The sequence below is a fragment of the Cupressus sempervirens genome, chromosome 4, assembly GCF_028749045.1.
Source record: "Cupressus sempervirens isolate cs-2001-9-10 chromosome 4, ASM2874904v1, whole genome shotgun sequence".
Classification (NCBI taxonomy): Eukaryota; Viridiplantae; Streptophyta; class Pinopsida; order Cupressales; family Cupressaceae; genus Cupressus; species Cupressus sempervirens.
The window spans coordinates 682,496,642-682,640,820 of NC_143121.1; the positions used below are offsets into that span (position 1 = coordinate 682,496,642).

Sequence of the window (144,179 nt, forward strand, 5' to 3'; positions counted from 1 at the left end):
TAGAGTGTAGTTGTAGAGCCCTCCTCTAATATCCTATTAAATTCAGTGTATAGCCTCTCAAATTTGATATGTTACCTTATAGATTACAAACACTTTTACCATGCTCACCTCTACTTCAACTACATATATGAAAGTGATTATCATGTATAAATAAATTTCATACTCCATATTATATTACTTCAATTTAAATAAGGTGTTTAGTCTCATAGAAGAAATTTAGTTTGATCACTTTTTCTTTAGTTTCTAGATATTTTTCAAATTCTATCAGTTGCTAGCTTGGATAAGATAACTCACTCAAAACCAAACTGTATGCCTTTTCTACATGTCATTTGTTTTCTCGTGAATTCTCTTGATATTAGCCATTTAAAATAACTATTTGGGGAAATATCCTACAAGAATATCTTCATTGGTTTCACGACTCTTTCTTAGAGAATCAACTAAAAAGAAGAAGGGTCATGTGTGAATATAAGAGACTTGAACATTTTTAGATTAGATTCTCATGAAATTTCTCCTACATATCAACCAACTTCTTATTTCATTACCTTTCATTATTTCTTACACCACTACATAGATATGAACACAACAAAACAAATTACATGCACAAAGAATTAATTTTATCTGATACCAAATATTATAGCTAAATGAAATAAAATCAATCTATTATTCACTAGCATTCAAGAGATTCTATACAATGTTATCAAATGTTCATTTTTGGTCAGTTTCTATAATTAGTTAATAGTTACACCAAATAATATAATATAAATTTATGCAAATATCACTATCTCTCCCTCCCAAAAGTCTTTTGATTTGGGTGAGATAGAAAAAACTAAATTTTCATATCATCCCAACATCTCATACTCATAGTGGTTCTAGAGAAAAGATCCTTGGGTGTCCTGATGCGATGTTTGAAAAAATGTAGAGCACTGACACCTTGAATCTTAGCCAAGGGAACACTGCCAATGAAAAATAGGGGTGACCACCAAGGGTTGTATTGGTTCAGAGAAATTCCATCTCTAAATATATTGCTCACCCAACGAAGCCATGGTTTGATTTATTCCCAAGCTTTCCATATTCTCTCGACCACAAAAGAGCCTTGAATATACATAGGTTCAAAGGTGATGAGAAGGGTTTAAAATCCTATCCTCTGCCACGCTGATTGATGAGCAAGAAAACTAGAGGAGATGCAATTCTAGAGGATAATTTTCTAGGCTTCATCCCGAATGAGAGCTCTAACGACCCACTTAACACAAAGGAAATACATTGATTTTGAATGGAAATAAGATCCAAACCATGAAACTCTTTAGGAAAATAATAGTATTCCCAGGCAACTTAGTGAAAACCATGATGCTCCATGTCCAAGGTCCAAAGAAAATATTTGAGAAGATTTTCCACCTTAGCATAAAAGGCTCTAGATGGGGCCCTATAGGAAAAGTAGTAGACTTGAGTCGCTACTAAAATTTTAGAGCTGATTTGGAATATTAGTGAGCTAGTAGTCCAACTTTTTGGCAATTTTTTCCAATAGAAAATTCTAGAGATCCATTGTTGAGGCTTGAAAATAAAAAGGAATGCCCAAAAATAAAATATTTCTCCATTACTAATCCATCTCTACTGAAATTGAGCTAGCCAAGGCAGAGCAAGGAGGAATGACTGCCTATAACAGAGCATCTTGTGCCACTAGATAGTAGACCTAGAGGCTCTGTAGAAGGTTTCCAAGCATTCAAGGTCATTGTCAGCATTAGATTCCTCCTCAATGAGATTTAGAAAGAATCATCATCAAAATGACGATTGATCAGCTGTGAAGAAGACTCTAGGAGTGAAATATAGCAGACTTGATCAACAAAAATGGAATTAGTTAGCATATCTCTAAAACCTAAACAATAGTTAACACATATAGAGTGGAGGCCAACATACAACCATAAGAGACTTAAACATTGAATATAAGAGGCTTAAACATTTTCAAATCAGATTCTTATGAAATTTCTCCTACATATCAACCAACTTCTTATTTCATTACCTTTCATTATTTCTCACACCACTACATAGATATGAACACAAAAAAACAAATTACATGAACAAAGAATTAATTTTATCTGATACCAAATATTATAGATAAATGAAATACAATCAATTTATTATTCACTAGCATTCAGGAGATTCTATACAATGTTATCAAATGTTCATTTTTGGTCAATTTCTATAATTAGTTAATAGTTGCACCAACTAATATAATATAAATTTATGCAAAAATCACTATCTCTCCCTCTTAGAAGTCTTTTGATTTGGGTGACATAGAAAAAACTAAATTTGCATATCATTCCAAGATCTCATACTCATAGTGGTTCTAGAGAAATGATCCTTGGGTGTCCTGATGTAACATTTGAAAAAATGCAGAGCACTGACACTTTGAATCTTAGCCAAGGGAACACTACCAATGAAAAATAGGGGTGACCACCAAAGGTTGCACTAGTTCAGGGAAATCCCATCTCTAAATCTATCGCTCACCCAATGAAGCCATGGTTTGATTTCTTCCCAAGCTTTCCATATTCTCTCGACCACAAAAGAGCCTTGAATATGCATAGGTTTAGAGGTGATGAGAAGGGTCTAAAATCCTATCCCTTTCCATGCCAATTGATGAGCAAGAAAACTAGAGGAGATGCATTTCTAGAGGATAATTTTCCAAGCTTCATCCCTAATGATAGCTCTAAGGACCCACTTAACACACAAGGAAATGCATTGATTTTGAATGGAAATAAGATCCAAACCACCAAACTCTTTAGGAAAACAATAGTATTCCTAGGAAACTCGATGAAAAGCATAATGCTCCATGTCTGAGGTCTAGAGAAAATCTCTAAGAAGATTTTCTAACTTAGCATAGGAGGCTCTAGAGGGGGTGCAATAGGACAAGTAGTAAACATGAGTCGCTACTAAAACTTTAGAGCTGATTTGGAATATTAGTGAGCTAGCAGTCCAACTTTTTGGCAATTTTTTCCAATAGAACATTCTAGAGATCCATTGTTGAGGCCTAAAAAGCAAAAGGAATGCCCAAAAATGAAATATTTCTCCATTACTAATCCATCTCTATTGAAACTGAGCTAGCGACCAAGGCAGGGCAAGGAGGAATGACTACTTATAATAGAGCATCTTGTGCCACTAGATGGTAGACCCAGAGGCTCTACAGAAGGTTTCCAAGCATTTGAGGTCATTGTTAACATTAGATTCCTCTTCAATGAGATTTACAAAAGAATCATATCAAAATGACCATTGATCAGCTGTGAAGAAGACTCCAGGAGTGAAATATAGTGGACTTGATCAACAAAAATTGAATTAGTCAATAGATATCTAAAACCTGAACAACAATTAACACATATAGAGTAGAGGCCAACAAACAACCATGACAAATGGATCTAAAGAGTCCAAAGACCTCTTATTGTCTTCGATTCATAGAGATGCGCATAGAGGCATCCACAAAACTAATTTCCATCAACTGAAGAAAATAGGACCGAATCCCAAAGCTTGAAGCATGGCAAGAATGAAATACCATCTTATGCAGTCATAAGCTTTGGAAAAATTTATTTTAAGAAAAAAAGCTTGATGCATAGATCTATGGGCCCATTATATGGCCCCCAACCGCCAAAAAAAATATTGTTTTCCAGAATGATACAAGATCTGATGAAGCTAGTCTATTTAGGTTGAACAATCAAGGACAAAAGGTGGTGAATTTTAAGAGCTAAAGAATTAATTTTGATTTTGTAGGAAATATTTAGTAGATTGATTGGCCACCAATTGAAAATGTCTTTCAGGTTGCTAGATTTAGGTATGAACTTGATGTTTCCCTTATTTATGATGTGTCCTAACGATTTGGTGAGAAGCTTCCAAGTACACCTTATGAAGATAAGGTCTAATAGCCTCCCAAAGGACTTTGTAAAATTCATAGGGAAGCCCACACACCCTATGGCCTTGTCATCTGCTATGGAAAAGATAGCTTCCTTGAGGTCACTAAGAGTAAGAAATTTCTCACAAAAGGCATATTTCTCAGTTGCAAGCCAATTTGGAGTAAAAATAATATACTCCTTCAAGATTTTCTCATGTTCTAGAGTGAAATCCTGGGCGGTGAAAACCTTTTTGTAATGATAAACAAAGGCTTGAAGGATGCTAGGAAGGTTTGAAAGAACCTACATTACCTATCTTTAATTCTTTTGGTACCCACAGGGGTATGATAGGCGCAAAGAGCTTGGAAAAACTCTCTCAAAGCCTTATCACCAATCTGAAGCCAATGGAGATGAGATTTGATTTCAGCTCATCTAGTAGCATAGTTATCAATAATTTTCTTTTCTTAGTGAAGATCGGAAAGCCTCTATTATACATTTGAGTCAAAAGGATTCAAGGATAGAGTGTTTGATGTAGGACACACATCTTTGACAATGGCTTCATATGAACAACTATGGTAAATAGCAAGTTTCCTACCATAGATCTAAAGAAATCTAGTTGTATAGGTGATGGTATCATTCCACCATTGTATCCATCCAACTTGCATGTGTTGTTGAGGCTCTAAATTTGAAACACATAGTACAAGAGCCATAGTGGGCTCATGACATAATAGTGACACATGGAGAAAAAATTGCATCTTAGAAGGACAAAACTGAGCTATTTTCCAAGTGATAGTAAAGATAATGGGGAAGTGGCTTGACAATGGCATGTTAGGTAGGGGAATGATAGGTAAAACCCTTTCTATAGAAAAGGAGAAAAAATATTGTTTAAAGATCATTGCATGATCAAGCCTTTGAAAAATTCTTATTAGACCTAGCTCTAAAATTAGATCAAGTGGACAAAAGCCCACTCTGCTGGCAGCGATGCATATTGGGATTAAAAAAGGCCCAATTTATTGCACATGAATTACAAAGCCTTTTGTTTAGCAAATATCCAATGAAAAGGAAGAAGGCTTTCTTTGTCTCTAGCTAGCTCAACCATATTAAAATTCCCACAAAGACATAAGTGGTAGGTGGCAAAGGATCTGCCATGCAAGACCAAAGTTGGGATTGCTCAACAATGTCATTAGGAGCATAAACTTTAAAAATCCCAAAAGAACAATTTTTTAGGGACAACAAAATCCACAAAATCCTACGCATGGGGTCAGAATCATGATCAATAAAAAAAGAAATTAAATGAGGTGAGAGTAGAGGAACAACACCACCTCTACCAACTTCATGTTGTGAAGAAAAACCAACACTATTAGGCCAAATAAGATTAGATTTGACATTTAACATGAAATCAGTGTTAGGATTAACCTTAGACAGAAATAAAAGTTACATGCAAATATAACCAATACTAGAAAAAATAGATTGCACAGAAGAGAACACAAGACACCCGAATTTAACATGGTTCACCAAATCCTTGGGCTATGTCCACCAAAAACAAGTCCAATATTATTATTATCTATTGATTACAATCCATAATTTCTTACAACTCAATACTACCACAAGAAGCTACAATATCACCATTACATTATGAAATCCCTAACCCTTATTATACAAGCTTTTTATTTCTTACAAAATTAGGGCTAGAATAAGTTGTCCAATAGGAAAATAGAAACCAAAGACTTTTACAATATAAGGTCATTTTTGCCTTCAAGGGCACTACCATTGAAAATCCCCACGGGGGCATTGCCCCTAGACCCCACCCTATACTGCGACATGGAGTGCACCTAGGGTGTAGCCCTAGGATCCCATAGGGGTGCTACCCCCAAACCCCCATAGAAAAAAAATATGGGGAGAAAAATATACCGCATAAACCTTTAAGTCTTATTAGGCTTGACATCACAAGAAATAGAAATCTTGACTTCCTGGAGACAAAGGATGTACTAGATACCAATCCTATGTATAGTATCTCACACATAGTATTTGCGAGAGAGGTCATTCAGACCTCAAACATTCCATGAGAGGAACAATTATTATTTTATACTAATTATTTTGAGAGGAAAAAATAATACAATTTAATAAGTTGAACATATAATTCAATAGTTTTTTTCTTCTATATATTATTATAATAAATTTATATCTTTAAATTTCTAGATACTATAATAATAAATCTTATTTTTAAAGGCAAGAACCTACATCAAAACAATAAATTGTGAGCCTATCATCTAAGAGGTCTTAAGTTCAAATCTACTCTCAAAATAAATTCACTTCTAAGTAATTATTTAAACAATTTTAAAATATGAAGATTTTATTTTATTTAATTAACCATCCTCTTCTTCAATACAATAATATGTAATTACTTGCATTCATTTTCTCACACTGTTGTGGTTAATTATCAAATTTGTAAATTATCCTACAATCACCATACAATCTTGCTTAAGATCTTAGGCATAAATACCACATTCTACTATTTGCGAAGAAAATCAAAAGTGGCAAAAAATATACTAAAAATTAATATCTTATTTCAGGCCAATTTCTTATGGTTGAAAACCCTAATCTACAGGACTAATCTTAAGTCACCAACGACTAGAAGTAGTTATAATTATTTACTCCCCTTTTAAGTGATTGTGGACCATTAAAAGCACCAAAAATTATGTTTGAGTTATATGTAGAAAGCATTTAGGTTTTGGAGAGTCGACTCTACTGAATATGATAATCAAAGGATTTTTTTAATGCTTCATACAACTTAGTTTTTCTAAAAATAGAAAATTAGATAAACCCTTTATTTTGGATGAAATTTCCTTAATTCGATAAACTCATCGTTGGTTAATGATTTAGATGCTTTGATGTTAACATGATTGTAAATCCTAAAATTTCCCTTTGTATATCCAATCTTGCCTAAGATCACAAAAAAAATCTTCAATTCAACCTCATTGACAATGAGCTTTAGTTAGGGTTTGGACAAAGGAAGAATTTTAGGAGTTATTAAGAAAGGCTTCAATACTTTCCCCCCAATAAGACATCTTTTGGATAATTTCTCAATACTAAACTTGATCAATTCACATTAGCTCCATTTCTTTAGCAAAAGGGACACTTCTTCTTATCCTACATTGTTAGGGGGAAGAATAGATAAGGAGGAGACCAAAAACTATGGTTAAATGATTGATACACATATAGGAATTTAATCAACCAAATAAAAGGCCACTTATATTAATGCATAGCTAATGAAAATATAGTAAGCATCATCTTTGTAGAGTAGAGAGTGAAAGTACAACATACCTTCTATTGGTGATCAAGAAAATAGAAGTAGTAGTGAAGGAACAAACTAAAATAAAATGGTGGGAAAAAATCAATCTAGATGATTCCGATTGTGATTTGCAAAGAGAAAAACAAAAAATGAATAAATTAAATCCTTAGTGTGCAATGTCTATGTCAAAGATATATGGAATGTGAACTAACAATTTATCTTTTTGTCAATTGCTCCCTCTCATCCTCTATATATTTCCTTAGCTCTCTATCAATGTACCTCACCATCTATATCTTTTTCTAGATAGCCCCATCTCTTTGCCTCCCTATGTATATTCCTAGATCTCGTTTCATTTTTGCATCTCTCTCTATCTCTCTCCATCCTCCATATCTAGACAAATATGCCTCTCTCTATCCATCAATCTCCATCACCCCCTTCTTATTCCTTTAAATATTTACATCTCCATATTTCATTCCCCATCTCTCCCTTTATCTCAATCACATTATCTCTCCATCCCTGGGTATGTGCAAGATCATGTTATGCCAAAAAGTGGAGATTTGAGAAATATGTAGTTGTGAAATGCCTCAAAGCATTTTAAAATATATTCTAATTTTTTTTTGACCCATCCTAATACTAAAGGAAAAAAAAATACCTTTATAAGTCATACTATATCTTTTGATACTAGCCCTATATGGTCAACTTTAAAATGTGTCGAACATGTGGTTTTGGTCTATTCTTGTGTGTTTTTAACTTCAAACATGTAGCTGATGAATTTTTTCACCAAAATTTGATGAAATGAAAAGAGTTTCTTAAGAATGTTCTGATCTAACCATAAATTTAAGGTTTGTCAAATTATGAGCTCAATATTATTTATTTTCTAATGGAATTACATATAAACTGTTGATTGACACATTGCTTAAAAACAACTATAACTTTCAAATGGTACAACATCTTTTATAAATCCAAAAGATGCATCACATTCTATGCTTCTTCTACTCTAAGGAAAAACAATAAAATTAAATTTTGCAAAGTTTTGAATTAGTTAAGGTGGTAAAAAACAAGAGTTTTTAATTCCAAAAATACTAAAGTAGAAAATTAATTATTAAGAATAAAAATACCCAAAAATATGTGTCACATCCATGCATGAGTCTACTTCTTCTATTTAGAATATTATTTAAAAATATTATCATTTGATTTTGATTAAGGTGGTCAGACATAAGTCTACTTCTTATTTTTGTCCCAAAAATTTTGTACTATTGCATTAAAATTCAAAATTTTGACCAATCAATTTTTTTTTTTAAATTTTCAAATAAGGCCTAGTAGTTTAGAAACTAAATTCAATTTCCTAGAGATTCTTTTCTCTCAACTTTGTGATATAAAGTTTATAACAAGTAGAAAATTGCACGTCAAGTTGACATAAACTAGATTTGCTAATTTTTTATTTTCACTTAAGAGCATAGTTTGGTTGACCATGATCCTGCATATACCCCTCTCTCTATCTCTATATATATCCCCATCTCTATCTTTATATATTTATCACTTTTTACCTTTATCTTTATCTTTATTTATCTCCCTTTCTCATTTTATCTTTTTTATATATTTATATCCTCCATCTCTGTCTATCTCTATCTATCTCTGTCTCACCTCTCCATATCCCTCTTCTTCACAATCTCTATCTCCATACCTCTCTCTTTCTCATTACTTTCTCTCTTGCTCCTCCCTTTGCAACTCTCCCTCTTTCTATCCCTATCCTTCCCTCTGTCTCTCTCCATACCCATCTTCTTTGCAATCTCTCTCTCTCTCTCTCTCTCTCTCTCTCTCTCTCTCTCTCTCTCTCTTTGTGTGTGTGTATATATATATATATATATATATATATATATATATATATATATATATATATATATATATATATAGCCCCCTTTGTATATAACTTCTTATCTTTGTATTTATCTTTATATCTCTCCCTATCTCATTCTCTATTATCTATATATCTAAATCTTCCACCTTCCTCTCTCAATCTCTCTCATTCACCTCTCTTTATTCTCTTCTTCTCAACAACCCCCAAACCACACCCCCCTCCCCCCTCTCTCTTTGACCACACCCCTCCATTTCTCTCTTCATCTCTATCCCATTTTATCTCTCTCCCTCACCCCCCTCTTCACCCACAACAATATTTACATTTAATATGACATGCCATGACTAATATGTAATATGTATTAGTACACCCATTATTTTTAAATATCTAACATTTAGTAATTTTATATATTCACCATAAAACACTTTATATGTATGCATTTTTTAATATATTAAATATTACATAACTTATATTTACAGTTTCTAAATATTGAATTTAATACATTATATGGAAATAGTCAACATTTAAATTATTACAAACAATTGATTTTAGAGAGAATTAAATGTCTTTACATGAACCCAACCTACACAATCTCACTATTTTTGGAGACATTTTTATAGTTGTTATTACAATAGTCAACAATGGCAGTTAAAAGAAAAGGTGATGACTGATCAAGTTTATTATGAACAATATATGAGGTGTATCAATAGTGACTAGTGGCCTTGTACTTATAAGTCACTCTTCCATTAACATAGTCTTTGCCTTCTATTTCAATATGGAACTATTCTCCCATGGTTCAATTCTCTCTCTCTCTCTCTCTCTCTCTCTCTCTCTCTCTCTCTCCTTCAGTCAATGCCCTCCTAAATCTCTCTATTTTTTATGTCGTCACAAACCCTTAATTACCTTAATTATCTATCTATAGTAATTAGAGTTGTTCACTTTCTTGTGCCACTCATAAACATCACACACTAAAGAAGAAATTAAGCTTTAAAAAAAGGTCAACTTTGACTATTTAACACTTTTAACATAGTAATGAAATCTTACTATATGATGTTTAAGCCATCCAACTTTCTTGTGACTATATACATCTATCTATTTGGATAAGCCTCCTCTTCTATCATCCCATAAAGAGTTTCTACTACTATTTTGCATTCTGGATTAACAAATTCATCTTGTGGATAAATGGGTCACCAAACTCCTATCCATCAAATAACATTTGGGAACATTCCACATGTCATCTCCACTAGTAATAGAGCGACTTTGGCATCATATACAACAATGGAGGGAAGAGGCTCACAAAATAGCATAGGCCATGAAGATTAAATGCACATGAAATATTTACTTGTGGATTCAATAAATACAATAGAGTTATTAATTTACATGCACTTGAATGAAGCATTCAAGTTCATTCCAATGCTTGCACATATTGAAAGCATCCTTGCTCAATCAGTGAAATGTTTTACTGTAGTGACAAGCTTTTGTTATTACCGCCTATGGATATAATGCAATGGGGTTACTTAAGGTGGCACTAACCCACACATGCATGAGGTAAATGAAAATTAAAACTTTGGCTTTAGTAAACTATTGCATGTGCCTAGAATTTCTAATGGTCTAATATTTCGTAAGACCATTGGTGTATTGGAGAGTAAAAAATATAGATGATTAAGAATAGTGTTTTATTTTTGAGAAAAACTATAGTCATCTTGACTGTTGACTCTAAAATATTTTATAAATCTATTGTTGTAATGGATAATCAAAATATAGATAACTAAGAATAGTGTTTTGTTTTGAAGAAAAACTATAGTAATCTTGACTATTGAGTTTAAAATATTTCATAAGTCTATTGTCGCATTGGATAATCAAACTATAGAGGACTAAGAATGGTATTTTGTTTTGGAGAAAAATTATAGTCATCTTGACTATTGACTTTAAAAGCATGTGGAAAGGATTCGTTGAGATTCTTAATAGTGTAATATCTAGAAACATAAGAATAGTCCGATATCTAAGTGAAAGAAGAACAGATGTCCCTGCAGCACAACGAAGCCGGCTTGCGAAAACATGATCATACGTTTTCAAGAACTCTTTTGCCATGGCAGAAGAAGAGATAACAACAGCGGGAACAGAGCCGAATTTCAACATCATGATGGGCCCATATTTCTTCCCAAGCTCGTCAAGATCACGATGAGGAAGCTTTCTCAGCTGGTTCAGATTTCCAATAATGGGCCATGCAAACGGTCCAGGTGGCGATATCATTCCTAATTCACTTTTCCTTTTCAGGGTAATTTTTGGCAGAACCCACAAAGAAAAGTATGAGGGAACAGACTGTAGCAGTTGTTGGTGCATATAGGCCATTTCTTATTATATCTTATGCTTGGAAAGATTGACTCTGGCGCAAGGAAGCCATGCTGAGCAGAGATGCAGAAACCGATTAGTTCTGTTCGAATTTATACTGGTGCTGGGCATCGCTTTTGCCTTGCAAACTTAGTTGAACAAATTATTGTCAATACCACGTTCTGTGAACAGTTCAAGTCGCAGGGACGCTATTGGGAATCTTTGGCAAGAAGGATTTTTCTCCTTCTGATTTGATTGACATTTTCCTATAGCTAGAATTTCTATTTAAATTACTAAGTGGATGCCAAGAACACACGGCAAAAGTTATTATTAGTCCCTGCTGCCCATAGGCGGGGACTTATGTTTTCATTGCACTTGTGTATTAATTGCTGCCTTGGGAATTGGGCAAAGCGTTAAATCTATGCCACAAAAAACACCCTCCCTACTTTATTTCTATTTTCCATTTCTGCTTTGCTTGTTCATTTAATTTTTTCCAAATTTTTCCGCCGTATTTCTTCAATTTTCTATTCACTGGAGTCTTTTAAATTTTGTTTCTATCAAGTTTACTAAAATGACAAACCCACCTTCTACCTGTCATATGCACAACCTGCAAGACGTCCCTCTTGCATGTTTTGCTGCAATTACTTGTCCGACCTGGTTCATTTTCTCAAAATGAGCATCGTTGATTTAGGCTTCCAGCTGCACACCCTTTACTTTTTCCATTTAATGGTATGTGAATTGTTTTTTATTTGCTTTTTGTTCAGATCGCAACTGCCAAAGTGTCATAGTTACCAGAAATGTGATGTTTACATCACGTTTCGCATTTCAACTACTGCAACAGGTTTCTTAAAGCGAAACAGTCGTTTCTATGCGGTTCACTCACAGCTGGTGGTTTACAGATTTGGCCGGGAATTTCTGCACTTTCATCTCAAATTGCTTGAATTTTTTTAAGGATTTTTAACTGTAACTAAACTATGTTAAGTTTTTTTTCTCTAAATCTCTACATTTCTGATTTTTTAGGTGAACATCAATGCACCATGTATGTTTATCTCCATAATTTTGTGCATAGTTATCTCCATAAGGTTATGGTACTTCCGGAGCTCTTTTATGTAACATAAGTAATAATGATGTTTAATCACGACTGTAACATTTCTCATTTCTCATTTCTGGTAACATAGCAAAGCGTAGGGTAGTTCTTGCAATTTGGATTTGTCTGAGACCTTTACTTTGATGTTTAGGGTTCTACAGTGTACTGCTTTTACCATGCTTCTTTTAATTTTATATCTTCTTCATAAATTCTGGTACAAGATTTTCTACATTTCAAGCTTGTTATCATTCATTATTTGGATTTGTGTAGGCGTTTGGCAGCAAGTGCAGGTATCCAAAACAGAAATCCAGCAAGTATATATCTTTCTTACCCAACTTAATTTTTTTCTCCTAGAGGACCCCATTAAGATTTGCGGTTAGTTTTCTGAATTATTTTCATTTATTTGCTTCTAGAGTTCCATTCTATGCTACTGTGAAAGAGTCATTTTGTTCTTTCTCTATCGAATGGCAGAGCAATCTTTGTTACCTTGTATTGTTTGTCTGTGGTCTCACATGTTTTACAGTAGACATCTTCATATTTTTGCAGTGTAACCTGGAGACTCACACCCCCCTTCCAAACCTTGAAGTACCCGTGCCCGAGACGACCCCACACTGGGTACTTGAGTACTCAAGCACCCCCACCTCCGCCATTCCAAAATCATGCCACCGCTGGGATGTGTACTTGAATTTCTGTTTGAATTTTGATTTTTGAATGTTACTATTGGGTATGTAATATGTTACTATGTTGAATGTCAATGGTTCTAATTCATGGTGCAATTTTGCTATGTTCAATTATTTTAATTTGGTATGTTCTAGTGAACTAGTGAAACATCATTTCATAACTAGCATTCCAAGTTCTATATTATACTATAGAACACCCCTCTCTTGCCTATCCTCCGCTTGGTGCCGTCCCCTGGCCGTCCCCCTACCATCCCGAAAATGAGGTCCATTTTTCCCGTGTCTTAGAAACTTGCTCCAACGTCCTGCCATCCTGAAGTATCCCGTACTGGTGCAACACTGTATTTCTGTTGTTTTTAGGAGCTCACTCATTCTCTTAAACATTCTTTAACACCAACCTACTTCCTTGACCATTCTGTGGAGCTAACCTTTGCATTCTTGCGAAAACCCTTAATTTCATAACAATAAATTTTAGAGTTTTATAATGTTGGGGCTTTTTTAATTCTTTTAAATTTTAATCTGTGCATGCTATGACTTTGCCTTTGGAAAAAACCACTTCTTCATCTATCTATTTTTGCAAGAAGCGCCATTCTCCATCACGGGCTTTCGATACATTGGGACATTTGTACCTGACTTCTACAGCTGGATCAGATTTCAATTACATTTAAATTGCCAATTATTTTTCCGTTCACTATACCCGAGGAGCACCCTTGCAGAGCATTTCCCAAATCAAAATCACATTGGATAGAGATAATTGAATGAATACAAAGTAAGGAGGACAAAAAATTAAATAGTAGAATGGAAATTAAGAAATCAAAAAAAACGCTGCCAATCAGTCCATACAGTATAGCTGATGGACAGTTTATTTTCTCTTATCTCTAAATTTCGATGGTATCATTTTTTAAACTACATAATTTCTAATATTCTAGGGTCCTTTACTAGTTTCATTGTATATCAATCTTAATTATTAAGATACCCTTAATTACCTGTTACTTTCACATACTTCCATTAAATTTGCTGCTTACATCACAAAGCATGAGTAAATGAAAAGTTATAACTCACTTGTTCTCAATACGTGGACAGGAAGCAGAGGTTTAATTAGAGTTTTAGAACCATGCATGATCAAACAATGTGCGGTATTCTAATAAGGTATTATCTATTTTTAATGGAGATTCCCTGTCAACAATTTCACTGTTATTCAATTGTTACATAGACTAAATAGGTTATTGATGCAGCCTACCAAACACTACGAAGTAAGAAGCCAAATGATCACTAGCAAATCTACATCTCAAATGGATCATGGAAATCTGATTATATTGTACATGTCATTCTTGTTAAAATTCTATTGAACCTATAATTTAGTCTCACTTTCCACAAATTCTGCTGAGCTTGTAGTGCAAAATATAGTTAATTTTCTCCAAATTCTTATCAGGCAATAACAATATGTCAAAGGTCATGCATCATGTACCTCGTAGAGAACGATTTATAGCTTCTAATCTAGTACAGCTTTATTTGGTTTTCAAAAACAGAGCATGCTTTAGGGTGATCTCAAGTTATGGAATTATTGCTTATGCTTCAATTAAACTTTTATGTGCACTTCCTAAATAAATGCCTGATGAAAAGAATCTTCATGTAAATTCTTCCTTATTCACCATAGCATATTCCTAAAACTGCTAGTCTTAGCCAACAAATCATTTTGAAATTAATTTTTCTGAAAACTATCATACAGCAGTAATAGTGAAAATAATTTAAAGTTGTATGTATTTGATTTGAATTGCTACAAATATCTACCATATTCTAACAGATTGCATAGCTCCTGCATTATACATATTGCACATTCAATAATAAGTTTCATAATAGATATATCATAGTAATTATTGGTGGTACTCAGGCATTGCCTGATTCATGCATCTAATAGCACATGCATTATGTACCTCTCAGAGTACGATTTACAGCTCCTAATTTGGTATGGTTTTATTTGTTTCTCAAAAACAGAGCATGCTTTAGGCAATATTAATTTTGACTGCCATGCATGACTGCTGCGTTTTTTTGTATCTATTATCTTTGGCAGTATTAAGCCTCCCTAACTCATGTGTTATCTAATAAAGATAACTAAGGATCTCACATGTTTTGGTTTTTTGTAGGTTCATAGTGCCCTGCTGCTGGATTAGTGTCATGAAAAAGAATTGATAGTAGAGGATGGGATGCATGTTTGTTAAAATAGAGATATGGTTTCCTGTGCATTGATGACCATAGGCATATAGAGATATTCAGCCATTGTGCGAGCCAATGGACACAAAATGTGTCACCCCAAAGCCTTATTTCGCTATCTATATTTGTTCTTGTTGCTGAGATTTTCATCCTACATAAGTAGGTGGCTGGGTCATGCACATGATGCAAATCATATAGTATTGATGGGTGCAGTTCATGTTGTAAGCATCTTAGAGCAATAGCAAAACCATTGTCTAGAGAGTCCAAAGAGTGCAAGAAATAGTTCACAAGTCCACTGCAAAGCTCAATAGGTGTATTGGCAATCAAGTAGTGCATGTATTGTGTCAAATAAGCATTCACCGATTGTGTAGTTGAATTAATGAATGCTAAAACAATGCTCATTCTCTAGAGCTTGATCAATTGATAGCCATTTATATCAAACGATTTATATCTTTGTATCTTATTCTGTTTGACTTAATCGCTTTGGTGTCATATTGTTTGTTTTACCTAAGAAGAATTTATAATGATCAGGTTTCGGTAATTAGACGACTATTGCAGATAGAACGTTTCCAATTACAGAGGAAATGGTTTTAGGCTTTTGTTTTCAAAATTTTATGTGTGTTTGCAATTGAAGTTAAGTATGAACAGTACATATGTAATTTAATAAATAACCAACGAATAAAGATACAGTCTTATGCTATGCACTGACTTTGGAAAAAAACAAGGGAAGAAAGACACAAACCTGCTTATGTTTCCTTTACGATGATGGATTTCCACAGATTTCCTTTGCCTAGGATCACAAACTTCCATAGACTTCCCTTTCCTGCAATAAAAGAACTTCTTTTGTTACGTATTGAAAGACATTCAGAGATAAGGCAAAAAATGAGGTAGTTTGTCATGCTAAAAAAGTATAGCGAGATATAACAGTGAGGAGATCAACATGCCACGTAATAGTGTTGAAGGAGGTCAAATATAGAGTCATCAATGAAAGGGAAGAGCAACATGCTCAATAGAGATAGAAGTCAAGTTTAAAGTATAAATAATAGTAACAAGTTGTTGTACAAAGAATAACAAGTGAAAGTGTGCGTGCAGAGAGTGAATGCCAGATCCAACACATAACATATATTCACGTTCAAAGAAGTACAAGTAAGAAATGAACAACAGATTTCTTATTAAGTAAAGAATGAAATTGAATGGGAAAAATCAGTTCAAAATGAAATAGTAGGAGTACAATGAAGAGAAGAAAGAATCATTTATTAAAGAAGTGACACCTCGCAGAGTCGGACAAAATTAAATTAACTATAGCAGAGAATGTTAGTTTGCAGAAAATAAAGAGGCACGCAATAGATGCAGAGTGATTTTTGGATCAAAGGGGACTTGTAGAAGCAGACAATCTGAGATTTCCATGAATGCATTGGTCTGTCATTATTAGATCCATAAGCGTAAGGTATAATACAAGTGAGATCGATGCTATAGCAAATTACAAGATAAGGAAGCACTGAACTTACTTTGCAGCTCTAAACTTAATTATTGTTGCTGTTGTAATTTTACATTTCTTTGCTGCTGTTGTAATTTTATATTTCAGCAGAGATATTAAAAGGAGGCAGAGGAAAATAGATCTTGAGGACAATTGAAGGTTCTTGAGCAAAGATATTATTAGGAAGCAGACGAAAATTGGATACCCTGGTCCATACATAGTTTTAGTTTGAAAGTGACAAGTGTGACATCTGGGAGAGATCATTAGCAGAGAATGTTAGTTTGCAGAAAGTACAGAGGCATGCAAGTGATGCAGAGTGATTTTTGGGTCAAAGGGGACTTGTAGAAGCAGAGTACCTGAGAGTTTTATCTACATTTTTGTCGTCTCAGTAACAGTAGAGATCATATAGTCAGACCATCAGGTAGCCATATACTCTGTCTCTACGTAATAACAGAGACCATATAGCCGAAACCTAAATTTACCGATGTTGAATCTGATGCTGATGCGGGTGCGGGGTGCTGATGCATGGATACACGGATTTTCTTTTGGATTTTGGATTTGTTTGAGTGTGTCCATATATTATAATAATAATAATAATAATAATATGTACTAAAATTTATGTATGCAAAGAAATACAAGAAATATACAAAAATAAACCATTCCATAGCATGATGCTTCACCATTGATAGTTCAACTTCAAATTCACTAATTGAATTCAGTCATTCAAAATCATAAGGATTCTAAAAAAAATCTACATTCTCATCATTATCAATTAAATACATGCTAAAAATGACATCTAAAAGGCATTTTGGTTGCGGGTGCTTTCTAGATGGGCTCGGATGCTTCCTAGATTCTCGTAGGAAGCACCTCCTAGACCTGCGGATTCTTGCTCGATGCACTGCAGTGCATCCACCAAGAACCCACAGTCCCAAGATGCACTTTCAGGGAGAATCTGTGCAACATCCTAATGCACCCAAGCATCTGGATGAATCAGAACCAACATCCGACCATTTCAGCAAAGAATCAGTAAATAAGGTCGAAACATGTCATAGATAAGGCAAAATTATAGGTAAAATTCATAGGTAAAATTATGTGCAATCTATTTTTTCTAGTATTGGTTATATTTGCATGTAACTTTTATTTTTGTTTGAGGTTAATCCTAACACTGATTTCATGTTAAATGTCGGATCTCATTTTACTTGGCCTGATAGTGTTGGTTTTTCTTCACAACATGAAGTTGGTAGAGGTGGTGTTGTTCCTCTGCTCTCACCTCATTTAATTTCTTTTTTTATTGATCATGATTCTGACCCCATGCATAGGATTTTGTGGATTTTGTTGTCCCTCCAAAATTGTTCTTTTGGGATTTTTAAAGTTTATGCTCCTAATGACATTGTTGAGCAATCCCAACTTTGGTGTTGCATGGCAGATCCTTTGCCACCTACCACTTATGTCGTTTGTGGGAATTTTAATATGGTTGAGCTAGCTAGAGACAAAGAAAGCCTTCTTCCTTTTCATTGGATATTTGCTAAACAAAAGGCTTTGTACTTCATGTGCAATAAATTGGGCCTTTTTAAATCCCAATATACATCACTGCCAGCAAAGTGGGCTTTTGTGCACTTGATCTAATTTTAGAGCTAGGTCTAATAAGAATTTTTCAAAGGCTTGATCATGCAATGATCTTTAAACAATATTTTTTCTCCTTTTCTATAGAAAGGGTTTTACCTATCATTCGCCTACCTAACATGCCATTGCCAAGCCACTTCCCCATTCTCTTTACTATCACTTGGAAAATAGCTCAGTTTTGTCCTTCTAAGATGCAATTTTTTCTCAATGTGTGACTATTATGTCATGAGCCCACTATGGCTCTTGTACTATGTGTTTCAAATTTAGAGCCTCAACAACACATGCAAGTTGGATGGATACAATGGTGGAATGATGCCATCACCTATACAACTAGATTTCTTCAGATCTATGGTAGGAAACTTGCTATTTACCATAGGTGTTCATATGAAGCCATTGTCAAAGATGTGTGTCCTACATCAAACACTCTATCCTTGAATCCTTTTGACTCAACTCTATAATAGAGCTTTCCGATCTTCACTAACAAAAGAAAATTATTGATAACTATGTTGCTAGATGAGCTCAAATCAAATCTCATCTCCATTGGCTTCAGATTGGAGATGAGGCTTTGAGAGAGTTATTCCAAGCTCTTTGCGCCTATCATAACCCTGTGGGTACCAAAAGAATTAAAGATAGGTAATGTAGGTTCTTTCAAACCTTCCTAGCATCCTTCAAGCCTTTGTTTATCATTACAAAAAGGTTTTCACCGCCCAGGATTTCACTCTGGAACATGAGAAAATCTTGAAGGAGTATATTATTTTTACTCCAAATTGGCTTGCAACTGAGAAATATGCCTTTTGTGAGAAATTTCTTACTCTTAGTGACCTCAAGGAAGCTATCTTTTCCATAGCAGATGACAAGGCCCTAGGGTGTGTGGGCTTCCCTATGAATTTTCCCTATGATGGAGTTTTGAGTGTGTGGACAGAGCACTGAATATGAGGTAATTTATAATTGGATCTTGGATAAAGTTGGAGCAAAGCTATGTCTGTGGCTAGAAAATAAGGAGATTTCTTGGTGGGCTTCAAAACACAAGTTGAGATTTCCTTGGTGGTTTCTTCCAGATTGCTGTTATGTTACATATTTAGGCTAGTTGGGATAGTTTTTGGGTTTGATCTTGAGGGATCTTGCAAAACTAATTTTTTAATTACTGTTTGTATTTCACCCTAACCTAGAAGGCCTTACAACTAGGCATATTGCATGTAATCATTTATATTTTATGAATAAAGAGTTGTAATTTGGTACCAGATCTTGCATTGTTGCTTCTTGTCATTGTGTTTCTACTATGTGGTTATATTGTTGGGGGTTAGGACATCTCCTTTGGGAATTCTCCTACTTTGCACTGTGTCAAATGGTATCAGAGCAAAGGTTGTTCCTGAGCTTGTAGATAGATCACCAAAGTTGTGGTAGTTTGCACTAGAAGTTGGGTTGGAAGAGTAGATCTGAGTTGATATTGATCTACTGGTGGATTTTCTTTCTAGATTCCTAGATCTCTTAGTTGTGAGGTGGCAGATCATGGTTTCTGACTTGCAATTGTAGAGGGCTTGTAGATGGATCGATGGATGTGAAGATGTCCAAGATTGATCTTGTTGAGGCATGATAGTAGAGAGTTTATGGATTGCAGATCCATGGTCCTGGACTTATGATATGATTCTTAATTGTTTGTGCAAGGTGGTAGGTTGCGATCTGACTTGCAAACAATTTGGTTTTATCATAAAGAGCATGGGAAGGATTTTTTTGAGAGGTTTTACAAAGATCTTGGGAGATGGATCCGAGAGGATTGGACCCTGAGATGATTGCAAATCTCCATGATGTGCTGGAAAAGAGGTTTTCTAAGATGTCTACTCAAGTTGAAGCTAGTTTGGCTAATCGAGCTAAGGAGATGGTTGCTTAGTTTAAAACTAGTTTGGTTGATTGAGATAAGGACATGATAAGGAAGGCATTTCATAGATGTTTTTAGTGTTGGAGTCTATCAATCTAGAAGAGTGTTGTTTGGCTAGTTAAGAGACTTGTTTGTGAGAGAAGATGCATGACAAGGTCAAGGTGGAAGAGGTTGGTTTTTTGGATCAATTTGTGAAGTTTGATATTGAACTTTTAGAGTAGCTAGAGGTTGTTGCTAAAGATATTCCTAACCTTGTTGATGCTAGGATAGACATTGGTTTTCATGATCAGCCAGTTAGATTTGACGTGGAAATTGTAGAGCACTTGGTCATGGATGATCTGGTTTTTGTTGGTAAAGAGTTGTGTGTTGCAGAGCAGCCTGTTGTGAATAATGAGGTTGTTGGTTTTGAGAGTTTGGCATATGTTACTAAGGAGTTACATATTGCTGCTAATATGGAGTTTGTTGATATTGGTGTGGATTCACTAGTTGTTGATATGGATGAGGATTGGTTGATGAAGCATTGTGTTCAGTTTGTTCTTGGGTGTGAGCATGTTGATTGGGTTGTTGATATCTATTTTATTTTTATTTTTCATTGGGTGAAGCATAGATGGTTGATTTTCAGATTTTTTCTATTAACTTTGATGAAGTGAAAGCCTTTGGTAAAGATGAAGTTGGTTGCAGATCTTTCTTTGGGCATCAAAATATGGGACAAACTTTTCTATCTACCTAAGGAGTCTGATGTAGGAGCATCAAGCTTGGATTTAGTGGAGTTATGATTTTCCTAGCTAGGGATTTTTTGGAGACACATTGGGTTAACCTTTCCTCATGATTGTATAGAGATTGGATGGATTGAGTTGAAGTTTGAACAGTTTCTACCTTGCTGCTAGAACTATGTCTTTTTGGTTTCTGGATGCCTATTATGAGATGTGTAAATAATTTTGCACAATTAATAAGAGGATACTATTTTTAAGGATTGAAGAGGGCCTAGATTAATATCTATGGTCCAAGAAGCAAGGTCTAACTCCTTATAAGTTGGGACATATGACAATTCTCCTGGAGTATTGATTTCTGGCAGTTTTGTATGATAGTTTTTTGTGCTTGACTTTCAGGATGGATGCACATTTATCCTTTATGATTCAGTCTTTTCACATTTCAAGGGGAGTTCTAATTCAATAAGAGCTAGGAGGTATCTCAATTTTGCTCAGGTATCGATTTCTAGACAGTTAATTTCTATTGGAAGTTGACTTGTGGCTCTTCAAGTATTTAATGCTAGTTTTTGGCATTCTAGGATGACTTGTGAGTTAGATTGGTATAAGTAAGGGTTTTGGTGAAGTCTTTATTCATTCATTTCATGGGATGATTCATTTCATTCAGAGGAGGAGTTGAGGGTGGAGAGTAGTTGAAGAGCGAGTTTTCCTAAGTCTATGGATAGAGCGTTGAATGTGAGGCAATTTATAGTAGGATTATGATGGATTTGTGAGTGTATGGATAGAGCACCAAATATGAGGTAGTTTACACTTGAATCTTGGATCAAGTTGGAGCAAAGCTAGGGCTACAATTGGAAAACAAGGAGATTTCTTGGTGGGCTTGCAAGCACAAGTTGAGATTTCCTTGGCGATCTCTTACAAATTGCTATTATGTTACAAATCTAGGCTAGCTGGGATCATGCTTGAGTTGGATCTTGAGGGATCTTGCAAAACTAATTTTGTAATTGCTGTTTGTATTTGGCCCTAACCTAGAAGGCCTTACAATCAGACATATTGCATATAATCAGATATATTTTATGAATAAATTATTGTAATTTGGTATTAGATCTTACATTGTTGCTTCTTGTTGTTGTGTTTCCACTATATGGTTATATTACTAGGGGCTAGTAAATCTCTTTTGGGGATTTTGCTACCTTGCCTTGCGCCAATCACCCTAACAAGTGCAGAACATTTTTGGGTCCTATTATGTAATGCATTGTACCCAACGCCCTCTACTGTTGGGGACAATGACAACTTAGAAGGCAATGACCTAAACTTCAAAAGTGGAAGAAATTGAGTCCTTTGTAGTTGTTATTTCAACCACAAAATCAAGGCATTCCAAAAGATGATGCTAAAGAATCACAAAATATTTGGTGAAGTTTTAGATTACTTCTTCATAACTGAATTCCAAAATTGAGGAAATGAACGTGTCCATTTCTTGTTCTGGATAAAGGATGCACTCATATATAGACATTGCTCAAACAATGTCATTGAAAACTTCATTAACAAATGCATTTCAAGTGACACAACACTGCTAGATGCGAATCTGTCAAAAATGTAAACACATCATCATACTAGATTCTAGAACATGCAAAAAATACAAAATGTCATCTTGTTGATTCAACTTCCTATTGTCCCCAATGAGAAGGATAACAATATTAGATCCCCTAGTAGTCACTAGTAGCACCCTTGAAGAAAAAGTGAAAAACATCTTCAAACGGTTAGAAAAAAAAATTATACAAAGGAAACTACATTTGAGAACATTTTAGATGATTTCCAAATAAATGAAACATAATACATCTTGATATTACAATCAACAATGATACATAAAATTGTCCTCCTGCATCAACACCTAGCTGACATTTGGATAAATCCTTTTGCCAAAGAGATACCCCAACTATGGTGTGCAAACAGAGATACACAACTTATCTTAAATGCATATGTTGCAACATCTTAATATAGTTCATACATGACCAAGAAAGACTGAACACTGTCACTTGCATTTTGACAGTTAGGAGAGAAATGCACATATGCTTACAATGACAAGGTGCAATTCATACAAAAATTAGGCAACACATTGCTAAACTATCAATAGATGTCTAGTCAATAAGCCATCCACCTTGTCCTTTCATTGACACTACATAAGAGCTCATGGAAAACTATCTTTGTCAATATTGCACCACTAGAGAATAGAGTACTAATGTTAAAAAATTTGAAGCTACTTGCAAAAGAACCTGACAACTTTGAAAACATTATGTATGCCTCTGCCATAGACAAGTATATTCATCAACCAACACACTTAGACAACTTATCATTAGCTGAGTACACAACATTTTACTCTATCCATACGACACATACAAAAAAGAGAAAAAGGCCACTTATCATACACTATGTAAGGTAAAACCTACATATTGATTGTGAAAACCATTGTCGGGAAAAGCTTATGCTATATATGCCTTTCAGAAACACTAAACAAGCACTATTACTTGGGCATCAAACACAGAGTGTAGAATTCCATGGAAACCAAAACCAAATTGCAAATACTGAACAAATATTTACAACACAACTAGGAACCAAATGGGGAGACATCGAACAAGTTGCAATACAACCTAGCAATGACAATTGCCCAACAATAGACTTAGAGAATGAGATGCACAAACAAAACCACCATTATGTAATAGATAAATATAATATCATGGCTGACCTTGAACATTATAAAACCCCAAAGTCTACACATGACACATGCCACTCTTCACACTCAAAAATTGCACACCTATTCCTCCTTTTTAATGATGAATACTTCAAGTTGTGAAGATAGTTGAATAGACAAAAATAAACTATATTGAAAGATGTATTAATGTCAAAGAAACTTGCACCTCATAAAACACTATACTTATTCTTGATAGGTGGCACTGGCATAGGAAAAACCTTCACATCTAAAGTTCTCTTTGAAGCTCTTATACATATCTATGATAAGAAATTAGACACCAACCCACTCAAATGCAAGGGCATTATTGTAGCCTCTACAGGATAAGAACATTCAATGTAGTTGGCCTAATTGTACACTCCATCTTCCACCTACCATGCAATTCTACAAAGATGCTACCCCTAGATTCAAATACACTAGACAACTTAAGCAAAAAACTTGAACAATAATAAAATTTTCTCATTGATGAAGCTTCACTCATTGGCTCCCAAATGTTGTACAATGTTGACAAAATACTCCATCAAATCAAGCACAGATCAACAAAGCCCTTTTGAAATATCGATATAATATTTTTTAGTGACCTAAACCAAACATAACCTATTTGTAGTGCTTGGATATTTGAACAAAAAACAATAAATAATGAAAAGATATTGTATACATTCTAGCTTGACAATGTGCTCAACTTTTAACTAAATAATGTTATCAAGCACAACCAGATGCGCAATTCATCTCCATAATAAATTGTGCAAGAACTTCCCAAAAAATAGATCAAGATCTCACCTACATGAATAGAACATGTCACGGGCTACCTCTAAATGATCCAAGATTTCCTTATTTATTTCAAAGAAACTTAGCTATTGACAAACACAATAGGAAAATGCTAAACAATTTGTCCACACAACTTTACATATTTCAAGCAATTGATAGAAAAAACATGCCAACTGATGTTGACCATTTCGAAGTAGAAAAATCATCACTACCTAGCATAATATATGTGAAACTAGGAATTCTGATGAAACTAATATCAGGAAATTTAGATGTGCATGGATACAACTCAATAACCCCACAATTGGAAAATTACAACACTAGAAGATGCAATCCTTGTACACAAATTCTAGTTCACCATATTGGACACCAGTACTAAAAATAATTAAGAAAATAAGGACATAATTCCCTTTCTAGCTAGCATGTGCACTAACTATTCATAGAGAACAAGGACTAACAATGGATGCTCTTGCATTTAATCCATAAAAAGTCTTCTAGCATGGCCTTGCCTACACTACTCTATCTTATGTTCTAAATATTGGCTCACTCTACCTTATGCATGAGCTAGAACATAAAAACTTCAAACTATGCCCAAAAGTAGATAAAGAAATGGACCGGCTACAAATCTCTACCATATGGACCCCTAAATACAACCTTTCCTCTGTACCACTACACCACTTCATTATATGTTCCTTGAATACATGAAACTTCACAATGCATGATTAAGAAATAGCCCATTACCACAATCTAATGAATACGAGTGTACTCTACCTTCAGGAAACCAAACATATGACACAAGATCACCTCAAATTTCTCAGCATAAGTTTCAACTGCTATTTTGTAATGTCCATACATGGGCTATTGACATGTCGTGCAAAAAGAATTACATCACTAAAAACAATAAGGTTTGCAACAAAACATTTGAAATCAATAACCAACAATCTTGTGCATCTTGTAAATCAACTACACATCACAAATGTCTACATGATATTAAGAGCACCTATTGAAAAGCTTTTTAATCTTATAGAAAATGTTATTTCCACATTACCACACAATGCAAAGCTCATCATTATCAGAGACTTCAACATTGACATGTTAAAACCCACCAACTCACAATGAGTGCTACTTGAGTTCATGCATTCCCATAGGTTCTATCTAACTACTAACAAGCCAACAACATAAGTTGGAAGATCATTATATCACATTTGGGTTCATAATATTGACATGTCCCATGCAAAATTTACTATACTAGATTCATACTGGATAGACTATAATGTTGTATCCTTATAATTTCACATACAACCTACATGAATTAGTAGATTGCATCTAACAAAGAAACTTCCTCCTTTCATAACTCTTTCATCAACAATTCATTTGATGTCACTTATGCATATGCCTCTAACCAAACACTAATTAAAGAAGATAGCTTACCACATAGTACAAGTGCACATTGCAATAGATTATATGCTCAACATATTGATATATTTCTTCACAATAGAAACAAAATGATAGATAAGATGCAACACAATGAGGCATGTAGAAAATTACCCCATCCAGATGTTTAAAACATATTGATACAAGTATGATAAATGTGTTTCAATCATTGTTTTGTCACTAATGTCAAACTTGCTATTTTCTAGTAAGAAAACTTCTTATATGATTTAAGTACTATCATTTATTTGATTGATGAAGAGGATTTGATTAAATGAGGTAACAATAGCACTTAGAGGAAAGGTTGAGTTATGATATGAAACTAAGTAAAAGAATCAATTAAGATAGTGATATTATAGTGTATTGATAATCTACTTAAGGTTGTAAAGGTTGGTTACACTGATTGAGTTTAGAAGAACAAGTTAAACAGAGTTTGTCTACCAAGCTTGACCAAGTGTACAATAGGTGTCAAGCAAAGTTAGTGCAAGCCAAGAAAAAAATTAGTTGGAGCTGAGAAAAGTCAATTTTAGTGTAAGCCGAGTGAAATAGTGTAAGTTGAGTAAAGTTTAGTTGATGCCAAGCACTAGTAAACTTTAGTTTGCATAAAGTGTTTTGACAATGGATGTTGAGCATCAAAAGCTAGTTGATGTTGAGTGTTAGCATTATGAGAAACATCGTGAATTTGATGGCTCTGAGTTGTCAAAGTTGATTTCTTGGATTATGTGAACTGTGTGGAAGATAAGATTGATGAGTTGGTGGCACAGAATTTATGGTAACCTATTTTTAGAAAAATTCAAAGAAGATTGTAGGAGAAGTTTCTAAAAGGGAATGAAATGAAATAAGGGGTAGATTCATTGAATCCTACCAAATATGTCCTAACCTTAAATTGGATGATGGAGGATGCATGAAAAAATATTTTAATTCTCTATTTATAGAGATGGCTAGTTAGAAGCAAGGGTTATCATGTGTGACAACCTAAGGAAGACAAGGAGTCTAGGGTATTGCTTCATTCAACAACCTAAGAGAAGAGTCTGCATTGGCAAGTTAAGAAAGAAGGCTTAAGGGTATGGATGCTTGAAGGGTGAACAAGCTATTAGAGCCAAAGTCTGTGAAACCCAAGTAGAATGGAAGACTAGAACAAAGATCTATAATCTACAAATAGAGTTGTAAGTTGTTATCAAATCAAGCCTTACTATTACTCTCTAATAATTGTATTAGTCTGGGATAATTTTTTTGGATTAAGGTTGACCTAATAGTCATTTGTAAATCCTTTAACCAACTGACATTCCAAGTGAATGATCTAAATTCCTCTAACAAGGGTCACTCATAATAGGGTGATTGAAATCCTTTAACTAGGTCACATTTAACAATGTGCATTGTAACCTTTAACAGGGTTGACGTTTCACAAGACATCACTTCAAAATAGTGAGAATGAGTAGCATATTACTGGTGGTTTTTCCCTAATTAGGTCTCCATTAAATTATTGTGTCAAGTGTGTTATTGAATCTGTTATGTTTCATGTTTACATTTCTATAAATTGATTTGACAGTAACCTAAAAGTTTTAAGTGATTGCATAATCTTATGGATGCATGCATGATGAAAATGTTTTATGGGTTCACTAAGCTATGAAAATTTATAATAGTACATCTCGACCTTGGATAACTAATTCAACCCCCCTTAGTTATTCTAAAGAAATCCAACAATTGGTATCAAAGCTATCTACTTAAGAGAACTAGTTTGAAGGTACTAGAAGCACAAAAATCAAGATGTCAAAAAGAGAAGTACCCAAGCTTAATAGAGTTAACTTTCATGCATAGAAATTTTGATGAACTTACACCTAGTAGGTCTTGGAGATCATGCACAATGTACCATTATTATTGAGCATACTGATCCTGTTGGAGACCTAACTATTGAATATCCAAAAAACTAGAAAGAACAACAGTAATCAATGTTGGAGATTGCTTTTTCCCTAACCTATGCTGAGTTTGATGATATCAAAAGTCTTGACACTGCAAAGAAAATATGGAATGCTCTACACACTATCTATGGAGGTGACAAGAATGTTCTAAGAGCCAAAGTTGAGAGTCTCAGAGGTAAGTTCAATGATATGAGAATGCAAGAAGGTGAAAATTGTTGACATATCAGTCAAGTTTGTTATTAGCGACATACACTTATTCAAATTGTAAATAGCTACAGAGCTCATTGTATAGTGAAAAATGTTTGCCAAACATTTCAATTGTCACTGCTCGTTCTACACATGCTACCAAGTCCTTTGGACAAATCACTGTGGTTACTGACCAATTACAATTACACTAAAGATCAGCAGTGTAAACCATGCATCTTAGTGTAGGTCATGTTTACTAGTGTAAACTGAGCTATTCAATGCTTATTAAGAGTGTAGTTCAAGTGATGTGAGTCCAACATTAATTGAGCTACTTAGTGTTAACTAAGTGACTCAATTTATATCGAGCTTGAGGAATTAGTGTTTACCGAGTCATTCAATGTAAACTAAGGGACTCAGATTATATGATGAGTTTCACAGTATCTACTAAGTCACTAGTACAAACTATGTTCAAGACTACTTGGAAGAGATCAGTATGGATCAATTTTCTAGGTCTACCAAATGCATGATGATACCAAGAATTGATAGTTGATGTTGTGTATTAGAACTTCACCGAGTTAGTCTTCAAAGGCTAAGTGTCTACACTTGAGCCAACTTTAAAATATTTGTGTAAACTTGTATTTTGGTTGACTTTGTAATTTGTATAATTGGATTGGTATATATGTAGTGAATTATATCATATCCAAATGTGCAAGTGTAAGAGCATGAATGTGAATGCAATGCAATTGAATGAAATCTTAAGAGAAGAGTAGAAAGAGAAAATTACAAAGGCTACAATAGTATTTAAGGAGTAGCAAAGACATATCTATCATATCAAGGTGATTAGTACATAATGGAATCTCATTCAATAAACTAAGTTGTATATCAAAGATTAGCTACTACTTTATCATAATAGGTGGATCAGTCAAATCCTTAAACATGGTAGACCTAATAGTATTTTATAAATATCTTTACCAAGTGCATACTTCATTGTATATTTGTAAATCCTTTCATAAAGTGGACCTAGTAGTCCTTATGCTCCTAGTAGGGTAGATCATCAGAAGTGATCAATGTAAGCCTTAAGAGGCCAAATTTATACTACAACACTAAAGCTTGTGGGTATCATCCCCACCCTAGTTTTACTTTCTATTTGGAAGGTTTGTAGGTCACCAAATATTTGTGTCAAAGTGTTATGAATTCTTTCATGTTTTCACTTTCTTATGCATGCAATTAGATTAGATTATATGTGAAGAATTAATGCTAATTGGACTATTGGATTAAGAGTTGAATTATTGAAGTTTTAGAAGTTAATGATTCACCCCTCCCCTCTTAGTAATTTAGCATAGTCTAGAATATTTCCAACAATTGGTATTAGAGCATTATGATTTTCAGAAGAAAGTTTGACAACTTGAGTAAAGATCAAGGTCATGGAGATATTCAGACTTGGCAAAGCTATTGATAATGAAAAACTAGATATGGAAATGGCTATTGCCCAACTCAAGAAAGAAAAGAAGCAACTCTCTTAATCCTTGCAAAGAATAAAAGAACTTGCAATTCAAATGAATGATCATCTTTACATTGAAGAAAGAGTGGAAGACCTTCATTCAAGCAATTCAAGTGAAACAAATTAAACAATCAAAGAACTCATAGAAAAGAATGGTTCCCTGCATGAAGAAGTAAGAAAACTCAGAAGAGAACAAGAAATTCAGTCAGTAAGGCTATGTGAAGTCACGGAGTAGAAGAACAAGATAAGAGAAGAGATAGAAGGAAGGAACAATGAAATCCATAACCAATCCCTTTAGCAAGAAGACCTTATTGATCATCTATCCAATGCAAATGAAGAAATCATGAGCCTAAGACTTGAAAATGAAAGATTGTGAAATGATTTAAAGTCTAAAATGCAAGTCAATGAAAGAATGATGAAATCCCAATAAGACATGAATCAATTGAATGAGCAAAATCTCTATAGACAAAAAGGAAAAATAGGAATTGGATATAGGAGAATCATCCAAGCAAGTAGCTCAAAAGAATCAAATACCTACTTGCAATAACTATGGTAAGATAGGTCATACATCAAACAACTGTTGGAGCAATGGAAAACAAAATTCAATGGAAAGTACTACAATTGTAATCAGCATGGTCATAAGGCTAACAAATGCAAAGATAAAATCATATTTGAAGGAAAATGTAACAAATGTAAGAAACATGGACACAAGTCATCAAAATGCAAAATCAAGACATTGAATCTAGCAGAGCAAATTGCAAAAGCAATATTTGGTTGGGACTACAACACCTAGTGCAAATGTCATTATTGTGGAGAATTCAAACACACTAGAATGAATTGTGTAAAATATCATTTGAGAAAAAGAGACACTATTAAAAGATGTTTCATTTGTATAGAACTTGGTCATATTGCCAAGAACTACATGAATATTGGTAGAATTGAAGATGAGAAGAAGGCAAAAGCTGATAAAATTAAAAAATAGATAAGATAGCAATGGGTTCCATAGTCTACCGAGAATGAAAGTCCAAACAATGATAAACAAGTCACTCAAGAATTGGGTGAGTCTACCATTTCAACTTAAGTTCTTAAGGGAGAATTGGATCTAGGTTATCAAAGAAGACATCCAAAATAGTTCCTGTTGAAAGAACAAAATGATCCATATCTATATTCAGGATACCAAGGGATCACAGAGTGAAAAAGGTACTAGTGTCTACCAAGTTACCTTCTCTACTGAGTGAGGTTGAGTCACAAACTCTACTGAGCAAGGTTGGGAGTAATGAAGATGCATATGGTTATTGAGTCACAAAGACTTCACCTAGTGTTCAAGGTAAAGAAGTGAATGACCGTTTATCAACATGATGTCAATTGTTCTACCTTTCATACTAAGCACTTATGGAATTTTTTTATAAAAGACATGGAATCGAGGTCATTCTTACAGTGAAATTCTCGAGAGCTATTGCGAAGTGTGATCTTTAGAGAATCCAAGCAATTTGAGCAAATTGTCAGCAAAAGATTTTGAATTCTTTCAAAACCCTACTGAGTGAAGATGGTATGCAGTAGCAACAAGGCAAAGTAAGGATCAGATATATTGGCTTACAGTGAATGGAAGGCACTAGATTTCAAACACACCCTGCAATCATAGAAACCTTAGATCTGAGAGGAGTGTAGTCTGAAATCCCATTAAATGTACTATTGATCAATGATATTCACACATACTTTAAATGTGTTATTAAAGAGATTGACAATTTGGAAATGGATGATGCCCTAGGTAAACTATGTGCGAATGTAGTTTTGAAACTCAAGCACCAACACTTGGAAACTAAAGGGTTAACTCACATCCCTCACATGCCTCATGAATTTCAAGTAAAATTGATTATTTGTATCCTTAGTTGGGTGCATAATGGACATTTGTGGTTGGAGTAACTAGTATTAATCACAAAGAAGATGATTCATCGAATCATTGGTCTCCTAATGCTAGCCAAAGCTAAAATGATCAAAACCCTAGGTCAGGTGGAAGTCAAAAAAGAAGACCCTAGTAATATGGGATAGTAGAGGAATAAAAATTAGTAGTGTCATGGACATGGAGTTGAAATTTGGCATCCATATTATTGCACATAAGATCTACATCTTGAGGAGGTTAAACAATGTGTCATGCGAAGTAGTTGACCTTGCATACAAGGTAGTAAAGAATAATCTCTCTTATGACCTTACCGAGCTACTATTGAAACAATTCAACAAGAATATGGAAAGCATCATGACTTCAAAGAATAACTTGTGTAAGTTTGGTTCCTTGTTAACCCATTTAATCTTTTATGTTAATAAATTCTTCCCTTCAAAAGGAATTATTATTTGGAGAAAAGATGTCCCTATGCTATATTAGATTAATGAATTTATTGCTGAGATGGGTGAAAACTATAATAGTATTATGGATAACTATTTTGATGCAGTTAAGGAGGAAATGAACAATAGATACCAAATCCCTAAGAAACTTTTTGAAGATTATAAGGATGATGTGTGTTTGATGGTGGATTGTGACAAAGTATACATTCAGGTAGTTAAGCCTAGAATTGCATGGGTAAAACCTCTTTGATATGAGGATAATATTGATGAAACCAAAGATATCATTGAAGCACTTGTCAATGAACCATTTGATCCTATGGCTGCATATTTTGGTACATATGATAAAACAAAAGCTAGGATAGAACTTGGAATAAAGCTCCCTCAGGCAGTTAACAAAGGAAAGGAAAGGATTACAAAACTGAGAACAAGTTCTACCCTTTCATTGACTAATGGAAAAGGTGAATATGAGAAAGATGAAGATGAGGAAGAAGAGGATGAGGAAGAATTTGAGGAAGAAGAACAATTAAGGAAAAAGGGAAAAATAATTATTACCAAGCTCGCCAAGCCATCCACTATAGTGTTTACCAAGAGATCAAGGAAGAAATTTGACAAGGAAGGAGAAGACATTATAGTCAGAAAACCTCCACCCACCTTCCAAGATAGATTAAAAGATTTGGAAGCAAAAGATGACATAAAAAACTTTAATTCAATAAAGTATGAAATCAATACAACTAAAGAGTAGAAGTAGATAGAAGACCTAGTGATGGACAAAATGGGAAAATGAAACTAGACTAGCTTGCTTCTCAGCTCCATAGTATTTTGTTAGATAAGATTAAGCCAAGATGGGAATTTTCCATGCAAACTATCAAAGACATCTATTGGAAAACTTTGAGGCAACTTATAGCAAGCATATTAGATGTAGAGGTAACAGAATGACTAAAGAAAAATGGATAAAAATTGACTCTAAAGTTCAGCACTTGTCTAATTTTGATGAAAGACATTGAACATGTTGTAAGGAATGCAACGAACAATTGGAAAAATATCTATCTATTACATAAACCAAGTTATTTTCCTATTGATGTTAAAGATTAATATGGTGATGATAAAGAAGAGAAAGATGAAGAAGAAAATGTTGAAGAAGCAACTCATTTTGATAACATATAAGATGAAGAGGAACAAGGGAAAGAGGCTACCAAGGAAGCAAAGCAAGATGATGAGGAATCTAATCTAATCAAGATAGTTGTAGTATTCATTGCCTCACTTCCTTATTCTCCAAGGAAATCGGTAACAACATCAAGCGTAGAGATAGCCCAAGCAAAAATTGATTGTGACCACTAGTGAAAATTGAAATGTCCAATCAATATTTTTGCTATTTAGCTCAGTACATCACTGACTGAAGTAACCTCCACTTCATCTACGGAGTTGCAGAATCTCACCTCTTCTACCAAGTTGGCTACTTTAGTTTTGAGAACATCCATTATGAATACATTAATTTTAGATTCTTCAGGTATTTCTGTTAATATTCCTTCAATAAGTGTAGTATCAATTTTTATAGCTAGTCCTAGTATATCTACAATTATTTCTATTTAGAGCACACAAGCAATAAGTGCAAGGACAATTGAGACTAAGGCTCAATTCAGCACAAAATTTTTGGGTAAAGGAAAAGAGATGGAGGAAGAAATTGACCTTGATGAGGAGATTTTAATCCCTAATTTGGACATTTCGAAGCTCAATGTAGACCAAATGCAGTCATTTGATGAACTCCTCCAAAGGAAGGCTAAACAAAAAAGATTAAGAGAGGAAAGAGATAAGGAATTCAAAATTATTGAGGATGAAAAGAATATTTTGGCAAAGGCCATGGGCATGGAGGTTGATTCTTCACAACTAATTTTGTATTAGCTAGTTGAAGCAGTTCAACGGTTCAATGAAGATACTGATGGATATAATAAGCTAGTGTAGAAGATAGAGAAGAAATTTGAGAATAAAATGTTGGAGCACATTGCTCAACAAATTGCAATTTATCAAGTATAACTTTCTACAATTTTGGGTTCTTTGGAAACATCTTGTACAAATGTATCATCACTTTTTGGTAAGTTATGTGATGTTTCTAATTTTACCAAGGAAATAAAGGACAAATTGTGCAAGATAGATGAAGATCTTAAGGCTAGTGTTCAGTAGCTACAACTTGACCCTAGTTCAAGTTCTATTCACTTCAAGAGAATAAGATTTTTAACAGATATGCAAGTAGAATTACTTAGAGAAGAAGTAAAGATTAGATCTACATTGGTAGATATACAACATATGATTCTTCCCAACATGGATGCACTACAAAAACACATTATACATTCTAAAACTCTCATCCATGACAATAATTTCTCCATAGTAGACCATATGATAGAGCTATCAGCAAAAGTGCAAATTGCACTACACAAAAGTAAGGTCTTGCAAGAGGATTGGGATAAGACCTTGGCAATTATATTCAAGGTACATTCATAATTCTTATCTCATTTTGGCATTAACATGAAAATAAATAGAATAAATCTTTGGCATTAATGTCAAAAAGGAGGAGAAAGATATATCTATAGAGAGTACATACTATGAATAAGAAGAAAGATATATGTTATGGGGAGAAAATGTAATAAGTTGTAAAATCAATGGGGAGAAAGATATGTACAGTAAGTATATGTTGTATATAGAAAAATATGTATAACATACTATATGAAGGAGCCTTACCATGTATAGATATATATATATATATATATATATCCTACATAATCACTTTTGAAAAAACTCAAAAAGAGTATATTCTATCGAGCTAAGAATCACTAGGTAATGGATAAAGGTATGTAGGAAACATTTTAAAGTTAGTTTTGGTTGATAAATGTTTTTGCTACTAATGCCAAAGGGAGAGATTTTTGACATATCAGTCAAGTTTGTTATTAATGACATACATTTATTCATATTATAAATAGCTATTGAACTCATTGTATAGTGAGTAGTGCTTTCCAAGCCTTTTAGTTGTCATTGACTTCTAAAGTTGCTATCAAGTCCTTTTGACAAATCATAATGGTTACTAAGCAGTTAAAGTTATAGTGAAGATCAGTAGTATAAACCATGCATCTCAATGTATGCCATGTTTAGCAGTACAAACTGAGTTGTTCAGTGCTTACCAAGTTCATAGTTCAAGTGATGTGAGTGCAGTGTTAACTGAGCTACTCAGTGTTAATGGAGTGACTCAACTTATATCGAGCTAAAAGAGATAGTGTTTACCAAGTCATTCAATGTAAACCAAGAGTCTCAGTTTATATGATGAGTTTTACAGTATCTACCATGTCACTAGTGTAGACCGAGTTTAAGACTACTTGGAAATGATCAGTGTGCACCAAGCTTCTATGTCTACTAAGTGAATGATGGTGCCAATCATTGACAATGGATGTCATGTATCAGAACTTCACCGAGTTAGTCTTTAGAGTCTAAGTGTCTACACTTGAGCCACCTTTATAATATTTGTGTAAACTTGTATTGTACCCAAATTTGTAATTTGTGTAATTGGAATGGTATATATGTAATGAATTGTATCATATCCAAATGTACAAGTGTAAGAGTGTGAATGTGAATGGAATGCAATCGAATGTAATCTTAAGAGAAGATTAGAAAGAGTGAATTACATAGGCTACAACAATATAAGGAGAAGCAAAGACATATCTATCATAGCAAGGTGATTGGTACATAAAGGAATCTCATTTAGAAAACCAAGTCGTAGATCAGAGATTAGCTACTACTTCATTCAATAGGTGGATCAGTCAAATCCTTATACAAGGTAGACCTAACAGTATTTTGTAAATCTCTTTACCGAGTGCATACTTCATTGTATGTTTTTAAATCCTTTCACAAGGTGGACCTAGTAGTCCTTATTGCTCCTAATAGGGTAGATAATCAAAAGTGATCAATATAAGCCTTAATAGATCAACTTTATTCTACAGTACTAAAGATTGTGGGTATCATCCCAACCCCAATTTTACTTTCTATTTGGAAGGTTCTGGGTCACCAAATCCTTTTTTCAAAGTGTTATGAATGCTTCCATGTTTTTAGTTTCTTATGGATGCAATTAGATTAGATTATATGTGAAGAATTGATCTTAACTAGACTATTAGATTTAGAATTGAATTGTTGAAGTTTTAGAAGTTACTGATTCACACCTCCTTTCTCTGTAATTTAGCATAGTCTAGAATATTTCTAACAAAAATATTGCTCAATATTGCTCAAGGATTAAATTTTTTGTTAATGTAATAAGAGAAGCCCCTGATACAATAGATGATGATACAATACTAAGCAAAGTTTTGAGAGCACTGTTGTCTACTTATGCTATTAGAGTTTATGCAATACAAGAACTGAGATGTATACTAGGGAATACACTAAGTCTTGAAGGTCTGGTAGGTAGGCTCACTACTTTTGAGCTATCTAACTTTGATAATTATAAACTTGAAAATATGGAATCTACTTTCAAAGCTTTCATTAGAGGAACCCAATGAGAAGAAGAAGAAGATGACAAAATTTGTGTCCAGTGATAGTGATACAAATGAGGAAGATGTAGATCAAATTGATGCAATATTAGTAAGGAGATTACACAGAGGCAAAGGCAAGTTGAAAGGTAAATTACTTATCATTTTTTTCAATTGAAATTAGGTTGGTCATATTGCTTCTAGATGCCTAGTGAAGAAGATTTGTAGAGGTGCTAACTGTTGGAAATATTCAAGACTAGATAAGTTACTAAGAGGGGAGGGGTGAATCAGTAACTTCAAATTTTTTGTTAAAATTCACCACAAATCCATCTATACTACTGCATACATTAGTACTAATAGATAAAATATTCATCACACAAAAGAACATAATTTTTTGGTGACCCAGAAACCATCCAAATAGAAAGTAAAGCTAGGGTGTAGATGGTATCCACAAAACTTCACTAGTGTAGCACAAAGTTGGCTTGTTAAGGCTTACATTGACCACTTCTAGTGATCTACCCTATTAAGAACACAAAAGACTACTTGGTCCACCTTGTTAGAGGATTTAAAAACATACAATGAATTATGCACTTAGTTAAGAGATTTGTACAAAGATTGTTAAGTATACCTTGTTAAAGGATTTAGAAACTAATTCACCTGTTAGGATGAAGCAATGGATCTACTTACAATTGATTTCTGATAAGATCCTTTATCCACTAATCACCTTATGTGATAGATATGACTTTTTTGCTCCTGTATTGACCTTGTTGCATTCCTTAAACTATTGTTGATAATCCTTCGCATGCACTTCTCAAAAAATACTTCATATCAATTTAATACAATGATATCTTAGAATGCATCTTACACATATACCTTTCCAATTTACAAAACCACAAGGTCAGCAAAAGTATAACTGAACAACACATCACAAAGTTGGCCTAATAGTAAATAACTCAGGTTCACTGAACTGACTCGGTGACCTTCTTATACTCAGCATCCACTACATTACATGACATCATCATGCACTCGATAGAAGTGAAGGCTCAGTCCATATTGATCACTCGATGTAGTTCTAAACTCGATGACCACTGGTGACTTGGTAGATGTAGTGTCACTTGGTAGATACTGCACGCTAAGTTTACCTTGCTTTACTTGGTAAACACTACTTCCAATGCTCGATTTACATTGAATTTTCATGACACAAACTTACTGCTTGATAGTCACTATGAAGCTTAGTAGACACTGTTGGTCTTCACATTGCCTTTATTCACTTGGTAGTCACTATTCTACTCGGTGTAAACTATTGAACACCTCGAAGCTTGGTTAACACTAGAATTCTTGGTGAGTGTAGGAAACTAAGTGCTAACCTCAATAGCTACACTAATATAGATAAGTGTTGTCACTAATGGCAATAATAACTTAATGCCAACAATCTCCCCCTTTGGCATTAGTGACAAAACACTCATAAGACAAAACATATGTACATAATCTGACTCACTAAATTTTGGTTTTTCAAAATTTATCTTTGTAAAGTTGCTTCATATACATTCCCACATATGTATCCTTGATGACACATAATGTATATAAAAAGATACTTATGTACATATCTATACAAATATACATGCTGACTCTATTGAGTGTTATCTTCCCCTTTCACTTGTACTAATATCTCTCCTTATATACAATGTTTCCCCCTTTTTGCTTATACTAATATCTCTCCCCCTTTTTGACAAAAATACCAAAGGGCTACATATACTATTTATATAGTTACACCAAAATGAGATCGAAATTCTTGATGTACCTTGAGAATGAGGGTGAATAAGTTATCCCAATTCTCTTGCAAAATTTGGTAGGTGGAGAGGGCAATCTGAACTTTTGCTGATAATTTGATCATGTGAACAACCATTGAGAAGTTCTAATCTTGGACTAATGTTTTTCAATGAGAAATATGTTTTTGCATTATATCCATTATTGGTAAAACCATGTTTTGAATATCAATCAAGTTTTCTCGTAATCTTGCTTCTTGTCTTAGAAGTTATGCCTACACGTCTACCAAATATTTCACCTTGGTGTGATGAGAGGAGCTGGAGGAGGGGTCAGTCTACAACTTTGATGCACTTGATTGCATATCAACATAAATCTTATTTATCTTCTCCTTTATTTCTTTAGTAAAATTGGAGACATCACAAAGTTTTTCAAAAAGTGATGTTGCACTATTAAAAGAATTTTCAAAATTACCTAAAAATGCAAGCAACTCAACTTGTTTGATTGCAATCTATTGAGCAATATGCTCTAGCACCTTGTCATCAAACTTCCTTTCAGCCTTTTCAATTAGTTTTTCTTGTCCGGAAGAGTCCTCATTATATTTCTGTACAACCTATTCTAACTGAATCAAAATGTGTTGAGTGGAATCCACTTCAACACCTATAGCTTCTGTAATTATATTCTTGGCATTGTGAATTATTCTATACTCCTTATCCCTTTCAGACCTTAATTGCTTCTGCCTAGCTTTCTTCTTTATGAGTTGACTTGGTAACCTCGTCTCTTCAAAAGTAGCAGTGTCAAAGTCAATCTTAGGTATTTCTATCTTTGTGTCTAAGTCAATGTCTTCTTCAATTTCCTTTCGAGTGATCAAAAGTTTCAATGGTTGCCTTTGTTCTACTTCTGTGGTTACTAGTTTGACCATTAGAATAAACACAATAGTGGAGATAGAAGGGCTAGTAGTGAAAAATGGGATAGGACTTAAGGATTGAATACCAATAGGAGTACTAATTGAATCAAAAACTAAAACACTTCCCAAAAATGGTGCCACACTTGGTAGAATACCCATAGAAATATTTGAACTAACTAGAATTGAAGTGGATGCAAATAATGCTGATGAAAATAAAACTATAGAGCTAACTGGAATCAATGAAGACAAAATTGTAGAACTCACTATTGCACTTACCGATGATGTAGGAGTAGAGGGAGCTAACTCGGTAGCTGAAGAAGTAATAGTTAGCTTAGTAGATGAAGTGCTTGACACTTCCATTGTAGATACCTAGAGTTGGGAGGTGGCTGGTGAAGATTGAGCAATTGATGTTACTATTGTGCTCACAATCTCACTAGTAGAAGTTGTCTCCACAGATGTGATAGTATTTGGTGGAGTGTGAGGAAGAGATACAATTGCTTCAGCTACTATTCTGACTAAATCATCTTCATCCTTTTCTTCCTCTTCTACTTCTTCCTCATTTTCTTCTTCTTCCTTCTCGTCCATTAGAGCATGCAATTCTCCTATTGTAACTATGATTGAAGGAGTATTGTCATCATCATCATTGTTGTCACTACTATCATCAACTTTAATTTCAATAGTTTCTTCGGATGGCTTGTTGAGATTGTATATATCTCTTCAAATGTTTGAGGCATGCTTAACCACTGATTCTATATTCTTCATTAATATGGAGCATGTATTAATCTTTAGAATCATTATATCTCCATGCTCTTTTATTGCCTTCTTCACTTTTGCATTAGTCAGATTTGGTACCAACTGTCTCATCTATTGTTCAGAGATGTCCTTTATAGTTTACACCATGCTCTCCCATCTAACTTTGATTTTAGCAAAAAGATTTGCATGGATTTGAGGTTGCATTTGTGCAAGGGAGTATTTCCAAATACCCATCTTTTCCATAACTAAGTCGTCAATCTCATATTTGAGTACTTTGAAGTTGCAAATTCCTACTCCAACTCTTAGCTATTCCATTCTTTCCTCAAATGTAGGTGCAGGGCAGATAAATACTGGTTCAGTTTTACCTTTCCTAGTTCTCCTAGTGAACAATGCAGTTGGTTGCTTCTAAGGTTTGGTGATAAACACTCTACCTTTCTTCCTTGCTAATTCCTCTTTCTCTGATTCTTCCTCTTCTTTTTTAGATTCCTCCTCTTCATCCTCACCCTTTCCCTCGATAAGCATTAGAGGACCTTTAGCTATCTTTAATTTAGAAATTATCTTCTTGCCTCTGTTGAGAGCTTGAGGAATCTTAATACTAAGCTCTATCCTTTTCTTGGCTTCCTCATACGTGCCAAATGAATGAACAGGTATTGTAGTCCCATCCAAGTATTTCCTTTACAAGTTGTTCAGTTGGATTGAATGATTTTGATCTGCATTGAGATGCCTTGTGACCATTCTTTTTGCATTTGTGACATTTACCTTCAAATTTTGATTTCTCCTTGCATTCATTAGCTTTGTGACCATGTTGATTATAGTTGTAGTACTTTCCATTAAATTTTTCTTTTCCATTGCTCCAACATTTGTTTGATGTATGACCAATTTTCCCACAATGATTGCATGAGGGTTTTTTTATTCCTTTTTGAACCTTGCTTGGAAGAATCACCTTCTTCTTCATTGTATCCAAGTCCTACTTTATCCTTTTTCCAATGAAGATTCTGCTCATTTTGCTGATTCAATTGATTCATGTCTTCTTGAGATTTCATCATTCTCTCATTGATTTTTTTTTTCAGCCTTTAGATCAATCTTCAAAGTTTCAATTTTTTTTTTTTCCAGATCTTAGTTCTCTCATTGTTCTTTCATTAATTTCTCTTTCATAATTTATATCATTTTTTATTCTTTCATTTTGTCCTTTGAGAATCCTAATTTCTTCATTTTCTTCACTGATTTGATCAATAACGTCTTCATGCTGATTGGATTGATTTTGTTTTTCATTGTTTCTTGCCTCCAAGTTTTCTTTTGCCTTATTCCTTTGTTCCAAAATCTCACATAGTCTAACTGATTGAATTTCTTGTTCTCTTTTGAGTTTACTTACTTCCTCTTGCCGAGACCCATTCTTTTCTAGGAGTTCTTTGATTGTATTATTTGCTTCATCTGAGCTGCTTGAAGGAAAAAAATCTTCAATCTTTTTTTCAAAATACTTGAGGTCATTCATCTGATTTGAAAGTCCCTTTCTTCTTTTTAGGGATTGGAAAAGATGTTGTTTTTCTTCCTTGAGTTGAACTATGGCCATCTCTAGATCTAGCTTTTCATTTTCAATTGCCTTGTCAAGTCTGGATATCTCCATTTGTCCTCAGATCTTTGTTCAAGCTATTAAAATTTATCCTGAGAACCACAATGCTCTTATACCAATTGGTGGAAATATTCAAGACTAGATAAGTTACTGAGAGGGGAGGGGTGAATCAGTAAATTCAAATTTTTTCTTAAAATTCACCACAAATCCATCTATACTACTGCATATATTAGTATTGAAAGATAAAATATTCATCACACAAAAGAACACAATGTTTTGGTGACCCAAAAGCCTTCCAAATAGAAAGTAAAACTAGGGTGGGGATGGTACCCACAAAACCTCACTACTACAACACAAAGTTGGCTTGTTAAGGCTTACATTGACCACTTCTAGTGATTTTCCCTATTACGAGCACAAAAGACTGCTAGGTCCACTTTGTTAGAGGATTTACATACATACAATGAAGTATGCACTCGATTAGCAAATTTGTACAAAGACTATTAAGTCTACCTTGTTAAAGGATTTAGAAATTGATTCACCTATTAGGATGAAGTAGTGGATCTACTTACAACTGATTGCTGATAAGATCCTTTATGCACTGATCACGTTATGTGATAGATATGACATTTTTGCTTTTGTATTGAACTTGCTACATTCCTTAAACTGTTGGTGATAATACTTCACATGCACTTCTTAAAAAATACTTCATAGTAATTTAATACAATGATATCTTATAATGCATCCTACATATATACCTTTCCAATCTACATAACTACAAGGTCAATCAAAATACAAGTGAACAACACATTACAAAGTTGGTCCGATAGTAAATAACTCAGGTTCACTGAACTAACTTGGTGACCTTTTGATACTTGACATCCACTACATTACATGGCATCATCATGCACTTAGTAAAAGTGAAGGCTCGATCCATATTGATCACTCAATGTAGTTCTAAACTCAGTGACCACTGGTGACTTGGTAGATGTAGTGTCACTCAGTAGATACTGCATGCTAAGTTTACCTTGCTTCACTCGATAAACACTACTTCTTCCAATACTCGGTTTACACTAAATTTCCATGACACAAACTTACTACTTGGTAGTCACTGTGGAGCTTGATATACACTACTAGTCTTCACATTGCCTATATTCACTTGGTAGTCATTGTTTTTCTCGATGTAAACTACTGAACACTTCAAAGCTTGGTTAACACTAGAATGCTTAGTGAGTGTAGGAAACTAAGTGATAAGCTTGGTAGCTACACTGATATAGATAAGTGTTGTCACTAATGGAAATAATAATTTAATGCCAATAGCTAAGAAGTAAAAAATTGGAAGAGATGAAGACAAAAAAGATTACAAAGATAGAGGAAAGAAGTTTTACTACATTTTTGAAGAGGAAACAAAAGATGGATCTGAAGATCCTGATGATGAAATGGTGTATATTGCAATGAAGGATGAATCTGATAAAGATGAGGTCACTGCACTTGTATCTTGTGTGAATAATAATGACAGATGAATCATTGACAGTGAGTGTTTACATCACATGACTTGAGATAAAAGTAAGTTCATTACCTTGGACTATAATGATAGAAATAGTGTAAGGTTTGGTAATGATACACCATAATTGATAAAAAGAAAATGTTCAATTAAGGTCACACAAAAAATTTATGTGACATTGCTTACTATGTTGAAGGACTTAACTATATTCTGTTGAGTGTATTACAACTGAATAATTTAGGATGTAAGGTTGAGTTTGAATTTTTTTTTGCTAAGATATATGATACTGATGGAAAACTTATTAGAAAGGGTTATCAAACTAGATGTAATTTCTATTCTACCTTAATATAGAGGATGCAACTTGTTTAGTTATAAAATTTGATGATGTGTGGCTATGGCATAAGAAGTTATGCCATGTTAATGTTAATAACTTGGTTAGTATTAGCAACATGAAAAGAGAGGTTTTCTTAAGTTGAAGAAGTTTAACAATATAATGTAGAAACAATGTCAATTAGGCAAAATGACAAAGTCAAGTTTTAAGAGCAAGACGCATACCTCTAAAGGAATATTAGAGATTGTTCATACTAACTTGTGTGGACCAATTGAAGTGCAAAGCTACAAAGGAGATAAGTACATTATGCTTCTTGTTGATGATTATTCTAGAATGATGACTGCTATATTTTTGAAATAAAAATATGATGCTTTCCAAATCTTTAAGTGGTACTTAGTAAGAGTTGAGAAAGAAATAGGTAAAAGTCTGAAATGTTTGAGATCTGAAAGAGGAGGAGAATTTACATCAAATGAGTTTGAGATGTTTTGTAATTATAGAGGAATCAAAAGATGGACATCTACTCCTTGAACCCCTCCACAAAATGGAATTGTTAAAAAGAGGAATAGGTCTATAATGGATTGTGCTAGGACACTCATGATGGAGAAAAAATTTGCTTTTAAATATTGGAGAGAAGCTATAACTACAACTGGGTAAAAGCAAAAACTTGTGTCACCCTTTTACAAAGGAAAAAGGCTAACAAAAGTATAATTATTCAACTCCAATGACATAAATCTTGTATTATTATTTAGAATTTGAAAATGAAGTAAAATAATGAAATGTGTAGAAATAAATGAAGTTTGGGATTATAATTTTTAATAATTATTTACAAAAAGAAATGATAGATTTTCCTATTTTTTAAAGATAACCTTTTAGTTTCTTAAAAATGTTAGAAGTTAGGGGTCTAGTTCCCACCACAAAACTACAAGGAAATAAACTTATTTCATTTTGATCTTAGATTATTCTATAGATAACATATGTAGCTAAAACAATCAAAAACAAAAATTGACTTTAGAACTATATTTTTTTATTTTATAAAAATTCAAATTTTAACTTATTCAAATCAATATTTTTCATCTCCCACCACATTTTTGAAAATAAATCTATTCTAACCAAAAGAAAAATTATAGGTTCTTTAAGAGGACTCTCTCCTCTAGAATGTCATATAATTTTAAATTTTTCTGATATGATTTACTATTTTTCTCTTTCTCAAAATTGACATCTTCTCGAGTGTTGAAATACATATTTATAGAATTCTTAATTGAAATATATTATATCTAATTAAAACACTATGAACTCTATAAAATGATATTTATATGTTATTGGAAAAGGTCATAAAAAATAGTAAGAGTTATTGAAATGTCAGTTTTATGAAATAATTTAATTTCTTTGGTAATTTGATACTAACTACTATAAAACATACATATAATAGACATTTCCAATTGGAAAAGTGTGAGATCATATATAACTTAGCTAGAATAAATTTAACAAGATCATATGTTTGAAAAGAATTAATTTTTAGATATAAATACTCAAATTTAGTTGTTTTGATTAGTCAGCCTAAAAGGTGACACAACTTATACTTTTACCCAACTATCTTTACTTTGAATCATGTGCAAGTCAAGAAAGGTACTCATTCAACACCTTTTGAAATATGGTATGGATACTCACCCAATACAAAATATGTTAAGGTATTTGGAAGAAAATGCTATATTCTCAAATATTTCAAGATTGGTAAACTAGATGCAAAAAGTGAAGAATGCATATTTCTAGGTTATTCCACAAGAAGTAAAGATTACAAGTGTTTAAATACTAACACTAAAAAAGTTGTGGAAAGTGTAAATGTGAAATTTGATGAATATAGAGAAGTATACGAGGCTAAACCTATGAAGGAACTAGAAGAATATGTAAATCATTTGCATAATTTTATGAAGGTATGCCTATTGAAGAAGATGTTGCAAATTAAGTTACAAACCAATATCAAGTTTCAATGACTATCAAGTCACATACTATGAATGTTGAGTTGCATTCAGGAACCAGATTACATTCAAGTGTCGATTTACAAAATGAAGTTGAGGCACATTTTGATTCTAATATTAGTGTACATGAAAGAGATGTTGAACTACTTGAAAAAGAGGTACATAGTGATTTAGAAGTCAAGAGACCAAATGTAGAAGCTAGAGCTAAACAAAGATTGTCTAAGTATGTCAAGAGACATCATCCTGTTACAGAAATCATTGGAGATAAAGATGCTAGGCCAATGAAAAGGAACAAGTTGAAAAATGCTATATGATTATTGAGCTTGAAAGAACCCAAATAAGTGAAAGATGCCTTAGAATATGTGGATTAGAATAAAGCCATGGAAGAAGAGATTGAACAATTTGAGAAAAATAAAACATGAACTCTAGTTCTTAGACTAGAAGACAAAAATGTGATTGGTACCAAGTGGGTATATAGAAACAAATTGGATGAAACTGGTGAATTTACAAGGAACAAGGAAATATTAGTTTGTAGAGGATATGCATAAGAAGAAGGGATTGAATATGGAGAAATATTTTCCCTTATTGATAGATTGGAAGGAGTAAGAACTTTGCTTGCTTATTCTGCATATAAAGGTTTTAGAGTTTATCAAATGGATGTTAAGTCTTCATTTTTGAATGGTATATTGGAGGAAGAGGTTTGTATAGAACAACCATATGGATTTTTTGATGCCAACAACAAAAACATGGTATGTAGATTACACATGGCTTTATATGGTTTGAAGCAAGCACCAAGAGCATGGTATGAGATAATTCATAATTATCTTGTGATGGTTGGATTTGAGAGGAATAATGATAAAAACAATCTGTACTTGAAGATAGATAAAGGAAATTATATTTTTTTATCTAAAATTTTTGTTTATGATATCATATTTGGAGGTCAAGATGCTTTATGTAATGCTTTTGCAAATGAAATGAAGAAAGAATTTGAGATGTCTATGTTTGGAGAGGTCAAGTTCTTTGTGGGTTTGCAAGTACATCAGATGAAATATGGTATACACATCACTCAACCAATGCATGTTAAGGAGATACTAATTTTTTTTGGATTGGAAGATTCCAAACTAGTAAGTACACTTGTGGTGACATGACATAAATTGTCAAAGAATGGTGATTCAACTAAGGTGAATAAAGCATTATATAGGTCTATGATTGATAAATTACAGTATGTAGTACATATTACATTATCTATAGGGATAGTTGCAAGATTCCCTACTAATCTCAAGGAGAATCAATTGATGGAAGTAAAGAGAAAAATGAGACATATAAAAGGAACAGAGGACTATTGTCTATACTACAAGAAGAAAGAGAAATTTGAATTGAAAGCCTATACTAATGCAGATTGGGCTAGAAATATTGATGATAGAAAGATCACCAGTGGAGGAGCATTTTTCTTAGGCAAAAAACTTGTTACATAGACTAGCAAGAAACAAAACTAAATTTCTCATTCTACTACTAAAGCTAAATATGTTGATGTTGTAGTAAATTGTACAAACATTGTATGGATCAAAAAAATACTCAAATGTATAAAGGAAGACATTACTAAACCAATGATACTTTATTGTGATAATAGAAGTGATATAAATATATCAAGGAATATTGTGATGCATACAAAGACTAAGCATATTACAATCAAGTATCATTACTTAAGAGAATTAGTTCAAGGTAAAAAGTTGAAGATAGAATATGTTAACAGAAAAGAAAAAATTGTTTATATCTTCATAAAAGAACTACCTAAGGATGCTCATGAGTATCTAAGAGGTAAACTAGGGGTGATACCCCTATCAAAGGTTATCTAAGAAACAAGAGGAGTGCCCTCCATGAAAAAAGTTAATTAACATATGTTACACATTGATGTAGTAGATCTTTCTTTAGGAGCTGCCTAAAGTAATCAAAGAGATGGATTTTCAAATTAGTCACAAGTAAGGTGATAGAGGGAGAAACTGAAATTGTTCATATCTGCATATTTAAGATGACAATCCTTTGGCATTGTTCTCAAAGAGGGAGATAGTAGATAAACTGGTCATAAGAGATATTAAAGAAAGAGGAGAATCCTATGAGGGAGATAGACATTGTGGAAAGCACATAAAGGAACTTAAAAAATAGGGAGAAATTCTAACACACAGTATGAGATGGAAATTTTGACCACTGATAGAGAAAGTGTATCTACTCACTACATCTACCTAATAAGAGGGAGATATAAGAAGTATTCTAGAGGGATTCATCAGGATGAGTTGACTATCTATTAATCAGAACAAAATTTTTGTAACCCTTTTAGAAGATGAAAGTTGTTGATAGAGGGAGAGTTTTCAATACAACGAATTATTTTCTTTTTGGTATTTTGTTGGACTTACTATTTAAACCTAGTCAGTTTGGTTGATCAATTTGGTTTATCATTAATGCCAAAGAGGGAGATTGTTGAAAATAGATTGATACAAATATGATAAATGTGTTTCGATCATTATTTTGTCATTGAAGTGAAACTTTCTATTTTTTGGTAAGACAATTGCTTATATGATTTAAGTACTATCATTTATTTGATTGATGAGGAGGATTTGATCAAATGAAGTAATAATAGCACCTAGAGGAGAGGTTGAGTTATGATATGAAAAGGAGTACAAGAATCTATTAAGATAGGGATATTATAGTGTATTGATAATCTACTTAAGGTTGCAAAGTTTAGTTTGACTAATTAAATTTAGAAGGAAAAGTTAAATTGAGTTTGTCTATCAAACTTGACTGAGTGGATAGTAGGTGCTGAGAAAAGTTAGTGCAAGCTGAGCAAAAAATTAGTTGGAGCCAAGCAAAGTCAATTTTTATATAAGCTGAGTGAAATAGTGTAAGCTGAGTAAAGTTTAGTTGATGTCGAGCACCAATAAACTTTAGTTCATGCTGAGTATTTTGATAATAGATGCTAAGAAACATAGTATGTGCTGAGTATCAGAAGTTAGTTAATGCTAAGTGTCATCATTATGAGAAAGATCATGAATTTGATGGATCTGAGTTGTCAAAGTTGATTTCTTGGATTATGTGAACCTTGTGGAAGATAAGATCAATGAGTTAGTGGCACATAATTCATGGTAAACTATTTTTAGAAAAATTCAAAGAAGATTGAAGGAGAAGTTTCTAGAAGGGGATGAAATGAAATAAGGGGTAGATTCATTGAATCCTACCTAATCTATCCTAATCCTGAATTGCACAATGGAGGAAAAACAGAAAAATATCTTATTTTTCTATTTATAGAGTTGGTTGGTCAGAAGTAAGGGTTTTCATGTGTAAGAACCTAAGGAAGACAAGGAGTCTAGGGTATTTCTTCATTCACTGACCTAAGAGAAGAATTTGCATTAGCAAGTTAAGCAAGAAGGCTTAAGGGTATGGATTCTTGAAGGGTGAACAAGCTATCAAAGCTAAAGTGTGTGAAAGCCAAGTAGAGTGAAGGACTGAAACAAAGATTTGTAATCTACAAATAGAGTTGTAAGTTATTAGATCGAGCCTTATTGTTACTCTCTAATAATTGTATCAGTCTAGGATATATTTTTTGGATTGAGGTTGACCTAACAGTCATTTGGAAATCCTTTAACCAGGTGACATTCCAAGTGAATGATCCAAAGTCCTCTAACAAGGCTCACTCCTAATGGGGTGATTAAAATCCTTTAAGCAGGTCACATTTAGCAGTGTGCACTGTAACCTTTAACAGGGTTGGCCCCTCATAGGGCATCACTACAAAAGATTGAGAATGAGTAGCATGTTACTAGTGGTTTTTCCCAAATTGGATTTCCACATAAATCATTGTGTCAAGTGTGTTATTGAATATGTTATGTTCCATATTTACATTTTTACAAATTGATTTGATAGTAACCTACAAGTTTTAAGTAATTGCACAATCTTATGGATGCATGCATAATGAAAATATTTTATGGGTTCACTTAGCTATGAAAAGTTATAATACTACATCTAGACCTTGGATAACTGATTCACCCCCCCTTTCAGTTATTCTAAAAAATTCCAACACTAGACTTCAAGTAATGAAAACTTTCTATTCATCACCCTAACTTATGTGTACTGCTATTTCTTACCATCATATATTATCATTACTATAGACATCACAATATTTATTACACCACCATGCTAAATAATGCATTTTCTTTTACAACCCATAAGATACGAGTTCTCTTGCACTTGATTTTGACATCAACGATATGCAGGACTGAAAAAGGTGGTCTCTATACCTCATGACATAGTTGTACAAACTATTAATATTTCCATGAAAATAATAATCTCTCTATTATATGGACAAATCAAGGGCTCAACCAGATCAAATATCAAGTGCAGTAGACATTCACACAACCCAATTTGGAAATGTGTTTGAAGGTGATATACCAATTGCATATGACCCTACATTTGCTAAGGACCAACCAAGTTTACCATGATCACAACTAACACACATAGATATGATTGACTGAGAAGGTTAGATGATAATTACTACAAACATAACAAACAATCTGATTTAGAAATTCATGCCTAAGCTAAAACTAGGCATAAGTGTCAATTAACAATTTTTTTCATAAAGAAAAGGTCCCAGTTTGAAAGAGGAGATGCTACATACTATCTCCAACTTCAATAAGACACAATTATTGACACTATAAATAGAGTTTTTAATCAATAGAAACTCATTCCTAGCACAAAAATAGTAGAGATATTGAATTCAGAAAGCAACTACCCCATTGGTTCATTAGGTATTATTATAACTAGATACAACCATTTAGCAAATGAGTACTAGCTACATGTTTGAGATGTAGCGAAAAATTTAGAAAAGGAAACTATATGCTAACTCCTCTCCATATTATTCTAATACTCCCTCATAAGAAAAGTACTCTTCTAATTTATAGTCACTAAAATCTGGTTTTTATTTGCAGATCTACATTTCAGATTTCCAAAAAGAAGCATATGGTTGACTAGAGAAACTCCTTGCCAAAACAAGAACACCATTACTCCTAAAATGTGTCACTCAAAGCAATGGTAAGGATGTATGCAATTTTAAATCCACCTCTACAACTTCCATCAATGAGCTAAATGATGAATGCAACCAAGTTGTACTTACTAACCTACTCTCTGCCATCTTCAAATTATTTTATCTTTGATGAATTTAAGTGCGATTTATCCCTTCCTCATGAATGCAAAAATATATACTTTAAACTAGCTATTGTAGTCCTCCATCCTTTCCATAGTGGATGACTATTCATGATAAGAAGCCAAGGATATATTAAAATTTTAAGAAAAGTTGGGCAATGTTTCTTCTCAATTAGTATGGAGGATGAAGGTAGTTGAAGTTGGGTCAGCATTGGATTCCTTTTGTGGTTTGAGGTCTTATAAATAGGTTGTGTATGTTGTAGTCTAGCCTATCTATAATTGATGGCTTACAATTTTTTTTATTACTACTAGCAACTATTATGCTTAGACTGTATTGATTTTGAATATAATTTCATGATTTAGATATGAATCAATCTTAATTATTATTTTCACAATTTTCCCATGTAGTATTGAACTTAGTAGTTTTTTGGGCTAATTTAGTGCCCCATATTTGGTAATCATTTTTTGCCTTTCATGGATTTGTCTAATTAACATTTAATTCAAGATAAAATTTCCTTCCATAAATAAATTACTATATGTTTATTTGATCGAAAGGCAAATTATCAATTTTTGTAAGGTCTTTGAATAATGTAAAGCTACACTTGGTTTCTTCTTGTTGTTGAATTCCACACTTTTTAAATGTTATTTCTAGTGTTGGACTTATCATAGAGAACTGAGATAAGTGTTCTCATCTGGGTTAGTTTGGAGGCATTTTCATTCAGCCTATAATGCCCTTTCTAAAATCTTACCACTTGAAAGATAAATCCCAAGAGGCTATGCACATACTACATGAGTTGTATAGAGATTTTGTATTCTTTGGTTTTTGTATGGTATTTTGTTAAAGAAAATGTTATTGATTTCTAATTTATAGTTGGAAGCACCTATCAAGTGGGAAGTTAAGTCTCGGAGCCTTCCTTGCATTGCATTTTTAAAGAAATTTTATCTTTTCACTTCCTATTTTAACTTTAAAATCTTGCAGAAAGATCTAGAATTCATCGAGGCTATTCTCGAGGATAACTTAGATGCTTTTCAAAACATGCTTAAAAGACATCATCAAGAAAGGTTACAACAACACTGTATACAACAGGAAGAATTAGTAAGTGAATGTTTTATTCTTTATTGACCTTGCACATTCTAGTTATGGTAAACAAGCCCAATAGAAAAAAATACATGCAAAAAAAGGAGAGTGGAAAAGGATCTTCAAGTCATTAAACCACAAGAAGAAGTTCAAAGTTGATTATTGAAGAGGATAGTGATAAGACTAAGTCAGATGACATAAATCAATTCAAAGTTGCTTCATGCCTTGCGTTCAAGTGAAGCATCTACATATACATTTTTATCACCTTGGAATACTATATTTAATCTTGCTAGAGAGGAACAAGTGATTGTTCATTTTATTGTACCTAATCTGATGGCATTTATATAGGAATTTATAATCAACCTAGCTAATCAACAACTAGGCCAATTTAACTAGGTTATGGCTTAGGCATGTGCTATTATCATTTATCATATGGTTGCAATATCTTCACTTCTATTACTCCATCTCCTACTTGCAAATAATCTAGTCTAGAGATGTGACATGTATTCATATGCTAAAAAATATATTTACATGGAAATATAACTATTTTTACATGTTTGATTTTAAAGGTTACTTGCACACTAAAACCAAAAAATTATCATCTACAACCCTTTAAACTATGCTACACTATTTACCACCAACCACCACCACCCTTCCAACTATCTATCACTACCTCTTTCCACTGCTAGGACTGTGTAATAGTCACAACATTTGCACAAGAACCCTTTCTAGAATGTGTAATAGAGACTACAAACAAAACTATCGACTACACTCTACATGGTAAGCTACTACAAGAACACATTCTTGAACTAGCACAAATAAAATTTGAGCAATTCAAGAAAAACATGTTAATAGTTTTCTATCTTGAAAGAAATTTCAATACACGTGGCACATTTTCATTTGAACTCAATGGAAATATAATCTTGGCTGAAAAGGCTCCAAAAAATGTAAACTCCCTAGCCCTATACTTGTATTCCATAATAACTGCACTATTCATTTTCTAATATATTGCTTCATTTTATATTCTATTCATAGTTGTAGAGACTATGAAAAGAGGTACCAACTACCTACATAGAGAATCTAGTTCAAGTTACTATCTTTGTGTATTTTGTATCTCAACTTATATTTGTTTTATGTATACTATATAAATGCACTTTGAACTAAATTTCTCCAATGGCAGAAATGATTACCTATTATACGTAACTTCACTGAGACTCAAGTAATATTTAAATTTGTTCTTTTTTGAAGCTTTTTTAAATGTAAAGTATTTCTTATGAAAGTATTTCTTATAATTTTCCTCCATGTGTTTGGTTGTACACTAGTTGCTTGTATCTAATCAAGTAGGGAAAGCTTCTTTGGAATTAAACAATATGTTTCTTGCTATTTTCATGTGGTAGTCTCACTAGTAACATTTTCATGATTACTCTCTCAAATTTGTATTACCCAAGAATTTAAAGTATTTCTTATAATTTGTCTCCATGCATTTGGTTGTAGACTAGTTGATTGTATATGATCAAGTAGGGAAAGCTACTTTGGTAGGATTGTAAAGGTGGTGGCTATTATGTTATTTTCCATTACTAGACTAGAGTCATCCCTCTTGAAACAAAGTATAATGTTAGCATTTGAGGCTTATACTCCATGTAGTGATTTACCCTCACTACCCCTCATGTGCCTAGACTAGCAGTTGAATCTTTTCAACTACTTAATTCTAGGAAATTAGGATCAATAACCTGGAACCAAGGTTCTCACCTATCCATATTGAAGTGCTTATTGTTTTCTATTTCTATCAAGTTCCATCATTCTCTTGTCTTCAACTTGCAAAAGAACTAGAGTTGTGTGTTGATCGAGAACATCTGCTACATCTTTCCCACCAAGCTTGCCACAAGTAGGGACTAATGTTGCACACAACACTTTTTGACTTTATACAAATAATTATCCACCAATTAAGAAAAATCAATGATAAAATATGAAAATTAGAGAGTTAATCAAATTTCTATTTTTTATAAATTAATTTTTTATTTTGTATGATATAAATGTCAAATTTCTAGAATTTTATTAGACAATATTAATTTTGTTAGGAAATAAAATTAATTTCTATTACTTGATCAATGCAAAAAAATTCAAGCCTTATCTTTCTATATCCCTCTTGCAGTTTGGAGAATTTGTCATCACGAGTGATGTTGGAATTAAATGATAACAAGTGGGGAATGAGCATAATTGTAAGAGTTTCAATGGTACTTATGTTGCGTATTGTATTCTTGATCCATGTACTTTTATGTTCAAGCATGTTGAAGGTCTAGTTAATAAAGTTTACCTTTCAACCTAAAGAGAATACACTTGCCTATGTACATATGACTTCAAAGAGTAATGGCTGAATTGAGGAATACTTAAAGAGCTTATCTCATTTTAGTGTGTTGGTATTCTACACAATTGAGAAGTATCATCATATTTCTATTGCAATAATATAAAACAAGTACTCATTTGCTTTGAATAACACTATCTTTGAATGCTTGTTTAACAATATTGTAATAAAAGTATGTTGACTATTTGTTTTCTAGTATTGTAATACAAGTATAGTACTACAATATATGTACATGAAGAGAAATTGTTTTGTCATAGTGTAATGCATGTTTGATCTTGCATATACTTGTTTAAAAATTTAGAAGTCTTTTATAATATTTTAATTACTAGAATTAAGCTTCTTATGTTTATTTTTTGGTTTTGAAATATTATATATAGTGTATTTTTAAATCAAATTTTGTGTACATCTATGTAAATATTTTGTTATAATCATATTCAGAAAGTGAGATGTTGCAGCGATACCAAGCCGATCCTCTCCATTTACATTTAAACAAAAAAAATTGATTGAATGTCGTAATGCTCATAATGATAAGTGAAACTAACAATAATATAGTCATATTTTTCAATGGTAATCACTATCTTTAAATGTAAAAGGCATAGTTGACAATCAAAGTAATCATGCTGAGAAAATAGATATAGAAGCATATTGTTTTAGTTATTTAAGAATTGCCTTTCAATCTTTCAACTTAAGGTCACTAATTATCCACTCGATAAACAAAATTTTTTTTAAGAGATATTTCATAGGGGGGTTTTGTTCATCATTTTTTTTTGTAAATAATGAAATTCTATATAAGATTATTGAGGATATAAAATGATCTAAAGTGTCTTTCATGATGATGATTTTCTCAATCAATAACTAATGCAGCTTACTCTGTACTCAAGAAAAAAAATATCAAACAAAATAATAGTTATTTCAAGAATAATACATTCTAAACAAGAGAAACTTCAAGAAACCTTGTAAATAGTAAAACAACTTGAAATGATCATTTCCTTATTTATTTATTCATGTTATTAGTAATCTAAAAATCAATCTTACAAATGCAAAAGGCATGCAGAGGGTCTCTAACAATAAAACAATGTAAAATAAAAAAATCTAAATTTAAATTAAATCTTATAAATCAATGCTTAAAGATATTGAATAACTATATTTATCTTGAATTAAAAAAAATCTAATTTATTTATTTATTTTCTTCTTATTTTATAATATATTTTACTATAAACTAATATGCTACATATCAAATTTAAAGAAAAATTAAAAGGAAAAATAATAAGTTTGATTTCAATGAATAATTGATTTCTAAAGTTTATATTTATTGTAACATACATACATACATACATACATACATACATACATACATACATACATACATACATATATGTATATATGTTTGGAACTTAATGAATTTCAATAAAATTAAAATTAATATTATTACTATTTTTTGTTTGGATTTATTTTAGGAAAGCTTTAGCCAATATTTTTAAGTAACTTGAGTAATATTTTACAAATTTAAAACATATTAATACGAACTTCATAAATAAAAATTAAAGACTATTTCACATTTTTCAAAGATATTGTTTTATTTTCAAACTCATAAATATGTGATTTCTCATGTGGAAATAAAAACTCCAGCTTTAACAATTTAATACAGTTCATTTTTTTATGATATTTTATGTCAAGTATCCTTCTAATTTACACTTTAATTGAATGATTATGTTTAATTTTTTGATGTTGTATTCCTCTTCATCTCTCTCTCTCTCTCTCTCTCTCCCTATGACTCAATATGTCTCCCTTTCTATCTTTTTGTTTCTTGGCCATTCTATATCTCCATTTCTCTTTTTGTATTAATTGTTTGATTCACTCTTCATCTCTATGTTATCTCTCCTCTTTTGTCTAATTTTTGTCTTGTCTTTCTCCTTCATTCATTTTTATTTTCTCTCATCTTTCCTCTCTATATATTTTAATCTCCATTTCTCTCCCTCCCTTGATTATTCCTCTCTCTCTCTCTCTCTCTCTCTCTCTCTCTCTCTCTCTCTCTCTCTCTCTCTCTCTCTCTCTCTCTCTCTCTCTCTTTCTATCTCTCTCTCTTATCTATTTCTCTATATCTACTTCTCTCTATTCTTTTTCTCCATCTCTGCTCACCACTCTCTTTATATATCATTACTTATCTATCTATCTCTCACTTTCGACTGTCTTTTATTAAATATCTTTTGTCTATCTTTATTTTCTTATCAATCTCCATCTCTCAAAGCTTGCTCTCTCACATCCCAATTTAACCCTCTCTTTTAAAAAAAAAATTATGTCTTGACCTTTTTTCACTGTATATCCCTTTCCCCCTCTCTACCTCTTTATATACCATTTCTATGTATATCAATCATTATTCTTATATTTCTCCCTCTCCAACTCCCCTCATTTCCAAAAATATCTTTAATTGATATCTATTTATCCTTCTCCTCTCTCACTTATTTGTCAGAGATGATTGATAAATAGTTAATTTACTATTCAATAGTATTGAGGAGACTTTATAAAATGCTATCAAATATTTGATTTAGTTCAATTACTATAGTTAGTTATCAATTTCACCAAATAATGTTATATAAATTTATGCCAACATCCCCCCTACTACATTTATACCAAAAACATAAAGCACACCTTAAGGATTCCATAAAAAATATGTTGGTTGCATAATTTGAATACATGATGTTTGATAGAAATGTTCTTTTGAAGTAGCATACCTTGAACCAAGTAAGGTTCCATCAAGTTGTTTTGTAACCCTAAAAAGGTGTAGCTTTAAGCTATGTTCTTAAGCTACAAAATCTTGAATTATTCAACAATGATTCCTAAGTGATGTGATAGATCTCTATCATTGTCTAGTAATAGGAATAGGGTATAGTTCTTGATCATATGCTTTGAACTTGACTCAACAAAAATCCATATTAAGTGCAATATCAAGTCCCAAATCTGTCTCCAAAATGAATCACTGCAAAACATATATTCTTTAAATTTGGAAGCATAAAAAAATAGAACACCATCTCAAAGAAAGAACCATCTCAAAGAAAGAAGATAATTTGAGATGATGGAAGTTCCTCCATCCTCCAATTCAACCAACGTCCACAAGTGAAGGCTATTGAAGTTTACCCATTTGATATTTTAGACGAATCTTTAGAGGATTCTTCCTCGTAATAATTGTATGAAAATTATTTTGAGCCCTCAACGTTATCATCAATAGGTAATGCATGTTGAAGACAATGGAACCATCTGTGAAGCATTATATGTGGAAATGATTGACATGTTTACTCTTGATGACATAATATTCTAATAGATTAATTATTTTTAAAATGGAAAAGAAAAATAAAATTTGTAGTTCTTTCCCGTAGAGACTTTGTCAATAAATTGATTAATATGAAATTTTCTAACCCACATCAATCATTCTCTTCAATGATTAAAAAAATATGACATTCCAAGTAATAGATTACATCAACTAGCCTAGCCAACATTTTTCTTGCAATAATGTAATGCATATCAAATAACGTTTCAATTCTTCTTTGTGAGTGGCATTACCAACACATAGATTGAGACTTCAATAATAACAACAAGAAGCTTTAGTTGCTAGTCGAGGGTCATGAAAAAATTATTTTTTCCATAAGATGACATAAAAATAAAAGAAAGAGGAATACCACAAGAAAAATGGTGGATAACTAATGCAGAGTGCTTAGTGTTCTAACCAAAAAATTGTTAGTTAAGGTCAAATATTGAGGGTGAAAGTACAAAGTTGTGTCACCTTTTAGGCTGACTCATTAGAATGACTAAATTTGATTATTTTTATCTAAAAATCAATATTTTTTAAGCATATGATCTAGATAAATTCATTATAGTTAAGGTATATATGGTACCACACTTTTCAAATTGGAAATGTCTATTAAATGCATGTTTTATACTAGTTTGTATCCAATTACTAAAGAAATAAAATTATTTCAGAAAAATGGTGTTTCAATAACTCTTACTATTTTTTATGATATTTTTTAATAACATATTAACACCATTTTATAGAGCTCAGAGTCAAGAATAGTATCACATAGATTTAATAGTGTTTTAATTAGATATAGTATATTGTAATTAAAAAATTCTACAAGAACATATTTTAACACTCAAAAAGATGTTGATTTTGAGAAAGAAAAAAATATTAAATCATATCATAAAAATATAAAAATTAAATGATGTTCTAGAGGAGAGAGTCCTCTTCTAGATTGTATAATTTTTCTCCTAGTTAGAATAGATTTGTTTCAAAAAACGTCATGGGAGATGAAAACTATCGATTTCAAGTGAGTCAAAATTTCAATTATTATAGAAGAGAAAATATAGGTCTAAAGTCAATTTTGTTTTTTATCGTTCTAGATATATATGTTATCTGTTACTGAGATCAAAGGAAAATAAGTTTATTTCCATATAGCTTTGTGGTGGGAACTAGACCCCTAATTTTCAACATTTTTTAGCAGCTAAAAAATCATCTATAAAAAATAGGAAAATATATCAATTCTTATTCCAAATAATTGTTAAAATTATAATCTTAAACTTCATCCATTTCTACACATTTTATTAGTTTACTTCATTTTCAAATTCAAAATAATAATACCAACTTTATGTCATTGAAAGTGAAATGTTATACTTTTGTTAGCTTTTCCCTTTACAAAAGGGTGACATAGGTTTGTGCTTTTACCCTTGAATCTTCCAAAGATTCTTGTTCTTTGTCCTGCTCACCAATACAAGCCTCCAAGGCTTCTTCACCAACTTGCCTCCTAGGTATAGTTGATTTGATGTGGACTCAAACTTCCTCCTAAGGCACTAGTCCCACTAGTCCTCCACTTCCTAGAACCCTAACCCCTACTTAGGATCTTATCCTTACACTTCCCTAGAGTATATTAACAATGTAGATGCTCTTCATAACCTTCCTACCCTCACCCAACACTCCTTGTCATAACAAACACCTAGAAGTTCAAACTCTTCAAGTAGGCTAATTAGGCCTATTGTCTATTAGGTCTAGTAGCCTTTTTTTGCTTCCATTCTTCACATTTCCACAAAAAATCCCCAAAACGGTTAGAAATATGGGAGCCATCCCCTAGTACACCAAGAATCAAAAATTTCAAGCTCTATGACACTCACAACCCCAATTAATATGAAGCCCTAGTTTTTAGCCTCAATTTTAGTCCTCTAGTTGTTTCAGCAACCAAAAATCTCTCATACTCCTCAAAATTCAAAAAATCCCTCCATTCCACTTTCATTTTCAACCTTACTTCCTAGGGCTTCTTGGGAAGGCACCAGTTTGGCTCATGATCATGGGTCTGCCCTGCATTAGCATTTGTAAAACTGTTCAAGCTCACATACTCCTAGTAGTCAGCTTAGGGATTTACTTTTTGACTTGGAATCACATCAAAAAAATTAAAAACAAAAGAAAAATATTATGTACACCTTCCAACCTATCCACCCACCTAGTTTCATGCATTTTCCAACATGGGTGATTAGGTTAGATACATTTTTGTGCAAACAACATTGTGAATTGATTCACAGACTAGTCAACAAGAAAAACTTGTAACTTAAAAACCCTAGAGCTCTAGCACCAATGTGAATATGGAAAAGAGTTATAAAAAACTAATCTATGAAAAACATGAATTTGATCTACTGTGCCAATCCATACAAGGTTATATTATTGCATGAAACAAAAGGAAACCCTGCAAAAATGTCCATACAATATTGTCACATGTGCAATACTTGATGGTAATTCTTCCAACCCTTAAAAATATAATCTACCCCACTCATATACCTAAGTATGGATAGTTACAACCTTCAAAACTAATAAATTCATTTTTTTACACAAATTGTAAAAATTACCCAAGCAATTTTGCAATTTTGAAGCAACTTTTTTCTCACAAGGCTTTGTGGCCAAATGGGTCCACCTAGGACCATCCTAGAACCTTAGATAGAATACCTAGGACCTATTTGGCTAATAAAAAGCCCCATTTTCTCATCCATGCCCAAATTTTCCCAATTGAGCAACTTTTGGCTTAATGAGCAACTTTTGAGCCATTAAGATCTAGTGACCATTTTAGCTCTTACAATTGGAGTAGTCATCTTCCAAGAAAATTTGGAATTTATAAACATACTCTCACACCTAGAAAAAGCCTTATCACACCAAAAAATAAACTTTAGGGAGGTTCCCTACACCATACTCCTGTGGGACAAGGAACTTAAGTCCCTTGAGTTAGGAGGTCTTCAATGGTGATCCAATCGTTCAGTATGTCTACTTCAGTCATCCAAGTGGCCTCAACATCTAGTAGCCCCTTCTATTTCACTAAGTAGTTCCAGTACATACCCTTCCTAGTCTTCTTGATCACCTAAGAATCCATAATATATTTTAGTTGTAAAGGTTGGCGTGTGGGTAACTCTTGTACCTAGTCAACTCCTTCTACATCTACAAGAGTATGGTGATTAGAATATACATGAGTTCCTTTATATGGAAACAAATAACACACATCAAAAATAGGAGATATGCCTAGGTCTAGAGGAAGTTCTACTTCATTGGCATTGTTTCCAGATTTTTGCAAGATTTTTAAAGGCCCTATCATTTACCATCAGTAACTTTTTTGGATGTCATTTTGGTAACCTCTCTTCCTTGAGGTAGGCAAGTACTAAATCCCCCACTTTTTACTACAAGTGCCTTGTTGTATTACATGCCCTTGATTTATACTTGTCCACTTGGTTTTACAATGTCTTCCTCACTTGGTCATGTAGCCCTTTCATCTATTCAATAAATGACTCCCCCTATGCACTCCTTTTGTCATGTAGGCTAATATCCCTCAACTCCAAGACCTCCCTAGGGTGAGATCCATACACAATTTCACATGGACTCCTTCTAGTTCTCCTATTGGTGGAGTCATTATAAGAAAACTCTTCATGTCCTATAATGTGATCCCATGATTGACCATGCTACTTGGTTAAACACCTCAATAGATTGCCCAATGATTTGTTCACTAGCTATTTTTTCCCATTAGATTGATGTTGATAAGCTGAAGAAAATGATAAATTAGTTCCCAACATCTTCCAAGGAGTCCTCACAAAGTGTCTTTTGAATTTAGTGTCCCTATCACTGACAATGTTAAGTGGCAAACCATGGATCCTAACTATAAACCTAAAGAAAAAACTTGCAATATGGGAAGCATCTTTTTTTTGTTTTCATTGAATGAAGTGTGTCATCTTGTTGAAATGGTCTACAACGACAAACACATTGTCATGCCCTCTTGGTATTCTAGGAAGTCCTAAAATAAAGTCCATACTCAAGCACTCCCATAGTCTTTGTGGTATGGCAAGTGGTTCGTATAATCTTGCATTGCTACTATGTCCTTTAGCCCATTGACACACATGAAATTGATCCATAAACTTCCTTACATTAGTCTACAATCTAGGCCAATGATAGTACCTAAAAAATTTCTCTAGTGTTTTGTCTATTCCAAAATATCCTCCCAAGCTGCCTTAATACTTTTCCTTGAGATTTTTCTCCCTCATAGAACATTAGGGAATGAACAATAGATGTCCCTTAAACCAAAAACCCTCCTACAACATATACTTATTAAAATCAGTTTTAGAACCTTGTTGAAATTTCACACATAGCTCATATGTTTCTTTGAAATGTTTGTCCTCCTTGTAGAGGTCATGTAGATCCTTCATCCCCACAATTTGCAACTCAATCTCTTGGATGGATAGAACTCTTGTACTAAGAGAATCAGAAACATTTTTTCTCACTCCTTTCTTATGTTTTATCACAAAGGTGAAGGCTTGCAAATATTCCACCCATTTGAGGTGTCTTTGATTTAATTTCTCCTACCCATTCAGAAAATTAAGAGCATGATTATTTGTATAAACCACAAATTCCTTTGGAAGGAGGTAATGCCTCCACTTCTTCAAGGCCTACACCAATGCATATAACTCCAAATCATAGGTGGAGTACTTTTGTTTGACCTCATTTAGTTTCTCTAAAAAGAATGCCATAGGATGTCCCTCTTGGCGTAATATTAGGGTAAAAGTACAAACATGTGTCACCCTTTTACAAAGGAAAAGACTAACATCCAAAAAAGTGTTAAACATCAATAATGTAAAAGTCATATTTCTATTTTGAATTTTAACTTGGTGTAAACTATTGACATGTGTATAAAAGGATAAATTTTATGTATGCTATTTTTTAAAAAAATTTAAAAATAAAAATAAAATGTTTTTATAAATTCTAATGACTATTTTTTATAGTGTTAAAAATAAAGTGAATTAGGGGTTATAGTTCCCGCCATTTACATAACTACAAATAAATGTATTTTCATCTAAATTTGAAGTATTTTGTTGATGACATATGTACCTAGAACTATCAAAAGGAAAATTTCAAAAATAATTTATATTTTGTCTATTACAACTAGTTGAACTTTTCATATTTTAATAGTTTTTCATTCCCACCATCTTTTCCCTAGTAAATATATGTTAACCATTACAAATGTTATATATATTATAAAAGAGGACTTCTCTCCTCTAGAACAATTCATCATTTTTATATTTTTCTGAATGTGCATCATCTTCAATGTTGAAATACCTACTTCCATTATTTTGCAATTATTGTAATCAATATTGTGTCACCTATAAAAAAATTATATTCACATAATTCTAACTACAAGTTCTATCCAGTGGTATTTTTTATTTTTTTTGAAACTCTAATTCTAATGATGAAATTGGCCTCTAAAGTGTCCAGTTCTTCAAAATTGCAAAAAATATGAAAGAAAGTGCCACATTGGATGACACATAGATAATTATGACTAGATCTAATCCAGTTAGATCTATACAACCCAGAAGTCATCTTCACAAGATCACATGCGTGAGCAGAAGCTTAAAATATTTATCTACTTTAAACAATAAAATAGGATTTTTTTATTTTAAAGGTAAATTTTTATTTTTTAATTGTTATATTTAATTCAATAAAATATTATTTTTTATTTTAAAGGTTAAGTTTTATTTTTAAATTGTTATTTTTAATTCAATAAAATAGGCTTTTTATTTTAAAGGTAAAGTTTTATTTTTTTAATTATTATATTTAATTCATATTTGCATTTGTAGTAGTAAAAATGTAAAGTTTTACAAGAAATTTTATTGAAGAAATATTTAGAAACTAGAATTTTAAGGTTATTTTTGAATTGAAACTGATTAATTAAATTTGTTGTTATTTAAAATTAATTAATTAATTTGATTTAAATAAATTATTAGAATGAATTTTTTAAAATATTATGAAAACTATTTAAATTATTAAATAGTTAAATTATTTAATATATTTAATAAATTGTTTAATCTAAATTTAGCAATGCTTTAATGCAACTACTTGTCTTAAGATTTTGCAGTGTTATAGATAGTCAAATATAATAAGCTTCTAAAGTTAAAAGTTTTTCTAAATTTCCTATGATCTACTAGTATTTATGTATTAGAATTTGAAAGTCTTTTGTATGTAGGTGATATCAAGCTTTCTATTCAAGTTTTTGTGCAATGGGGAATAAAGCGAAAAAAGATATGATTGAGTTAGAGATGACTAGAAGAAAAGATGGACAAAATATAATATAAAGCCATGAATTGAAGATCCATTCATTGAAGTTGAAGAAGATCCTATTGAAGTTCTAGGAAGTAGTAGGACATTTGGAAAATATGGTTTATGGTTGGAAAATATGTTGGAGATGGACAAAGACTCTCATTTTAGAGAAATTGAATCATCTAAACACATGATGACTAAAAGTACAACTAAGCTACATCTAAAAAATATGTGGGAGGAATTTTTTGAAAATAAATCTCTGATTGGTGAAGCACAATTATTTTTTAGATTATTTTGGAAAAGAGAAATAAGTCCTATCATAGAGTTGTTAGGTGTGAACAATAAGAAAAGCTTAGAAGATAATGTAAAGGCACCAATAATTTAGAATTTAAGAGATACATTAAATGCTATTGATAATAGAAGTTGAGTAGCCGCTTTAAGAGTTGCATGGAAAGCATCAATGACTATGATTATGAAAAAGAACTTGTTACAAAAAAATTGAGTTTGAGCAATTTCTAAAATGCTCAATCCATCTAGAAGAACTATTCAAAGATACATAAAAAGGAGAAATTTTCTTAATGAGAACATTGGAAAGAATTGGGTTAATATTTGTCAACTTCCTCTAAAGGATAGAATTTCTGAAGATGTTAGAAGATAGGTTGTTGAATATTGGACTAGCTAGCCATGTGTTTCTTCCAGTAGAAGAGAGGTTGTTGAATATTGGACTAGCTAGTCATGTGTTTCTTCTAGTAGAAGAGGGACTATATAGATCAAAGATCAAGAGATAGGTATGAAAATAGCACATCCAAAACACTTTGTAGACATAACACAAAGTGAATTATTTGAAGCTTTCAAAAAAGAATTTTCAAATGTGAAAATTTTCCAAAGAATGTTTGAGAGGTTGTGCCCATGTTTTATACACATAAATAAGGTATGTGAAACTTTTTGTTATCGAAATCATGTTGAGTTTCATCTTTATTTTCAATCTTTTATAAAAACTATGACAACACTTAAGCCATATGTGATAATTCCTAGAAACACAACACAATTTGTCAAGTCTTTGTTATGTGATAATGTTGAAGAGTCAGATGAATTCAATGTACAATGAATAGAAAATGCATGTACAAATTGTGGAGATTTCCAAAATTTTCCATATGAAATGGACATTATTGATGTTTCAACACTAGTTGTGTGAAATAGATTTGAGTATAAGATATAGTGAACAAGGAATAGAGAAGAATAAAAAAAAAAGCTTTGAAGGAGAGAAATTTTCCATATAGTGAGTTTATGGATAAATTTAGAACTATTATTTATCCACACATCTAGCATTGTTATGGTGCAAGATGGCAAGTGAAACAGTTTCGAGATTCAAAAAATTGTTTTCCACTAGGATGTATTCTATCAATTGTAGACTTCTCTGAAAACTATACTTTTTCCCCTTAATCTGAAATTCAAGCTAAATATTATCACTCAGATCAAATTGCAATTTTTGTACAAGTTTCCTATAGACATGCACAATTTGAGGTGGATGGGGTAGAAAGTATCGATCCAGATGAATACATTATCATCAAGGAGGTGTATTTTTATCTTAGTGATGATAGGGTTCATAATAGGAGCTATGCAGCTCATTGCTTTGGAATGTTCTTTGATGATATTGCAAATTGTGGGATAAATACTTTAGAACATTGGATTTGGTCTAATGGTTGTACTAGTACATGTATTTGAAATTTAAACTTTATAATTTCATACACATATTTAATTAACTAAACAATTAATTATATATAGATTTGATTACACATAAATTTATTTTAAAATTTATTGTAGGGAAATTTAAGTCTGCAAAAGCATCGAATTGGCTTGCAACACAAAATGTGAGACAGAATGTTAAATTTCTTTGGAACTTCTTTAAAAGTGGTCATGGAAAAGAAAAGCATGATGGAGTACGAGAATTTCTAAAGCATGCACTTCTCTAACATGAACTTTTAGGTATAATATTGTTATGTAAAAATCAAATTTGATGTATATGACCATCTGCTGGATAAGTCATTTATATTTTGTTAAAATTGATACAAATTTCTTTCCTACACAAATGCAAAGATAGAAAAAGAAAATCAAGTTGTTGAATGGTGCAAATCTCATTTTTCTCCTCATGATATAATATGTAATAAACATATTTTTTGGGAAGTGAAGGTATGCTTTCTATTTTTCTTTAACTTGATTAATTTAATATTTTTCTTATTGGCATAGATACTTGCCAATTTAATGTGTTATAGATATTGATCGATCAAATCCTTACAATTCTCAACCCATTGTCATAATTAGAAGATTGCATAAATTGATGACTACCAAACAAGACAAACCTCCACTAATTCAACTAAGATAAAAATAATGTTTTTGTGATGTATGCATTCAAAACAATGCAATGGGTCAATGTAAAACTACTGTGAATGGCTATGTCTCTGAATGGACATGGACAAATATAATCAAAAGTACCCCTTATGAAGAAGATGACAATGACATGGACATTGACAATCCTATGTATTCAGCTAATTATGAACGTGTTTCTAATTTAGTTGTTCCAGGTGATTTTCTACAAACATGTTTCAGTTTCTATATTTATTTGTCTTCATATTTATTTATTTATGGCTTCTATTATTTTTGTACATGTATAGGTGACATCTTTTCTGCGAATATAGATACTCAAAATGTGGAAGGTGTGAATTATTATTTACTTAGATGCACAAAAGGAAAAAACAAATTGATTGAACCATGTACAGATGATGATAACCAGTCATATCCAAATGGTTCAGTTGTTATGGAAGGTATAGATTATCCTCTTATGATATATATACAACTAATTAGAGAGTGAGAGATTAATTGTAAATAATTATTTCTTTTCTATATTATTAAAAGTACTAAATGAAGTATAAATCTTATTTTGTAGGCACCTATTATTAGCAAATCAAAATTGACCACAATGGTTTTCAATTTATTGAATAGATGTTTGACCAAAAAGTTTTGCATTACAACCACTTGGTTTTAGCCACAAAGATTTAGTTTGACATTATGCCAAAAAAATGACATAGCAAACCAAAGTGGAGATTAGATATCGAGGACCATGAAAAGTTGTTAGAGATTATTAAAGATAACGAGGATCCTGACCATATGTATCAAAAACTTCTTGATTGATAGATAGGTTTAATGATTCATAAAAGTATTTCAAATTTATATATACATAATTTTTTTTCAATAGTTATACATATTTTCATTTTTTCAATATTTATACACTTTTACAAAATACCTAGAAAATGATGTAAGATATATTTTCATTAATTTATAAAACATGTAAATTTATTCCACGTTAACAATGATCTAAAAAATAATGCATTTATTTCTATTTACATTTACACTCGTTATACACTTTACAACACACCTAGAAAATTATGTAACATGTATTTTCATTAATTTATGGAAAACATAAATTTCTTACACATTAACAATTATCTAAATAAAACTGTAGGAGATATTTCAAAAACATGCTTCCACATTTACCTAAAAGCTATTCTATAAATGTAAATATAAAATATATCAATTACATATTAACATGGTCACATAACTCATGAAAAAATCATATAGGTCAACTATAAAAGTAAATAGTCACATAGCTCATGAAAAATCAAATAATTAGTTACCAATTTATAGAACTTTCTAAACTTTTACCTTTATGACAATTCTTTATGATTTCTAATAGAAATAAAATAAAAATATTTAAATTCTCTAATATTATATTTAAATAATTTTCTATATTTAATAATTTTGTTTCTATTGTTTTCTAGACTTTCTAATTATTCTAATATTTTCTAAATTTTCTAATATTATCTATATAATTTTTGACTATTTTCTATAAATAATATTTTGCAATTAATCTAATTTCTCTTATAATGTATAAATTTTACTACATTTCAATACTTTTTCTAAACTTTATCTAAAATTATAGTATTTAAAACATAAACATCTACTAATATATAAAAAAATGAACTATTTAAAATAATCTACATTAAAAATGCACATTAAAAACCATATTTTTACCTAAGGAAACATAAAATAAAACTCAAAACATATTAAAAATTTGGGGGAAATACTGACATGCCTAATCTAGTTGAATGAGTCCTATAGCTCTTCCCACTCCACACTTACAACAAGCTCGTATAATGCAAATGACTACAAAATTTGTATTTTGCGGCTTATATAATTTTCCATATTTTGGGTAGATCCCTGTAGATGTGTAGATGCCACTTGGTACGTACTTGGTGCCACATGATTTTGGTCAGATTCGGTCCCGCTAGATTTAGTCCCTTCAAATTGATAAAGTTAGCCTCAAAGATGACACAGATCTATGCTTTCACCACTACTCCAATGACTAGCTTACTAGTCTCAAATTCCACCACAAAAAACTAATTGAAATTAGGAAACCTTAGAGTAGGCAATTATTCTATCCTTTTCTTTAACATTTCAAATCCACTATCACTACATCTATCCATTTGAACTAGCAATTCATTCCTCCCTTGATGGTGTTTAGTATAGGTGCACATATATGACTGAAACCTCTTACAAACTTCCTATAGTAAGATGCTAATCCATGGAAACTTCTAACATCCTCTATACATTTGTGAATTCACTATTCTAAGACAGATTTGACCTTCTCAAGATCCATCTTGATACATCCACTAACATGAACAAAACCAAGGTACACTAGTTCATTTTTTAGGAACTCACATTTTTCTTGATTGATCAAAAACTTCTCTTGGTGTAGCCTCCTCAATATCATCTCCAAGTGCTTCATATTCCCCTCCTTTGACCTACTAAAGATTAAAATGTCATCTAAATACACAATTAAAAACTTACCAATAAATTCTACTAGCACCTCATTCATTAGTCTCATAAAGATACATGGAGCATTTGATAGGCCAAATGGCATTACTAGAAACTCATACAACCCTTCATTCATCTTGAAGGTTGTTTTCCACTCATTACCAGGCATCATTTTGATTTAATGATATCCTGACTTTAAATCCACAATGGAGAAGTAACATGCTCCTCTTAGATTTTCTAGCAAATCTTCAACCTTTGGCATAGGAAACCTATATTTGATGGTGACTTTATTAATTTCTCTAAAGTCTATACACATCCTCCACTTGGCATCTTTCTTGGGTGCAAGGACTTTAGGGACTGCACAAGGACTCAATCTTTTCCTTATGAACCCTTTCTCCAACAAAGCTTGAATGTGTTTTTTCTATCTCTACATTTTTTCTTGGTCTCATCTTGTAGACTACATTTTTAGGTAATTTTCCCATGGTATCAGGTCTATTTGATGACTTGCTTCCCTCATAGGAGGTAGCACACTAGGTATCCCATTGTCCACTATCTCATGGTATCTTTCCAACAAATGTTGCACTTCTTGAGGCATACTAACTTTTGCCCTGGTCTCTTTGTTTAGCTTCATAATCACTGCATAGCATACCCCTTTCTCCATCTTCATGACCTTTAAAAACTCTTTGCAACTCAATAGCATAACACTTCTTCCTATTTGCTTCTCTCCACTAGGTTCTACTAAAGGGTCCATTTGATACCTTTTCCTTTTTTGGTCATAACTATTCCTCTCACCATCATGGATGGCCTTTACATCATATTGCCATGGACACCCTAACAAAAGATGACATGCATCCATAGGAATTATGTCACATAGGACCTTGTCCTTGTATTCCCCATTCTCAAAATCCACTATGGCTTGCTCATCTACCATGACTTGTTGACCTTTTCTCTCCTAAGTTTCAACTTGTCCACCATTTTAGTTGACTCTATGTTTTTAGTGGAACCTAAATCCACTATTACCTTGCAAATCTCATCTACCATTATTTTTTGACCTTTTCTTTCCTAAGTTTCAACTTGCTCGCCATTTTAGTTGACTCTATGTTTTTAGTGGAACCTAAGTCCACTATTACCTTGCAAATCTTTCCATGTGACTTGTAAGTTTTCCTAAACAAGATTTTTCTCTATGGTAGTTCAACCACATTAGGTACCTTTAGCAAGGTCCTCCTTAGCATTATATCTTCACCATCTACTACTGGCCCTACCTTAGAAATCGGTTCCTCCTTTGTCCCATGGATGAAGAAGAAGCCTTCTTTGGACATCTTCCCATTATATGTCCCGCTTGATTATAGTTATAACACCTGCTAGTAAAAATAGTATTGCCCCTACCTTGTGACTCAAATCTACCTCTTGGTGGCCCCCTTCCTCTAAGTCGTCCTCTTTTCAATGACCCCCTATACTAGTTGTTGCTACTATTGTTAGAAAATTGTGTTTCATCAGTCCTCTTAGGACTTTTTCCTATTCCAAAGTTACCTCTACCTCTGAGCCCTCTATTATTGACTCTCCCCTTTTGATATGAATCATTCCTCCTTTTAGCCTTTTCCTCTACTCTCAAGGCCATTTGAAATCATTTATGCATACTATCAAGAGCCATCATGGTGATCTCATCTTGGATCCCCTGCCTTAAGTCATTAAGGTATCAGCCAACCCCTTCCACCTCTTCTTCTTGTCTTCTAGCCCTAAGACTCAACCTATTAAATTCTTCAGTGTAGACACTTATTGTCAAGTCTCTTTTTCTTAAATTCTATACCTTTCAATACATTTCAATTTCATAATTAGTGGGCAAGAATTGAGATTTGATTTTGATCTTCATTATCTCCCATGAAACTCTCTTCTTCTTCCCCACTACTATCTTGTCATCTTGCATCATTTTCCACCAAACTAGTGTTGATCCTTTGAGTTTAGCTTTGGCATAACTGACTCTTTTCTCCTCTTGTACCTCCTTGTAGTCAAACTAGTTGTCAATGGCTTCCATCTAATCTAACAATTCATCCTCATTCAAGCTACCACTATAGTAAGGGATACTTTCCATGTTGTCCTTGTTAAGGAACTTGAAGGCATCCAAAAACACCTTTTTATTCTAATCCACCTTAGGTTCCTTACCCCTTTTAGATGTCCCCTTTGCAATACATTCTTCTTCCTCCTCACTCTCCTATCCCTACTCTGTGACCTTCCTCCTACTCTTAGCCTCTTCCTAATTAGCTTTAGCCAATAGGTCCTTAACCAAATCCACTACGGAACCCTTTCTTATTTTCTTGAGTGGTATATTATTAACTTCTTGACTTCCTTCATCGTCAAACATGTACCAACATACAAGTTGGCTCTGATACCACTCTGATGTAGAGTTCTTAGGGTTATAACCAAACAACTATTAGTTAAGGTCTAATCTTGAATATTTCAAAGATTTTTTTTCTTTTTCCTCCTTATAAATATAGTCCTCCAAGGCTTCTTCACCAAATTGCCTCCTAGGTATAGTTGATTTGATGTGGACTCAAAATCTCTCCTAGAGCATTACTCCCACTAGTCCTCCACTTCCTAGAACCCTAACCCCTACTTAGGATCTTATCCTTCCACTTCCTTGGAGTCTACTAAAAATTTAGATTCTCTCCATAACCTTCTTAGCCTCAACTAACACTCCTGGTCACAACAAACACTAAGAAGTTCAAATTCTTCACATAGGCTAATTAGGCCTATTATCTATTAGGTCTAGTGACCTTATTTTTCTTCCATTCTTATAATTTGAAAAAAAATCCCCAAAAAACCTTAGGAATCTCATAGCTATCCCCTATTACACCAAGAATTCAAACTTTCAAGACTTTGTGACACCCACAACCCCAATTAATACCAAGCCCTAGCCCTAGTTTTCAGCCTTAATCTTAGGCCTCTAGTCCAATCAACAACCAAAATCTATCCCACTCATCAAAATTCACAACAAGCCTCCATTCCACTTACATGTTCAAATTTACATTCTAGGTGTTCTAGGGAAGGCACAAGTTCACCCCATCATGATCATGTGTGTGCCTTGCATTACCTTTTGTAAAATTGTACAAGCTCACATACTCCTAGTAGTCAACCTAAGGCTTTACTTTTTTGACTGGAAATCTGATCAAATAAATGAAAAACAAAAGAAAAACATTATGTACACCTTCCAACCTATTATCCCACTTGGTTTCATGCATTTTCCACCATGGGTGATTAGGTTAGAGACATTTTTGTGCAAACAACATTGTGAATTGATTCGTAGACTAGTTAGCAAGAAAAACATGTAACTTGCAACCCTTAGAGCTCTAGCACCAATGTGAATATGAAAAAGAATCAGATTTTTTTTTTTTTTAATCAAAGACATGAATTGGATATAATGTGCCAATATGTACAAGGTTGTACTATTGCATGAAACAAAAGGAAACCCTGTAGAAATGTATGTACAATACTCTCACACATACAAAACTTGGTGGTAATTATTCCAGCCCTTCAAAATATGATCTACCCCTCTCATATACCTAAGTATGGGTATCTACAACCTCCAAAACTGATAAATGCAATTTCTTTCAAAGATTGCTGAAGCAACTTTTGAGCATTTTTGCAATTTTGAAGCAACTTTTTGCTCACAAGGATTTTTGGCCAAATGGGTCCACCTAGGACCTTAGATAGAATACCTAGGACTATTTGGCTAATCAAAGACCCCATTTACTCATCCCTACCCATATTTTCCCTATTGAGTACCGTTTTTCTCATAACCAACTTTTGAGCAATTAGGACATAATGAGCATTTTCACTCTTATAATTGGAGTAGTTATCTTCCGAGGACATTTGGAAATTATTAAACACACTCTAAAACCTAACCAACCCATAATTACACCAAAATATCTATTTTAAGGAAGTTACCTACACCAATAACACGTACCATGATTTTTTGAATGAGGAAGAGATGGAGGAATGGGCGTCAAACTACTTTCATAAAATTTATAGCCGTCCCCCATCCAACATAGATTCCAATACTTAGGAAAAATTATTATAGCTTGTGAACATAGTCATTAATGAAAAAATGAATAAGGACCTAACTAGGAAGGTTATAGAAGAGGAAGTTATAAAATTTGTTACTATTATGGGCCTGCATAAAGCCCTGGGACTAGATGATTTACCTATGACATTCTTCTACGATTTTTGGGAAATTGTCTATTACAATTTAACCCACACTTCTTGGAATTTTTTAGAATGAGAAAGTTTCTTAAAGAACTCAACCAGTCCTTTATTTTCCTAATATCAAAAATTGATGAACCAAAGAGACTGGGGGAATTTAGACCTATAAGTCTATGCAAAATGATTTATAAGGTTATGTCTAATGTTAGGTTCAATCATACTAAACCCCTATTAGAGAAATTCATTGGCCCCTACCAAAATGGGTTTTTTCCTAGCAAACAGATTCTGGATGTGGTGATTATTGTGTGGGAGTTTTATTTGAAATTCTCATCAAGATGGGATTTATGGCAAATTTTGCAAGAATATTTTAGGAAGTAGTCAAAATGGTTTAGTTTTCTATTTTGCATAATGGAACCCCAGGAAGATTTTTCACCTCCAACAAAGGTATTTAACGAGGGGACCCCCTATAATTATTCATCATTTTTGGAAAGGTTTTGGGAAGAAAATTAATGGCTTTATCCCACTAGGGTAAAATTAAAGACATAACGCTTGCCTCCACTCTCCCATCATAGGTGCTACAACAATTTGTTAATGGTACATTCCTTTATAGTATCTCTTTGATCCTTGAAGCCAAGGCATGGAAAATTTTATTTGATTAGTATAAGGAGGTTTCAATAAAATGAATAAACAATCAGAAAAGCAAGTTGTATTTCTTTAACATGGAAAGGGACCTTAGGCAAAAAGTGATAAGAATGCTAGAGTGCTAGGCAGTGTATTTGCCAGACACCTATCTTTTAGAGTGGGGTTGTCGTTACACCAAAAGATCAATCTATCAATGTTTGATACAACCACTCAAATTATAGTACAAAAGAGGATGTTAAGCTCTTGTCATGAATCTCAAGGATAACTTTGTCTCCTTCTCATGGTTAAGAAGGTAACATCTTAGTATTTGAATAGGCTAGTGGAATGTATACAAAGAAAGTGTGCAGGTTGGAAAAGAAAGATTTTGAGCAATATAGGGAAATTCAAACTCCTCTCAACATCCTTAAAAGGTATCCCAATGTACTTTATATCCCTCTTTAAACTCCTAGGTAGATATAAGGAAATTATAGAGAAGATTCAAATAATTTTCTCTAGTCTGGGATAGAGGAGAAGTTAAGGTTAAGTCTTGTTAGCTGGGAGAAAGTCTGGAAGCCCAAGCCTTGGGCACTTTGAACATCAGAAGGATTGGAAATTTGAATAGAACCTTATTATCTTAGGTGGGATGGAGATTGGAAAACACCTCAAGTAAATGGCGCACCATTGTTTAGGCTAAATACTTAAGGGGAGAATCATTCTACCATCATCTCTATAGTAGTAGTCTTCCCTCGAGATCTAAATTTTGGAATAACATATTACAGAACATAATTTTTTTGAAGAAGGGCATAAAATGGGTGTTAGGGGATGGACCCACCATTGACTTCTAGGAGGATCACTGGGTTGATAAAGGGCCCCTTGCCTAGTCAAGGTTCAAACCTTCTAGGGGTTATTATTTCAGCCACTTTGGAGGTCTGATATAGAACTATATTATCCCCAATAACTAATGGAAGAGATTACACATTCACTGCTATCTTACGGAGATGAGATTGCTCAAAGAACTAAAGGAAACTATTTATAAATATCATATCCCCACAACCCCTATGGAAGATTTCTTAGTTTGGAGCCTAACCTCATTAGGATAATTCACTACTAAATCTTCTTATATTTGTATTAAGGGAGGTGATGCACTAAAGAATTGGAAGCATATATGGCATCTATGGATCCTACCTAAAATAATTTTTTCTGGTGGATGACTTTGCATGGGAGCATCCTCACTATTGATAATCTCCAAAAATAATGCTTTCAACTAGCAAATTTTTGTGTTTGTTGTAATAATGTTGAAGAATCCATGCTCCACCTACTCATCCATTACCCCTATGCCAAGGTTATCCAGAGTGAGATTCTCTTCAAATGGGAGGTTTAGTGGTGCTTTAACAAGGAACTACATTAGTTTGTGGATTGGAAAGGTCCATCCCAGATCACACCTCCTTCTATGTGTTGGAAAATTTGGAAGGATCAAAATAACCACATCTTCTAGGACAACTCAACCCCACTATTGGTGGTTGTGATTCAGCTGATGAAGCTTTTGAAGGAATGTAGTGATATCTAGCATCAGAAATGTCCACCAAACCCCCTAATTGAGTATGATACTAAATGGGAAAACTCATGAGACCTTAGCTAGAGGGTTTCAAAATTTGACAATTCCAAAATCAATACTAAACCCAACATGGTGTGGTAACCTTCCCCCACTTCATGGATGAAGCTTAACTTTGATGACTTTTCCATTGAGGGAAGGTTTGTGACAAGTGGGGTTATCCATCATGAAACATAAAGGCTTTTTGTTTCCTATCCATGAAGCTATGGAAGGGGATCAAATAATGAATTTGAAGCCTTGGCCCTTTTGTGGGGCATGAAGATAGCGAAAGAAAAATAAAAGAAAAATGCTAGCTGTTGAAGGAGATACTATGTTAATTATTAAAGCTATGAAAGGTGATGGAAACAAAAATTGGAAGACTGAATTTATTTTCCAAGAAATCCATACCTTGATGAGTAGACTCTAGGAGGTTATAGTGGACCATGTCTATCGAGAAGGAAACATTGTGGCTAATGAACTAACAAAGATAAGAAATAGTTTTGATGGAATGCAAAAGTGGGACAATGTCAGCCAAATCTTACTATCAGCCCAATTTCACATCGATAGAGAAAGAAAACATATCGATGTGGTATGAAGGGTTATAATAGGTGGCATGTCTTCATTATGCTAGGTGGGTGGCATTCATTATTGGTTAAATGTCATAATGATATTATGGAAAGGGATGATTTTAATATTATTATCCCTTATGGCATACCTACCAAAAATATTTATAATGAATGAAAAAAGATGATCCATAAGGATCTTGCCAAAGGAATGCAACCACATAGAACATGCACACTAAAAGATCATAATTGCACATTTATAGTGCATCATAAAATGGGATGGTGGTACATCTAGCATTCCTTGAGCATGATAGGGAAGGTACCCTTCATACATGCAAAGACAATGGCATTTGGAAAATGCGATGCCTTGTCATCATAATACAGTGATTGATTATGACAATAAGGTCATTCACAATGATAACGTCTCAAAAATATCCCTTATTCAAGATCTTGCCTATAAAAGGGGTATGCTAGTGGATATAGAGTGTTTGATGATTGAGCTTGGGGAAGGAGCCATAGGTGCCAAATCTAACTACATTGAGCTAGATAAGATTGAGGACTACATCAGGGACTATAAAGTTGTGTGGGTTTATTTGAGGGAATGAGGTCTTTTGCCCTTCATGGAGTGTATCAAAGGGTTTGACAAGCATTTTTGTTAGAATTTGATAAGATTAATAACCTAGAAAACTAGTGCAAAGAATAAATATCTAAACTGTGAATACAAATGATACAAAATCAAAATAGCAACACAGAGTTAGTCTCCAAGAGAGTAATGCAAATGCAAGAAGAAAAATAGCATTAAGAGGATGCTAAAAACAAGAGATACAAATACAAGCTAGGTAGCATGCTTATATAGGCTAGGAAGAGGAAGGAGGTGGCAACACCAACCAATGAGGAGCAACCACCTATTGGACTAAAGATAGCAAAGTATCTTCCCAAGATAGCTAATGGATTCTCACATGTAGGAAGGTGATACCTCATAACCATTCACCTAATAAGACATGCTTTATTAACCTAAGCGAGATTATTAAAAGTGTAGGAAAAACCTAGCAAAATAGGAAAAATAAAAAACTACACTAACAATTTCTCCATGCAATTTGTTGACTCCTTGTCTAACAGAAACATGATTGTTAATGGGATTTCTTTTAAAATCATGGAGGAAATCATTGTGACTATGAGTGGCCTATCTCTCAAAGGAAACAGTTGGCATAAGTAGCCTAGAGTTTAGGTGAGGCAAAATTGCAAAAATTATTTCGCTCTATGAAGGAACTAGTGTGCAATTTTAGTATCTTTTCCAGAGAGGATCTTTCTGAGCTTAGGGATCTTTTTTTCTATGCTATCATGCAATATATCATGCTCAAGGATCATTTATAGATGCTTTACTATTAGCACTTTCTCATTTTAAACCACTTTAGAAGCCATGGTCAAATCTCCTTCCCCCATCTCATTCTTCATTCTATGGAAAATAGTGTCTCTAACATCCAGAACTAGAGGGAAGAAGGGATCCCTTTTTCAATTATTTACAAGGCCTTTATGTTCAAGCTCTAAAAATTCCACCAAGCCCTCAATCCACACTTGATTGTGAACCCCCTAGCCATTTCTACCCCTTAGGTTTCTAGCAACTTGAGCCTTGGGTTGACCATGAAAAAATATGTCAAAAATTCCCCTAGTACTAATAACGATATTAAAGTGTTATTAACTCAAATACTAATATTGGTAGAAGCAAAAAAGTTACTAGGAGATCAAGCAAGAGACTCAAAATGGAAAAAAATAGAACCCTACCTAGAAATAATGTGATCTCTAAATCTAGAGAGATGGACACCAAACCTAATTGGAAAAGGGAAATGAAAATGATGTACCCTATCTCTCAAAGAAAAGATAACCCTAGCCCATCCCATGTTTTTTATACCCTTGAAGGTAACCCTTCCCCAGACAAGAGCTTGGGTCATGATATCACTTCCCCTATGAGGAATGTTGGGAGGAGTATAGGGAAGGTGAAGGGACCTCCATGAGAAAGATAGAAGTAAAAATGGGATTGATAGGTAGAATAAATCCCTGCATGAACTTGTGGATGACTAGGAGACCTTTTACATGAAACTTGAGACCCTTGCTAAGTACAACACTGAGGTAATGCATTCAATGGCCACAATTATGTATCTTCTACATATTAATAACGAGGAAAATGACATAGGAAAAGAAAGTGAATCCACTTGCTCTCTATACATCTTTGAAGACAAACTTATGAAGGAGAAAGAATGTAGTGCCTCTGGTGTTTGAAGTCTATACCTAGTCTATTTTGATTCAAGAGATACTTGATACTCTTATTATATTTTTTTTTTAATAACCTGAGGGTCAAATGTTATAATTGAATTTGGTAACATAGATGCTTTATTGCTATACTTTTCAATTTATCATATTTGAATGTTGATGCTATTTTGAGTTGACAATATATCAATGAAAATAACTTGTTATATGGTTTATTGGACATATTTATTGGTTATGTTATGAGATGAATTTTATGTCATGGTTATTTACTTCATTTTTGTATTTTTACACTTTCTGTGAATGTGAGTGATGTAAATTGATTAGATAGGTATTTTAATACATATTGCTTTGGCTATGACATTATATGCAATTGCACTTGATCATGTATTTTAGTGTGTAGGAATTATATCCCTAGCAGTGGCAGATGGAGTTAGTGATCCATCTATTCATATTTTTCTAATGTCACCTTTGTATGGTTGATGTATCCTTATTTTAATTTTTTTTATTAGAAGCTTTTTGTGATTAGTAAATTCAAACTCATCTACATTATGTGACTAGACCATTGAGTGTGTATGTGCATTTAGAAGTTTGCATTATCATGAAAGTGTTAAGTGTTTTTCTATGATTTTCGGTATTTGGGTTTTTAATCTTTTTAGATTTAATTTCTGGTAGCTTTTCCTTAGGTAAATTTTTGTTGTGGATAATAACCTATATTCATTTGGGTTGATTTGGAGTTTAGCTACTCTAGCTAGCTATTTTCCATAGTCGACTATTCACTCAAAAAATTAATAAGTATTGAAAAAGTGAATTCATTATTCACTTCTCACATTTTAGAAATAGAAATTTGAGAGGTAATTTGGAAATCCTCTTCTAAAGGATTGGTTTTCTATTCATTCTGGGAGCTGTGAGCATTAGATTTTTGTGACATCGGTCTCATTGGATCCAATTCAGGGAGTTTTTTCTTTGTCATAATTTTCAATAGTTTTAGTGGAGTATTTATTTTACTATGTAGGTTTCAATTTTGACCCCTTTTGCTGTCAGGTAGGGCCTTCCCATTTTATTATTTTTACTTTGTTTTAGCTTTTGCTTCTTGTAGCAGTATGTTAGGAGGTTGAGAACTAGTGTTCCCCTCCATTTTTGGTTGCTAGTTCTACCCGATTGGTTGGTTATGAACATTTTCCCTATTTTTGGGATGAGGGTTTGGGGTTTTGAGTTGCTATGCTGGCCATTTTTGCATACGGTGTCCAATTTCATTTATTTTTGGATTTTTGGGGTTTTTGCACCTAAAGGTGAAATGGGTTTTAATATAAATTTTGTTCCAAATTTGGGGTTTTTACCTCATTTTGCATGCCACCTTATTTTCTTGGGTTTTCTTAGCACGATGTGGTTCATGGACCTAGATGATCTATTTGGATATCAATCAAACCACTATTGCATCTTTCCATTGCATTGGGATGGATGTTGCATCTATTCTAATGAGTCTATTTTGATTGAGTGACTTTGTGCTTGTGTTCTCATCCAGTCTTTGTGTTATGATCTTTGTGATGGTGATATGTCACACACGAGTACGTGTGCATACAATTGTCAAAGGACTTGTGGGTCTTGAGCTTTTGTGGTATTTATGGAAGTTATGATCATTGGGGTAGGGTTGGGAATTTGCATGCCTACGAGCACTCATCATTGGATGAACATGGGTAGGGTAGGGTAGCATATGGAGGGGGCTCCTATCTCACAGTTTGATATTCATGGAACCAGAGGTTGGCAAAGGGAGCTTTATATAAGTGATAACTAAACAAAACATTGGGTGGTAATAAAACTTAAGATAATAAAAAGTTTTGTAGTCGTGTGATGGTTCCAAGGGAGTCCCTTGAGAGTGTTTCCACATGTGATCTAAGCTTGAAGCATCTTTGGAAGTGACTCTCCATTATGTCAGTCCCTACATAGTAGCCCATTGAGATGTCTGACTATGACATGTAGTTTATGCATTGTCTATATCTTGGATTCAGTCATCATATTGCTCAGTGTGTTTGTTAGCCATGGATGTTGTTTTTGTGTGTTTGTGGTTGAATCATTATTTCCATCAGCATGGTGGGTGTGGACCTATGGATTCCATGTGGTTGGGAGGCATAGCTACCTACACCACTACTAGGGACTAGTGTACAAAGATGGTCTATTGTTCTAGCATGACTGTTGTTGGATGTTTTCACTTGGTACTTCAGGTTCCGGAGTATGCTTTCTTGTGGTTTATGCTTTCATTGGGATGCTTGTTTATCATGTTTAGATGATGTTAGTTTTGATGCATTCCTTATTGTGATGATGAGCATGTGATAGGTGATGTTATCTACTTTGTAGGATTATCTTATGATTTACTTCTAGCATGTTAGATTTCCTTATGCTTATGTTGTAACATATTTTATTAGTGATGTCCCTATTATGACAGTACCGATGATTTGATCAATGGCTTGGGATGTTATGCACGAGGGATGGCTAAGGCCCACGATTATCTTATGATGCCATTAATAGTTGGGAGGAACCATGTACTTAGTTGTTTTATTCGTTGCAATGTTAATTGTGTTATTGCAATTTTTTTTAGTACATTGCAATGTTTCCTTCCATACTTTTACTACTTACTATTTGCTAGATGGTTAGCTTTTGTTCTTTCCATATTTTATATTTAGCTTGAGTGATGTTGCCTCAAAATGTGGATCTGGTACTCCCCAGTGTGGAGTTTTTATTCTTTATTTTTCCCCTTCTATTTTTTCTTTAAGTGTTTCTTGTATTTCCTAGGTGACCATGTGTCATCATGGTGTGATACAATAAAGTATCGCATGTCCATTAGGATCCTATCATATGATACTAGAAAGCATCACACCCCTAATGTAGAATATTGTACGATACTAGAAAGTATCACACACCCTTTGATGAAATATCGTACAACACTTGAAAAGTATCACATGCCCTTGAGAGAAGTATCACTCAGTCCCTGAAAATATCACCCTACTTTAGAAATATTGTGCGATACTGGAAAGTATCAACAAGTGCTACATTAAAGTATTGCCTAGAAATTGCAAAAACCTATGCAGGTAGGTAGTAGGCACTTTTTGGTAAGACTCAAACATTTTTGGAGTTGTTTGCGATACCCTCTTCAATGTTCTTCAATCATTCGGTGTTGCATTTTGATTTTGGTTGTATGTTTTTACGTAGTCAATCCTCTAGGTTTAAAATAAATCATTTAAGTTGCTGTATATTTACATCAACTTATACTTAACATATATTTTAATATATGTGATGATTCATTTGAGATAGGTTCCAGACCTCTACAGGCTAAAATAAAGATTCTATGAAATTTTAGGGCTTTAGAAAATTTCAAGGCTTCATGATTTCAAACTTCACCACTTTTTAGGAGCCAACTTTTGTCTAATAGCTTGGTTGATCTCTTATGTTTTCTTGTTTTTAGTTTTGGTTAGTTGTGGTGTTTGGAGATCCATTGGTGTTTGGATGATTGTCAATCTTCCATTGCGATCTTTGAGATTTGTATATGTTGTTATCATGAACAATTACAGTTGCAAATTTTTTTTATCTTGCTTGTTTTTCATCCTTGTTTCCAAGGATCTCTAGGTGCAGCATTACATCTAGTATCAAAGCCTAGTTGCAACATTGGGATCTATGTGTTATGCTTCCACTATGGTTTTGTTTCTATTATGTAATATTAAATTATGTTTTTATTTTGATATCTCTTGTTTTTCATGTTTTGACTCTTATGTTTGTGATCCTTATGCTTGATTTTTCCTTATTATCTCCATAGGGATGCCTCCTACATGTAGGTCTAGTCAAAGTGGTAACCAATAGGTTTTTCAAGAGGAAGAACATTATGAAGAGGAATGTCAAGATGGAGAGGGAGAATGAGGTAATAATGCCAATCAGGATTATGTGAGGGTATTGTTTCCAGTACTCTAGTAGATTCTTTCTTAGTTGGCCCCTCATGTTGAGGAGTGCCAAGAGGATCATGATCAAGAAGAGGGATCTCATCATGGAGATTCCCATCATTTAAAGCATAGAAAGGAGGGATGTGAACATGAGCATTCTCTTACCCCACCAGGGGGCATAAGGCACCATCAGGGTGGTAGGGACTGTGATAGTGAGGATTCCATTAGGTTGGATATCATGAAGTCCCTTCAACAATCCAAACCACCAGTGTATGATGGCAAGGGAAGTGGCCTCAAGGCTGAAACTTGGTTGTTGGACATGGAGTTCTAATTCACCATGTATCCATATTCAACCAACATGAGGGCCTATTGTGCAATTATGCAATTGAAGGACCACACATCCATTTGGTGGAATATTGAGAGTCAGAAGATTTAGGTTAGTGTTGTAAATATCACCTAGGAGATCTTTGAGGAGAGGTTCTAAGATAGATTCTTATCTTCTCAGTTCAAAGAGGCCCCTACTAATGAGTTCCACACAATTCGGCAAGGAAACATGATAGTGGATTAGTATGAAATCCAATTCTTTGAACTTAGGTAGTATTCATTCTATAACAATGATGATTTACTCTTAGTTCATTCTATAACAATGATGATTTACTCTTAGTATGTATGCGTCAACCTAGGACTCTTTTTCTCACTATAGAGAAGGCATGAGTTGCTAAGGAGAACCTAGCTAGAGGTTTTGGTAGCAAATCTAGTTCCCATAACTAAACTACAAAGAATTCAGGGCATGATGTATAGTATTCTTAGTCCTTAGGGAAGGGTTAGGCCCAGTCAGAACCCTCTTAGGGTGGTTATCATGGCAAGAGTAAGAAGAAGTTTTGGCGAAAGGATGGATAGTCTTCTGGTACCTCTAGAAAGAAGGGAGATAACTAGAACTGAGGATAGAAGTCTCAATAGGATCAACCCCCTCAAGGTGTTCAATAGAATTCTAGCATGGGTAGTGCATCTTACCCGAGTGCTATTCAAGGTGGTCATGGAATAGGTTCTAATTTTTTAGGGAACTGTGACTCTTATGGGTATCTTGGCCATAGATCTTTTGAGTGCTCCATCAAACCATCTATAGGACCTCGTAAGGGTGCAACAAGATCTGAGCCTACTATAGGAAATGTGGGTGGGAATCATAGAGTCTTTGTGGTGGTTGAAAACTATCAAGTTGAGGATCAAGGTACGATAGTTGAGGCTATAGGTATGTTGCATGGTATTTCAACTTCAGTTTTGTTTCACTCTGGTGCTTCTGATTATTTCATTTCACCATCTCTTGTTCAGTGATGTGGGCTAGTAGCAATGCATCAGGTTGATAGGTGGTAGGTTGTAATGTCCCTTTACTAATTTTTTATGATATTTCCAGCCTCAAATCAGAACTTTAAAATCAAACAACCAATATTACAAAGATCTGCCAATTTCCCAATAAAACCCAAATCGGGTATGTCCAAATTAGTGCCAAAAACTTCACAACTTCACAAATTATTAATAAATCTGAAAACGGACATTTTTACAGAAATTTCAGCAGCATAACAGCCTACAAAATGAAATTTCCAAATTTGTATAGCCTTTACACAACAGCTCACAAATGTAGGGCAAAACTATGCTCAATCGGGCTCCCGAAATTAACACAAAAAATGCCCGAAAACACCACAAAACACTCATAAAATATCTCAGAAGTTTAATCATGACCCAATACATATATTCAGCCCTATTTTAACATCATAAAGTCTGAAATGTAGCAGCAAACCAAACTGATATGAAACAGTCAACTGAAAACCCAAACTCAAACCAAAAACAACCCTGAAAACACCCAAACCGGCACTATTCAGCACAAAGGCAAACTCTGTATGAGCATGCACATGGAATGGCTTCAAACTCCCATGCTTAGCCTTCCTAGAAACCTACAAACTCCCATTCTTGGGTCTCCTTCTCCACAGGTTTGGCAGCCTCTGAAGAACAACAAGAAAATTAGCAAGAATCAAGATGTAGAATAAGCCCAAAATGCCTCCAAACCCCTTTTAAAGAGGGCATAACCCTAACTCACGTCAAAGAGGGGTTAATAAAATATAATTTAATAATAATTTTTATTTATTGGTCCATTGGTTTCCAAAGATTAACCCCTTTTTCCAAAATTTCACCTTTTTGGAGCCTGCCTACCTTAACAAAGTTTATTTATTTTTTTAATTATTTGAATAGGGGACATGACAAGTCCTCCCCTCCCAAATATTGCTTGTCCTCAAGCAACGATGGTTGGAATTCTCAAAAATATGTTCTCCTTCCCAAGTTGCATCCTCTAGTGGTAATTCTTTCCATTTGACCAAATGCTCTATGATGCTCCTATTTCTCAACCTTTTCTCTCTCGTATCCAAAATCTCTTCTGGTATCAAAACTAATTTTCCTTTATCATCAAGAGGTGGTAATTTTGTAGATACTATGGTTTGCTGGCCTAGAACCTTCTTTAAGCAAGATACATGAAAAATATTATGTATTTTGTTGTTTGGTGGGAGCTCCAATTCATAAGCTACCTCTCCTACCTTCTTGATGATTTTATAAGGCCCATAGAACCTTGGCTTGAGTTTCTCTGCCCCACTTCTCTTCAAGGTGCTTTGCTTATATGGCTGCAACCTAACAAATACCAAATCTCCCACCTCAAAAGATCTTTCAATCCTTTTCCTGTCAGCATATATCTTTTGTTGGTTTTGTGCATGTTGTAGATTATCCTTGAGGGACCTTATTATGTCTTGGCTTTGCTTGATGAAATCACTTGCTGTGGGTACTCTGCTATCGGAAAGTATTAGATCAACAAAGGAAAGGGCATCATAGCCATAAATAGCATGAAAAGGAGGCATACCAATAGACATGTGATGAGATGTATTGTAACAATACTCCCCTAGGTGTAACCATTTCACCCAAGCATGTTGTTGATTTGAAACATAGTTCCTCAAATATCCTTCTATCCATTTATTAACTATCTCTGTTTGTCCATCTGTTTGAGGGTGATAGCTAGTACCGGGAGTGAGTTTAGTTCCTACCAAATGAAAGAGCTCCTTCCAAAAAGAGCTGAGGAATCTACTGTCCCGGTCACTAACAATGTTTCTAGGCAAACCATGTAATCTAAAAATTTCCTTGAAGAACAATTCGGCCACTTGTGATGCCTTGAAATCAAATGTGATAGGAAAGAAATGTGCATACTTAGTTAGTCTATCTACCACCACATATATGCAATCCTTACCTTGAACCTTGGGCAACCCAGTGATGAAATCCATGGAAATACTTTCCCATTTTTGTTCGAGAATAGGAAGTGGCTGCAACAACCCTGCAGGAAAATTTTTCTCACTCTTGCTTTGTTGGCATACCATACATTCCTTAATGTGTTTAAGGACATCCTCCTTCATACCCTTCCATGAAAACCGCTCTCAAATTTGCATGTATGTCTTGAAGTATCCCTAGTGACCAGCCAAAGGTGTCTCATGAAAGGCCCTCAATATCCTCTCCTTAGTTTTTGACCCTGGCACTAAGAAGATCTTGTTCTTGTAATAAATCAATTCATCAACAACCTTGTACCTGTTATCATCCGCTAACTTATCCAAAATCTTGGTGGCAAATGGATCTTTAGCATACTCTAAAATTATGGAGACTTTCCAATCAGCAGAGATAGATGATAAGGAACACAAAGTGGGCTTTCTTGAGAGAGCATCAGCAACCACATTATTCTTTCCTTTCATGTATTCAAGATCAAAATCATAAGCTTGCAATTTTCTTACCCATTTTTGTTGACGATCATTCAAATCCCTTTGGTTCAAGAAGAACCTGAGGCTATTATGGTCTGTCTTTACAATGAATCTCCCACATACCAAATATTGTCTAAACTTATGAAGTGCATGCATGATTGCCAACATTTCCTTATCATAGATGGAGTACCCTTTCTCTGATTGATTTAATTTTTGACTCTCAAATGCTATTGGATGTCCCCTTTGAGTTAGGACAGCCCCTATACCTTCTCCTAAAGCATCACATTCAATAACAAAAGGTAAAGAGAAATCTGGAATTGCAAGCACAGGGCATGAACTCATTACCTCCTTAAGCTTATCAAATGTTTTTTGTGCCTCTTCTGTCCAAAAAAAAGCTCCTTTCTTTGTCAAATCAGTCAAGGGGGTAGCAAGCTGAGAAAATCCCTTGGAAAATCTCCTATAGTAGCTACACAACCTGAAGAAACCTCTCAACTGTGTAAGATTAGTGGGTGGAGGCCAATCCAAAATTGCCTAGATTTTTTGTTGATCAACCTGTACTCCTTTAGAGCTTATAATATGTCCCAAATATAGGATCTCTATCAAACCAAACTCACATTTAGATAGCTTAGCATAGAAGGATTGCTGCTCCAAGATTCCCAAAATAGTGTCTATGTGCTTTAGATGCTCTTCCCATATTTTACTGTATATCAAGATATCATCAAAAAATACCAAAACAAATTTTCGAAGATGCTGACTGAATACCTTATTCATGCAAGATTAGAATGTTGCAGGTGCATTAGTGAGTCCAAATGGCATAACAAGAAATTAAAAGTGCCCATAGTGACATCTGAAAGTAGTCTTTTCCACATCTTCACTCCTCATTCGGATTTGATGGTAGCTTGATCTTAAGTCAATTTTTGAGAAGTATACAACACCATGTAACTCATAAATGAGTTCATCTATGCGTGGTATGGGATACCTATTTTTTATGGTCTTCTTGTTTAGAGCCCTGTAGTCTATACACATTCTCATTGTACCATCCTTTTTCTTGACAAGTACCACAGATGATGCAAATGGACTAGAGCTAGGCCTTATGAATCCCATGTCTAGGAGTTCTTTAATAGTTTTTTCAATTTCTTCCTTATAACCTCTTGGATGGTGGTATGGGGTTGTTATAACTAGTTTGGCACCCGTTTCTAACTCTATAACATGCTCAAAACCTCTATCTGGTGGTAATCCTGGAGGCAAATCATTGAAAACTATACTATGCTTATCAAGAATATTTTGAATTTCAAAATGGAAATTACCTTGATTCTTTGGAGAGCTTGTTGGTTGGATTATGACTCCTGCTGCCCATGTTACTTGTCCTCTTCGAAAAGTCCTCTCCATCCTCTTTGCAGAGACCGCCTTAGGTGCTCCATTCAATAACCCTCTCAATATGACTTCTTTCCCATTGGAATGAAATTTAAACTCCATAGTTTGATGGTTCATGTAATAGCCTCTGATAGAGTGCAACCATTGAACACCCAATACAAGATCTGTCTCCCCAATACCAACCACATAGAAGTCATCACAAAACTCATAATCTCCTAAGGTCATCTTGAGTTGTTTCACCACCTGTGTGCAAGGCATAGTGAATCCATCAGCTACAGTAACATTGAATCCCTCAAAATCTTCTGCTTTAAGCCCTCTTTTCATGACAAATCCCTCATCAATAAAATTGTGAGTTGCCCCACTATCAAGAAGAACAGTCAACCTTTGCCCTGCTAGTACCCCTCGAATTCAGAAGGGATGGTATCTTGGGACTCCTGATAATGTTGCTAAAGTGCCATCCTTGCTGATTTCTTTTACTTTCTCTTCTTCTACCTCCTCCTTAGTATCATGAAATTCCTCATGCTCATCTGAATCAGATTCTGAAGCAACTTCAATATAGTGCACTTGACCTTTCCCCAAATATCTGTGTCCTGGAACCCATGGTTCTCTACAAGTAAAACAAAGCTTTTTCCTTCGTAATTCACTCCTAGTCTCTTCATCTACCTTCTTTTTTGCCACATTTGTCACATCTTTTGGTGGTAGTGTTGGGAAAGTCTTTTTCTAAAAATTTCCCTTATGTTGCCAAATATTTGGGGGTTTTTGATTAGTGATTGATTTCATAGGCACGCAAGTTTCAAGTTGCAAGCTTCTTTTGATAGCTTCCTGTAAGGTTGAGGGTGAGAAAGCCTTAACCAAACCCTTAACAGAATCTTCTAAACCATCAAGAAAAAGATAAACAATCCTCTTTTCACTCATATCAGGTACCATAATGGCCACTTTTTGAAATTCTTCTATATACTCATTAACTGATTTGGTTTGCTTCAACTTTGACAATTCTTTAAAGTACTCTTCATCATCCTTGAGGTCAAATCTATCTATCACCCTTTCACTGAAATCTTCAAATGTAGTTACCTGATCGTGACCTTGAGTAGTCATTCCATGATACCACCAATCATAGGCTGCATCTTCCAGGTGTAGACTTGCAAATTGAATAGCATCACTCTCTTTCATGGGGTTAAGTGCGAAGAAAGTTTGTAATTTTTGTAGCCATGCTCTAGCTGAAATTTTATTTGTTCCATCAAAAGTAGGTGCTGTAAACTTGCTTATTTTATTTTTGAGCTCTCTTCCACTTGTGTCATGCTCCCTCCTGTTCTCTTTCTTGGGCATCAAAGCGTTCATCATATCCACATATTCTCTAAAAGGAACTGAACTATGAAAGTCATCATCTAAGCCATTGTAAGTAGCTCTTAATGTAATCAAATTACCTGTAACCTCTTCCACTAGATTAATGGCTGGATTTGGTACTGGTGGCTCATCTGCAGGCAAGAAAATAGATTTGGTTGATTTAGATGGTGTGGATCTCCCATTTCTTGGCTCCTCTGAAGTGCTCCCTTTCTCATTAATAGATGCAATTCCTTGTAATTTTTCTGTCAATATTCGCAAAGCCTCTCTAGTTTCCGCCAAACCATCCACTGTTTGCTTCTGAGTATTTTGGATGTCTTGAAAGAATTTCTTTGCCATCTCATCTGGATCAGCCATACTTTTTTCTTCCTTGGATTTTGTACTTTTGCTTTCAACTGGGGGTTTGATCAAAATTTCTTTATTCTTTTCTCGCTGCAGATATCTTTTTCTCTTTCACTTAGTTGCATGCAATCATAAAATATGACACGCAAGATCTAGGTAGTTATCAAAACTTGACATGCAAGATCTGGGTAGTTGTTAAAACTGACATGCAACTTCTACAAACCCTCAGGCTGGCAAGATCATGGCTCTGATACCATTGTAATGTCCCTTTACTGATTTTTTATGATATTTCCAGCCTCAAATCAGAACTTTAAAATCAAACAACCAATATTACAAAGATCTGCCAATTTCTCAATAAAACCCAAATCGGGTATGTCCAAATTAGTGCCAAAAACTTCACAACTTCACAAATTATTAATAAATCTGAAAATGGAAATTTTTATAGAAATTTCAGTAGCATAACAGCCTACAAAATGACATTTTCAGATTTGTATAGCCTTTACACAACAGCTCACAAATGTAGGGCAAAACTATGCTCAATCGGGCTCCCGAAATTAACACAAAAAATGCCCGGAAACACCACAAAACACTCATAAACTATCTCAGAAGTTTAATCACGACCCAATACATATATTCAGCCCTATTTTAACATCATAAAGTCTGAAATACATCAGAAAACCAAACTGATATGAAACACTCAACTGAAAATTCAAACTCAAACCAAAAACAACCCCAAAAACACCCAAACCGGCACTATTCAGCACAAAGGCAAACTCTGTATGAGCATGCACATGGAATGGCTTCAAACTCCCATCCTTAGCCTTCCTAAAAACCTGAAAACTCCCATTCTTGGGTCTCCTTCTCCATAGGTTTGGCAGCCTCTGAAGAACAACAAGAAAATTAGCAAGAATCAAGATGTAGAATGAGCCCAAAATGCCTCCAAACCCCTTTTAAAGAGGGCATAACCCTAACTCACGTCCAAGAGGGGTTAATAAAACATAATTTAATAATAATTTTTATTTATTAGTCCATTGGTTTCCAAAGATTAACCACTTTTTCCAAAATTTCACCTTTTTGGAGCCTGCCTACCTTAACAAAGTTTATTTATTTTTTTAATTATTTGAATAGGGGACATGGCATAGGTTGAGCTAGCCACAGTTTCTAAGGTGGCTATTGAGTTTTTGGTCAAGAGTTGTAGTTTGAATTTGGGAACCTTCACAACCACAGTGGATTTATGCATTCTACCTCTAGCATTGTATGAAATTATGTTGGGCATGGATTGGTTAGCCACCCATCAGGAAAGTGTCGATTTCCATTGTATGGTGGTATAGTGTGTTGATGATATAGGTGCGTAGGTGGAACTTTTGGGAATTCAGAGACTAATCTCACTTTGTATGATCTCAGCTAATCAACTAAAGCAAAGTGTGCAAAAGGGTTGCCAATTGTTTCTTGTGTCTCTTAGTGATCTCGAGGGAGTCAAGAGTCATATGATGACTCTTTATGATCACCCACTCCTTCATGAGTATGCCAATGTGTTTCCTCATGAGATTCTAGGTATGCCACCATAGCATGACATTGATTTTCAAATTGACCTTGTACTAGGAGTGAAGCCAATTTCACGAGCTCCTTACCACATGAATACTTAGGAATTGAGTGAGCTCAAATTGCAGTTGGAAGAATTGTTGGCCAAGGGCTATATTCATCCTATTGTATTGCCATGGGGTGCACTAGTCATCTTCATGAAGAAGAAGGATAGTTCTTTGCATTTTTGCATTGACTACTGGTAGTTGAATAAGGTCAAGTTGAAAAATTTTTATCCTTTACTGAGGATAGATGACTTTTTTGATCAGATGAAGGGAGCTCAAGTGTTCTCTAAGATTGATTTTAAGTCAAGATACCATTAGCTTTATATCCAGGAGGCCGATATTCATCGAATAGCTTTTTGTACATGGTATGGGCATAATGAGTTCACGGTTGTACCCTTTGGATTAACCATTGCACCATCTATATTTATGAGTTTGATGAATGGTGTATTTCACACTTAACTTGGTTAGTGTGTCATTGTATTCTTGGATGATATATTGATCTATTCAAAGACTATGGAGGAGCACAAAGTCCATTTATGTTAGGTATTGCAGTGCTTGAGAGACCATCAATAGTATGGAAACTTGAGTAAATGTGGGTTCTTCTAGTTAGAGGTGAAGTATTTGGGACACATCATTGTAGGTGATGGAATTGTGGTGGATTCAGAGAAGATTCATGCTATCATGGATTGGCTAGTACCCACTAATGTCTCAGAAGTTCATAGTTTTATGGGATTGGTAGGATACTACCATCACTTCATGAAAGATTTCTCATGAGTAGCTCATCCCATCACTTCTCTTCAAACAAAAGGAAAGAATTTTATTTGGTTAGACAAGTGCAAGGAAACATTTAATGCTCTTAAGGAGTGTTTGACTAGTGCACTAGTCCTTGCAGTGCCTAATTATGTAGGTGATTTCATGGTTTGCATAGATGCTTCTCTGGAAGGTGAGGGTGTGGCTTTAATGAAGGATGGTCGAGTGATTGCATTTGAGTCTAGAAAACTCAAGGAACATGAGCTTAACTAATCCACTCATGATTTGGAATTCGTAGCCATAGTGTGTGTTCTGCTCCATTGGAGGCATTTTCTTTTGGGACACAGGTTTGAGTTGCATAGTGATCATAGGAGCTTGCAGTATATCTTTACTCAGCTAAATGTGAATGCATGACAACATCACTAGATGGAGTTCTTATGCGAGTATGACTTTGTTGTTCATTATATTAAGGGGAAGGAGAATTTCATCACTGATGCTTTGAGTAAGAGGTGACATGAGGTATCAATGATGTCATTGGGAGTGGATTTACAAAGCCATATCCTGGAGGCTTTACCTAGTGACACTTGGTATTAGGAGGTGAGGGTGGAGATTGAGTCTGCATTTACCCTTGAGGGGAGATTTTCTAGTTATGTTCTAGACTCTGATGGACTACTATGACACATGGGGTATATCTATGTACCCATGTTAGGTGATCTTTGTACCTTGGTTTTGTTTGAAGCAAATTATGCACCATATTCTGCACATCTCGAAGTCAAGAAAATGCATGTTATCTCAAACAATTATACTTTTGGGTAGGGATGATGCACGATGTTGCTCATTTTTTTGCTAGATGCCTTGAGTGCTAGAGAGTGAAGGTAGAGCATTAGCATTCAGCAGGTTTTTTGTAGCCACATACCATTCTAGAGTGGAAGTGGGATATGATATCTATTGATTTTATCATAGGGTTTCCTATATCATCGCAGAGACATGATTGTATCATGGTGATAGTGGACAAGTTGTCCAAGGTAGCACATTTTTCACCCATGAGAGCATCCTACATAGCTCCTTCAGTAGCACATGTTCTCTTGGCAAATATTGTTCATTTGTATTAGATTCCTCATTGGATTATTTTAGATAGAGATCCAATGTTTACTTTTGCACTGTGGACATCTCTCTAGCATGCTTTGGGCATGTAGCTCAATTTCAGTTCAGCTTATCACCCAGAGACTGACAGTCAAACTAAGAGAGTGAATTAGGTTCTATAGGATATGCTTCATATGTATGTTATGGATAGGCAGGTGAAGTGGGAGGATTATTTATACCTTGTTGAGTTTGCACGCAACAACATGTATCATAGTTCTCTTGGCATGTCACCTTTTTGGGCCTTGTATGGTAGACCATGTCATGCCCCTTTGAGTTGGGATCATTTAGAGAACCGAGTTCTTTTGGGTCCAAAGATGCTTTAGGATATGAGTAGTAGGTTGTTCACATTAGGGAGCATTTGGTTACTTCTCAAGATAGGCAGAAGAAGTATGCAACTTCCCATAGGTTGGATCATCACCTTTTTGTTGGTGATAGGGTGTTTTTGAGAGTGTGACAGAGGAAGAGCCCCATCCATTATAGAAAAGGCTCTAAGATGGTGCCACATTTTGTTGGAACTTTTGAGATCCTTGAGAGGATTGGTCTTGTTTCTTATCAACTAGTGTTGCCACCTAGTCTATCATGCATCCATGATGTTTTTCATGTTTCTATGTTGAGATAGTATATTCCGAATTTGACCCATGTTCTTGATCAAGATACTTTGCAGGTAGGAAATGGGCAGCTTACTTTGAATCTCATTCATATCCTACAGCACCAAAGGCTGACATTGTGAGGTCAGGACATAGAGCAGGTAAGGGTCCAATGGGACTCGAGCAATGAGACCTCTGTAACTTGGGAGGATGCTTCATGATTGAGGGGATTGTACCTCTGCCTTTTCAGTGGCTTCTAGGAGTAAGCCTATGCTAGTGGGGGAGGATGTAGTACCTCTCATGTTTGCAGTCTATACCTTGTCTATTTTGATTCAAGAGCTACTTGATACTCTTATTATATGTATTTTTTGATGACCTAAGGGTTGGATGTTATACTTGGATTTAGTACCATAGATGATTTATTACTATACTATTCAGTTTATCATATTTGCATGTTGATGCTATTTTTAGATGATAGTAGATCTATGATGATATCTAGTTATATGGTTTATTGGACATTTTTTTGGTTATGTTATGAGATGAATTTTATGCCATGGTTATTTACTTCATTCTTGTATTTTTACACTTTTTGTGAATGTGAGTGATGTAAATGGATTAGATAGGTATTTTAATACATTTTTGTTTGATTATGATATTATATGAAATTGCACTTGATCATGTATTTTAGTGTGTAGGAATTATATTCTTGGCAGTGACACATGGAGTTAGTGATCCAGTTGTTCATATTTTGCCAATGTTGCCCCTGTATTGTCAATGTATCCTTATTTTAATTGTTTTAATTAAAACCTTTTGGTGATTAGTAATTCCAAAATCATCTACATTATGTGACTAGACCAGTGAGCATGTTTATGCATTTAGAAGTTTGCATTGTCGAAAAAGTGTTAAGTAATTTTCTGTGATTTTGGGTTTTTGGGTTTTTAATCTTTTCAGATTTAATTTCTGGTAGCTTTTCCTTCGGTGAATTTTTGTTATGGATAATAACCTATTTTCATTTGGTTTGACTCAAAGTTTAGCTACTCCAATTAGCTATATTTGATAGCTGACTATTCACTCAAAAAATGAATAAGTATTGAAAAAGTGAATTCATTATTCACTTCTCACATTTTAAAAATAGAAATTTGAGAGCTAATTTGGAAATCCTCTTCTGAAGGATTGGTTTTTTGTTCATTCTAGGAGCTGTGAGCATGGGATTTTTATGAGATCAGTCTCGTTGGATTTGGCTTGGGGATTTTTTGCTTTTCCATCATTTTCAGTAGTTTTGTTGGAATATTTATTTAATTTTGCGGGTTTCAATTTTGGCCCCTTTTTCTTTTTGGTAGGGCCTTCCTGTTTTATTATTTTTACTCTGCTTTAGCTTCTATTTCTTGTAGCAGTATGTTAAGAGATTGAGAGCTAGTGTTCCACTCTATTTCTAGTTGTTTCTTTGCCTGCTTGGTCAATTATGAATGTTTTCCATATTTTTAGGATGAGGGTTTGAGATTTTGAGCTATTATGCTAGTCATTTTTGCATATGATGTCTGATTTCAATTAGTTTTGGATTTTTGGGGGGTTTTTGCACCCAAAGGCCAAATGGGTTTTAAATTCAATTTTTTTTCAAAATTTGGGGTTTTTATCTCATTTTTGTGTTGCCCTATTTTCTCAGGTTTTCTTAGCATAATGTTGTTTATGGACCTAGATGATATGTTTGAATATTAGTCAGATCACTATTGCATCTTTCTGTTGCATTGGGATACATGTTGCATCCATCCTCCTAAGTCTATTTTGGTTGAGTGACATTGTCCTTATATTCTGATCCAGTCCTTGTGTTATGATCTTTGTGATGGTGGTGCACCACATATGAGTATGTGCACATACAATTGTCAAAGGACTTGGTAGTCTCAACCTTCCATAGTATTTTTGGAAGTTATGATCATTGGGGTTGGGTTGAGAATTTGCATGCCTATGGGAACTCATCATTGGATGAGCATGGGTAGGGTAGAGTGGCATATGGAGGGGGCTTCTATCTCATAGCTCAGTGTTCATGGCACCAGAGGTTGGCAAAGGGAGCTTTATATAAGTGATAACTAAACAAAACATTGGGTGGTAATAAAACTTAAGCTAATGAAAAATTCCACAGTCCTGTGATGGTTCCAACGGAGTCCCTTGAAAGTGTTGCCACATGTGATCCAAGCTTTGAGCATCTTCAATGCCAAGTGATTCTCCATGATGTTAGTCCCTACATAGTAGCCCACTGAAATGTTTGACTAGGACTTGTAGTTTATGCATTGTCTATATCTTGGATTTAGTCATCATATTGCTCAGTGTGTATGTTAGCCATGGATGTTGTTTTTGTGTGTTTGTGGTTGAATCATTATCTCCATCAGCATGGTGGGTGTGGACCTATAGGTGAGTTGTGGTTGGGAGGCATAGCTACCTACACTATTGCTAGGGACTGGTGTACAAAGATGATCTATTGTTCTAGTGTGACCGTTGTTGGATGTTTTCACTCGGTAGTTTGGGTTCCAGAGTATGCTTTCTTTTGATTTATGCTTTCATTGGGATTCTTGTTTATCATGTTTAGACGATGTTAATTTTGATGCATTCCTTATCATGATGATTAGCATGTGATAGGTGATATTATTTACTTTGTAGGATTATCTTATGCTTTACTTCTCGCATGTTAGATTTCCTTATGCTTATGTTGTAGCATATTTTAGTAGTGATGTCCCTATTATGAAAGTACTAACGATCTAATTGGTGGTTTGGGATTCTATGCATAGGGGATGGCTAGGGCCCATGATGGTCTTATGTTTTCTAGTTTGTTGTTTTGGTTAGTTGTCGTGTTTGGAGATACATTGGTGTTTGGATGATTTTCAGTCTTCCATTGCGATCTTTGAGATCTGTGTATGTTGTTATCATGTACACTTACACTTGTAAAAATATTTTTATCTTGCTTTTTTTTCATCCTTGTTTCCAAGGATCTCTAGGTGGGGCATTACATTTGGTATTAGAGCCTAGTTGCAACATTGGGATCTCTATGTTATGCTTCTAGTATGGTTTTGTTTCCATTATGTCCTATTATATTATGTTGTTATTTTGATATCTTTTGTTGTTCATGTTTTTAGTCTTATGCTTGTGATCCTTATTCCTAATTTTTCCTTGTTATCTCCATAGGGATGCTTCCTACATGTAGGTTTGGTTAGAGTGGTAACCAATGGGTTTTTCAAGAGGAACATTAGAGTAGAGAGGGAGAACAAGGTAATTATGCTAATCAAGATGTTGTGGGGGTATTGTTTCCAGTACCCTAGGAGATTCTTGCTCGGTTGAGCCCTCATTTTGAGGAGCACCAAGAGGATCATGATTAGGAAGAGGGATCTCATTATGGAGATTCCCATCATTTAGAGCATAGAGAGGAGGAACATGAATGTGAGCATTCTCTTACCCTACCAAGGGATAGAAGGCACCATCGGGGTGGTAGGGACCGTGACAGTGAGGATTCCGTTAGGTTCGATATCATGAAGTCCCTTCAGCAATCTAGACCACCAGTGTATGATGGCAAAGGAAGTGGCCTCAAGGCTAATTGCACTAGTACATTTGGGTTCATTTTTCAACCTTTATTAGTTGAAATTTTGACCCAATTTTTGACCAAATTTCAACCAAATTTGACCAACCCATTGGTCAATTTTTTTTGGTCAAAATTTTGACCAATCTATTGGTCGAAAACCTACCAGATCCATTTTCTATGTTCATATAGGAATTGGTCAAAATTTTGACCAACGAAGGTCAAAATTTTGACCAACAAAGGTAGAAAAAAATTTACACATTGGTGGAAATTTTGACCAACAAAGGTAGCAAAAAAATTTAGGCATTGGTGGAAATTTCAACCAACGGAGGTGGAAATTTTGACTAACACAGGTAGAAAAAAATTTAGTTGGTGGAAATTTAGACCAATGAAGGTGGAAATTTTGACCAATGAAGGTGGAAATTTTGACCAATAAAGGTAGAAAAAAATTTAGGCGTTGGTGGAAATTTCGACCAATGAAGGTGGAAATTTTGACCAACAAAGATAGAAAAAAATGTAGGCATTGGTGGAAATTTTGACCAATGAAAGTGGAAATTTTGACCAACAAAGGTAGAAAAAAAATTAGGCATTGTTGGAAACTTCCACCAACAAAGGTAGGAAAAACCCAAGCGTTGGTGGAAATTTTGACCAATGAAGGTGGAAATTTCCACCAATAGCTAGATGTAAATTCTTTTCAGGCATTCTATAAAATAGTTCACATGTCTTGCATCCTACACTCTCTCATTTGGCTGATGATGGATTATGCAGAGTGATCTGAAACCATAATTCTAAAAAACACACACTATCAAATCCAAAATGAACTTGCACTACAAATGGATTGTGGAAATTTGATATTGTTAATTTTTCATGCATGTCTACCAAGACAAATATATGTTTAAGTTGTGATTGTTCTAGTAGACATGCATGTAATTTTACCAATATCAAATTTCCACAATCCATTTGTAGTGCAAGTTCATTTTAGATTTGATTGTGTGTTTTTAGCATCATGGTTTCAGATCACTCTGCATAATCCATCATTAGCCGGATGAGAGAGAGTGCAAGATGCATGCAAAATGTCATATCATATGCAAGGCATGTGAACTATTTTATAGAATGCTTGAAAAAAATCGACAATAACTAATATGAAGAATATATAATTAGTTATATGATTGAGAAAAATCATGTACTAGTGAGTTGGTCAAAATTTTGACTAGAAAAATTTTGACCAATGGGTTGGTTGAATTTGGTCAAAAATTGGGTCAAAAATTTGACCAATAAAGGTTAAAAAATGAACCCAAATCTACTAGTGCAAGTATGCTCGTCAAGTTGACTCTTTGAGTTTGGTCATCAAGTCACCCCACCAAAGTGCCTCATCAAGGTCAGTCTTTAGGTCTGCTCATCAAGCTTGCTCACCAAGTTAGCTCACCATGTCTCATCTCTAAGTGGCCTTGCTAAGTCGGTTCACCAACTTGCCCCACCAAGTTTCCATTTTAAGCCCACTCACCATGTTAGATCTCTAGGCTGACTCCCCAAGTCAACTTGCCAAGCTGACAATTGAAGTACGCTAGCCAAGTTGACTATTCAAGTGCGCTCGCCAAGTTGACTTAGAGTTTGTTCATCAAGTTTCCCCACCAAAGTGCCTCATCAAGGTTAGTCCTTAAATTTTCTCACAAAGTCAGCTTGCCAAGTCGCCTCACCAAGTTAGCTTGCCCACATGTCCCACCAAGTCCCCAAGTCTGCTTGCCAAGCTGACAATTAAAGTGTGCTCACCAAGTTGACTCTTTAAGTTTTCTCACCAAGCCCATCCCCTAGGTCAACTCTCTAGGTCAGCTCGCCAAGTCACTCTGACCCAGTCACCTCAATGAGTTGACTATTTCAATCAGCTCACCAAGTCATGTCACCAAGTCAACTATTTGAGTATGCTCACAAAGTTGACTCTTTAAGTTCGCTCATCAAGTCACTCCACCAAAGAACGTCATCAAGGTCAATCTATAAGTCTGCTCGCCAAGTCAGCTTGCCAAGTTGCCACACCAAGTTGACTCACCATCTTGCCTCACCAAGTGGACTCACTAAGTTGGCTTGCCAAATTGCCCCACCAAGTTGACTATTCAAGCATGCTTTCCGAGTTGACTCTTTGAGTTTGGTCATCAAGTCACCCCACCAAAGTGCCTCATCAAGGTCAATCTTTAGGTCCACTCATCAAGCTTTCTCACCAAGTTAGCTCACCATGTTGTGTCTCTAAGTGGCCTTGCTAAGTCGGCTCACCAACTTGCCCCACCAAGTTGCCACTTTAAGCCCACTCACCATGTTAGATCGTCAAGCTAGCTCTCCAAGTTAGCTCACCAAGCTGACAATTGAAGTACGCTCACCAAGTTGACTCTCTAAGTTCACTCACCAAGTTTTCCCCCTAGGCCAACTATCCAAGTCAGCTCACCAAGTCACCCCCACTTGCCGCACCAACTCGCCACTTTAAGTCAACTGGCCATGTCATCTCACCAAGCCGACTCCCCTAGTTAGCTCACGAAGTCAAAAATTCAAGTGTGCTCACCAAGTTGACTCTTTATGTTCACTCACCAAGTCTGCCCCCTAAGTTAGCTCACCAAGTCACCCCCACCCAGTCACCTAAATGAGTCGACTCTTTAAGTCAGCTCACCGAGTCGGCTCACCCAGTGGTTTTACCACCTTGCCTTGGTAAGTTGGCTCATTACGTGTGCTTGCCAAGTTGCCCAATTGAGTTTCTTCTCTAAGCCCACTCACCATGTTAGCTCACTTGTTCGGCTTACCAAGTCAATTGTTCAAGTATGCTTGCCAAGTGGGCTCGCCAAGTCAACCCACCAAGTCATGTCAACAAGTCAATTGTTCAAGTACACTTGCCAAGTTGACTCTGAGTTTGCTCATCAAGTCACCCCACCAAAGTGCCTCATCAAGGTCAGTCTTTGAGTTTTCTCACCAAGTTAGCTCACCAAGTCGACTCTCCAAGTGGCCTCACTAAGTCAGCTCGCTAACTTTCCCCACCAAGTCACCACTTTAAGACCACTCACCATGTCAGATTGTGAAGCTAGCTCCCCAAGTGAACTCGCCAAGCTAACAATTCAAGTATGCTCACCAAGTCACCCCCAGCCAGTCACCTCAATGAGCTGAATCTTTAAGGTAGCTCACCAAGTTAGCTCACCTAATCATTTTTACCACCTTGCCTCAACAAGTGGGCTCACTATGTGTGCTTGCCAAGTTGCCCCACCGAGTCACTTCTCTAACCCCACTCACCATGTCAACTCACTTGGTTGGCTCACCAAGTCTACTGCTCAAGTATGCTCGCTAGGTCATCTTGCCAAGTTAGCTCACCAAGTCACCCCACCAAGTCATGTCACCAAGTTGACTTTTCAAGTATGCTCACCAAGTTGACTCTTTAAGTTCGCTCATCAAGTCACCCCACCAAAGTGCCTCATCTAGGTTAGTCTTCACCAAGTTGCCTCATAAAGTGGACTCACCATCTCACCTCACCAAGTGGACTTGCTCACCAAGTTTTACCCCTAGGTTGACTCCCCCAGGTCAACTTACTAAGTGGGCTCTCAAAGTCACCACCCCACCATGTTTCCTCAATGAGTCGACTCTTTAAGTTAGCTCACCAAGTCATCTTGATGAGTTGCCTCAATGAGTTGACTCCTTAAGTTTGCTCACCAAGTTAGCTCTCCAAGTCATCTCACCAAGTTGACTCACCATCTTGTCTCACCAAGTGGGGCTCTCTACGTAGGCTCACAAATCTACCCCACCAAGTCGCCTCTTTAAGGTTGCTAACAATGTTGGCTTGCTAGGTCTATTCCCAAAGTCGACTCATCGAGTCAATTGTTCAAGTATGCTCTTTAAGTTCGCTCACCAAGTTGACTCTTTAAGTTCACTCACCAAGTCAACTTGCCATGTTGGCTCACCGAATTAGCTCACCAAGTCACCCCTCCAAGTTGCTTGAAGAAAAGAAAAATTTGGTGTATTGTGCAAGTCTAAATAATGCTATCATTTTATTTTTATAAAAACACTTACTTGGAAAATAACAAAGTGTTCTCCCCTTAGATTACTTCCCATTTAAAAAACCAAGGAAAATGTAATAGATATATTTATCAACAAAGAAATAACATCAATGAGAGTAACCATGCCATCTCTTAGCATTCTCAATATTTCCATTGGCACATAAAGAACTAGGGTACACTTCACAATGCCAAAACCTTGAGTAGAATTCACTGTGCAAAGAAGCAAGTTATGTTTCCTTGGTAGTTGTTAGCTAGCAATCATTTCATATAACACCTTATAAAAGAATTCCTAAAGCTAACCGCATTTTGAAATGAGATAACAACTGATATATATCATTTCAAACTCAATTTATTCCTATTTGTGCATAATATTAGCAGGTTAGTGTTATGCCAAGAGAATGGAATTTATGTATCCTCTTGACTCTAACAAAGATAAAGGGCCATTCTTGTCAGTCTTTAGAGGTAAACCATAAACTCTGAAGAGACACTAAGCCAAAATTATTGCGCGCACAAAGGTCAAAAAATATGGCAAATGTATAGGACAAATAGAGTCAACTTTTATGAAAATGATAAATATCTCCCAGCAACAATTGCAAAAGGTTCAAAGCACATGTCTCCTCATATAGCTTTAATAGCATTTCTGGATTAGATGTTATCACAGCTGACAAACACTTAGTTGCTGCCCTCCGAACCTTCCAGCTAATATCCTCATCATCGCTATATTCATTAGCACTCTCTCTACATCAACATAATAGTTTTCACATGTTGGTGCAAAAATTAAATTTTCTCAAGTAAATAACTCACTTAAGAAATTTTAACATACTCATCCTCCTCTCCATTACTCTCTTCTGTATCTTCTTCCATATTATCAATGTAGTTTGGATCATAGCTTATGTAGTCTAGAGCAAGTTCCAAAATTGTATCACAATAAATAGCCATATCTCTGGCACAACATAGGACAAAACTCTCCAATGCTTGCAAATTGCATCTTTAAGGTGATTATTCACAACTTTTTGAATAATTAGGGTTTTCTATTTGAAGAATGAAATCTGAAGATGCATTTCACAAAACATACATTTACTTTCAATATAGATGATATGAACTTTTAAAATGGAACCACTAATGTTAACACATAGTGTGAGATGAAAATACATAATTTCTCTACAACCAAACTCTTTTAACACCTGCAAGCTATATTCTCTTAGCTCCTCATCAACTATAGATGCACTTTTATAATAGTTAATAGGCAGTGGAATAGTTTCATTTAGATGCAGTCCAAACCTGTACCCAACAACTCGACTGTAAGGGGAAAGGACATATATTAGAATAAGACTATAGCTTATATAGCTAAAGGCCATTGATGATACATTGATGAACACGTGGACTACAAGATTAAAAAATGGAAACAAAATATAGAATCGCATTTTTAAGTAACATAAAATTTCACAAATATTATATTGTTTTTATATTTTCTATATCAGTTACAATATTCAATTATTTTTCAAAAGCCTTCACTTTTTAAGCTTCTAAAACCATTTTTCCCATAAGAACCAACCATTAACTACCCAACACGGCAATATATTATTAGTAATAGGAGATATTTTCCACAACAAGTCAGATTATGATATTGCTATGTGGATTCAACTTTGTAGATATTAAGTCAAACTCATTGACTCATGTTTCATGAGTAATAGTTCACAAGGACTCATCTCTCATGAGAATGAATGGAACAATTAGCACTCATTGCAATTAGATGATGCTCATAGGTGGTGCATAAGCTAATATTATAATTTATTAACTATAAACTAACACAAATGGATCATAAACAAACAAAAGACTAGTAGACTAAAAATGTGTTCTTAGCAACAATATTTGTCTATTCATTTAATGTGACAAGAATGTATATAGAGGCATGCATGAGAATCTCAAAAGAAGTTAATCCTTCACTATTTTATTGTCATGGCTATACTAGGATAACTATGGTACAAGGGGTGAATTGATAAATCTGTCCCTACAATTGGGACTGACAATAGCAACAAATAAATAAGCAATATTTGAGAGAGATTTAAACAACATAGATCACCTGGAAGGCTCTTAAGGTTGGTGCTAGATGACAAAATTAGAGGTTTGAAAAGCATAGTTGAATTACTAGTCACAATGGAAAATAGAGGCTTGCTAGCTACCACTTGGAGAGCTAATGTGGATCCAAAACTGTAACATTTCTTGTTCCTATACATGTGATTTGAGATATAATAATGCTTTAATATTGACTATGAAATTCAATCTTTGCTTCTTTATAGTTAGTTCTATAATTTATATTGCCAAATCATTGATGAGAAATATCATTAAGTGTGAATTTGTAATTTACTCAAGTAATCTATTCAAGGTCCAAATGCCCTAATAATACTTTTTCACAAATTATAGTGAATCCATAAAATTTTCATCCATTCAAGCTTAAATCAATCATCCTTAGAAAATTATAGTAAATCAACATGCAGAGATAAAACATGCAAGATCAACACATGACACAATGATTTACGTGGAAACCCAATTTGGAAAAAACCACTAGTAACATGCTACTTGATTTTCACTCTTCTAAAGTGATGCCCTATTAAAGGCCTGCCTTGTTAAAGACTTACAACACATTGTTAAATGTGACCTTGTTAGAGGATTTCACCATACTATTAGGAATGAGCCTGATCAAAGGACTTTAGAAAATTCACTTGGAATGTCACCCTGTTAAAGGATTTACAACATGGCTATTTAAACCAACCTAAGTCCATAGGATTTAAACTAACTATTACAATTGCTAGAAAGTAACAATAATGGGTTTTTGATCTAATACAACTTACAACATATCTTGCAGATTTTAGATCACACTTCAACTCAATCCTTTGCTTGGCTTTAATCACTTTAGCTTTGATAGCTTGTCATCTCAAGCTTCATCTCCTTGAGTCTTCTTACTCATCATACCAATGCAATCATATCTGTGGTCATCTGTTGAAGCAGAGTAACTGTGCTTTTTTTTCTTAGCACCTCCTTCAGCACTTTATACTTTCATGCTTGACCTCTCCTCTCCCTTTGCTTCGTGACCTTGTTATTCCTTAAATAAAAATATGGATTGCCTTTGCCGCTCGATTCTCCCTCTCCAACTTTAGGGTTTCAAATGGATTAGATAGGATACAATGTATCTACCTCATATCTTGCTCTTTTCTAGAAACTTCATCTAGAGTCCAATTGTATTCTCCAAAAATGTTCTACATGGTGTTCTGTGCCACCAACTCATCACTCTTATCTTCTATTTAGTTCACAAAATTCAAGATAACAACCTTGTTGGCTCAGATCTGACAAATCTTTGATTTTTGAAATAATGCAGCAACTCGACACTATTGGTTTGCTGATGCTTGGCATCTCTATGTTACTCGGCACTTGTATTTGCTTGGCACTTGTTTTTACTTGGCACTTATTTTTGCTCGGCACTTCTATTTGCTCGGCACTTGTATTTTCTTAGCACTTATTTCTAGTCAACACTTATTTCTACTTGACATCTAAAGTTCACTCAACACTTGCTGAAGTTGAACTTGCTCGGCTTCAACTAGGAATCTGTCCGGCACTTACTAGCTTGCTTGACTCTCTCTCTCTCTCTAATGAACTTAGTTCAGCTTTACAACTGACTTAGCTAAAACCTTGCATCTTTGATATGTTTCAGTGTGCCCATTTTCTTTTGTCTTAGAGTATGTCATTAATACACTTTTTCATCAATGGCTTAGTTGATCCTTGTACTTCATTACAATATCATAACTTCAACCTTTCTCTAGGTGTTCTGGTTACATCTTATTGATTGCCTCCTTCTTGTCAATCAATCAATTGATAGTATTTGGATCACTAAAGTAATTGTCATTCCTGCAAGCAACAAGTTTGACATCAATGACAAAACAATGAGTGAGAACATTCTTTACCTATTCCATTACTTTTTATGTATGATCTCTTCAGTCATTTCCACAATCTCCCTCATGAGCTTTTCAATCATTTCCAACAATCTCCCTCTTTGGCATTGGTGGCAAACCAAACTGATCAATTGATCAACTTAGTTATCACCAAGATTGTATGTGTTATCTTGACTACTGCACCCTTACTATTGATCTCATATATCTCCCTCTTTCTTATATATTGATCAGTTTTATGCATATATCTCCCTCTTTGACATAAATGTCAAAGATGTAGCATCTTTAACATGCGAAGTATAAGCTTTGCATCTCATGTTTTCTCCCTCTGTCACCATGCTTGTGACTGATTTGGATTTTTTACTCCTGTTGTCATCCTCTACATCATTCTTCTGATATTTCAATGATTTTTTCCTGTTGATGCAGGGCAGCTTCCTTATTATTTTATATTGCTTGAGTTAGGGGTATTACCCCCAACTTTCCTCTAAGATATTCATAAGCATCTTTGGGCAATGGTTTGGTGAAGATATCTGTAGTTTGTTCCTTTGTGTGAATGTACTCCAACTTCACTTGTTTGTCTTCTACCAATTCTCTGACATAATGATACTTGATTGCAATATGCTTGGTTTTTGCATGAATTACTGGATTTTTGGATTTGTTTATAGCACTTGTATTATCACAATACAATATCATTGGTTTAGTTACTTCTTCTTTCATTCCTTTCAATAGATGTGTGAGCCACACAATGTTTGTGCAATTGACTGTTGCTGCCACATATTCTGATTCTGCAGTGGACTGGGATGTGCATGTTTGTTTCTTTTTGGTCCAAGTTACTAGCCTTTTACCTAAAAATAATGCACCTCCACTTGTTCTTTTTCTATCATCAATGTTGCCTCCCCAATCTGCATCTGTATATGCATTAAGTTCAAACTTCTCATTCTTTTTGTAATATAGACCAAAGTTATCAGTTCTTTTGAGATACCTCAGTATTCTTTTTACTGCTATTACATGATTTTTTTTGGGATTAGTAGAGAATCTAGCCACTATTCCAACTGCTAATGCTATGTCTAGTCTGCTATGTACAACATATTGTAGTTTTCCAATCATGTATCTGTACATTATTTGATTGACTTCAGCTAATACATCATTTTTGGATAGCTTATTTCCTATTTCCATTGGTGTGCTGTCTGGTTTGGACTCATCCAATCCAAATGCTTTAAGTATCTCTTTCATGTATTTTTATTGTGTCACAAATATACCATGTTTTAGTTTATGTATTTGCAATCCAACAAAGAATTTGATCTCTCCAAACATAGACATCTCAAACTCATGTTTCATTTTGTCAGCAAAGCCTCTGCAAAGCACTTTCTTTCCTCCAAAAACTATGTCATCCACAAAGATCTCAGATACAATAATATCATTACCTTCTTCTAATTTTATGTACATGTTTTTGTTATCATCAGTTCTTTCAAATCCTATTTGCACTTGATACTTGTGAAGTTTTTCATACCATGCTCTAGGTGCTTGTTTCAGACCATAGAGTGCTCTATGTAATTTACAAACCATATCCTTATTGTTCTCATCAACAAATCCCTCTAGTTGTTCAATATAGACTTCTTCTTCTAGTATACCATTTAAAAAAGTAGACTTTACATCCATCTGATAGACTTTAAAACCTTTATATGCAACATATGCAAGTAAAGTTCTTACTCCTTCCATTCTAGCAACAAGAGTGAATGTTTCCCCATAGTCTAATCCTTCTTCTTGAGGATAACCCTTGCATACTAGTCTAGCTTTGTTTCTAGTAATCTCACCATTCTCATCTAGCTTGTTTCTGAAAACCCACTTGGTACCAATCACATTCTTGTCAACCGGTCTGGGAACTAAACTCCATGTTTTATTATTCTTTATTTGATCAATCTCTTCTTCCATAGCTTTATACTAGTCATCATCTTGTAATGCACCATATACTATCTTAGGTTTAGATTTAATGATCAAACATGATTCACGTCTTAGTTTGTTCCTTGTCATTGGTCTTGCATCTTTGTCACCAATTATCTGTTCAGCAAGGTGATGTCTTTTTACATATTTGGATAATCTTGGTTCTATCCTTGTTTGCATGTTTGATCTTTTAGATTCAGGGTCACTATGCACTTTGTTGTTAGGTTCTTCTTCATCTATTTCATGTGTACTCACTTCAGGATCAAATTGTGCATTTTCTTCATTTTGTAACTTGGCTTCTGAATGTAACTCGACATTCACTAGTTGTGGCTCGGCTAAAACTAAAATTTGTTGTTGAATTTCAATTTGATTGATAGCATCTTCGTCAATAGGCATTCCTTCATAAGAATATACAAAGGTTTTGTATTCATTCATTCTCTTTGGTTCTTTAGCTTGGACTTTTCTATGCTCATCAAAGGTTACATTTGCACTTTCCACAATTTTGTTAGTGTTAGTATTCAAACACTTGTATGCTTTACTTCTAGTGGAGTAACCAAGGAATATACCTTCATCACTTTTTGCATCAAATTTCCCATTTCTAGCATCTTTAAGGATAAAGCATTCGCAACCAAATACTTTGAAATGTTTTACATTGGGTGAGTGACCATACCATAATTCAAAAGGTGTTGCACTAGTACCTTTCTTGACTTGTACTCAGTTTAGTGTATGAACAGCTACACTTAAAACTTCTCTCCAATATTTTAGAGCAACAATCTTTTCCATCATTAATGTTCTACCATAGTCAATCACAGATCTATTTCTTCTCTCAGCAATTCCATTCTGTGAGGGAGTTCTAGGAGCTGACGTTTGTCTTTTGATTCCTTTGTCATTACAAAATATCTCAAATTTGTTTGATTTGAATTCACCACCTCTGTCTGATCTCAAGCATTTCAAACTTTTTCCAGTTTCCTTTTCAACTCTAGCTACATACCACTTAAACATTTGAAAAACATCAAATTTTTGTTTTAAGAACATAAAAATCATCATCCTGGAATACTCATCAACAAACAACATTATGTATTTATCTCCTTTGTAGCTTTGTACTTCCATTGGACCACATAAGTTAGTATGAACTAACTCAAGTACTTCTTTAGATGTACAATTTTTCCTTTTGAAACTTGACTTTGTCATCTTTCCTAGCTGACATTGTTTGCATATGATATTGTCAAGTTTTTTTAATTTAGGTAAACCTCTGACTTTCTTCATTTTATTGATATTGACCAGATTTTCAAAGTTGACATGACATAGCCTTCTATGCCATAACCATTCATCATCAAATTTGGCAACAAAAAAAGAAACATCATCCATATCAAGGTAAAATAGATTACTTCTTGTTTGATCTCCTTTTCCTATCAATTTGCCATCAGTACCATAGATTTTTGTAGTTTTGTTTCCAAATTCTACTTTGCATCCTACATTACCTAACTGTGAGACACTCAACAAATTTTAGTTTAATCCTTCAACATAGTATGCATTATCACATGAAATTTGTTCTATAAGCTTAATGGAGCCTTTTCCTTTTATTTGACATGGAGCATTATTACCAAATCTAACACTATGTCCATCATACTGAGTAAAGTTAACAAACTTACTTTTGTCTCCTATCATGTGATGTGAGCATCCACTATCTATGACCCATCTATCATTTTTGTTCATACATGTTACCAGTGCTGTAGGTTCTTCTTCATCAGACTAATCCTTCATGGCTACATAAACAACTTCATCATCATTATCTTTAGAATTCTCTTCAGCAATATAACACTTCTTGCCTTTGTCTTTGTTATCTTTCTTATCATCTTCTCTTTTATATTTATATTTGTTGCCTTCCTTGTAATCCTTTTTCTATGTACACCTTGTAGCAATATTTCCTACTTCATTGCAATTGAAACAAATGATAGGCATCTTACCTTTGAACTTTCCTTTGCCTCTGTGAAATCTTCTAGCTAGCAATGCTTCCAATTGTTCCACATCTTCCTCATCAATGCTGCTGTCACTAGATACATATTTCATTTTTCTTCCTTTCTTTGATTTTACCTATTCAGCATCTTTCAATGATAGCGTGGCTTTGAAAGTGGATTCAACATTCTCAGCTCTATAGTTATCAAAGTTAGATAACTCAAATACAGTCAGTCTACCCACTATTCCTTCAAAATTTAGATTGTTTTCTAGTACACATCTTAGTTCTTGTATTGTTGATACTCTAATAGCATAGGTAGGGAACAAGGTTCTTTAGAACTTACCCTTAAAAGTATCTTCATCCAATTGACCATTCAAACATCTTATTGCACTTATCACTTCCTTTATTCTTGCGCCATACTGAGCAGCATTCTCACTTTCCTCCATTTTCATATCATCAAACTTTCCTTTGAGGCTTTCTCTTTTTTCTCTTTGGACATTCTGATCTCCTCCATAGATGTCTAATAGGGCTTTCCACATTTTGAATATAGTGTCACATCCTTTGATATCATCAAATTCATCATAGTTGAGTGCAGAAGCAATCTCCAGCATTGTCTGATTGTGTTACTATTTGTTTTTTAAATCTTTTGCAGTAAGAGTACCAGTTGGATCAACATGTTTAGTAACAATTGAATTTTGGCCATAATCTCCTATGGATCCAAGATGTAGCTTCATCAAACTTTGTCATGCAACAAAGTTGTCTTTGTTGAGCTTGGGGACTTCTCTCTTAGGCATTCTGATCTTTTTTGCTTCTAGTCCCTTTAGATTGAATCAACAGTTTGGCTCTGATACCAATTGTTAGAATTCTTTAGAATAACCAAGAGGGGGGGGGGGGGGGGGGTGAATCATTTATTGAAGGTCCAAATTCCCTAATAATAATTTTTCACAAATTATAGTGAATCCATAAAATTTTCATCCATTCAAGCTTAAATCAATCATCCTTAGAAAATTACAATAAATCAACATGCAGAGATAAAACATGCAAGATCAACACATGACACAATGATTTATGTGGAAACCCAATTTGGGAAAAACCACCAGTAACATGCTACTTGATTTTCACTCTTCTAAAGTGATGCCCTGTTAAAGGCCTGCGCTATTAAAGTCTTACAACACACTGTTAAATGTGACTTTGTTAGAAGATTTCACCATACTGTTAGGAATGGGCCTGATCAAAGGACTTTAGAATATTCACTTGGAATGTCACCCTGTTAAAGGATTTACAACATGGTTGTTTAAACCAACCTAAGTCCATAGGATTTAAATTAACTCTTATAATTGCTAGAAAGTAACAATAATGGCTTTTTGATCTGATACAACTTACAACATATCTTGCAGATTTCAGATCACACTTCAGCTCAATCCTTTGCTTGGCTTTAATCACTTTAGCTCTGATAGCTTGTCATCTCAAGCTTCATCTCCTTGATTCTTCTTACTCATCATACCAATGCAATCATATCTATGGTCATCTGTTGAAGCAGAGTAACTGTGCTTTTTTTCTTAGCATCTCCTTCAGCACTTTATACTTTCATGCTTGACCTCTCATCTCTCTTTGCTTTGTGACCTTGTTATTCCTTAAATAAAAATATGGATTGTCTTTGTCACTCAATTCTCCCTCTCCAACTTTAGGGTTTTAAATGGATTAGGTAGGATACAATGTATCTACCCCATATCTTGCTCTTTTCTAGAAACTTCGTCTAGAGTCCAGTTGTATTCTCCAAAAACATTCTACATGGTGTTCTATGCCACCAGCTCATCACTCTTATCTAGTATTTAATTCACAAAATTCAAGATAATGACCTTGTCAGCTCAAATCTAATGAATCTTCAATTTTTTAAATAATGCAAACAACTCAGCACTATTGGTTTGCTGATGCTCGAAATCTCTGTGTTACTCAACACTTGTATTTTCTCGGCACTTGTTTCTTCTTGGCACTTATTTTTGCTCGACACTTGTATTTTCTAGACTCTTATTTCTACTCGGCACTTATTTTTGCTTGGCATTTGAAGTTCACTCGGCACTTGCTGAAGTTGAACTTGCTTGGCTTCAACTAGGAATCTGTTCGACACTTACTAGCTTGCTTCGCTCTCTCTCTAATGAACTTAGTTTAGCTTTACAAATGACTTAGCTAAAAATTTGCATCTTTGATATGTTTCAATGTGCCCATTTTATTGTGTCTTAGAGTATGTCATCAATACACTTTTTCATCAATGGCTTAGCTGATCCTTGTACTTCATTACAACATCATAACTTCAACCTTTCTCTAGGTGTTCTGGTTACATCTTATTGATTGCCTCCTTCTTGTCAATCAATCAATTGATAGTATTTGGATCACTAAAGCAATTGTCATTCCTGCAAGCAGCAAGTTTGACATCAATGAAAAAAAAATGATTGAGAACATTCTTTACAAGTTCCATTACTTTTTATTTATGATCTCTTCAGTCATTTCCAACAATATCCCTCATGAGCTTTTCAATCATTTCCAACATTTCATATTCAAGATGTGTAGAAAGGCAGCTGCAAATGCATTCACACTTGTACAGAATACCAATAAAATATGCAAAGCCCTTAATATCCATACACAAAAAAACAAAAAAGAATAGTGGCTATGCTTTTAGAGACCCAACATATAAACTAATCACCAAACATCTCTCATCAACAACTATTAGGTTATCTTTAACTTGCTTCTAGATTTTGATTGCATGAGGAGATTCTACATTTTGGATCACATTTATGTATCTCCTTCCTCTCTTCAGCATATTAATAATATATCAATTGATTCAATGGGAATGTCAAAAAAATAGATATACAAAAAAAAGTGAACCCATTTAGTTGTTGGCATTAGCAAATGTTGCATTTGTCTTATACTCATAATTTGCTAGATGTTGGATATGATAATTTGGAATTAGATTTTGCTGAGCAAGAAAAATGAAAATGAAAATTTGATTCAATTCTGATTCCAATTGACAATTTCAATTCCACCTCTTTAATGGGACTAACATATCCTCATTTTGAACCAAAATGAAAATTCAAAACTTATTCCATTTTCAATATGACACATCTAGATTGAGAACAATTTTTTTTTCAAATTTGTTCCTACTAATTAGATTAATTTGATTTAAACCTCATTATCAATAGAATTAGAACCAAGCATATTCTATCATGCTTACCTTGACATTGATGATATCCCCTGTAGCAAAAACATTAGTCTACCCCTCCACACGCAGAGAGCTATCCACCTTGACAAATCCATGTTTGTCTATAGTGCCTACAAATGTTGAATCCTTGAACCAAGATGTGTCTATTCTCTTGCCAATGCATACAAAGTGGGAATCTGCATTGATGATCTTCCTGCTACTTGTAGTAAAGCTTGTTGTGGTCTCAGAAATGCTATTCAAATCAATGCGTTCATTGAGGTGCACTTCCACTCTCTTAGACTTGAACCACAAGAGAGCCTTTCTTGATGCCTTTTCCCCCACAAATTCAAGAAGCCTGGAGCCAGCATGGATGAGGACCACTTTCTTCTCTAAAAAATCTACTGCTATCTCTCCTACTAGTTCCACTCTAGTTGGCCCCCCTCCAATTATCAGGACTATTTTTGAATCCTTAATCTTCTTATTGTCTATAAGAAAGACATATTCAAATTAGACAATTTTTGCTTTTCTTTGTAACATCAAGATCTTAATGAAAATTTAAATAAACTTAATATAAAAAAACCACATTCAAATCCACAATTCTCACTACCCATGATTTCTCATGAATGAAAACCCCCAATTTATAAATTCTAAACCCCAAATCTAGATCATATTTGTCCATGAGATGTTTTGATTTAGAATGAGTACAAAATATAATTCAAGAAAATATACAATGACTATAGGATGAGCCATTCAAGCTCAAGACAAATGGTTTTAGAGTCATAAATAAGGAAGATATTTTATGTAAACATAAGTGGCTGGAAAAAACAAGAAAGAGACAGGTTGGATGATCAAATGCTAATTATTTTTTCACAGTATAAAAAGAGATCAATAAAACAAGTCATTTTTTTGGGATTCGAATGGTGTGTTTTATTAGCATCAATGTTTTTGTGATCTATCTTCTCACTCTTCCCAATCCTGCACTTTCTCATCTTGCTGATGGTTTATGTAGTGGTGTGATTCATTACATTGATGCTAAAAAATCGTATGTCCCTCTAAACCCTAAATCCAAATCGTATTTGTCCATGAGATGTTTTGATTGGCATTGAGTGCTAAACAGAAATTTAGTGAAAACGTAAAGATAATCAGTTCAAGAAAAGATACAATGATTTTGGAATGAATCACTCAAGCTCAAGAACTATGGTTTTAGAGTCATAAATAAGGAAGATATTCTAGGTAAACATAAGAGGCTAGAAAAAACAAGAAAGAGGTAGGCTAGGTGATCAACTGCTAAGCTAATTATTGTTCATCCAGTACAAAAAAAATCAATAAAGAAAGTTTTTTAAATATTTGATTGTGTATTTTTTAACATCAATGTTTTAGATCATACTATGTGATCCATCTTTTTACTTTTTCTAATCCTATACTCTCTCATTTTGATGATGAATGTTGATGCTAAAAAGTACACACAGTCGAATCTAGGAAAAAATTGCTTTACAAATAGATTGTAAAAGTCTGATAATATTAATTAAGAAAATAGTAGTTAAGGTGCCAAAGGTCCAAAAGGCTTAGTAGTTAGAACAATTCAAATCTAAAAATTTCTCATTTTTCTATAAAATAAATCATTTTGAAATTTTGATGATGGATGAAATTGAAGATTGACGATATGCTCACATGAACTAAATTCCCTGTATACTCAAGAATAGGACTAACCAAATGTTATAATTTATATACCTTCTCCAGACTAATTTTTGCAGAAGGAAATGTAGTTCAGCAATTCAAATCTAAAAATTTCTCATTTTTCTGTAAATCAAATTGAAAATTGATAATGGCTGAGACTAAGGATTGACAATATGTTCCCACAAATCTATTGGACCAACTGCTAACATTTCTCTTTAGAATTCATTATGTGACTTAACCACTTCATATGTTCTATAAGTTGTGTGATTGTATTGAATGTTAACAGGTCAATCTTTTGACATAATGGTAAACACGATAGCTAACAGAATCAAATTCCCTATATATACTCAAGAACAAGACTAATCAAATGTTGTAATTTATATTCCTCTCTCAAATTGTTTGACTCTCTCTGCTTTTCAAATTTTTGTAGAAAAACATTATAGTTCATCAATTCAAATGTGAAAAAATTTCATTTGTTGTAAATCAAATTGAAAATTGATGATTGTTCAAACTGAAGATTGCTGATATATTAGCAAGAAATAGGTTTCCTATATATAACCAATTGTTGTAATTTATATACCCGATTCAAACTATTTGAATCTATCTTCCTTTCAAAAAAAAATAGAAAGGATTGTAGTCTAGAAATTAAAATCTAAAAATTTATCATTTTTTGTAAATTATATTGTATCAGATTTCCACAATACATTGAAATGTATGAATTATTTCTAAATTTGATTCTTACATTCTCTTATTGTGATGATAGATCATAGAATGTGATCCAAACATACACAATCAATTCCATAAATAATTTATATAATTATATTGAAAATTGATGATGGGTGAATTGAAGATTGATGATATGTTGCCATAAATCAAATTTCCTAAAAACTCAACCACATTACTAACTAAATGTTGTAATTTATTTACCTTCCTTAAACTAGTTGAGCTTCTTTGCCTTTGTAGGAGGGCCATCTTAAGCAATTCTAGTGGCAAGCACTAGATAATCATACTTTACTTGTTCCCCTGACGAAGTGATGACAGCCTCCTTTGTAACACCTGTTACAACAGATATGACAAGCTTCCCATTTTTCAAATACTCCTCATGTAGAAACACAGTTCTTTCCCCAAAGCTTGGCTCCACCATGCATCTTAACTTTTCCCATGGGATCTCAAAATAATCTTTCCTGTTTGAGAAAAAACAAATCCATATGAATCGGCTTGATTTCATGTATGCCACTAACAAAAATGAAAAAAAATAAGGGAGACTTAATCTCAAAATAATCTTTCCTAACAAATTTAAACCCTACCCTGATGTTATTTTCTCTAGAACTAAACGATAACAAAAAAGAAGTGAAATAAATTCAAGATGAATACACCCATCAGAGCAGATCTTGGCATGTTGTGAATCCATATTGCACTCTGTGTATGTTCTCCTACCTCTTCCTGTATATCATAAACACTAGTCCACCCAATGCTACTCTGAACATAACACCGACAATAACACCAACCTTCTTTTCGGCACTCATTCCCTTTGAAGAAGAAGATGAAGACTCTATACCCTCTTCTATCTTTGAATCTTTGCCTTCAACTGACAGATTTGGTGCAGGCATATTCTACCACAAAAGAGAAACCATTAAACATGTTTTCTGGACTTGTAATTATGCACAGCAAATCTATCATGACTCATAATAGGATGATTTCACTTCCTATCATAAAACTAACATGTAAATCTACATTTTTAGTGTGGATCTCTTTCTCTGGTCAAATAGCCCTGGTTCAACTCCCACACACGTGTTGAAGCTGAATAGAATACAATGAAATGGGTGGCACTTGCCCTTTTTACATATTAAGCTCATGTTGGTCTAAATTTTGACCAACACGGGCATAGATTAAGAAAAAGTCATATTTTCCCTTTCCATACTAACCAATTTAATAAATGGTCAAAAAATTTGGTCAAACAAAACCTCAAATGTACTAGTAGACTTGGTTGTTAGACATGGAGCACTACTTCATCATATAGGGACCTCAAGAAGTGGATTATGAATCTCTTCCTTTCTCTTTCTTGCTATAAAAGGTAGGGAATTCGACAAAATAATGTCTTAAAAACTTGTGAAAGAAAAGATTAAAACTCAAGGTTAGGATTAGAAAATCTTTGGAGACAGAGAGTAATCAAATAGAAGGGAAGAGTGCTGCTCATTCAAGTAAGAAAGTAGATAATAAAAGAAAATATAACCTAGATCATTAGGAGAAAGAAAGTTATAATGTAGATAACAGTAGTTATTCTATTATAGAGAAAAATAAAGATAAATATGTTGTAAAAGAGGAACAAACTATTCTACAAGGGAAAATAAAAAATCCCATAAAGGTGAAGCATAGTGAAAATGGGGAGGATAAAAATGTTGGAAATACAATAGGAAAGTAAACTTTGAGGGTGGGGCCAGGGAGGTGAATCAACACTTAAAACTTTCAACCTCTTAGAAAAATATTCACCACACATCCATCTCACAATCTATGCATATAAATAGAAATTCCAAATTAAGCATATACATCCATAGCATTAAAGTAAAATATTCAACACATGTATGATACGATATATTTGGTTACCCAGAAACCCTCCAAGGAGAAGGTGAAACTGGGGTGGGGATGACACCCACAAATCTTCACTACTATAGTAATAAAGTGTATCCAATGAAGGTTACAACATTTCCTCATGAAACATGATCTATCCTATGAAAGGTCTACCCTGTTAAAGGCTTACAAGATTGTTAGATCTTACCTTATTAAGAGATTAAAAAACCCTACTAAGAGTGTGTCTAGTAAAAGGACTTTAACTTACAATGAAGTAAGCATCCTCTTAAAGGATTTACAATAGCATGTCAAAACTACTCTATTAAGAGATTTAACTAATTCACTTGTTAAAATGTCTTAGCAGTGATCCTTTGGTTGATACTCTATTGCTTGATGTCAAATCACCTTTATCCTAATGTATACTTGATCATTTTTAATTAGATGTATCTTTGTTGTACTCTAATTCCTTTCTCCTATTCTCCTTTGACTAATTATGCAATGTAACTCAATTCATACCACCATAGTCAGCATGAATGCTCTGTTTGCACATGCAAACTCTCTTGAATTCTCTTTAAGCATTCTTAGAAAGTTTAGGGTTTGTCTTCCTTAAGAAAACCTAGGTGACTTAGGGTTAGGTATGAATCAATGGTAGTGATTCACCCATATTTCTTCTTAAACCTTCCCTTTTTTAGATTGGATGCATGTAATGCATAGGGATTCACATTTATGATTCATCTTTATCATCAAAGATTGTAAAAAATTCCTTAAGTCAGCCCAAAATGGGTTTAAATACAAGTTTGTGTCATTACAAACATTTATGTCACAACTATGTAACTCGACACTTGAAGTCTCTGATGCTAAGAATCAAGTACAACTTCAATGTTGTAACTTGGCCTCTAAATGACTTGACATCCACTAATCACTCAACATCTAAATAGCTTGACACATACCATTTTCTTGGAAGTTGAGCGACTCAACACTTACTAGTTACTTGGCTCACATTAAATATCTATCACTCTGCATATACTATCTGACAACTTATGCTTGGCATGTATTACTTTTTTGACATGAACTAAGTAAATGATTTAAGTATATTGTCACTCATATGTCAAAACCAATCTGAGATTAACAATCCCCCTTTGACATGAGTGGAAAAATACTTGATCATGTATAAATAAACTTTACCATTTTAAGTATAACTCAAATAATATCCACATACATACAAAATTTCAAAACTTCAAAATTTTGCAAAAGGTTATGACTCATTAGTCATTCCCCAAAATTCAATAGGTCCCCCTGAGTTGATTGTGTGATTCTCTGAACTTTCAAAATTATTCTTTGTGATGAGTAGATTTTTGTGTACTCTATTTCTATCATCTCCCTCAAAAATATTATCTCCCCCATACCTCTTAAACCTCTTATTTCTCTCATACCTTACCTCTCCCCTATACCTTATTTCTCCTCCATTTTGACACTAATGTCAAAGGTTCATACATTGATAGTGTGTTTGTGCAAAAATTATTTGTCGACCTCAAGAATTATTTTCAATGCAGCATCCCAATAATCACAAGCTACCTCCAATGACTTGTTCTAGATGGCCCTCTCGGCAGAAAGGTGAACTAAGTTGTCATGGGTAGAAATATGTGGATCTTTCTTCATGAGTGTTTCAACAAAAGCTAGTTCGTTGTGTAGTATCCCAATACGTGGAGTTAGAATTAACTAGATGCTAATTAATTTAGCCTTGATGTTAGCTTCATTTGTGTGTAACAATGCAAATTATCTTTGGGAGTTGAGGAGATTTTTGAAATGTTTCTCACTCTGAGCTGGAGACTTTGGAAAAGTAATACTAGATAATTGTATATGACTCTTTAAACTTAGAATATGACTCCTTATTTCTTGTGTGAAGAGTGTGGGATTACATAATTTGGTGTTCAAAGAGAAAATGTTCTCTAGTACCTTCTTCACATTGTCAATTTTGGCTGCTAATAGTGCAATAACACTTGATATCTTTTCATCAATCTTATGTCGAAACTTAATTTTAGACCATTCAATTAATTTTACACTTAAATCTAGGTATGTATCATTTAGCTTATCCACTAAGCTGGTTAGCTGTGCTAAGATTGACTTTTTTGCTTCTAGTGTTGGCAAGCTAAATGCATCAAGAAAAATATCCTTGATATCTATCAATGCTTGTTTCTACCTATGATCCTATCTAAGAAATTCTTTATTCTTCTTCTTTGATAGAGCTTCATGGAGTATATCCATCTACTCAATAGTGATAGTAGCATAATCAAACTTGGGCAACTTAATCACTTCATCCATGATCACATTAGCAAATGATGTAACTTCAGCTTCCTTGTATGTGCTTGGACAAGGCCTTGATGATTGTAGGGGTATATGTTAATCTTATATTGGTTTTGACAAGTGAGTGTATATACACTTAAGTCATTTACTTAGTTAATGCTAAACAAGTCAAATATGTTGAGCAGAACAAGTAAGATAGAGCATGCTGAGTAAATAGTGACTGTCAAGTCACTCATGTGCCGAGTCACTCAATTAATGAGCATATAGTATGTCTCGAGTGATTCAAGAATTGAGCAAGTAGTGCATGCCGAGTCATTTAGATGTCGAGTGGCATCATTGAAGTCATAGTTAGTGTCGAGCACTAGGGACTTCATATGTTGAGTAACACAATTTTGACACAGTTGTTTGTATTGGCACAAAATACTATGCAAACCATTTTAAAGTTGACTTAAGGATTGATTTATGATCTTTTATTGATAAGGACGAATCTTAAATATGAATCACTATGTATTACATGCATCTAATTAGGAAAAGGGAAGGTATAAGTGGCAATATGGGTGAATCATAGTCATTGATTCATATCTAACCCTAAGTCACCTAGGCCTTATTTAGGAGGACAAACCTTAAATTTTTTATGACTAATTAAGAAAAATTGAAGGAGGGTTTGTATGCACAAATATGACATTCATGGTGTCCAATGTATTATGATTTGAGTTACACTGCATAATTAGTTAAAGGAGAACAAAGGAAGGAAATAGTGGACAATAAAGAGAAATTGATAAAAAAGGATCAAGTACATATTAGTATAGAAATGATCTAATATCAAGAAACATAGTGTTAATCACAAGATCATTGTTGAGACATTCTAACAAATGAATTAGTTAAATCTCTTAACAAAGTAGTGCTAATAGTCTATATTGAAGTCCTCTAACGAGGTGGTTACTTAATTATGAGTTGAAGTCCTTTAATTGGGCACACTTCTAATAGGGTGTTGAAATCCTTTAATAGGGTAAGACCTAATGGTCTTTGTAAGCTTTTATCAGAGCTGATCTTTCACAGGGTAGATCATGTTTCATGATGAAACATTGTAATCTTCATTGGATACACTTTATTACTATAGTAGTGAAGATTTGAAGGTGTCATCCCCATCCCAATTTCACCTTCCTATTGGAGGGTTTTTGGGTAATCATATCGTGTGCCATATTTGTCAATGCTTACTTGTTTATGTACTTTAGATGTATATGCTTTATATGGTATTTTAGTTTACTTGTTAAATTGTGAGATGAATGTATGGTGAATATTTTTATGAATAAAAGTTTTAAGCACTGATTCACCCCCCCTCTTAGAGTTTAACATTCCTATTGTAATTCCAACAACTGGTATCAGAGATTTGTTCTTTGAAAGTAAAGCTTTGTAGCTTTGAGGACAGATCTTGGAAATATAAGTCTACAAGTTGGGAAATATTATTGAGAACTAGGAGATTGAAATACAACTCATTCTACATCAGTTAAATGAAGCAAGAGAAGATCTAAAGAAATCATTGAGAAGAAGGAAGGAAATAGCTATTAAGGAGAATGATGCATAGTACCAAGAGATGGACACTACTAAACTATTTTTAAATGGAAACTCAATAAATATGGTGCATTAGTTGCAGATCTAATGGAAATGAACATAACTCTGGCTGAGAAGATCATAAATCTAAAGATAGAGCAAGAATCAAAAGCCATATTACTATGTGAGATGACCGAATAGAAAAAGAAAGCTATGGAAGAAAAAGTCATAATTGAAGATGAAAAAAGTGTTTTGACCAATAGAATAGAAGAGAAATCATAAAAAGTAAATAGGATTGCTCACATGTAATTGGAAACAATGAATCAAGTTATGATTCCTAATCATGAAATAAATAGTAAAGACATTAAGATCACAACACTAAAATTGTAGAATGAATAGTTTAGCAATGATTTGAAAATGGGAAAGGAGTTTGTTGAAAGTTTCATTAAACCTAGTGAAGCCATCAAGTATTTTAAATAATTGATGAGATCCCCTAGATCCAAAAATGATACATCTGGACTAGGATACACTAGTACTAAAGAAGGAGAATCATCCAAAGTGTTCAAAAAAGAAGTAACAAAGGTAAGAACTCCAAACCTACTTGTCATTATTGTGGTAAGATAGGACATACTACTAATGCTTGTAGAAGAAAGACTATAAATCTAAATGTTAAGTAGAAGAATATGGGTCACTTCCATAAGTGCAACAAACAAGGTCATCAGACACATGAATGCAGAACCAAGACCATACAATCTCAAAGATTTGAAGGATACTATTATAACTGCCACAAGTATGGACATAGAGCTTTTGAATGTAGATCCAAACCAAAGTGGTCATCAAACAAGAGAATAAAGGTAAAGAACAATGACAACTCTTATAATTGGGGTTATAATACAAGGTATAGTTGAAACTATTGTCAAGAGTATGGTCATATTCCTAAAAATTGTATTAGAATACATTTTAGAAGTGATTAAAAAAGGTGGTTTAGTCAAACCACATATTTTAATTGTTTGAAGACTAGTCTAATAAGTAAATATTGTCCAACAAGGTCAAAGGCACCAAGTTGTGAATTCAACAAAGGAAAAGGAAAGGCAAATTTTGAGAATGTTAGAGATGAGATGAACAAGACATGCAAGAGAAAGGAAGATTACAACACATCAAGTGTAGATAGGGTCACTTCACCCAAGAGGTATGTGGGATTGATATTTAAAAGATATACCATACATCAATTCCAAGGATTTAGTTTTGAAAAGATTACATATGCATGAATAAAGATGCAAAGTGTTATTAGGAATCAAGAATAAATCTTTAAGTTTTGTTAGTTTTCATGTTACTATCGAGTGTGAAAAGTTTCATATGGTTGTCGAGTGAAATGTTAGTGGATGCTGAGCTAACAAATTTTTTTAGTTAAGGCTGAGCTCGTAGTGGTTGTCAAGCATATGGAAAAACACATCAATGCTGAGTGAGTCATAAATTCAATTGAAGCTGAGCATACAACTATGTAAGCACTTAGCATTAAATGCAGTGTTTTAATGGCTATTTGATCAATTTTTGCTCATTTAACATCATTCAAATTTGAAGAAGAGAATAGAGAGCTAAAGAAAATATAGAGAATTTTATTTGAGCATTTATAGGAGATTTAAAAGGTTGTTCGACATCATTCTAGCAAGATTCACAAGGTATTTAACATGTGTTGAGCTACACAGTTTTAATGTTTACAAACCCTAGTTTCATGTAATGGCATCTAGTTCTTCAACAACAAAAGTTGTAGAGGGAAAAGAGGTTTTAAATGTTCAATTGATAAGTAATGAAATTAAATAACCTACTTTTAGGGCTATCCTAGAATAGCTTATAAATAGGATCCACTAATGCATTATTCATGATATCACCAAAGTCTTGATGATTCAAGATGTTAGGAATTGTTGCACATGAAAAATTGGAAGCATAGGAGATGTGGAAATCAAATAAATATATGGGAAATTATGTGAAAATGGAGCATTGAAGGAATAATTTAATATTTTCAAGGAGAAAGGGTTAACTCGGGCCCTATATTTCCCCAACATATTCAAGTCAGAGTGGATAAAAATTATTTTGAATACAACTCATGACAAGTTTGTTTGGCTAGAAAGTGGGCCAATAAAAATCACTAAGAAGATTGTTCATAGAGTGACTAGGTATCCAACCTTAGATTGGCCAAAGACCATGAGAGGTGAAGCAAAGAAAATAAATGAAGAGAGAATAGGGGCTATGTGGAATAAAATAGGAATGATAATTGATACTATCATAGATCCTTTGATAGCTTTTTTAGTGAGGATCATAATGCACAAGTTTTATCAATCTAGTAGATTAAGTAGTGTATCTTGAATTGCAGTTTACATGGGTTACAAAATTGTGAAGAAGGATCATACTTACGATATTGCTGAGTTGTAGTTGCAACAATTGATTGAGAATTTGGGAGCTATAAGGAAGACCAAAAGTACACAATGTAAATTTGGATATATTCTTGCATCTATTTTCTTTTATGTGTATAATACACTTCCTACATTTGGTAAGGTTACACAGAAGGTGAACAGATCTATTGCAATTTAGATAGGTGAATTTATTGAGTAACTAGGTAATAATTTTGAATCTGTCATGACAATTTATTTTGAAGATTTCAAACAATCTATGAAGAAAAGATTAAGGATACCAATCTCACTAGTGGAAAAAAATTTAAATGATGTTTTCTTCCTAGTTGATATTGATTTCACATATGTACAAGCTATAATTCCTAGGATGAGATGGCTAAGGCCATTAGGAAATGAAATAAATATTGATGAGGCCTCTACAAAAATCACAACATTACTTTAAGAAGAAGTGGATAAGGAAGCCGAAGCATTTGGAAATCATGACTTGGCCAAATCAAAGATCACTATGGAATTGAAGATTGCTTCAATGATCAGGAAAAAGAACAAATTGGTAAAGAAACTAAAAGAAATATTTGGTGAAGAATTTGATGAAGAAGAAGAGGAATATGATGAAGAGGAAGAGGAAACACAAGCTCAAACACCATTGGCATTGACTAAAGGTCAAGGAGAAGACCGACAAGAAGATGAAGTAGAAACTGTAGAAGGTGTTAAGGAAGAAGAAGCCAATGAAGCACCTACAACTACTAAGAAGAAAAAGAGGAAATAAAAGACTCAAATAGTGAACAAACCAAAGAAGGTTTCTAAAACTAATCAACCTATACCTACAACACCTACCACAAGGGATAGCACTAGAGTCACTATACAAAAGGCTAAAGAAAGATCCAAGCCTAAGGAGAAGAAATTTGAAACACAGGAGAGACTAAGGAGGAAGTATGTTTCTCAAGCTGAATCTTATGAAGAGAGGAAAGAATCAGATGACAACAACCAAATTCAAGTGGTGAGTCATAGTCCCTCTTTATATTTAGACAATTTATGTGAGAACATTAAGACCAATGCTGATCTATCAAGATTCTCTCATGTTGAGTTTAACATTCTTGTTAAGATTGAGAAGAACCAAGTTGAAGAGGTAGTATATGCCATGATGGCAATATTTTAAAAAAATCCTCTAGAACTTGTCAACTCCATACCTAAAAGTTTATATGATAGAGTTGAGCAAAAATGACATTATTGTTTAGACACTAAAAGACAAATTAGGGAGACAACCCTTGCTCAGGTTATGCTAGAACTTAGTAAGGCTAAAATGCCTAAAGCCATTAAGAAGTATGTTGTAAGATTTGTGCCAAAATATAGGGAATTCAAAATATTATAGAACAATATAGTGGATGTTGTATAGAAGATCAAAAAAATGTGGAAGATAATATATGGACTATCAACATCTAAGGAATCTGACTAGACACCTATTGAGGTAGGTGAGGATAAAGAAGATGACATTGAACAAGGCGTAATTAAGGGAGGAACAGATATGAATATTAGCAATCAAGTACCAGTTGAGGAAGAGCAACAAACATAACAGTGTACAAGACAACAAATGTCAAGTGTTTTCCCTCCATAGGAGACAAGTGAAAATATTCAAATGGTCAAAGTAAAGGATGTTTCTAAGACTATTGCTCAGAAAATCAATCCCCTTATAGAGGATGATTTGAAAAGGATACTTGTCTAGTCCACTCTCCATGAAAAACTATATGACAACCCTATACTGGTGAGTGTAGATGAAATTTAGAAGATAGAAACAATAACTACAAAGGAGGAAGTGAAAACACAAGAAACATCTATAATCACTCCTCAAGTCACAAGTGTACAACCTTCACAACCTTTAGTGGTGTATCAAAGGAAGGAGACAACAAGTTCCACTATCAATATACTTATGCAAGACATTCTAGTCTCAGTGAATGTGCCTAAAACTAAAAAAGAGAAGGATGAGATAGTTGGAGAACAAAAGATAGAAACACTAGGAAATGATGAAACTCAAGGCCAAATAGGTTAGGTAGATACACCTACACCTCCAGCACAAGATCAAGGTATGACGAGAACTACAGAGGAAGAAAATGACAAGACTAAAGAGTCAAGTTTGACACCCAAGCCAAAGGAGTTACCAGATATACAAGCACTAGTGACATTACCAAAATCTGGTACTCCTTCTAGTCAAGCTCTTTAGAAGTCAAGCATAGATGCTACATCATTGCAATTCTCAAGGGTGAGTCCTAGCTCATCTAAGGTAGAAAAGGTAATTACTTTTGGAGAAGTTAGCCTAGATGAAAAGATTGTATTGCCTTAATTTTATTTGGCAACAATCACAATTGAATAGATGGGTATATTACAAGAGGCCCCGACAAAGAAGAAAAATTAAGAACTTCTCAGAAGGGAGCATAAGTAGAAGAAAGCTTTGATTGACATCAAAGAGATTTTCCTAGATGCATTTATTTTTCCAACTCCAGATGAAAAAAAGTCCATCATTAGACAATTAACCAATATAGTAGAAAGGGTTAGTGACACAGACCTATATACTAAGGTAAAACTACTAGAATGGTCTAAAAGGAAGTTTCAAAACAAGGTAAATGAGAGGATATCAAGTGTTAACACTGACATGTGCTAAGCTAGCAACTAAGAGAGCGTGAACAAGGTACTAGAGAAAATTTTCTCTTTGTACACCAAACTATGTAATCCAACACTTTTTACACAAGAAGTAAGGAATCACATCCTAAGTTTGGAGACCCATATGTAGACATGTAGTGCTACTTTTTCCAAGTTTCCAACTCAAAGTGAGAAACAATTTAGGAACCTCTTGCAATCCAAGAGTCTGTTAGCATCATTGCAAGTAGATGAAGCCAACATAAGGGCTAAAATGATCAACATCTAGTCAACATTAACTCCTCACATGGAGATATTACACAAGGAACTAGGCTATGAAAAAACACTTATGAAGAAAGACCCCAATCATTCTACATTAGATGACTTAGTTCACCTTGGTACCAAGCTGGCAATCCAAATCAAGTCTTTAGAGGTATCTTGTGAAAATTGGGATGCAACTCTAATGATTATACTTGAGGTCCATAAAACTTTTTTGGAAAAATACACTATTAGTGTATAACCCATTGACATTAGTATTAAAAAGGGGGAGTAAGAGAAATGGGGAGCAAGCAAGGAGACCAAAGAGATATCCATACTAAAGGGGGATTAAGAACAAAGGGGAGTAAAAAGAGTAAGACAACAACAAAATGCAAACAACATTTCAGATAGGCACAAAGAAAGAGTATCAGTTGTTGCAAATCTACACAATAGGAGAAAGATTTTGACAGAATATAGAGTAGAACTGAACATTCAACTCAGGGGGAGTTATGGAATTTTGAGCTATAAGTCATGTGTTGCAAAATTTTGAAAATTTGAAAATTTGTATAGCAACTGAATAAATATCTATGTTATGCTCATAAGAATAAGATAAATAATGCATGACCAAGTGTTTTTGACACTCATGTTGAAGGGGGATATTGTCAAGTGAGTTTCTATACACTTAAGTTATTTACTTAGTTCATGCTAAACAAGTAGCATATGTTGAGAAAAACATGTAAGATAGCATATGCCAAGTAAATAGTGAGCATCGAGTCACTCATGTTCCAAGTCATTCAAGTGCTAAGAAGATAGTATGTGCTAAGTGATTCAAGAGTCAAGCAAGTAGTGCATGTCAAGTCATTCAGATGCTGAGTGACAACATTGGAGTCATAGTTAGTGTCAAGCACCAAGGACTTCAGATGTTGAGCAACATAGTTTTAACATAGTTGTTTTTAATAGAACACAATAATATGCAAAACATTTTTAAGCTGACTTAAGGATTGATTTACGATCTATTGTTAATAAGGATGAATTTTAAGTAAAAATTCCTACGTATTACATGCATCTAATCTGGAAAATGGAAGGCTTAAGAAACAATATGGGTGAATCATAGTCGTTGATTCATACCTAACCCTAAGTCACCTAGGTCTTCTTTAGGAGGAAAAACCCTAAACTTTTTATGAATGATTAAGGAAAATTGAACAAGATTTTGTATGCACAAATAGGACATTCATGGTGACCAAGGTATTATGATTTGAGTTACATTGTAGAATCAATTAAAGGAGAATAGATGAAGGGAAAAATGGACAACAAAGAGAAATATGATATAAAGGATCAAGTACACATCAGTATAGAGATGACCAGATATCAAGCAACAGACTGCTAATCATAGGACCATTGTTGAGACATTCTAATAGATGAATCAATTAAATCTCTTAATAGAGTAGTCCTAATAGGCTATATTGAAATCCTCTAACAAGGTGCTTACTTAATTGTGAGTTGAACTCCTTTAATCAGGAACACTTCTAATAGGATGTTAAAATTCTTTAACAGGGTAAGACCTAATAGTCTTTATAAGCTTTGAACATGACAGACCTTTCACATGGTAGATCATGAATATTTCATGTTCAAAAATTGTAACATTCATTGGATATACTTTATTACTCTAGTACAATAAAGATTTGTGGGTGTTATCCCCACCCCAGTTTTACCCTCTCATTGGAGGATTTATGGGTAATCATATCTTATGTCATATATGTGTGAATGCTTATTTACATACTTTAGACGTATATGCTTTATATGGCATTTTATTTTACTTGTTAAATTATGAGATGGATGTATGGTGAAAGTTTTTATAAATAAAAGTTTTAAGCACTAATTCACCCCCCCTCCCCCCAACCTCTCAGAGTTTACCTTTCCTATTGTAATTCCAATAGTGTAGCTTATATACTTACCCTATGAAGAGCTTGACTAGGAGGAGTAGCAATTTTTGGTAAAGTTACCAATTCTTTCATTGCTAATTGCTCCTTAGCTTTGCTAATCATACCTAGCTCTTTAGTTTTATGATTTTCCTTCTCTACATTCATAGATGCACTGCATTCTTGTGTTGTAGGTGTAGGAGTATCTACTTGACCTATTTGAACTTGTGCTCCTTCTATCTTTTCCATCTTATCATTTTTTCTCTCCAACTATCTCACTTTTTTTATGTTCACTCTTCTTCATAGTGATTGAGACTAGAGTACTTTGTAACAATGTACTGATGGTAGATGTACTTGGCTCCTTCCTTTGATATTCCATAAGGGGTAATGTAGGTTGTATCATAGAAAATTGAGGACAGGTTGTAGTAGTAGATTGTTTCTATACTTCCTCCACTGAAGATACCTTGTTTGCCTTCTTAATTTCATCAACGCTCACCAGTATAGGATTCTCACAAAGTTTGGCCTAGGTAGTGGATTCCACCAATATCTTCTTCAAGTCATCCTCAATGAGGGGATTAATGTTCTAAGTGATAGTATTAGAAATATCCTTAATCTTTACATTATCACATTCTACATTTACCTCATGTAGAGGACTAGCACTTGACACTAGTGTATCTAGTACAATCATTTTTATCTATTTCTCATCTTCAGTAGGTGTCTTTGTTTTTTCATTTTTTCTAGTGCCTTCATCTTGTGTAACTATATCAATGTTAACTGTGATTTTACCTTAGTTACCTATTGTTGCTCTTCTTTATCCTCGCCTACCTCAATAGGTGCCTGCATTATTGTTGAGATAATCGGTGTTGCAAACATTGTATAATATTGTTATATTATATTATTTTATTTTATTATGTAATGTTGTACCTAGATGGATGTACAAAATGTAAAGATTCCCATTGGATAGACTTGATGAGTTGTATCATAACATTGTGATAATATTTCATGTAAATATTTAATATTGGAGAAAATAATTAAATTTCCAATATTAAATGTGGGGTCAATAGGTTAGTGAGCATATGGTTTTAGCACATGGATTATGTAATACCACTTGGTGGTTTTGTGGGACTTGCTACTATATAAGAAGCCACAAGGGTAGTTGTTGGTGTGAGAAGACAATAGGGAAAAAGGAAAGAATCGATGAAACAAGGCTTGATAGGTTAGCCAAGGGAGTATTTGTGAAGGTTGGAAGCATGGCATGAGATGTGTAGATTAATGCTTGTTCACATGTTTTGCTTGGTAGTGTCTATGGCTTGGAATGCTTCCATGGTTGTATTGCAATGGTTTTTTTCCATCAATAAGGGTTTCCCAAAGTATATCTTGTGTCACAATGGGTATGTTGTCTATTCTCTTTCTTATGGATTTTACTTGCATATTTATTTCAAATCTATTATGGGTTATATGGAAATAGTTATATTCTCTATTGCAAGTTTCCTTAAAAGTGGTAGCAAAGCCTACTTTTATTGTTGTAGCCCTGGATTGAATCCATGTGAATACATGAGAGTATAAAAGAAAGGGTAAGATATATGAGTTTTTTATTGTAGATATGAGGGTTTTGGATTTGTTGTTATGATGGGATATTGGTAGATTTTGAGTAGAAACTGTTGGACAAAAGGATTTCTTTTGAATATTTCATTTAAATGAGATTTTTTAGGGGGTGGCTTGTGTTAATAACCTCCTGAGTAAAAATAGACCTCGCCATTGGATTTGGGTCAACATTTCCATAAATTATAGTATATAATATGCCCTAGTTTGGCCATGTTCAAAGGAAATGAAAGAGTTTTTTAATTTCAGCCCATGATGTGTTAGAGTAAATAATTAATTATTTATTTGATTTACTTAAGCTTATTTAGTTTAATCCATTTATTTAATATTTGGTATTTAATGCATGTAGTGATGAGTTGTTGGCAACACAAGAGTTTGTTCCCTTCTAGGATGTTCCACCTTTTTGTGGAAGAGTGCTTAGTTGTCAACCTTATCTTCTACCACTTTCCAGCTTGTTCTACAAGCTCCCATGAGGCCTTTATATATGAGCTCTCTCATTTTATTTTCTCAACTCATTCCATTCTCATTGTAAATACAATTTCATTGTTTTTCAATATTTTCTTTCTTATGTCTAGTTTAGTTTTTTCCAAGGTCCACCTCTTCCTTCTTGGTTTTCCTTCAATAGGTTATTTTTCATGTAGGTGATCTTGGTGAGCTATGGAATTGGATTTAATCAATTCCTACATGGTACCAGAGCCTCCCTGTTGTTGCTTCATTGAAGGCTTTTTGAAGCTGCAATTCAGAGACACAAACCTTGGTTTGTTTGTGCATTTTTCTTTAATATGGGGGAAGAGCTTTTTTTTGGAGTACTTTGGGCATAAACAGACGCTACCATTAGATTTAGAAGGTGCTTTTCACTCAAAATTCATATTAAATTTGTCAATTTTAGAGACAGGGCTCCGGAAGGCAAAAATTTTTAGTTATGGGGCATTTTGTATAGATCGTACAAATGTAGAGCATAAAAAAAAAAATTTAAAAAAAATCTGGTAGGCCACCACCCACTTGGCCCAGCTACCACCCACCCGTAGAGCTCTGCCAATGACTCAGCTCTTGAACAAAGCTGCTCATCCTCTTTTCTGTGCCTCTGCTAGTGTCTACTCTAATTTGCCACTCCGCTAGTGTTTTTAACTGTTGCATCACTCCTCTACACAGTCTGCACTACCAAGCCTATGTGGAGCCACAGTCACTTTCCTATATGTAGACTTAGCACCTACATCAGCACTTGCAATGAACTTTCAACCCAACTAGTGTGTGACATGTGGTAGGGCTGCCACATGGCACTTTGCCACGTGGCCCCTACCATGTCAGTCATACCTGCTACATGGCATGTGGCTTTCTTTTTTGTGGCAACGGCCTTCAAGCCATCAATTTTAATGGTGTAAAATGCTAACATCATCATGATGTTAGCACTGCATCAACAAACCTTCCTACCTCTCCTTTGAGGTCATTTTGGACTTTCTTGTAGTTTTTTGGCCATAACTTGAGCATATAGAGGTATTTTTTCGATCCAAAAGAAGCATCAAAAAGGTAGTTCTAAGATGGAGACATTGGTGTAGGTATTTTAAGGTTTTGATGCAATTTTATTGTCCATTTTTTCAACTAAATTTTGAAGTTCTAATTTTGAGTCTAGCATATGTATCTTTTGTTTCCTGTGTCAGTTTTTTGAAAACATTATATTTTTTGAAAGCTGGTTTTGTCACCTTTTCAGAAATGCGGTCTATTTCCTTAGATTTTGGCCCATGTTCTTTCTATCATATTTTTGGTATTTTTTCTTTATGGTAGATATCTTGGGTGTTTTAGGTCTGAGAATCATTTTTCTAGCATGGTTTGTTTTGTTTTGGGCTATACTATATTTTCTGTCAACTTTTTTTTTTTTTTTATCATTGTAAAAATCATTTGTAAGCACTATTATGTATACACACTGAGATAAAGTGTCGCTTTTACATTTTAGGTTCATGAACATTGTTTTAAGATAGTTGTACTTGCACTTTTTTATAAAGCACCATGGGGGATAGTTGTTTGTTGTTTTAGGCCTTCTTCCTTTTGTTTTCCCATGCAGAATCAATGTGACAGTGTCTTTATAGGTGTTTATACCTCTTCCTCTCTCGTCATTCTTGATTCTATCTATAGAGAATTTTGGCCCACCTTCTCAGTTTCCTATCATCTCACCCCATTTGCATTAAGGGGGGTTTATGTTGTTGTTCTAGTGCATCCTTGGTTTGATGGTTCAATAGTGTGAACTATGTATTCAATGGTTGATCCTATATACAAGGCAATTATAGTGGCTAGCTACCTATGCATTTTGGTGAGATGGATCATCTACCATATATAAATGCTTGGTTTGTGCTTTCTTCTTCCATGGAAGCTCTTTAGATCAATGGTTTCTTTTTTATGGCAAATTTTTCAGCTTCTTCATGCTTTAGTGATGCTCTTCATGATCATTTTTTGTTCCTTTTTTAGGGGACATTCCTCTAGTTGGAGGCTTCTTCAATTCTTCACTAGATTCTAACCTCTTTTTAGGGGAGGTTTTTTCCCATGTAGTTTTCTCTCTTTCCCCATTTTTAGAGGTTGCATTTCTTGTATTGTACATGGGTACTTAACATGGCCTCGTTACCAGGACCCATTTTGCATTTTCTCTTAATTTTTTGTGAGCTCAAGGCATTCCCCTAAGTTGCACTTAAGGTGGGGTGTTAGAGTAAATAATTAATTTATTATTATTTATTTATTCTATTTACTTAAGCTTATTTAGGTTAATGCATTTATTTAATATTTAGTATTTAATGCATGTAGTGATGAGTTGTTGAAAACACAGGAGTTTGTTCCCTTCTAGCATGTTCCACCTTTATGTGGAAGAGTGCTTAGTTGTCAACCTTATCTTCTACCACTTTCTAGCTTGTTCTACAAGCTTCCATGAGGCCTTTATATTCGGGCTCTCTCATTGTATTTTTTCAACTCATTCCATTCTCATCGTAAATAAAATTCCATTGTTTTGCAATATGTTCTCTCTCATGTCCATTTAAGTTTTTTCCAAGCTCCACCTCATCCTTCTTGGTTTCCCTTTGACAGGTTATTTTGCATGTAGGTGATCTTGGTGAGCTATGGAGTTGGATTTAATCAACTCCTACATGATGGCCATCAAATTTAATCCCACCAGAATTTCTATCATAAAAAGAAAATCACAGAAAAAGTGGTAAAAGGACTATCTTATTAAAATGACCATAACTTTCTCTTAGGATATTTGTTTTCAGACTTCTTATAGGCATTAGAAAGCTAGTTTAGAGCACTACAAGTTGGTGTAGGTTTGGTTCTATGATTTTTCTATTTTGTCAGGTTTTAAAAACTCTAAAGTCAAATTTTATTTACTTTGACCACATATTAGGCCATAAATAAGGCATACAAAGTCAGATTTTGGACTTCAAATAGTCAACAAAAAGGTCTTGGAGAGCTTTATACATTGGATTAGATTTGGTGTAAGTTTAGCATGGTTTATTTGGTGATATATTGATCTATAGGATTTATGATATATATTGACTATGGTAGCATTGTGAGTTCATGATATTGTATATTTTTGAGATTTAGGATTTCATGTCATTATATACTCAGTGCATATTTTAGATGGGTCTCAAGATGATATGATTATCAGTATTTGTTTTGGATATGTATGATGACTAGTTGGGTCTGTGAGTTGTGTAGTGTTGTAAGCAATCTATACTTATAGTTTGCATTTGTGGCTTGGATATGGGTTGTCTTTGCCCATTGATTTTTCATTATTGATGCATATTCATATTGGGGTTGTCTATGCCCTAAGTCACATGATTTTCTAATTTTTATTTATGTAGAAGGGATGAGATGTTGTTACTAGGTACAATCATGGTGGAAGATTGTGGTTGACTATTTTATGCTAACAGGTTGGACATATTGAGAGTTAGTTGCTTGGTTCATGGATGTGATCATGGTGTCATGGATTTTGGAATGACATGAGTAGATATATAGGTACATCCTTGATGTTCATTGGTTTGGATTCTTGATATTTTTATGGTGTTATATCTTCTTGGTTAACAATCATGGTTATTTGGTTTCTTTTGAAGAGCTCGTGATGTGCACTTTGAGTTCTTTGATGGTTTAATGTCTTGGTTAATTCTCATGGTTAGAGGATGGTTTTTCATCATAATGTCATGGATATCTTAGATACATAGTTTAGTGGGAGCTTGTGATAGTGATGGGGTGATAGTGTAGGATTAATTCTTGGTTTGGTTTGTATCTTCTTTATTTGGAGATCGTGGTTTCACTTGGTACTAGCACTTTGGTCATGTAAGTGTAGACCTAGAGGATCTTCATGTAGGAGATGGACTTAATGATGCAATAGGTGACTTGGTACCATGGTTGAGTCAGAGTTGTTGGCATTTATATATTTATTGAGTGTTTACAGATGATGAAGATATGTCTTAGATCCTATTGATGTAGAAGCATCTTTAACATTTGCATGGCTCACTTGTTATCTTCATAGCATGTGAAGATGGTTAGATCTTGAGGACTCATGGGGCTCTTGGTTATCTCCATGGTGTGTGGAGATGGTTCTTCATGGTGTGTGGAAACAATTTTCTTCATAGTGTATGGAGATGGTTGCATCTTGAAGACTCATAGAATTCTTGGTAAAGATGTGGTTTATGCTTTCATTTTACATGTTATCATTGGTGTGATGATGGTTTCATTTTTATGTCATGGTATACTTTTGATATAAGTTTAGAGTTTTTGGTTGACATATTATAGTATGTTCATATCTAGCATGTTATCTCTATGGTTGAGATGGTTAGATCATGTTGCCATGCTTATGTTCTTGAGGCCATAGTTAGAACTTTGACATTGATCTTGGTTTAGTTTCTTGGTATTGAGTACATTTATCATAAGATGGATACTTCATTATATTTCTATGTTGCATTTGAAGTTGATATACATTGATTGGTTACAGGTGCTCATGGATACTTAGAGATAGTGGTAATGTTGATTTCTCTTGGATAAGATAAGTATTTTTGGGATAGTTGTTTGGTTTCAGTAGGAAGTCTAAGGGGTATTCACCTAATACGGACTTGAGACAAGATTATTACTAGTTGAGTCTTGGGTGGAGACATGGATATCTTGATGATCATTCTCATTCCCCACTCTTGGTCTAGTCAGTGGTTTTACTATTTGAGAGGTATAACCCATTATTTCTCTTATGCACATTATGTTTATGCTTGTCTTTCATGGATATGGATCTTGAGCTATAGTAAATAAGTTAGTTCTAGAGGGTTCAATTGAGAGATGGTTCAGCATTGGTTATCTCCATTTGCATATGTTGTTATGCTAGTTGAGTTTAAGAGATGGTTTTATATTGGGCATATTCCTTGGATTAGGAATGGTTTATGAGTTTGATCTTCTTATGAGAGGCTTACATCCATGATTAGTTATATGGTATGGTTTGTGTGTTGTTGAGGCTTCTTGGTTGGGGTTTTATGGAGGATATTATACTTGCATAGTTTACATCTAGAAGTGTGTGTAGAAGGACATGATATAGGTTATGATTTGTATGGTTTCTCTTTGGTCTTGGTTATCTTCCTAGATGTTCAGTTTCACTTATATTGGATATGAGATTTTTTAGAGATTATCATTACTAGTTTGTGCTCATTTATGTCATGTGAGAGATGACATGGTTGTTCCTTTCTTTTCCTCTATTGATTGTGGAGAAATTGGGAGAGTATTGGAGATTTTTTATGAGAGTTGTTCTTGTAGATTATTGGTTTTTTGTATTGTGGATGTCCTTGATACTACATGGATTCACTTCTTTGAGATGTTGTGAGTGGATTGGTTATAGATTTGAAATTATCTTTTATAGTGGGAGCTTCTTGGTATATATGTGATAGATATTTCTCTTGAGGCTTGTGATTATAGGTTATATATTGGATATGTTGATGATGTGAGATTCACTTGGTATACCTTCAGAGATATGGATATTTGGATGGGTTTGGCACTTGTTGTGGGTGTTATTTCAGCTATGGATATTTTTGGAACTACAAATACATGTGATTACCTTTGAATAAGATTTTTGTGCATGGCATTTTAGTTGGTATAAGATTTTATGATCTTCTAATGAAATAGTTTGGGTGGCTTTCTCTTTGGATAGCTTCTATGTATGTTCGATGGTAGTGGCATAATAGGAGGTGAGATCATTCATGTTTGAGATGGTGGACACTTTGATTTTATTGCAAGTACTAGGATGGAGCACTTTGTGTACTTTGATCCATAATGGTGGATGTGCTAGGAGGGATTGCTCCTTTGTTCATTTATGTGGTTACGGACTGACCCTATGCAATGTATACAACAAGTGGGAGATTGTTGAGATAATGGGTGTTGAACACATTGAATGATATTATTATATTGTATTATTTTATTTTATTATGTAATGTTGCACCTAGATTGATATGCAACATGTAAAGATTCCCATGGGATATACTTGATGAGTTGTGTTGTAACATTGTGTTAATATTTCATGTAATTATTTAATATTGGGGAAAAGAATTAAATTTCCAATATTAAATGTGGGGTCAATGGTTTATGTAATACCACTTGTTGGTTTTGTCAGACTTTATACTATATAATTAGCCACAAGGGTAGTTGTTGGTGTGAGAAGATAGAAGGAAAAAAAGGCAAGAGTTGAGCAAGAAAAGGCTTGACAAGTTAGCCAAGGGAGCATTTGTGAAGGTTGGAAGCATGGCATGAGATGTGTAGATTCATGCTTGTTCACATGGATTGCTTGGTAGTGGCGATGTCTTTCAAGGCTTCCATGGTTGTATTAGAATGATGTTTTTGCTAAATAATACATAGTGATGGATGCTTTTGGAGGGTGGGTTTTTTTCCCTCAATGAGCATTTCCAGGGTATATCTTGTGTCACAATTTTTGTGGGTATGTTGTCTATTCTCTTGCATGTGGATTTTAATTGCATTTTTTTTTTCTACTATGAGTTATGTAGAAATTGGGTGTTGTCAAACCATATAGTGATTTCCACATCAAAGTGGTCATTTATATAACATCCTCAACCTTGTTTTACAATATGTTAAATGCCCTGTATTTTGGTGCAAATTTTCTAGTATGCTTCTTCAATGCCTTGGCAATTGTTCCTCTGACTAGTTATACCATCACTTTGGCAAGTGTAGTCTCTTTGATTTTTTTTTCTATATTTAGAGTATATTACCACTTTTTCTCAACTCTAGTAGATTATTCCTTTGGTACGGAGTTGGAAATCTCAATTGGAGTTTGTTATGTTTCCATCATGGCATAAACTAACTCATCTACTTGTAACATCTCAAATTTTCCAAGTGTATCAAATTTAATATGTGAGAAACCAAATAAATCATTATTGTTCCTTATATTCTCACATATATTATCTAAATCTAAAGAAGGATGGTGACTTGCCACTTGAAATTGGCTATTGTCATAAGATTTTTTCTTCTCTTCATCATATTCAACTGGAGCTATGTCTTTTCTCCTTGATCTCTTCTCATGATCCTCTTCATTGCTAACTGGTCTTGCCCTCTTCTCTTTTGGCTTGACTACTTCTTAATCCCTCTTTGTAGTAGCCCTTGTGCTTTCTCTTGTAGAGGGAACTATAGGCTTAGGTTTTGCAACCTTCTTTGGTACACTAGCAGTTGTTGTCCTAGCTTCCCTCTTTTTTATCTCGAGTTCTTCACTAGCTTCTTCTCCCTCATCACCTACTTCAATTTCCACTTCTTCTGTTTGGTCTTATCCTTGAACTTGAGTTAAGGTCAATGGTGCTTGAGATGGTATATCCTCTTTTTCTTTATCCTCATCATCATCATCTTCTTCTTGTTTATCTACTCTTTCACCAAATTTCTACTTTAGCTTCTTTACAATTTGGTTCTTCTTTCTAATCAACACCTTACATCTTTATTCATGCATATGTAATATTTTTAGGACTAAATCCTTGGAACTTATGTATAATATATCCTTTTAGATATCAGTCACACACACCTCTTAATTGCTTAATTTGAGGTGTGATCACCTACCCATTGGGTGAGTGATCCCATCTACACTTGATGTGCTGCAATCTTCCTTTCTCTTCCATGTCTTGTTCATTTCATCTCTAGCATTCTCAACATCTACCTTTCCTTTTCCTTTCTTAAACTCACTACTCAGTGCTTTTGACCTTGTTGGACAATTCTTGCTTATATGATCAGTCTTCAAATGGCTAAAACATGTAGTTTGACTCAACCATCTATTGTAGTCACTTCTGAAATGTGTTATGCAATTTTTAGAAACATGTCCATACTCTTGATAGTAGTAAAAACCATACCTTGAATTGAAATACTAATTATAAGAGTTTCCATTATGCTTTACCTTTGTCTGCTTGTTTGATGACCATTTAGACTTGGATCTACACTCATATGCTCTATGTCCATACTTCTAACAGTTATAGTAGTATCCTTCAAATATTTGTGTGCTTATGGTCTTGGTTATTCATTCATATGCTTGATGTCCTTGTTTATTGTATTTGTGACAAAAATCCATGAACTTCTACTTAGGATTCTAATTTTCAGTCTTGCTCCTATAAATATTAGTAGTATGACCTATCTTACCACAATTATAACAAGTAGGTTTGGATTTCTTACCTTTGTTACTTCTTTCTTTACCACTTTTGGATGATTCTCTTTCTTCATTAGTAGTGTAACCCAATCTAGAAGTGTCACTATTAGATCTAGGGGATCTCATCAATTGTTCAAAGTACTTGATGACTTCACTAGGTTTGTTGAAACTATCAACAAATTCCTTTTCTCTTTTCAGCTCATTTCTCAGTTGTTCATTTTGCAACTTTAGTGTTGTGATCTCAATATCCTTTACATTTAGTTCATGATTTTCAATCATCATTTGACCCAAAGTTTTCAATTGCATGTTATCAATCCTAGTTGCCTATGATGTTTTCTCTTCCAATCTATTGGTCAAAATTCTTTTATCATCTTCAACCATGACTTTTTCCTCTTCATCTTTCTTTTTTTGCTCGGTCACCTAACATAGTAACACTAATTGGAATTCTTGTTATCTTTTGATATTTTTGACCTCTTCAGTTAGGGTTCCATTATTTTCTATCAGATCTACAATTGTTACATTAAATTCATTTGTGTTTCCATCATCAGATAATTTAGTAATGTCAATCTCTTGGTATTGTGTGTCATTCTCTTCAATAACAATTTCCTTCCTTCTCTTTAGTGATATCTTCATATCATTTATTACTTCATTCAACTAATGTAAGGTAAGTTGTATTTCAATTATCTAGTTCTCAATAGTCTATCCCAATATGTAGACTTCCATTTCCAAGATCTTTACTCAAAGTTGTAAAGCTCTACTTTCCAGAGAATAAATATTTGATACTAATTGTTGGAAATACAATAGAAAAGTAAACTCTGAGAGGGGTGAGGTGTGTGTGAATCATCACTTAAAACTTTCAACCTCTAAAACTATTCACCACACATCCATCTCACAATCTATGCATATAAACTAAAAGACCAAATTAAGCATATACATCCATAGCACGAAAGTAAAATATTAAACATATACATGATACAAGATATTTGGTTACCCAGAAACCCTCTAAGGAGAAGGTAAAAGTAGGGTGGGGATGAAATCCACAAATCTTCACTAATGTAGTAATAAAGTGTATATAATGAAAGTTATAATGTTTCATCACGAAACATGATCTACCTTTTGAAAGGTCTACCATGTTAAAGGCTTACAAGATTGTGAGATATTACCCTATTAAAGAATTTAAACACCTTGCTAAAAGTGTGTCTAGTGAAAGGACTTTAACTTACAATGAAGTAAGTAACTTGTTAAACCTGATTTACAATAGCCTATCAATACTACTCTATTAAGAGACTTAATTGATTCACATGTTAGAATGTGTTAGCAATGATCCTTCAATTAGCACCTTTTTTCTTGATATCAGATCACCTCTATCCTGATGTATACTTGATTCTTTTTTATCATATGTATCTCTACCGTCCTCTAATTCCTTTCCTCTATTCTCCTCTAACTGATTCTACAATGTTACTCAATTCATAATAGCTTAATCACCATGAATGCTTTATTTTCTCATGTAAACTCTCTTCAATTATCCTTAAGCATTCTTAGAAAGTTTAGGGTTTGTCTTCCTTAAGAGGACCTAGGTGACTTAGGGTTAGGTATGAACCAACGATAGTGATTCAACCATATTGTCATTTAAACCTTCCCTTTTTCTGATTGGATGCATAGGGATTCATATTTAAGATTTTTTCTTATTATAAAATATCATAAAACAATTTTTAAGTTGGTCCAAAAATGGTTTACATACAAGTTTGTGCCATTACAAACATCTATGTTACAACTATGTAACTCGACACTTGAAGTCCCAAATGCTCATCATCAACTACAACTTTAGTCTTGTAACTCATCCTTTGAATGACTCAGAATCCATTGATCACTTAGCATCTGAATAGCTTGACACATATCATCTGCTTAGCACTTGAGTCACTTAGCACTTACTAGTTACTTGGCTCACACTAAATATCTGTCACTCAACATATACTATATAACAACTTATGCTCAACATGTATTACTTGTTCGACATGAACTAATTAAATAACCTAAGTACAATTGTCACTCATATGTCAAAAATAATTTGAGATTAACACAACTTGAAAATATTGATCATCAATCTTTCATTAGAGGAGATGAATAGTCAAGATATTAACTAGAATATCGAGTTTGAAGAGGAACTCATAGTTCAACAAATGAATATAGAATCAAAACTAGTTGTTTTGTTAGAGGAAGAACATAACCCTAATGAAACAAAGGAAAAATAATCGATACTAGCTAAAAATAAGAAAAATGGATGTTCCAAGATAGCTCAAAAAAAGGGAGGAACCAAGGATTCTCCTCTATCTCAAGGAGGTATTACAACAAGATAAATGAAAGTAGATGTGGGATCCCAAAAGTTAGGAACAAGAGATTATCAACAAGAAAACAAAGGGAAGTAGAAAGAAAATTTAGAATATTGAAAATGGGAAAAAGATCATCCAAGAGGCTTGTTTAGCTAATAAAAGATGAAGATCATATCATGGAATATTAGAGGATACAACAATCCTCATAAACAAGATATTTTGAGAAACTTGGTGCATGATCACAAACTTGGGTAGTGAAGATTCATGAATTCAAAATGCCTAAAGAAAAAGTTAGAAAAATAAAAATCTTTAAATTTTTTGGAGTGGAAGATAGTGATTCAAAAGAAGTCTCTGGAGGTACTACCATCTTTTGGAAGTTCAAGTAAATTGAAGGTAATCCCATCTTTGATAACAACATTACTTCCATTAGGTTCCTTTACATAAGGGATGTATTTGAGTGGATTTTGGCTAATATTAATGCTCATAACTCAAAGAATGGTTGAAAATATTTTTGAAAAAAAATTGAAAAATGTAAGATCTTTGTTTCCCTTTAACAAATGATTGGTTATGGGGAATTTCAATAACCATTTAAAGGGTTCTAAAAAACATAGAGGTTGTTCTCTTAATGTAGATAGTAGGCTAGATCTAATTGACTTCATAAAAAACCATGCTCTTCTTGACTTGGATTTTCAAGGATCTTAGTTCACCTGGTGAAACAAGAGAGTTGGGAAGGATCAAATTTAGGTAATGATAGATCCCTTCTCTCTTTGGATTGGATTTCCTCTTATTCTTATAACCTTTCTTATGTCCCTCATATTGGGTTAGATCACTCCCCCCTTTCTTTAATTTCTTAGCCATTATCTTATAAAATTAACCACCCATTCAAATTTGAAATAATATGGCTAGCTCACTCTAAGTTGGAAGAAAGAATCAAGAAATGATAGAATATTCATGTGAAATGATATATGATGTATAAGGTCACTAAAAAATTAGGAAACATCAAAGCTAAGATTAAAAGATGAAATAAATAAATTTTTGGCAATATATTTTAAGAAAAGGATGAAGTTATTGTAAAACATAAAAAATTCAAGACCAAGTTCAAGAGATAGGTTTTTCTAATAAGTTAAGGAAGTTAGAAAGTAAAATTTGATGAACTATCATGATATTATCTTGACAGAGGAAATTTTTAGGAGGAAAAGATCTAGAGCCTTATGGTTGGAAGCTGGGGATAGAAATAAGAGACCAAAATCTAGAGCCTTGTGGTTGGAAGAAATGGATAGAAGTACCAAATACTTTCATATGAAAACTCTCAAACATAAAGAAATCAATAAGATTAACTATATTGAGACTATGTATGGTAAAGTGGAAAAGGATGAAGAAATGAAGAAAAAGGAGATGATGTGATATTTTTGGAGCTTGCTGAAGGAAGAAATGGATTTAAACAGACATTATCAAGATAACTTATTGACCTCCATTCCAAAAGGAATCTCTAGGAAACATTAAAAAATGCTTACAACTATTCCATCTTTGAAAGAGATCAAAGAGGATACCTTTTAATTTGAAGAGGAAAAATCTTTGGGTCCTAATGGATTTCCCATTCTATTTTTCCAGAAGTTTTGAAGGTTCTCTTGATTAATGTTCCTAATATAGTGAAAGAATTATTTGGATCATTACCTTTACTCGAAGAAAATAATTCTTCTTTTATAGAATTGATGCTTAAAACTCTGAGAGCTGATTTAGTGGATGGGTTCAAACCTATTAGTGACTATAACTCTCATTAAAAAAATAATTCCAAGGTGTTGACCTCTAAAATTATAGATCTATTCTTCAAATAATTTTATTTCTGAACAACAAAATGAATTTTTTCTTGGTAGACAAATCTTAGATTCAATCATCATTGTCCATGAAATAATCATTCTCTCAAATTGCCTAAAAAAAAGCCTTCATTATGAAGTTAGCCCTTTCAAAAGACTATGATCGAGTTGATTGGTTTTTCTTATGAAAAGTGCTTAAAGTGTTTGGGTTCGAGAGTAGAGTTGGTAATCTCAAAAGACAACTTATATTGACGTCTTCAATTTCCATTCTAGTTAATGGGGCTTCTTCTAACTTCTTTAAACCTATAAGAGGTCTCAAAAAGGGAGACCCTATTTCACCAATCTTATTTTCTATCTCTAGGGAGGATTACAAGTCACTATGTTTAGGAAAGTAAGATGAAAGGGCTCCATCCTTCATTTGGTCCTAAAACTTGCTCTCATGAATAATTTGTGGATGATACTCTTTTAATCGAAAACTCTTGTATCCATGAAGCTAGAATGTTAATTAATTAGACAAAAAAAATTATTGAAACAAAATTACTAGTAATTAATTAGACAAAAAGTTTGATCTATTACTAGTTTTTAGACAAAATTAATAATTAGACTAAAAGTTTGATCTATTAATACTCCAATTCAAAGACAAATGAGATGTCAAGAATTATGGATTGTAGGATTGATTTGTTTATTGCTACTTATCTTTGGATTCCTTTCGGTCTAAAAGTGGATGACTCTTTATGGAATAAGATTATTGACAAGTTAAATTAAAAAATTACTAGATGAAAATAATTCCTCCTTATTCAAGAAGGTAAGAACCAACTCCTCAAAGCTACTCTTCATAATATAACAATCTATGCCCTCATCTTGTTTTTTATTCCTATTAAGTATGTAGGTGCCATTGAAAATATTCAAAGAGATTTTTGTGGTTAGGAGTGGAATTTAAAATTCAATTTCTTCTTGTTACATGGGAAAATTTCTACAAGCCTAGCCAAAAAGGAGGTCTTGGTATAAGATCAATTAGATTGACTAACAAATATCTCTTAGCTAATGGTTTTTGGAGGATCTATGAAGAGAAAAAAGAGTGAAATGTAATTGTTAAAAGAAATATCTTTCAAATTTTGTGATTTTGGTATCCTATATAGAATCTTGTATCATCATAAATGATTCCAAAAATTGGAACAACATGCACAAATCCAAGTCCACTTCTAGACTAGGATGCAAGTGGATTCTTGGGAAAGGAAATAAGATAAAATTTTGGGAAGATACTTGGTTAGTGGATAAACCCCTTAAGAAGCATCCAATTATAGCTTAACCTAAGGAAAAATTTATCAAACTCTTTATGAATAATCTAACTAGTAGCTACTAGAGGGAAATTATTCTATTTGAAAGTACTTTTTTATTGTGCATAGATAGAATCAAATGTATTGTCATAAAAAAAAAATCTAAAAAATATAATAGTAGTGATTACTTCAATGGTCATCCATGCACACTCTAACAATCTAAACCATTAGATGGTAAAAGTTATCCCATCTCTTTCATATAAAAAAAATGTGTTCAATGAAAATATAACCATTTCTAAAATAAAATTGGGATAAGATTAATAAGGCACTAACAAAATTGGTTCATTATCTTCCTTAGGATCCTTAGGTTTGAGAAAGAGATATTTTGGACTATAAATTGAAGAAAATGTATTTTCTCCATGATATATGCCCCTCATAAATACTTAAAAATATGGTTTTCATCAGAGGTGTGCAATTGAAAAAACAAAATTGATGAGTGTTCTTGGGATGTCTATTGAATTTTGATTATTTTCTAGATAAAATGGTGTAATTATAAAAATAAAATATTCATAATACAATATCGTTTCATCTATTCTTGTATTTTTACAATTATTATAGAAGTGGCTATGAGAATCAAAATAGTAACAAACTATTATAGTATGTATATTTTATTAGTTCTCTTTCGTCATGATCACATCAAAAACCTCTATTTAATGGTCTAGTGGTATTTTTTAGATGTTTTAGTTTTAAAGGATAATAAAACATTCAAAATATTATATTACATTAAAAGTGAGGATACAAGATCATATATGTCTTTTAGTTATAAATTTTAGAAATGACAAATAGAGTCTATATCTAAAATAAATTATCAACAACAACACATTAATATGTTTTGAATCTTGGTAGAAAGAATAATAGAACTATAGCTTAATCATTATACTATACCAACAAGAAACATAACACTAATATCAAACTTTAATTATGAATTTAAAAAATTATAAACAACTGTATAGCTAAAATGCATTAGGTTTAAAGGAGATAACAAAAGATTATATTGTATTAAAAGTAAGGATATACAAGATCATATATGTATTTTAGTTAAGAATTTTAGAAATTATAAATAACTCTATATCTAAAACAATTTGTCAACAACCACCCATTAACATGTTTTGAATCTCACTACAACTTAATCATTATATTATACCAATAAGAAACACAATACTAATATCAAAATTTAAAATAAATATTTCTATAAAACTTTGAACTAAATAAGAAAGATCCCTAATTAGATTATGGAAATATGAAGATGAAGTCCTTACCATTAAGATCTCATGAGGGGCATTTATCTAACTAATAATTTAATATGAATTATAAAGTTAGGTACTCTACTAAAACTCTAAGGGCAAGTAGATACACTCCTGGGTGTGATGACTCCAAAGACTTTATTCACTTTCAGATTGCCTTCCCCTTCGATGCTCCATTCAAAGGAATGAACCAGCTGAGCTAAAGTAAGGTTCACGCTTAAATCACCCATGGTTGCCCTTGGACACCTCTCCTTCCTGCTCCAAATGGAATCATATCAAAATACTCTGTCTTTCACAACATCAATATTATTGATGGCCCATAAATCTCTCTAGCTTAAATTCTAGAGGATCTTTCCACACTAATGGGTCTCTTCTGATAGACCAAGCATTCATAATAAGCCTACTTCTCTTAGGAATGAAGTACCCACCAATTGTAAAATCTTATGTGGATTCCTGTGGAATGAGAAATTGTAATGCAAGATATAGCCTCAATGTCCCCTTCACCACACACTGCATGTACTCCCTACTTCCTATATCACACTCACTCACATTCCCCTCTCTGCCCACAATCAATCTCCTCTTACATTTCTTGGCCACATTAGGATTTCTAAGAATTGCACTCATTACCCATCTAACATTGCGGACGTCATTTCAACTCTAGCCATGAACATATCCTAAAAATATCATACATCCTTGTCAGATCAAATAAAACTCACAACTACTAACAAAGTTGGAAAAATGCTTGGAAAAAGAGTATTTGGGATTGTAATAGATAACTACAAAAGAAATGGTTTCAATCTTTTCTTGTGTGATTGACATTTCACCGAGACTATCTATTTCCAAGAGAACGTCAATGATGTCTTTAGTAGTACCCATCTTTTTCTCCTCCTCCTCTTCTCCCAACTTCATTATGCTCT

At 33.8% G+C, this 144,179-nt stretch overlaps 2 pseudogenes; both read right to left on the minus strand.

Moving 5' to 3' along the window:
• Positions 1–11,018: 11,018 nt before the first annotated feature.
• Positions 11,019–11,368, minus strand: LOC149563094 (cytochrome P450 750A1 pseudogene; annotated as a pseudogene).
• Positions 11,369–18,946: 7,578 nt separating this feature from the next.
• LOC149563095 (uncharacterized) lies at positions 18,947–114,271 on the minus strand (annotated as a pseudogene).
• Between the last annotated feature and the right edge of the window lie 29,908 nt (positions 114,272–144,179).